The sequence below is a fragment of the Ursus arctos genome, unplaced genomic scaffold, assembly GCF_023065955.2.
Source record: "Ursus arctos isolate Adak ecotype North America unplaced genomic scaffold, UrsArc2.0 scaffold_14, whole genome shotgun sequence".
Taxonomy (NCBI): Eukaryota; Metazoa; Chordata; class Mammalia; order Carnivora; family Ursidae; genus Ursus; species Ursus arctos.
In genome coordinates this window covers 12,795,926-12,927,992 of record NW_026622808.1, presented here as the reverse complement: position 1 = coordinate 12,927,992, position 132,067 = coordinate 12,795,926, and the positions used below count along the sequence as shown (strand labels likewise).

At 60.9% G+C, this 132,067-nt stretch overlaps 9 protein-coding genes, 1 long non-coding RNA gene and 2 other non-coding genes across 41 annotated transcripts; 5 read left to right on the top strand and 7 right to left on the bottom strand.

The window, feature by feature from the left end:
* Positions 1-3,311: 3,311 nt before the first annotated feature.
* Positions 3,312-8,237, bottom strand: REEP6 (receptor accessory protein 6). Its single transcript, XM_026480927.4, has 5 exons — positions 8,031-8,237; positions 5,048-5,141; positions 4,832-4,970; positions 4,473-4,641; positions 3,312-4,058 (listed from the first exon to the last, which is right to left on the bottom strand). The coding sequence occupies exons 1-5, from the start codon at positions 8,143-8,145 to the stop codon at positions 4,021-4,023; spliced, it is 555 nt and encodes a 184-aa protein (XP_026336712.1). The 5' UTR covers positions 8,146-8,237; the 3' UTR covers positions 3,312-4,020.
* Positions 8,238-8,752: 515 nt separating this feature from the next.
* PCSK4 (proprotein convertase subtilisin/kexin type 4) lies at positions 8,753-15,593 on the top strand. 14 transcript variants are annotated; one of them, XM_048227087.2, is made up of 16 exons: positions 8,977-9,257; positions 9,502-9,606; positions 11,133-11,219; positions 11,294-11,422; positions 11,511-11,587; positions 11,688-11,776; positions 12,026-12,198; positions 12,280-12,492; positions 13,021-13,121; positions 13,201-13,304; positions 13,373-13,490; positions 13,723-13,902; positions 14,083-14,207; positions 14,502-14,575; positions 14,765-14,822; positions 14,922-15,593. In XM_048227087.2, exons 1-16 carry the CDS (start codon positions 9,063-9,065, stop codon positions 15,224-15,226), a joined length of 2,133 nt encoding a protein of 710 aa, XP_048083044.1. In that variant the 5' UTR covers positions 8,977-9,062; the 3' UTR covers positions 15,227-15,593. The 14 variants fall into 14 exon arrangements, with proteins under 14 accessions (XP_048083047.1, XP_044233890.1, XP_057167393.1 ...); XM_048227086.2 differs by having other exon boundaries at positions 11,127-11,219; positions 14,502-14,624; XM_048227090.2 differs by lacking the exon at positions 8,977-9,257 and adding an exon at positions 8,753-8,872 and having other exon boundaries at positions 11,127-11,219; positions 13,684-13,902; positions 14,765-15,593.
* A 1,912-nt stretch (positions 15,594-17,505) lies between these two features.
* CUNH19orf25 (chromosome unknown C19orf25 homolog) lies at positions 17,506-21,241 on the top strand. 2 transcript variants are annotated; one of them, XM_026480912.4, is made up of 3 exons: positions 17,506-17,572; positions 17,829-17,960; positions 19,492-21,241. In XM_026480912.4, exons 2-3 carry the CDS (start codon positions 17,831-17,833, stop codon positions 19,716-19,718), a joined length of 357 nt encoding a protein of 118 aa, XP_026336697.1. In that variant the 5' UTR covers positions 17,506-17,572; positions 17,829-17,830; the 3' UTR covers positions 19,719-21,241. The 2 variants fall into 2 exon arrangements, with proteins under 2 accessions (XP_026336697.1, XP_057167395.1); XM_057311412.1 differs by lacking the exon at positions 17,506-17,572 and adding an exon at positions 17,588-17,739.
* An 800-nt stretch (positions 21,242-22,041) lies between these two features.
* Positions 22,042-38,152, bottom strand: APC2 (APC regulator of WNT signaling pathway 2). The gene is made up of 14 exons (XM_057311414.1): positions 37,998-38,152; positions 37,744-37,834; positions 37,439-37,619; positions 36,368-36,476; positions 36,165-36,281; positions 35,547-35,624; positions 35,294-35,392; positions 34,340-34,727; positions 33,781-33,876; positions 31,163-31,302; positions 30,578-30,655; positions 30,233-30,349; positions 29,652-29,866; positions 22,042-28,877 (listed from the first exon to the last, which is right to left on the bottom strand). The coding sequence occupies exons 1-14, from the start codon at positions 38,136-38,138 to the stop codon at positions 23,918-23,920; spliced, it is 6,810 nt and encodes a 2,269-aa protein (XP_057167397.1). The 5' UTR covers positions 38,139-38,152; the 3' UTR covers positions 22,042-23,917.
* A 10,247-nt stretch (positions 38,153-48,399) lies between these two features.
* Positions 48,400-49,473, bottom strand: RPS15 (ribosomal protein S15). Its single transcript, XM_026480911.4, has 4 exons — positions 49,380-49,473; positions 49,037-49,122; positions 48,637-48,871; positions 48,400-48,550 (listed from the first exon to the last, which is right to left on the bottom strand). The coding sequence occupies exons 1-4, from the start codon at positions 49,380-49,382 to the stop codon at positions 48,437-48,439; spliced, it is 438 nt and encodes a 145-aa protein (XP_026336696.1). The 5' UTR covers positions 49,383-49,473; the 3' UTR covers positions 48,400-48,436.
* A 3,117-nt stretch (positions 49,474-52,590) lies between these two features.
* On the bottom strand, positions 52,591-77,450 carry DAZAP1 (DAZ associated protein 1). 8 transcript variants are annotated; one of them, XM_026480910.4, is made up of 13 exons: positions 77,261-77,450; positions 69,336-69,376; positions 68,496-68,662; positions 68,144-68,209; positions 66,233-66,343; positions 64,961-65,009; positions 61,695-61,777; positions 58,583-58,736; positions 56,755-56,784; positions 56,480-56,620; positions 55,477-55,653; positions 54,432-54,521; positions 53,444-53,541 (listed from the first exon to the last, which is right to left on the bottom strand). In XM_026480910.4, the coding sequence occupies exons 1-12, from the start codon at positions 77,287-77,289 to the stop codon at positions 54,442-54,444; spliced, it is 1,128 nt and encodes a 375-aa protein (XP_026336695.1). In that variant the 5' UTR covers positions 77,290-77,450; the 3' UTR covers positions 53,444-53,541; positions 54,432-54,441. The 8 variants fall into 8 exon arrangements, with proteins under 8 accessions (XP_026336693.1, XP_026336692.1, XP_048082941.1 ...); XM_048226985.2 differs by lacking the exon at positions 77,261-77,450 and adding an exon at positions 71,215-72,195; XM_026480908.4 differs by lacking the exon at positions 54,432-54,521 and having other exon boundaries at positions 52,591-53,541; positions 66,233-66,340; positions 77,261-77,449.
* A 1,888-nt stretch (positions 77,451-79,338) lies between these two features.
* Positions 79,339-92,241, bottom strand: NDUFS7 (NADH:ubiquinone oxidoreductase core subunit S7). Of its 3 annotated transcripts, none has more exons than XM_026480903.4 (8): positions 91,996-92,069; positions 91,018-91,051; positions 90,083-90,151; positions 89,444-89,561; positions 88,193-88,372; positions 88,069-88,115; positions 87,249-87,337; positions 79,339-79,997 (listed from the first exon to the last, which is right to left on the bottom strand). In XM_026480903.4, the coding sequence occupies exons 1-8, from the start codon at positions 92,009-92,011 to the stop codon at positions 79,984-79,986; spliced, it is 567 nt and encodes a 188-aa protein (XP_026336688.2). In that variant the 5' UTR covers positions 92,012-92,069; the 3' UTR covers positions 79,339-79,983. The 3 variants fall into 3 exon arrangements, with proteins under 3 accessions (XP_026336688.2, XP_026336689.2, XP_057167391.1); XM_026480904.4 differs by lacking the exon at positions 79,339-79,997 and adding an exon at positions 85,435-85,637 and having other exon boundaries at positions 91,996-92,241; XM_057311408.1 differs by lacking the exon at positions 79,339-79,997 and having other exon boundaries at positions 85,435-87,337.
* On the top strand, positions 81,954-85,023 carry GAMT (guanidinoacetate N-methyltransferase). Of its 2 annotated transcripts, XM_026480901.4 has the most exons (6): positions 81,957-82,201; positions 83,153-83,298; positions 83,462-83,525; positions 83,754-83,821; positions 83,985-84,095; positions 84,636-85,023. In XM_026480901.4, exons 1-6 carry the CDS (start codon positions 82,021-82,023, stop codon positions 84,774-84,776), a joined length of 711 nt encoding a protein of 236 aa, XP_026336686.1. In that variant the 5' UTR covers positions 81,957-82,020; the 3' UTR covers positions 84,777-85,023. The 2 variants fall into 2 exon arrangements, with proteins under 2 accessions (XP_026336687.1, XP_026336686.1); XM_026480902.4 differs by lacking the exon at positions 83,985-84,095 and having other exon boundaries at positions 81,954-82,201.
* Positions 92,242-92,274: 33 nt separating the features above from the next.
* TRNAN-GUU (transfer RNA asparagine (anticodon GUU)) lies at positions 92,275-92,348 on the bottom strand. The gene has a single exon. It is a non-coding gene; the product is annotated as a tRNA-Asn (tRNA).
* A 129-nt stretch (positions 92,349-92,477) lies between these two features.
* Positions 92,478-92,550, top strand: TRNAF-GAA (transfer RNA phenylalanine (anticodon GAA)). The gene has a single exon. It is a non-coding gene; the product is annotated as a tRNA-Phe (tRNA).
* Positions 92,551-95,782: 3,232 nt separating this feature from the next.
* PWWP3A (PWWP domain containing 3A, DNA repair factor) lies at positions 95,783-112,672 on the bottom strand. Of its 6 annotated transcripts, none has more exons than XM_044377799.3 (14): positions 112,619-112,671; positions 111,830-111,958; positions 111,155-111,240; positions 109,987-110,057; positions 107,740-108,579; positions 106,710-106,811; positions 104,855-104,925; positions 103,415-103,491; positions 102,709-102,769; positions 100,729-100,804; positions 100,258-100,308; positions 99,357-99,793; positions 97,712-97,800; positions 95,783-96,106 (listed from the first exon to the last, which is right to left on the bottom strand). In XM_044377799.3, exons 2-14 carry the CDS (start codon positions 111,884-111,886, stop codon positions 96,052-96,054), a joined length of 2,073 nt encoding a protein of 690 aa, XP_044233734.1. In that variant the 5' UTR covers positions 111,887-111,958; positions 112,619-112,671; the 3' UTR covers positions 95,783-96,051. The 6 variants fall into 6 exon arrangements, with proteins under 6 accessions (XP_044233734.1, XP_026336684.1, XP_026336685.1 ...); XM_026480899.4 differs by lacking the exon at positions 112,619-112,671 and adding an exon at positions 112,499-112,612; XM_026480900.4 differs by lacking the exon at positions 112,619-112,671 and adding an exon at positions 112,499-112,612 and having other exon boundaries at positions 107,746-108,579.
* A 134-nt stretch (positions 112,673-112,806) lies between these two features.
* Positions 112,807-129,516, top strand: LOC130543582 (uncharacterized). Its single transcript, XR_008959044.1, has 2 exons — positions 112,807-113,063; positions 121,968-129,516. It is a non-coding gene; the product is annotated as an uncharacterized LOC130543582 (long non-coding RNA).
* Positions 129,517-132,067: the final 2,551 nt, after the last annotated feature.

Below are 132,067 nucleotides of genomic sequence, written 5' to 3'. Positions count from 1 at the left end.
GAGGCAACAGTGGAGGGACATGAACGCAAGCCCGAGGGTGCCCGGAGCGGAGCAGGTGGAAAGGACCTTCCTCCCTGACCTCCGGTTTCTGGCCTCCAAAACGTGGGAGAATAAATCCCTGTAGTCTTAATCCTCCCGTGCGTGGTCATTTGCGTCAGCCTCCCCAGGACACTCGAACGCTCACCCTGCAATCTCCGACAGCCGTGTGCCCAAGGAAACGAGCTCTGCTTACCAAGGCCAGTTCTAGAATGTTCCTAGCAGCTTTTGTCACAATAACCACACACTGGAACCCGACAGCGGGATGGTGTATATACACTCAATGAAATACTGTCCACCCCTCCCAAAACTGAAGTACGGGTCACCGCTGCAGCAGGGCGGTGAGTCTGACAGCCGCCGTTCCGAGTCCCGCAGGCAAGGGCAGGACACTGCACAGCCGAGACTACGTGATACACATGGACAAAGTCAATGGAGTCAGGATGGGGCCACCCCTGGGGTGGCAGTGACTGGGAGGGGACGGCCGAGTTGTGTCACTAGCTCTGAGTTGCTGGTTACACTTTTCCTTGTGTTTACATTAAAAACAAAGCAGGGGCGTCTGGGTGGCTCAGTCCTTAAGCGTCTGCCTTCGGCTCAGGTCATGATCTCAGGTCCTGAGATGGAGCCCTGCATCGGGCTCCCTGCTCCGCTGGGAGCCTGTTTCTTCCTCTCCCACTTCCCCTGCCTGTGTTCCCTCTCTCGCTGGCTGTGTCTCTCTCTGTCAAATAAATAAAATCTTAAAAAAACAAAACAAAACAGGTCTGAGGGGCTAGAGGTCATTGTTTCCACCAGGTACGACAGGTGTGTCCTCCCACCTGTGCCCCCTGGTGAGTTGAGCCCTGGCAGTTTGGAGAAGATCTTTGAAGGGACACAGCTAGAGCCCATTTTGCTGCCCCCTGATGGTGGGGGTCAGTGCCAGGTGCAGAGCGAGGCTGGTGTCTCCTCTCTGACCCCGGACTATGGCCACACCACAGTCTTCAAACAACTGGGCCAGCGATAAGCGGATTCCCAGATCTCTGTCCGCCACACCCATGTGGACTTCTCAGCAGGGCGGGGTGGGGGGGCTCATTAATGATTACGCTCGGTCCTTCCCTCGCTCCCAGCAAAGCCTGTGTCCCCAAAGGCAAAGTCCTCACCACACCTTCCAGGGATCTGCGAGGTCAGCCTCACCCCCTCACGTCCTCTCTCCCCTCACTGTCAGCTCTGGCCACACTGGCCGCCGCGCTCGTCCTCTGACCGGCCAGGCACAGTCCTGCCCTAGGACTTTGCATATGTGCTTTTCTCTCTGCGCAGACCACGTTTGCCTGGCTTTCAGGAGACCCAGGCGCTCTGACCTGACTTTCCTATGTCCTTCATGCCTCTACTCAAAATCACTTCTGTAGACAGGTCTCCGACTGCGCCTGACATTGCCACCCCCACAACGCCCACGTCCCTCCGACATATATATTTATCACGCTGTTGTCACCTCGCCAAATCCTCAGGGGCAGAGATTTCTATCTCCCTGGGCCGTTACTGCACCCTCGACTGCTCAACAGGACCTGGCATACAGTGGGTGCTCAGTATACGCTGAATGAGCAGATGGATGAATTGGCCCAGTGGCTCTCCAGCGGCTCTCAGTGCTCCTTCCTCCCTCCCCGGCGTTCTCAAGGATGAGGACACCGGCTGCTCAGGGCTGCCTCCTTCGGGGGACCTGTCTTGGATGAATGGGGCCACCACCAGCTGCAGACAAGCTGGGCCTGCTCAGGCGGGGACAGGGATGACGTGTCAGTGGACCGTGGGACGCGGCACAGACACCGGCAGTGTCTCCAAACATCGTGTAACGTCCCCGGCACGCGATTCCCCGGGTTGCGAACCCCGGAGTTATAGCCTTGTCAGCCTCGTGCTGATGCTCCCCTTGTGTTTCCACCTGAAGTTGTGATCGGGGCGCCTGGGGGGCTCGGTCGGTTAAGTGCCCCGCTCCGGATCTCAGGGCCGTGCTCGGAGGAGAATCTGCTTGAGATTCTCTCCCTCTCCCTCTGTCCCTCCCCCTGCTCATGCTCCATCTTTCTCTCTCTCAAACAAATAAATCTTAAAAACAAAGAAGTTGTGGGGCGCCTGGGTGGCTCAGTCGTTAAGTGTCTGCCTTTGGCTCAGGGCGTGATCCCAGTGTTCTGGGATCGAGCCCCACATCAGGCTCCTCCTCTGGGAGCCTGCTTCTTCCTCTCCCACTCCCCCTGCTGTGTTCCCTCTCTCGCTGGCTGTCTCTCTCTCCGTCAAATAAATAAAATCTTAAAAAAAAAAAAAGAAGTCATGATCACCCCGAATCTTGGAGAAGCAGCCCTTGGGTGGGTGGGGCAGACTGTGGCGGGCACTGAGGGGCCCGGGACCTTCCCCGCTGTGGCTGCAGACCCCGGCTAGGGACTTGTGTTTGGGTGATGGGAGGTGCCTCAGGGTACAGCCTCTCTTGGGGGTGGGCTGAGACTCGGGACTGGCAGACACAGGTGGCAACCCACCTGGCCTTAAGACAGAACTCCAGGTCCTGCCCCCCAGGCAAGACCACCTCCTTGCTCAGCTCCCCACCCAAACCCCTGCCAGAGTCCAACACAGGCTCTGCTTCCAGGAACCTGCCCTCGAATACGGGGTGTTCTATTTTGTGAATATACTGTTGGATTGAGTTTGCTCTCTTTGCATCTATATCTGTCGTGCAACAGGCTTGGCACCTTCCTTGGGTCTCCACCTGGTTCCATGATCAGGGCCATGCTGGTGTCAAAAAAGAGACCAACTGCAGGCTGCCAGTGACACCCTTCTCCCTCCTCCTGACTTCCATGAACCCGTTCTGATGGCAACCGCCAGCCCCCACCTTTGCCGAAGGCTTCCTCCTGCCCTGCCCCCACACTGCAGCTGGAACAAATGGCCACTGCCCTCCCGCCCAGGGACCAGCAGGGATGGTGGGTGGGAGAGGTCTCAGGTGCGCAGGTGACACTGGCTCCCACAGTGCCCATGGATGGAGCTCCAGGCGCCCACAGCTGCTAAGGGCTTGGCAACACCCAAGCTTAGCTTCCTTCCTCTCCCCATGTCACACTCCGCCCCCTGCAGTCGCCTGGGACGCCCTCCCAAGGAAAGGACTTATACTCCGATGCTCTCGAACCCTCCTTTGGGAGCCTTCTCGGCCACATGGGGAGACCTCGGGCACACGCGTGGGGCCACACGGCATGCGCTCCTGATCAGAGGAGACCAGGCCCACGAAGGCCCTGGCCCAGGGCCTCCCGCACCCCTGAGGACAGACGGCCAGACGGAGCTCGTCCAGGTGGGCTTTATTGCGTCCCCGCTAGCAGGCCAGGTGCTTCAACCGCCAGCAGTGCTGCAGGTACCGGAGCTCGTGTCTGCGGTGGGGCCAGCGGCAGGTGACCTCCGTGGTGGACTCGGAGGAGTACTCCAGGGAGGACTCGGACGGGCAGGAGACCGGCAGGTCGGTGCCCGAGCTGCTGCTGTTGGGCTGCGCCGAGGAACCCTTCTCCTGCTGTCCGCTGGACTTGGAGGCCTTGGGAGCCGGGTCCTCGGGCCCATCTGAGGTTTTGTTGAGGGGCTGCGTAGGGATGGTGGAGCCACTGGGGGACTGCACGACGGGGGGGGCCTGGCTGGAGGTGGTGCTGGGGCGCAGCACAGAGCCTGAGGACTCGCGGGCTGGCTGGGGTTGGCCCGAGGAGGTGACGGATGACTGGAGATGTTGTGGGCTGGCAGCCTGGGGGGGTTGGTTGGAGGAGTTGGCTCGTGACCGAGGCTGGCCCCGGGACTTGCCAGGCAGCTGGGAGGCGCTGGTGGGGGAGCGCAGCGGGGACTGGCCCAAGGTGGTGCGTGAGGAGCTCCCGGGGGCCGGCTTGCTCGGGGACGAGGGCCTGGTGGAGGACTCCACCCGGGAGTAAGCCGAGGAATCCGTGGAGGCCTTGGGCTGTGATGTGCCGCCCAGCTCGCCAGTCGGCAGCTGTGCGTAGAGGCGGGGCGAGCCTTTCACTTGTCCTTCTGGAGCTGGGTCACGCTTGCTTTGGCTGCAAAGAGACAGCCGTAGGGGTGAGGTGGGCCTGGCCGCACCTGCAGGCCCCAGGCAGGGAGTGGGGCAGGGTAGCGGGGACGAAGGCCATCCTCCCATCCTCCACGGGGACAGCTAGCTATGCACACACCGTGTTGCACACGCACAGGCCCTACCTCCCAGGGGCGGGGGCTACGTACGGTCAGCTCCAAGGGCAGCTGAGGGGGTGACGAGAGCCCGGCCGCGGGCCAGGGTCTGTAGGACTGGTTCCCGAAAGCGTAGGAGAGAGAGGCTGACAGTGAGGGGGCAAAGCCGGATGGGGGCAGCCAACGGGGCGGGGGCAGGAGTGAACGTGGGCAGGGGCCGGCGGGCTGGGACATGGGCAGACAGAGGCTGGGACAGACCCGCAGCCCCGCGCCCAGGGGGCACATACCGTCCCGGGTTATTCCGGCTGCCACGTCCAGAGCTCGCCCACTGAATTCTCTCACGATGCTGTCCACGGCCTCGTGATGCTTTAGAAACAGTGGACGAATGGCGCGATGATACAGCATGTGAGCCCCGTTCCAAGGTCCCGGAACCATGCAGAACAACAGGAAGGCGCACTGTGGGCACAGGTGGGGGTTACACCCCGCGTCCCCCGGGCACGAGCCCGGACCTCCCCCACAGACCCCCCTTGGGAGGGGCCTACTTCCTCAGAGAGGGGGCTGAGTCTCCTCGTCGCACCCAGGAGGCAGCAGGGTGGGGTCCCCTGACAGGGCACCCCCAGTCCTGTGTGTGACCCAGGGCACCCACCTTGCCCGCGTAATAGAAAGGGAACCAGGACAGGAGTAGATCGCTGAAGAACTCGGCCAGCCCGAACAGGCCGTACACCACCCAGTAGACGAGCCACGTAGTGTCGTCGTCTTTGCTTGGGCTCTCGATGGCTTTGATTCTGGGGGGAGGTGGGCAGAGTCAAGGGCTGCCCAGGGCCCCCATACGCCCCCCACCGGACAGCCAGCAGGCACTCACGAAGCATAGGCTGGGTACACAAAGCCGATTACATTGCACAGTAGAGACGCCCCGAAGCCGAAGAGAAGATACAGGCTTAGCAGAGAGGCCGCTCCTGTGGAACACAGGGTGTGGGCAGGACGGCGCCCCCCCAGCCAGACCGTGGCGCCCCCAGGCCACCTCCTGGCCTGGCAGGCACGGTCTGCAACAACCACTCCCCCCAGAAGCCTCGGGGGCCCCTCCGGGATGCGTCTGCTGCCCCTGCAGCACCTGGGCGACCCCCACCACAACCCTGAGCCCCATGTTGTGTATCTGTGACCAGTGAACCGGTCGGTCTCCCCCCAACCTCCAGACTGTGGAGGGCAGGCGGAGACCTTGGCCCTGATAGGTAGAGTAGCTGCCCAATAAATGTTTGTTGAATGAATACGTGACCGTCTGCAATTATAACTGCTTACTCCAGGTCCTGGGGGAGGGGGTGGGCACAAGGGACCAATGTTTGAATGTAAGCGATGGGAGGAAAACCTAAAAGAAAGGCCGTTTTGTCATTAAGGCTTGATTCCCAGTGAGCAGAGAAAAGCAACATCTGTAACTTTGATCTCAGCGGAGTTTTCCATCCTCACCCCCGCAGACAGTCCGGGCGGATCATCTGTGCGGCAATCCTGGGCGCTGGGGGGCTGAGCAGATCCCCGGCCCCACTCCGTCGATGCCAGGAGCACCCCCAGTGGTGGCGACCACCCATGTCATGTCCCCAGACACTGCCCAGTGTCCCGAGGGGGACAGCATGGCCCCGTGTGAGGACCCTTGTCTTAGTGCGAGACAGCTAAGCACAGTAGAGCCCCCCCCAGACCCAGGAGAGCCCTCTGCTTTTCCACCTACCACGCGACACCAAGCAAGTCTCTTGCTGCTTGGAGCCTCAGTTTCCCCATCTGTCAGTGGGGTGGTAAGGGCCCTGTCTGCTAAGGTTGCCGTGGTGATAGCTAAACACCACTCCACGGAGGGAACTCCTCCTCTCTCCACGTTTACTGAGCACCTTGTAGGCATGCAAACACCTTCCCAGCCATGAGGGCTCAGAGCGAACACTGTTGGGGGAGGCGGGGAGCCAGGAGCGGAGCCACTCTGAAAGCAGAAGTGGTAAATACTGCATTTATTAAGTGCTTCTTGGATGCAGGTCCCTGCACTTCCCCGCTGTAGCTCATTCAATGGCCAGAACAATAGGGGAACCCAGGGAGTGAGGCCCAAGGTCACTCACAGAGCCTCTGGGCTTCCGGAGCGTTTTACAGTCTCCAGCCTCTCCCCCAGGCTGTTATCTGCAGAGATAGAGGTCACTTGTGTACCAAAGGGCAGAGTCACCCTCACCCTTCCCTCCACCTGCATTAGTCTTTATCCCTAGGGCCTGGGGTCAGGAGAGGGAGGGGAGCCTCCCCCGTTGGCCCTAGGAGGTCTGGTCACTGCCTCCTTTGTTATCTGGTCTTGGGATTTGATCAATTGGGGCAGCTGGGGCCCAAGAGTTCCCATATCTGGGTGAGGGGGAAATTGCAAGTTGGGGAGGAACAGCTTTCCAAGGGTTCCTCTCCCCTCAATCCCTATTCCTGCAGCCTCAGCAATGGGCGGATGACCTTGGACATGGGGGGGGGGGGCACAGTCCCAGAGATAAGCAACAGATGGGGCTTGGGGGTGGGGGGTTAGGGAGGGGTGGATGCTCCGGACAGGGCAGGTGGCAGAGGCAGCCTCGCTCAAAGCCTCTGACTCTCTAGACCTCAGTTTCCTCCCTGTGACTCCCAGCCTCCCCAGCAGGCCCCTCCCCAGTGGTCTATGACCTAAATTTCCTGCCCACGGGTACCAGGGATGTGGAAAGTCAGCAGAGAAGTCAGGGCCTGCTCTCAGGGGCAGATTCCTGGCTGAGCTGACAAGGTTGGGCACTGGAGGCCTGGGGGAATAAATATGGACCTTCCCTGGGTGCTGGGCATGGGAATACCCCTGCTGGGGGGAAGAGGGAGGGAAGAGGACTCCCAGGATTTGCACACAGAAGGTGCTCAAAATGTATGCCCCTGTCCTCATCCAAAGCCCCCTGTCAGGTCTGGACAAAGTGTCCCTGTGATCCATTCCAGGGGGCCTCCTGGAAGAGGTGGCAGCACTGATGGGCCTGGAACACGGAAAAAGAGGGAAGGAAGGCATTTAAGGAGTGCTTACTAGACAGTTTGGGAGGGTGGCAGGGGCCACCCAAGGTCATTGAGGAAGAAAGGAAGAGGAGGCATTACTGGGATGGTTACAGTCAGGAGTAGCTGGACCCCCTCTCCAAGGTCCCCCGTCCAATAATTCTCCGACACCACCACAGCAAACAACCCAACTCAACTATTCACACAGAGTGGGCCAAGCCATTGGGGAGGAGAGGGAGAGGGCAGGGGGAGGGGCCGGTACTCTCAGGAAAACAATGGAGGTAAGAGAGATGGGAATAACCCTTCCTCTCCTGGCCTGGAGCATTCCGCTCGAAAAAACAAAAAACGAAAAAACGGTAAGATCTCTACACTTGCTTCTACGCTGGGATTCATGTGGGATGCGGGTGTGGCAAGACTCCCAGGGCACTGGCTGCCTACCCGTCGACCTCTCCTCCCCCAGGGCATACAGAGCAACTGGAAGAACCGGACTTCAGCCTGGCGGTCACCCAGGCGGTCACCCAGGGCCACCAGGGAAGGGGCAGCGAGGCCTCCAGACCCGAGGACGGGAGTGGAGGTAATGCAGGGGCCGAGACAGGGGGTGACACTCGCCCAAGATCGCACGGCGGGGGCAGGGGAGAGGCTGCAGGCAGACGCGAAGTCCTGGTCCACGACCCCTCCCCAGGATCTCCGTCTCCCTGCTGGACAGTGGGGTGCTCCCTGCCGTCCGAGCCCGGACCCCGCAGAAGGCGCCGGCCGGAAAGGTCAAGTCCGGGACCCGGGTGCCCCAGGGTCTCAATGTGCCCGTCGGCGAAATGGAGCAGCAGCCCCGAGCGCCCCGGACGGCTCACCCGCGGCCAAGTACCGCCTGTCGACACCTGTCTTGGCTTCGAGAGCCCCTAGCGCTTCGGTGGCCAAATTCCTCTGTTCCAGAAGGCGCTCGAAGCGCTGGCGCAGGCCGTCCATGGCACCGGCGGGCCCGGGGCTGGCAGCCCGAGCTCGACGGCTGCCCCGCGCACCGGCCACGCAGCCCGTGTGCCGCCTTCCCCAGGCGCGAGCAGCCCGGCTCCGCCCCCGGGCTGGTCTCCACCCCCGAGCTGGTCTCCGCCCCCTGCCCCCCGCTCCGGCCAATGGGAGGGCAGGGCGGACAAAGGAGGTGGGGCCTGCCCCGTCTCCCCCGCCGCATTGCCCTCTGGCGGGCCGCGGCCGCCGCAGCCGCGACTCCGAGGGAAGGGGGCGGGGCGCGGAGGCCGTGGGTGCCGATTGGCGGAGCGGGGGCAGGACGTAGCGGATTGGAGGGGCGGGGTCATGGCCGGGGATTATTGGCTGAGCTGTTGTGGGGGCGGAGCTGGTGGGAGGACCCAGAGAAAGGCCAGAGATGATTGGCGAGAACAGAGGAGAGGCGGGGCTGATCATAAAGGAGGAGGGACAGAATCTCAGGGCAAGGGGATGGGACCGAGCTAAGTCCAGGAGGCGGGACTTACTCGGAAGAACAAGTCCGGTTGGACCGGCAGGAGGCAGGGCTGATTCAAGAGGGAGGGGTGTGTGGGAAAGTGGGCGGGGCCACACAAAGGGGAGGGGACACGTCTAGCAGCCGTGATCTCGCTCCTCTTGGTCGGAAGATTTGGTCCCTGTACAAATGGGGGAGACTGAGGCTCCAGAGGGTTTGGATCTGCGGAGGACCGGGGCAGGCGTATGAACCCCCCCCCGACTTCGGCCCGATCTTCGCGGTCCTCAAGGGGGAGCCGCAAGGGCCTCTGGGAGTTGAAGCCTTCCAGGGGTTGCTATGGCCTCGGGGGCGGGGCGGGCGCCTGGGCCTACTCGGCGGTTTGGCCAGGGGGAGGGGCTTTCGGAGGCCCCGGCCCGGCCCCGCCCCCGCCGCCATGCGGCCCGCCCGGACTGCGCTCTGGCTGCGCCTAGTCGTGGCCCTGGGCCTGGCCCTCGTTGGCCCCCTGCCTGTGGGGTGGTCCTCGGCCCGGGCCCCCATCTATGTCAGCAGCTGGGCCGTGCGGGTGTCCCAGGGCTACCAGGAGGCCGAGCGCCTGGCGCGCAAATTCGGCTTCGTCAACTTGGGGCAGGTGGGTAGGACCCAAATGGACAGGAAGGTCGGGGGCTAGACGACCCCAGACCCCGGAGACGGGAGGGGTACCCAAGATATCAAGAACCCCCAGCCCACCCCTGCCTCGACCAACTTCAGATTCTGGGACCTCTAGAGGACACCTGGTTGGAGGAGGGTGCACGCAAGAGGTGTGGGCCACTGTCGTGGGGGATTCCATCTCGGAGCCAGGTGCCATGGTTGCGGATGCTTCCCCACGTTCCCAGATCTTTCCTGACGGGCAGTACTACCACCTGCGACACCGGGGCGTGGTCCAGCAGTCCCTGACCCCACACTGGGGCCATCGCCTGCGCCTAAAGAAAGACCCCAAGGTGAGCCTGGCCTGGGGGTCTTGGCCACTTCCTATTACTTAAATCACCTGCTCTCTCTGAGTCTGGGTTTCCACTTGGTCCTCCCCTATCCCCGTCTGTACGGGAGGACAATATCTGGAGAGCAAGGGTTTACGAATGGGTGCCACGCTCACCTCAGGGCCTGGCCCGCTGTCAGCATTTCTTGTCGCCCCCCACCCAACTCCCCTCCTCTAGCTCACCCTGAAAGATCAAGGTTCCTTTGTACCCTATAAAGACGGCAGATACCATTCTAGTTCCCGGAATGGAGAGAAGGGAGTTGGCCCTTTTTAGGACAGAAGCAACGGTTCCAGAGTAGGAATCCTGTGTGAAGTCACCTGGTGAGACTATGAGATGCTCAGAGGGTTGCCAGATTGAGGAAAAAGGCTTTAGATAACAAGCTGGGGAGTAGAGGCTGAGTCTGCAAGCTGTCAGGAGTCATGATGGCGGTATGGTCTGGGTCTGGGGTGGGGGGGCACTGATCAGCATGGAGGCAAGAGGCTTTGTAACTTGAAACCCACTGGGAACACTGGGGACAGAAGTTGCTGGTTTCAGATGGGGTTTGCAGGAGAGAGGCCAGGGTTTGCCAATGGACTGGATTTGTGGGATAGAGAGAAATCAGGGCCAGCTCCCAAGTCTGAAGATGGGCAGATGGGAAGACAATTGCCCCATCACTGAGATGGGGGTGAGGGCACATGAACTGGTTTGGGGGGTGGGAGATCAACAAGGAAGAAGGAAGGGCAAAGGTCTGAGGAAGAACAGCCTGGGGCAGGCAGAACAGCATGTGCAAAGGCCCCAGGGCGAGGGAGCCACTGTGGCTGCAGCAGAGGGAAGCTGGTGAGGTCCAGATTAAGCAGAGCTTTGTGGGCCCTGGAGAGGGGGGCAGCATGGGAGGGTCTCAGCAGGGGGTGATGCCACAGTGTTTTAGAGAGGCACGGGGGCAGAGGGGGAACTGGGGAGGAGGCAGGTATGGCCATCCAGGGATGTCTTGCAAGGGGTGGGGAGGAGTGGTAGAGAGAAATGGCCATTACAGTGGGGAGATGGGCAGGTCTTGGGTAGAAGGATCTAGAACGGGGACTGGGGAAGGAGCAGGGTTGGACCTCAAGAGCAGTGGCCACATGGCAGTGGGCCCAGGGGACTGGTGATCTGAGGGCCTGGTCCCCTCATGGCAGAGCCCCAGGCACGTGGGGACCCCAAAGAGCAGCCTCAGCAAACACAAGGTCCTGGGCCTGATCCCACACCATGAGGAACCCAGGACAGGCAGCGGAGAACCCAGACACATCCCACCCCCGCTGTGGCCCCACACACAACCTCCCCTTGGTGGACCTGGGGAAGAGGCCTGTCTTCCGTGGAAGCAGCCCGGGGCCTTTTGGTGGGACTCGGTGGGAAAGATTGGGAGGGGCAGGGCCCTCTCAAGTGCGTGGCTGTGAGGGCAGGACCGTTGGGAGGAGGGTGGGCTGGCTGTCGGGGTCCAGCCCCCTCCTGCAGTGCGCATTCGCCTCCAGGTGCAGTGGTTTGAGCAGCAGACGCTCCGGCGGCGGGTGAAGCGCTCGTTGGCGGTACCCACAGACCCCTGGTTCCCCAAGCAGTGGTACATGGTGAGCGGGCCGGGCTGGGTGGTGGGGCCAGGCGGGGCCAGAGCCCCACTGACGCCAGCGCCCACCTTGCACAGAACAACAAGGTGCAGCCGGACCTGAACATCATGCAGGCCTGGAGCCAGGGGCTGTCGGGCCAGGGCGTTGTGGTCTCTGTCCTGGACGACGGCATCGAGAAGGACCACCCGGACCTCTGGGCCAACTACGTGAGACCACGGGGACCGGAGTGCGGGGTGCGGGCTGCCCAGGTCCCACGGCCAGCCCCCACCCCTCATGTCCCCACTCCGCCCCCAGGACCCCCTGGCCAGCTACGACTTCAACGACTATGACCCAGACCCCCAGCCGCGATACACTCCCAGTGATGAGAACCGGTGAGCCTGGCATCCTCCAGGGGGTGAGGGCAGCCCCCAGTGCCTTGCGGGGAGCTGGTGGGGGGGGCTGTAACGGGCTCCCCTCTCCCCTTGGCACCAGGCACGGGACCCGCTGTGCTGGGGAAGTGGCAGCAATAGCGAACAACGGGTTCTGCGGCACAGGCGTCGCCTACAACGCCCGCATTGGAGGTATGCAGGCTCCAGCTCCTTCCACCAGGGATACCGCGTAACCGGGAATGCCAGATAGGGGGCTAGCGGGCAGCCCCAGGAACGCACGTCTGGGGGATACGGGGCCCAGGTCAGGTAGGGGAGAGCCGAGCCCCACGCGGATGCCCTCCCGGGGGCACAGGGAGCCCAGCGCCTGGGCTGGGCAGGCCCGCAGAGGTGGGGTGCGGCGGGGCCATCCGCAGAGGCCTGACGCCCCTCCCCTCCCCGCAGGCGTGCGCATGCTGGACGGCACCGTCACGGACGTCCTGGAGGCCCAGTCGCTGAGCCTGCGGCCACAGCACATCCACATCTATAGTGCCAGCTGGGGCCCCGAGGACGACGGCCGCACGGTGGACGGCCCAGGCGTCCTCACCCGTGAGGCCTTCAGGCGCGGCGTGACCAAGGTGAGCGCACCCCGGGGCTGCGGCGGGCCTGGGCCTGCTCTCAAGGCCGACGCCCCATCCCGGTCCCGTCCCTGTGTGCAGGGCCGCGGTGGGCTGGGCACGCTCTTCGTCTGGGCGTCGGGCAACGGCGGCCTGCACTATGACAACTGCAACTGTGACGGCTACACCAACAGCATCCACACTCTCTCGGTGGGCAGCACCACCCGGCAGGGCCGCGTGCCCTGGTACAGCGAGGCCTGCGCCTCCACGCTCACCACCACCTACAGCAGCGGCGTGGCCGCTGACCCGCAGATCGTGAGTGCCCGCCACACCCCCAGGTCCGGCAGCCAGGTCTCCTCTGTCCCCTCCTGCCCCCTGCCCCCTCCCCTCCTGCCCCCTGCCCTCTCCTCTCCTGTCGCCTGTCCCTTCCTGCCTGTCCCCTGCCCCTCCCTCCTGTCCCATGCCCCCTCCCTGCCTGTCCTCTGCCCCCTCCCATCTGTTTCTCCCTCACTTTCCCTTCTGCCCCTTTCTCTCCCATCCCCTTGTCCTAATTCACTCCCTCCTCCTCCCCTTCTACCTGTCCCCTCCCCCACCTTCCCTCCTGCTCCCCCTGCCTTCCTGCCCCCTACTTCCCCTCCTCCCAGGGCTGCCCTGTGACACCTGGAACACAAATGGGTCCAAGACCAGGCCCCAGTGTTGTCATTCCTTCACACACCCTCCTGTCTTCCAGGCAGGGCCGGCTCCCCAGGGCCCTGTTCCTGGCAGGATCTCGGCGGTACCTTCTTGAACCGAGTCTGGGCTTTCATGCGTACCAGGCCCTCCAAGCCCCCTGTCTGCCCCTAGGTCACCACAGACCTGCACCACCAGTGCACGGACAGACACACAGGCACCTCGGCCTCGGCCCCGCTGGCTGCGGGCATGATCGCCCTGGCTCTGGAGGCCAAGTAGGTGACGGAGGGGACCCCGCTTACCGCGCTCACCCCCCAGCATGGCCCCAGCTCACCTGCCCTCGCCTGCCCCCAGCCCGTTCTTGACGTGGAGGGACATGCAGCACCTGGTGGTCCGCGCGTCCAGGCCGGCGCAGCTCCAGGCTGAGGACTGGAGGACCAACGGTGTGGGGCGCCAAGGTGAGGCAGGGCCTGGGGGAGGGGGGGTGCCACGTCCGGGGGCGAGTGATGACCGCCCCTCCGCACAGTGAGCCACCACTACGGCTACGGGCTGCTGGACGCCAGGCTGCTGGTGGACATGGCTCGGACCTGGCTGCCCACACAGCCCCAGCAGAGATGCGCCGTCCGGATCGTGCACACCCCCACGTGAGCGCCCTCCTCAGCCGCCCCCCCACCGTGCTCGCCTGTCATCTCCCCGCACCTGTCGTTACCTGGGGGGCGGGTTGGCAAACCCGTGGGAGGCTGGTCCCGAGGCCTCTGTTTACCCACCTGTCAAATGAGAGGGAGGGCCCCACGATCTGAGCCCAGACCCCGCCTGCTGGCCCCCCTCCCCCGGCAGGCCCACAGGAGGGGCCCTCACCCCCCACGCCGCCCCTAGCCCCATCCTGCCGCTGATGCAAGTGCGGAAGAATGTGTCGGCCTGCGCCGGCCGTGCCAACTACATCCGCTCCCTGGAGCACGTGCAGGTGCGGCTGTCACTGTCCTACAGCCGCCGGGGGGACCTGGAGATCTCACTCACCAGCCCCATGGGCACCCGCTCCACGCTCGTGGCCATCAGGTACCCGGGAGGAGGACCCGGCCTGCAGCAGACGCTCCTCCCTTCCCTGGGCGTGGGGAGCACACTGCGGTCAGGGGGGGTCCAGGTCGGGCTGCTTCCACCGGACACCCGCCCCCGTGGGAGCCCTCCCCGCAGCCAGCACGGGGCCACCTCCGCCCCCCACCCCACCTTCTGTCCCAGACCCTTGGATGTCAGTGGCCAAGGCTACAACAACTGGATCTTCATGTCCACCCACTTCTGGGACGAGGACCCGCAGGGCTTGTGGACTCTGGGCCTGGAGAACAAGGGCTACTACTTCAACACGGGTGAGAGCTGCACGCAGGCTGGGGCTTCGGACTCTGGGGCCCCCCGGGTACCCACTGCCAAGGGGCTCCCTGCGGTCTCCCCAGAGACCGAGCAGGTGTGTCTGGTGTGGAGTACGTACCCGCTTACCAGACACCGTCCGTGACCCGTGCACAGCGGGTGCTCAGCCCGGCGCCGTCAGGGTCTGGGACTCCCGCTCGGGGGCGGGCGGCTGGGGAGCGGGGCCCAGAAGGGCAGGAGCAGGCTGCCAACAGCCTCTCCCCCTCCTCCCCGTGCCCACCGCGACCCCTGCCCAGGGACGCTGTACCGCTACACGCTGCTGCTCTATGGGACGGCCGAGGACATGACGGCGCGGCCCCCGGGCCCCCAGGTGACCAGCAGCGCGTGTGTGCAGCGGGACACAGAGGGGCTGTGCCAGGGTGAGTGCCTGGCGTGGCGTGGCCCGGCCTACCCGCTGGGAGGCGCAGCAGCGGGCAGTGTGCGTGTGCAGCCCGGGGCGGGAGGGCAGACAGGTGCCGGGCCTTGGCCTCACTCCCCCTCGTCTGTGTCCCCTGTGCAGAATGCCACAGCCCCGCCTACATCCTGGGCCACCTCTGCCTCTCCTACTGCCCTCCGAGGTACTTCAGCCACACCCAGCAGGCAGTGACCGCGGGGCCTGGGCGCTCGGCCACACCTGCCCTGCGCGTCTGCTCCAGCTGCCACCCCTCCTGCCACAGCTGCCGTGGCGGCTCCCCGCTCAACTGCACCGCCTGCCCCCCGTCGTACACGCTGGACGAGCACCGGGGCTCCTGCTCAGGACCTGTCCCTCCCAACGGCTCCCCCCCCGCCCACCGCAGTGGCCCACCCCAGCTGCCACCGTGGCCGAGCCCGGGCCGTGGTCCTGGCCTTGCTGGCCGTGGCCGTCGGGAGCCCCTTCCTCTGCAGTGTCCTCTCTGTAGGCTGCCTGCTGCCGTGTGGGGGCCTCGCCAGTGCTGGGGGTCAGCCCGGGTCCAGCTGCTGGCGGGCACCTAGAGACATCTGACTAGGGGGCAAACGTGCCTGGGCAGGCACCGCTGTCCTGCTCCTTGGCTTCTGACTGGAACCCAGGCTGGGGATGCCGGAACCTGCCCTGAGAGGGCCCTGGCTGATCACGGAGGCCCGCAGGCCAGGGGCGGCCTGCACTGAATCCTAGACCTGAAATGGGCAGGGCCAGGTGAAAGACAGAGAGAGAAAAGTCTAGTTACACAGTTGGGGTGGGGGTGGGGTGGGATGGCGCAGAGGTCAGGCTGTGACACCCATCCCTTCCCAGCCCCAGAAGTGGGTGGGAGGGCAAGGGGAACAAATGACACCGTCCAGAGTCTCAGGCACCACACTCGACCTCAGAGTTTGCAAATAAAGGTTGAATAGGAGGTGCCAAGTCTGCGGTCTCCTTTGGGGCAGGGGCAGCCCCATCCCCGGGGCATGGTTGGGGGTTCCCCTGTGCCCACGTGGAAACGGTCTTCTCCCAGACGTCAGGCCCCAGAGGACCCAGCGGCCCGCAGAGGAGAGGGGGTCAGTCCAGGTGCCAGAGACCCCAGTTGTGGTGGGGGCCGGAGCGGGAGCGAGGTGGAGGATTCCAGGGGCAGCCCACTGCGTTCCTAACTCCTCCTAAGTTCCTCTCCATCCTGTTGGGCAAATTTCTCTTTAACCCTGAAAACTCAAATGGCCATTTATGCTGCTCCTGCAGCCCGCAGGCAGGTCTAGGGGTTTGTGATAATTATGCTGCTTTTCCGCCCCCCGAGGGCCAAGGGTAGTAAGGAGGCCGAGGGAATTAGAGGCTGGAGGTACATTGCTTTCGATTACCCCAAGCTGGATTTCCCCACTCTCTGTCCGTGGAGGAGCCTGTTCAGGACGTGTCACACACGTGGACTCACACGCCGCAGGGCCCTCTGTGTCTGGTTCCCTCCCTGAGCGTCGGGGGCTTGATCTGGCCCCGGGCAGCGCGTGTGGGCACCGCTCCTGCTGGCGGCCGAGGGATGGTGTATTGTGTTGATCCACTCACCCATGGAGCTGTGTCTACCTCTTGGCTGCTGTGAATGCTGCTGCTCAGAACGTGTGTGTCCGGGAGGGCCTGGCCTCCTCCTTGGAGTTCTGGTGGCCCCGTCTTTGCAACAGCGCTAAGTCTAGCACCTGCTTCTCCAAACGTAGGATCCAGAGCGAGAGTTTCCCCACCTGGCACGTGGTAAGCGCCCAAAATGTGCCAGCCTGGGGCAGCCACTTTGGGATCCCAGCAGTTCCGTAAACCATTACACAGAGTTACCATCTGACCCAGCAATTCTGCTTCCAGAATGTACCCATGTACCCAAGAGAAACAAAAACACAGATCCACACAAAACCTGTACACACTGTTCCCAGCAGCATGACCCACAACAACCCAAATGTTGTTCATCTTGTGAATGGACCAACAAAGCGTGGTCCATGCACGCCCAGGAGTGTCCCTCGGCCGCGAGCAGGAACGAGGCGCCCACCCGCGCTGCCCTGGGGACGGACCCCGAGCCGCCGACGCTCAGGGAGCGAACCAGACACAGAAGGCCTCACGGTGTGAGTCCACGTGTGTGACACGTCCAGAATGGGCTCCTCCAGAGACGGGAAGGGGGCTTGCGGGGGCGGGGACTGGGGAGAGGCTGGCGAGTGACAGCTGATGGAGACATGGCTTCTTCTTGGGGAGATGGAATGTTCTGGAACTAGACTATGGTGATGGTTGTACATCTCTCTCTCTCTCTCCCCAAACCACCGAATTGTACACTTTAAACAGGTGGACTGTATGGTATGCAGATCACATGCAATAAAGCTGTTAAAAGGCACAAACCTCCCCCCTGCTCCCAGCCTGTCTTCCTACCCTTAGCTGCCAGGGGAGGCGCCCAGGCGGGAGGAGGTTTTAGGGACCAGAGGGGCGACCGTGATGGCATCTAGCAAGCGCGCAACGCCGACCTGCGTCCAGCGTGCCTGGCAGCCAACCCGGAATTGGCACAGCCTCCACCCCTGCGTGGGCAGTAACTGTGTTCCCACGACAGCCCCGTGGGTTGTGCGTCCTCTCCCCTTTTGCCAGAAAACCGGGACTCGGTGTTTTGTGACGCAGCGAAGGAAGCTGGGACAGCACCCCACCCCATGCTCTTCCAGGACCCGCGAGCCAGGGAGGCTGAGGTCGCGTATTTCCTCGGTCTGATCTGACGGGACTGGGACCTTCGAGGGCGCGGCCCCTTTAAGAGGGGGCGTGGCCTCGCAGCGAGGGGCGGGCAGAAGCCAGAGAGGCAGGAAGTGCACGTCGCGTGCCTGGAGGTCGGGGCCGCCCTGCGACCGGAAGCGGAAGTGGGCTGTCAGCGGCGTTGGCCTCTGTACGCGCGCAAAGGTGAGGCTGTAGAGGCTCACGAGGCTTTCACAGGGAAACTGAGGCAGAGATGGAGCCGGGCGCCAAAACCCCTGGCCCCATGTTGTCGGTCGTTGGGAGAGCCAGAAGCGAAGCGAGCCCGAAGGGGCGGGGCGGGGCAGGCTTCCCCGGGAACGGGGCTCCGGCGGGTGTGTAGGAGTTCGCTGGGCGGGAGGAAGAGCCCAGGAAAAGGCCGAGAGGTGGACGCCCCTGTCAGCGCCCTTTTTTTCGCCTCCAGGGATGGGTTCCAAGGCCAAGAAGCGAGTGGTGCTGCCCACCCGCCCGGCGCCCCCCACGGTGGAGCAAATACTGGAGGACGTGCGGGGTGCGCCCCCCGACGACCCCGTTTTCACCGCCCTGGCCCTGGAAGGTACGAGCAGGGGAGGGACGACCCTGAGACCCCAGCGGCAAGGGGCGGGGGAGTACACCCGGCTGCAGTCCGAACAGCAGGGCGGGTGAAGCCGTGGGATTACAGGCGCGATCCTTACTGCTTCTGAGCTCGCTCTGCGCGCCTGTAAGGGAGGGGCGCACGGGTCGCCCCCACCTCCGGCCACATCCCGCTCGCCGCCTCTTCTCGTACAGCCAGGCAGCTAAGAAAGCGGTTTTCGGGGCGCCCGGCCGGCTCGGTCGGCGGAGCGTGGATCTGGATCTCGGGGTCGAGGGTTTGAGCCCCGCGCTGGGTGTGGAAATAAAGAAAAAAGAATGGATTTTTCGTTTTTCACCTGCGGGGGTGAGAATGCATGGTGACAAGGGAAGTGGCCGAAAGTTGGGGTCTCAGGGTTGGGAGGTCGCGTGGACGCCGAGCCGTGCCCCCAGCGTGCACGCCCAGCGGCCGCCTGGGAGGCGGATGGCAGAGGGGGCATTGGGACGGCCAGCCGTGCACAGCCGAAACATTTATGTCCGTCCTCTTGCGGGAAGCCTGCGTCCACCTGTGGTTCTGGAAGACGGAAGCACTGGGCACATAGTTCTCGGGTGACTTCTGTGTTCTGCTTGATGGGGTTCGTGTATTCATTCGTCAGACCTTCACGGAGACCGTGTTCTGTCCGCGCTGGCTGCTGTTCTGAGCACTGGGGCTAACAAAACGGCCGAAGTGCTCGCCCTCCGGTTACTCCAGTGGAAGAGACATTCACCTTAGTCTGGGAAACCAGAGATAAGAAGAAATGCTTTGGGAATTTTAAAAAAACTAATAGGAAAAGTTTGGTGCTTTGCTCCATGTGGCTGTAGTTCAGTTGCTCAAGAGCCACTCATGGCCGGTGGCTGGGTCTGTATCAGACCATCCGGAACATTCTGTTGCACGGCGCAGCCCCAGGAGCATCCACCAGTGTTCCCAGGGATGGGAGATTGAGGCCCGGGCTGTGCGAGGGCCATGGAGGGGGAGCTCTTGCCTGCAACCACGTGTGTTGTGTGGCCTGTGTCCCTCCTTAGTCCCGACGAAGGTGATAAAGTGACTTGTAATCAAATCTCAGTGTCTGGGCCTGTTCCCACCCCGGGAACCAGGCAGGGTGGAGAGCATCTGGACACGTCTCTGGGCGGCCTGCAACGCTTGCTGTCTCAGTGCTGCGCTCCCCAGGTGTGTGCTGTTTTAGGAAGCAGGGCCATGTGGGAACGTGCCACCTCCCTGACTGTTGGATTTCACAAGGTTGCGTGGCCGGGGAGGAGGTTCGGGGAGGTGCGATGTGGTGTCTGGCTTCGAGAGTGGGGTGGGAGCCGGCCTGCTCTGTGGTTCCATCATGGGTTCGCTGCCCTTTGCAGGAGTGGAGGCCGATACCCAGGCAGGGCCTCAGGACACAGGAGCCAGGCCTCTGTGTGATCTGTCCCCTCTAGTGGCATGCTTTGCTGAGGGGATAAGCTGTGTCCTCTCCCTGCCCCTCCCTGACCCAGGCGCCGTGTCCCGTCCCCAGACTCCCCAGGCCTCTCCGGGAGGGCAGAGGACACGGAGGTGCAGCAGGAGCAGCTCTACCAGCAGAGCCGAGCCTACGTGGCCATGAATCAGCAGCTGCAGCGGGCGGGAGATGGGCTGAAGCAGAAGTGTGAGGAGCTGTGGCGAGCTGGTGAGGCGCTGGAACGTGATGTCGGCCAGGTGAAGCAGGTGGCGCTGCCAGGAGCCATGGCCGCCTCCTTGGGCTGAGTGGTCCGCCTGCTTGCCCGAGTACCTGCAGCCTGAGCAGGGCGCCCCCGGCTCCCCATGACCCCTGATCTGGCACAGCTTAGGCCCCTGGGTGCCCTGGTCTGGGTGTGCCCCAGTACCCAGAGAACCCCGGGACACAGCCAGGCATGGGCCCCTCCCTGGGGGTCAGGGCTGGGACGGTGTGGGTGCTGCTGACCCCAGGGCCGTGGAGCCCAGATTGGACGTCACATGGGGTCACCAACACCCGAGGGCCAGGCCGTCCACCCTCCTGTCCTTCCCTCTGGTGACCCTGCTTCCCCACATCATCCCTGTGGACTGAACTGGTGGGACCCACTTTGCTGCCTCTGCCCAAATCCGCCTGACCCACAGGGCCCCCGAGATTCCAGAAGAGGCAGGGGGTTCTGTTCCCTCCACCACAGTGGCCGTGGCTATGTGAGGAGCCGATGCCCGGCAGTGCCCGGATGTGAGATGGGGCCTCTGGTGGGTGCTGCCCCTGAGGACCCTGAGGACCCTGATCTAGGGTGTGGGCGCCCCCACCGGGCAGGTTCACCGTCGGGGTGCAGGACCGGCCTGTGGGTTGTGGGACTGCATCACAGGGGCTCCTGGCCTGGGCCCCATCAGGACAAGCTGGCCCGTCTCCCACGGAAGCCCTTGCTGGCTGCCTCCGTCCTGGCAAGCTTCGTCTGTGGGTCGGTGTGGGGGCCGTGGAACAGAAGCAGATCTTGAAAAGGGCTTTTCAGCCTAAAAGATAGACTTTTGGAAGGCCAGAGCAGCAGTGGGTGCCAGCGGCCTCACAGAAGCCAAGCTGCTTGCAAGTGTCCCCACGAGCCCCTCCGGTGACATCCGCTCTGGGCCTGGCCGCCTGCACAGTGCCTCCGTGAGCTGCCCTCTCCTGGGTCCCCGGGGGTCCAGAGCAGCACGGCGGGGCCTGACACCATGACCCCGAGCATCCCGGAGGTGTCTCCCTTTCCCTGAAGAAGGGGAGCCTGCTTAAGCCTGAGAGACCCCCAAAACTGGAAACCAGAAAGTAGGCCTGGGGGCACAAGTGTACGGAAAACACAGGCTTGGCTCCTGTTAGGGCAGTGGATGCCGAGACTGCCCTGTCCAGGGCCCCTTCACCCCTCAGCCCCCTTCCACAGCCACGAACAGCCCGCCCGTGGTGTGAGGAGCTTCCCCCCTCCCTGCTTGGCCCTGGTCTTCAGGGGCTGCCTGACTCCAGGGTGCTGTCTACTCTCCAGAGCGCCCCCCCCCACGTCAGGCTGGGGCACTCGCGTGGCCTCCCCGTGCTGCCGTCCTGGGGCCCAGGCCACGCCAGCTCTGCCTCCAGGGACCCACCCAAGGAGGACTTGTGAAAGTGTGTCTGAGTCGCCTTGCTCCTGGTGGAAGCCAGGCTCGGCGGTCTGCCTGCAGACCCCGGGCGGAGGCCCCTCCCAGCCCCCACCCCATCCGCGCCCACTTGGAAGGGGAGCCACAGGCAGTGGGGTGCGATTCGACAGCTGCATTTATTAAAGGTGCGTGTAAGATGCCTGGTTCCGCGGCTTCCTTCCGCTGGACGCCGGCTTTGTGGCTCGTGGGGGCAGATGGGGCTGTATTTACACGTGTCCTGTAGCGCTGCAGAGACCGGGCAGAGACGCAAGGGGACAGGCTCAGACAACCGGGCTCGGGCTGGGGGTGCGTGGCCGCCAGCCGGGGGCAGCAGGGGTGAGGTAATGCCGTGCCAGCGGGTGTCGCCAAGTTCAGCACGTGGCTCGTAGTGGTGCCCATCCGACCAGGGCCCCGGGTCACAGGCTTAGGCTCCCAGGCGTTCCCTTTGGGCTCGCTCCGGGGGTGCTCCAGAGGCGGATGGGTCCCTTGCGGTCCCCCTGGCGGGTGGCTGGGTCCATCCCTCGGGTCTTGAGACCTTAGGCCTCCGGCTCCCGGCTCAGGTTGATTGTCGGTGACCGCCACCTGCTGCCGCCTCCAGGAACCCTGTACCAGGGCGCCTGCTGCCCGCCCAGGCTGGACAATGAGGTGCGGCTGTGCCCCCATGCGTGGGGGTGGGAAAGGCAAAAGTGGCTGCCGGGCGTGGACGGGGCGTGGGCTCCCAGTGTGCCGGCCGAGGTGGGGCTGCCCCTCTGGCCCTGCCTGTGGAGAGAATGCCTGAGGCCAGACGAGAGGCAGGCAGAGGGCAGCAGCGAGGGAAGGTTCCGAAGCACAGGTCTCTCCCCCAGGCATGGTGGTCTCTCCACTCGCCCAAGAGGTAGCTCTGGGAGTTCTCCCCACGGCCCACGTGGGGAGACTGAGGCACAGAGCGGCAGAAGCACTGCCCAGGGTCTCACAGTGCACGGGTGCTCAAAGCCATGGGCCCCCGTGGCTGGACGAGCTGGTGGTGGGTCTGCTGCCACTTGCCCCCCACCAAGCCATTGCGGGGAGCACCTGTCCTATAGAGATGCAAGCATGTGTGGTGATCCCCAAATCCAGAAAGGGGCTTGGAAGACCCCCAGTCTCCGCCCTTCAGGCTACAGTGGGGACAGGGACTGGCAGTTTCTGAGAAGAGTCCGAGACACGCCTGTGTGTCCCCAGGGGCGTGCTGTGGCCCTTCGCATGTGGGCTCAGCCACCATCCCTGCCTCCGCTGCTTGCCCCCCCGCCTCTGCTCGTGGGCCCTCTCCGGCCAGGCCTTGGCTCCTGTCTCACGGGACGGGGCGTTGGGTGGGGGGGAGGGAGGCGTGATGCAGTACGACAGCAGCAGGGCGTCCGTGGGGTCTGGGATCAGCATGGTTCCCGAGGGCTCCCCGCCAGGACGGTCAGCCACAGGGAACGCTTCCCGGTAACGGGGAGGGATGGTGGTGTCTGCGGGCGGGGGCTCACCACTGCGCTTCTCCAAAGAAAGGCCGTGGCCGCGTCGTGTCTGCTCTAACAGCGTCTGCTCCGGGCGGGGAGTGGCGCTCTGGTGCGGCGGCTGTCACCGCAGATCCGCTGGCCCCAGGGCCTTCGTGTGCAGGAAAGAGGTCCTTGGCTCTTTGTGCAAGGAGGTGCCCTCAGAGCTGACGCTGAGCACACACGCACGCGGTCCCTGAGCAGGCTGGCAGGGGAGAGGGGAAGAAGTGAGGCCTCCCGGCTCGCTGTCCCTCTGTCCGTCCACCTCCAGGGCAACACCACGCTAGCACCCGGAGGCCAGCCTTCCCCCGGAGGCCAGGCCCAGCCGCAGCTGCGCTCCCGCCGCTACTGTGCTGTGCCGAGGACGTGCTGCACCCGGCACGGAGCCTGGGGAGCCCAGCCCTTCGTGTGTCGCGAAGGAGAATGGAATCCGAAAGCGGGGCAGCCGCCTTCGGGAACGTCTCTCCACACGTGTCCTCCCACGGGGTGCGCTCGCAGATCTTGGTGTCGTCCCAGCACCCCCACACCTCCCAGAGGGTCACCCTGCAACACGCCTGGGCCTCCTTCCCGCTGCACCGCACCCACCTCCAGGGCCTCCCTTCCCCCAACCAGGGCCTGCGTCTATGCCAGAGACCGTTCCAGCTGTCTGTGGTCCGCGCACCGGCCTCTCCCTGCCCTTCCAGGCTGCTCCGGGCACCAGCCCTGGGACACTCCTGACTCCCTAAGTGGCGCAGTCTGGGGCGGGGGCTCTGAGTCGGGCTCAGCCACTCCCCGCCCCCACACTCCCCAGCTGGGGCTGAGAAGGCAAACAAACCTGCAAAGCCATCATTAACCAATTACTGGGCCTCCAAAATTACAGGCTTCATCCCAGCGTAGGCTGGGCCAGATGTCTAGGCCCCCAGCCGGCAGGCGCTGCTTAACGGGGCCACCCTCCCCAGCCTCTCCCCCACCTCGGGCGGGCTCTGTCACCTCCCTGCGGCTCCTGACATGGGAGGGTCTTGCTGAGGCGTGCGCCCAGCGGAGCTCGGGGCCCTGGAGCTTGCTGCTGAGGGCGGCCCAGGCCGGGAGGGTAGGCTCTGCATGCCGGCCAGGTTGGGGCCAGACTGCCTCCCTGTGCGCACTCCAGGCTGGGACTGGAGGTCCCTCCGGCAGCCCCGTTCCCTTCAGACCCCCGGAGCACGGAAGCAAGCGTCTATGCATGAGATGTGAGGCCAATTCAGGCTGCGGTGGGGCTCCAAGGGCAGGGGCTCTGTTGGGTAGATGGACCCTGGGACCACCCTCCCAGGCAGCCAGGCCAGCCCTTGGCCAGGAGAGGGTGTCCTAGAAGGCCGGCCCTGGCCACTATTCCCGGAGGCTGGCGGGGGCAGCGGTGGGGGCTTTCTCTGCGGCCAAGTCCGTGGTGGTTGCCACCATGGGGCTGGGCACGTAGTTGAAGGGGGGGACACGGGCTGAGCGGCTGGGGGAACCGTGCCGGCTGGCGGGAAAGCCCCCCGCAGCCACCCCCAGGCCCTCATGGACAAAGGGAGCAGAGGTGGGAGCCTTGATGGGGCCGGGCCCGTCCACATCGCTGCCAAGGAGGGTGGTGGGCCCGCTGACCGGGGCCTGGGGGGGCCCCCTGCTTTCCAGGCTGGGAGATGTGCTGGAGTTGGTCTTGGTGGCAGCAAAGTCCTCTGTCTGGACCACGGCATCGCTGGTCTTGCGCTGTGGGGGGCCGTGGGGGCCTTCCTCAGACGGGGCTCCCATCAGTGGCAGGGCAGTGGCAGGCAGCGTGCTCCGCAGGATGTGCGGAACGTCCTCGTCCCGGATGCGACGCCACGTGGTGCCTGGCGCTGCCACCCTTGGCAGAGGCCTGGCCTCCCCATCGCTGCTGCGGCGGGCGGCATCGGCGGTGGGCCCGGGGGTGGCCCCGTCAGGCCTGCGGGCCACGCTGATGTGCGGCAGGGAGGCGTACCGCTTGACCGCCTCGGGCCGGGCGGCCGGGGTGCGGACAGGCAGGCGGGACGGGCTCTCAGAGCTGGGGCGCCGGGCTGGCCGCTCGCCGGGACTGGGCCCGGCTGCGGGGGTTCGCTGGGGGACCGGAACCTGCCTGGGGGCTGCCCGCAGCTCGTCGCAGCGCGAGGAGCAGAGGAAGACGGCAGGCAGCGCAGGTCGACCGCGGCGAGGCGAGCCGCCCTGGGAGGCGGGGGGCGCGGCCTCCGGGGTGGACAGCTCTGAGCGTCGGCGGTGCAGCAGGCCCGGGGACTCCTTGATAAAGGTCAGCTGCCGCCGGAAACCCGAGCGGTCGGAGGACTCGCTGCCACTGGAGCGGGCTGAAGCCACGCGCACCAGGCCCAGGCGGGCCCCTCGGGTGCCGGGGCTTCCCTCAGCTGCCACCCGACCCCGGGGGCCTGGCTCCGGGGCTGCCCTGGCCAGGGGTGGCGGCCCACGCCTGGCTGGCCTTTGCATGAAGGGGATCCGCACAGGTGACTTCTGTGTCTTGTGCTGCTTGGACAGCAGGGCCCGTGTGGGTGTTTGGGGCACCAAAGATGCCCCGGGGCCGGGGAGGGACCCTGAGGCCTGGGCCCCTGGGGGCGGTCTCCTCGTAGGAGGCTGGGAGGCTGGAGAGGCCGGGGAGGAGCCAGATGAGGAGGCCTTGGCCAGGCGGGCGGGCGGTGTGGCGCTCCTCTGGGGAGGGCTCAGCGCCGCCAGCTCCGAGATCTTGCCTGGCCGGTGCAGGCTTCGAGACCGCTGCTGCCCAGGACTGGGGGTTTTGGCGGGGGCTGCTGGCTGTGCCAGACTGGGGGGGCCCATCTTCCTCGGTGCCACGCGGCTGCCAGCGTTGCCTTTGGGCTGGGCCCGAGGGGCCGGGCTGGGCACATAGATCACAGTCCGTCCCCGGAGCACGGCCGGCACCCTGCATGCAGTCTTCTGAGCACCACGCAGCTTCTCGGGGCCACTGGTACTGTGCCGGGCCAGGGCCGAGTCCCGTTTCTCCGGCCTCGCGGCACTGCCCGCCTGGCCCCCAGCCTGAAGCCGCCGTCCCTTCCTGTGCAGGGGGGGCTGCAGGGTGGAGCTCCCTGACAGCCCCGACCCAGACAGGACAGAGTCAGACCCAGACGAGGCCTCGTGGGTGGCCGATGCCGCCGCCTGGTGCAGCCACGTGACAATAGAGTTGGCGCCCTCCTGGATGGCACGCCACTCAACGCTGTCAAGGTCTGAGGCGTGGTCTGAGCCTGCCGCCTCGTCCACGCGCTCCCGGGGCCCCTCTGCTGGCTGTTTGTCTGGCTGGGCAGCTTGGGGCTTGCGGCGCCGTAGGCCTGACGCCTGGAGCCGGCATCTGGGCACTGCGGAGCCAACGCAGCGCCGGAGCAGCCCCGTCTCTGCCCGTGGGCTTGGGGGGCCATTAGACCCACCCCCAGTGCCTGGGACCTTGTGGACAGCTGGGTCAGGAGCATGGGGCCGGCTGGCCGGGTGCTCAGGGGGGTCAGGCTCGCTGAGGGAGCTGGCGGAGGAGCTCAGGGAGTAGCACGGCGGTGTCTCGTCAGCGATGAGGCTGGGCTGGGCGCGGGCGGCCTGCATGGCCTTGGGCGTAGCCTTGGGTGCGGCCGGCACCTCCTTCCGGCCAGCCGGGCGCTCTCTCTTCACTGCACGGGGGATGGCGGACGCCCGCCGCGGGGGTGCCGCTGCCTCGGACGGCTCCTCGTCTGAGTCGTCGTAGAAGCAGTACACGGCCTCCTCGGTGGGCGTCGTGAGGCACAGTGACTGCGGCGCCCCGTCCCCGCGTGCCGGGCTGGGGCGGGCACTGTCCCGGTCCCTGCAGGCGCTCGAGGGCCGGCGGAGGGGCAGCTCCAGCCCCACCCGGTTCCTGCCCGCTCCCTGGGCCTGCTCCGTGCTCCGGCCTGCTCCCCATGCCCTGTGCCTTTGCCCAGTGGCCTGCCTGGCAGGGGCCTCACGACCTGCAGGCTTCTGCCTGTCCGAATGCCCGCCAGCCGGGTCCCTGGGAGGTCCCTGCAGTGTCTCGTCACTGAGTGAGGTGGCACTGGAGAAGGTGACAGGTGTGCCCTCGGCAGAGTCGGTGCAGGACTCGTCCACCCGGGCAGGGGCAGGCACCAGCATGTAGACGGGCACGGGCAGTGTGCGGCATCCGGGCACCAGGGCCGAGGCCACCTTGCGGAGCCGGGCGGGCACTGCCGCCCCCAGGCACTCACGCAGCAGCTCCAGCTCCTGGTCGGCGGCTGCCGGCCCCTCGAGGCAGCCACCAGCCTCGTCCCGCCGGCGGTGCCCAGCAAAGTGCAGGCCGGGGCCGCCGCCGCCGCCGCCGCCGCCGCGCTCAGGGCAGGCCGGGGGCAGCAGCCGCAGCTCCACGTCCTTTTGCACGTAGTGTTCGTGCAGGGCCAGCGCGCTGAGGCTGGAAGCGCATGAGAAGTTCTCGTCGGGCTTCTCCACGGTGAAGCGCACGCTGCCCGCGTCCAGCTCAGACGGAAGCCGGCAGCGCTCACGGCGGTCTGCGATGTCCAGGAAGCGCTTCACGTAGCTCTCCCACTGCAAGCTGAACTGGGTGCTCTCGCGCTCGCCGGGGGGCACAGGGGCCAGCGGGGGCGTCTTGCTGCGGCTGGGGGGCATGGTCTGCCCGGGGCTGTCGGGCAGCTCGCTGGGGCTGACCGTGCCGCTGCCCAGCCCACTGCACGGGTCACTGGGGACAGAGCTGGCGATGGACGGGCTCTCGAAACTGCTCAAGGAGCTCACTGAGCTGCAGCGGCTCAGCACCAGCGGCGTCTCCTGCACACAGTTCTCCGAGGAACTGGACGGCGTGGTGTCCTCGACCCCCAGTCCCCGGCCCCGCTGGGCTGCTGGGATGGCCACGGGCAGGGAAGTGGTCCCAGGCCCGAGCCAGGCCCCGTCCAGGTCTGCCTTGCTGGGTCCTGCCTCCTCCAGCCCTTCCAGGGATGAGTCACTGTCCAGGTCCCCGGCCTCACTGGGGCCTGGGCGGCCAGCCGAGGACAGCGAGGACAGGGAGCTGCAGCGGGACAGGCAGAGCGGCACTGTCTCTGCCACCAGCTTCTCCGGCACCTTGCTCAGGCCATCCGTGGGCAGCCAGGCCTGCTTCCGTGCTCCGGGGGCCAGGGGCGCCGTGCCTGCCCTGGGGTTGCCCTCGAAGAGCGGCACGTGCTGGTAGGTGGGCGACAGCTTGATGGTGCGCACGCAGGCGTCTGCGGCAGAGGCGTCCCGGGATGCTGGCTCCTGGCTGCCCGGCAGATGGAGGTCAAGCCGGCTGGGCCGCACCTGGCTGCACGGGGACCCCTCGCGGTGCTCGGTCAGCACGGCCAGTGGGCAGGGCCGTGTGTGCTCGCGGGGACAGCGCCCATCACCGGTGCTGCCGCTGTTGAGACTGTCATTGGAGAGGCTGGCGTGGGCAGCCTTCAGCCGCAGCAGTGGGTGGGCACGGCCGCCAGCCTCCTGCCGCCTGCCCTTGGGCCGCCGGCAAGGGGAGCAGGACTGGGCCCGACCTTCGCGCGGCGCCTCCTGCCCGGGGTCCCCAGAGCTGAGGCTGAAGCTGTCATCAGACGAGGTGTGTAGGGCGGAGATATCCTCCACCAGCCGGTCGATCCGCGCCACTGCCAGTGCCAGCTTGGCCTTGGCCCTGGCCGCCACGGCCACCTCCCCGCTGGCCTCCTTCTCCGCCTCCAGGCCGCTGCGGCGGGCAGGTGGGGCGCGGGCCAGCGCCTGCCCCTGCAGGAAGGGGCTCCCCAGGAAGAGTGACAGCACGGCAGGGCTGGCGGGCTCCGCGGTGGCGGCCGCGGCAGCCAGGGAGGGCGCCTCATCGTCGTCAAAGCAGCCCGAGTCCGAGGCATAGTCCCGGGCCAGCCCATCCAGGTGCCGCAGGGGCGGCAGCGGCTTCTTGGAGGCGGGGTCGGCCTCGGCCTCGGCCTCGGGCAGGCCCTGCTTCTCCAGGTGGTCGAGCGCCTGCGCCAGGTGCCGCGTGTCCAGCTCGGCCTCTAGCGCCCGCTGCTTCCGCACGTACAGGCTGGGTGCGCAGGCGCCCGGGGAGATGGCCGTGGCCGTCGTCTGGTATTTGGCCGGCCGGTGGGCCAGCAGGTTGCGCAGGGCGGCGGCGCTGCCCATGGCGATCATCTTGTGCTTGGAGTGCACCAGGTTGCGCAGCATGCCCACGGCGCCCAGGTCCCACAGCAGCTCCTGGTCACGCGCGCTGCGGGCGGACAGGTTCCAGAGCGTGCCGCAGGCGTTGCTCACGATGGTCAGGCTGTGCGACGTCAGGTGCTGGAGCAGTGTCTGCAGGCAGTTGTGGTCCCGCAGCACCTGTCTGCAGCGGCGGTGGGGGGGGGGGGGGCGTCAGGCCGGCGCGCGGCCCCGCCCCTCCCGGCCCCGCCCCTCCGGCACCCCGCGGGGGTCAGGCAAGGCACCAAAGTAACTTTAAATTTCAGAAAACGGAATAAATATTTACTAAGATATATATTAAAATAATAAATTAATACTTTCTTTTAATGTAAAATTGACTTTATCTCATTTTAACACGACTACATCTTGTAATATTTTGGATATACTTGTACTGAAGGCAAGTCTTACCTGCTTTTAAAAATGCTAAGTATTGTTAATTAATAGTATTGTTTAATAAATAAATGTTTTATTGGCTTTAATAAATAAAATCTTTAGCACAAGTATAGCCCATGCCATTTTTGGGATATACTTACACTAAAAATAAATGTGATGTATTTTCCTACGTCAAAAACATTACTATCATCTAATAAATAATACTTTATTTTGACAAGGAATGAGTACTTATTAATACAAGCATTTATCATTAATATTTAGTAAATAATACATGTTTTTATTTTAATAAGTTTAAAATTTAGTATAAGTATACCTCACACAAGATTTGGGATATACTTACACTAAAAAAATTTCGTCCCTAGGGACCAGTCGGGACCCTCTGCTTGCAGCACAGAGCAAGGCTTGTCCTGCGTTCACAGCAGAGTGGGCTCTGCCATCCGCAGACCCACCCTGCACCCCAGCGTCCACCTTCCCCTGGCGCCCTCACGCCTCCCGCTCCGCCCCTGCTGGCCATGGGAGGGCCGACCTGTAGTCCTCCCGGGTGGCCACGAGGCTGGACACGTTGCGCAGGATGCCGCCGCCGCTCTCGATGATGGCCAGGGAGTTGCTCTGACACTTGTAGGTCAGTGTGCTCACCAGGAAGCCCAGCGCGCCGTCCACCTGGCAGATGGCCGCCTTGTTCTCAGTGCTGTGTGCTGACAGGTTCCACAGGGCGCTGAGCACACTCTTCAGGGTGGACTCCTAGACACAGCGCACGGAAGAGGGGGTCAGTGGCGGGGGCACGGAGGGGGCAGGCCAGCCCCGCTCACGCGCCCTCCCCATCAGGGTGTGGACAAAAGGCTGGGAGGAAAGGCACCCAAATACGTTTTCCAATACAAGTAAAAGTACAAGTATCTTTCAGAGGCAGGGCTGGAAGCCCCAGGTGTGGGCCACCTGCTACACAGTGCACTATATGGCTTGATTGCCCCCTAGAGATGGGGAACTCACCCCCCTCCCGTGGGTCTCCCTGCCCTGTGGCTGGCACTGAACATTCCTGGCCGCTCCTTCTTCCCGAGGCCTGGGGTGAGCTCCCCCTGCCCCCAGCCCCCAGCCCCAGCCGGCACCCACCTTGGAGGCTCGCAGAACACACTGCATCAGGGCAGTCATGCTGCCGACTTCCCTCAGCACCTTCTTGCTGTTGATGTCAGCTCGCCAGGACAGGTTACGCAGGATGCTGGACACCACCTGGACCAGGGCAGAGGATGGACTGGGTGCACCTAGGGCCCAGGCGCCCAAGGTCCCCACCCCATCCCCCACCCCGCGCCAGGAGGGGCCGGGGAGACACTGAAGGGGATGCCCCTCACTGGAGACTCTCCATACCCAGGGGAGAGGGGGCCTTGCCAGAAGAAAGGCCTCAGGCGGTGGGATGCCCCGCAGGGCACTCCTGGTGCCACACCCACACCACCCAGGTACCTGGTGGAGCTCCTCGCTCTCGGAAGCCAGCTGGGCCACGATGGCCTCCATGCAGCCCCGGCGGGCACACAGCGTGGCCTGTTGGTGTGACAGAGGGAAGTCACGCCAGGCCAGGCGGGGCAGGGGGCATGAAGTAGACCCCCCCACCTCCAGGTTCCCTTCTCTGCTCACTGAGCACCTACTAGGGGCTGAGCTTGAGCCCCGGCCCTACCCTCACTGCTGCATGCTGTGGGGGAGGGGCAGCAGTCCGCCTGTTGCTCCAATGAGGGCAGGGAGGCCCAGACCAGCGCGGACACCCAGCCCCACAGTCCAGAGGCACCATGCTTGGCAGAGTCGGCCCCAGAGCAGCCAACAGCATGGTGGCCTGGCTGACCGCGTCCAGACACCAGCCTTCTGGGCCCCACCAGCCCTCTCTGGGCCTCAGTCTACCCGCCTAAAAGTTGGGGACAACTGTCCCCATGTCTCAAGGCTGTTTGGAGGCTGGGATGAGGTCGAGGGAGGTGCTGGCCCCGCCCCCTGGCCGGCTCCGCCCCCCTCCGGCCACCCCTCCCCGCCCCCCCCGCTCCCCCCCCCACCCCCCCGCACCTTGTTGGCGACGTCCCCGAAGGTGAGGTTGGTGAGGGTCATGCCAGCATATCGGCGGAGGGCGAGGTTGAGCGGGTCCCGTGTCGTCTTGTGCATCTCGTAGTCCACCTGCAGCAAGTCCGCTACGGCCTGCAGCCCACCTGCGGGGACGCGGGCACGGGCGCGGCTGCGGTCAGGCGGGGGAGCCCTGCCCACTGCGGTGCACCCCGAACCACCCACCTGCCTTCCTCCTGGCCTCAGATGCTCTCTGCTCCCTCCCACCCCACACCTGCCCTGCCCGGGCCCCCTCCCCAGCCGGGTTCCCAGGGCTGCTTGCCAGCTCCCGGGCCTTTGCACGGCTGTTCTCTCTGCCTGGAACGCTCTCCCCTGCTATTTGCCCAGGTTCCTGGCTCTACTCCCAGCTCGAGTCACTTTCTCAGGGAAGCCCCCCAACATCCCACACGAGAATTCCCTCCAGACTATTAGACCGCGAGCCACGGAGGGCAGGGTGCGGATGGCCTGTGCTCAGGAGATACTGTGGGGGGAAGTGATTCCGGGGAATGGTCGGTATGGAGAGAAGGGAAAGAAGGAGCAAGGCAGGCGTGAGAGGCCCCATATCGGTCGTCTCCCCATCGCAAAGATGATGGGGGTGATGCCAGTGTCCCTGGGGCAGGAAGTGAGCAGCACACGTCTAAAAAGTCCCCGATTAACCTGCCATAGGTTCACAGCAGCCGAAAGGTGGACATGACCCAAATGTCCATCTGTGGACATGGATGGAGGGGTGGACACTGTGTCCGTCCATAGGGCAACATTCCTCAGCCGCGAAAAGGCGGGCACTCTGACACCTGCTACCCCATGGGCGGACCCCAAAAACATTATGCTCAAGGTTCTTTATGTGAAATAAGCCAGACCCAGAAGGACGGACCCCACTCCCAGGAGGCCCCCAGAGGCGTCCCGTCCACACAGAGAGGAGCTGGTGGGAGCCAGGGCTGGGGCAGGGGGTCGGAGTCCGTGCTTCCTGGGAACAGCGTCTCCGTGTGGGGAGATGGAACGTTCTGGAGACAGAGGGTGGGGTGGCTGCAGGGCGAGGTGAGCGTGCTTCACGCCGCGGGGCTGTGCGCCTGGAGACGGTTACGGTGGTAAGTCTTATGTATACTCTACCACAGTCTGATTTCTTTCTAACTCGGTCGTACACCCAACGTGGGGCCTGAACTCACGACCCTCAGGTAAGAGCCACACTCCACTGACTGAGGCAGACGGGCACCCCTAAAAACTTTAATACATAATTATAAGTTATTTCAGGGGACACTTCCAAGGCCTTTCACGCTTCTGAACGTGGAAACCCCAGTGCTGGAAACCCACAGGAAGGATCCGAACGAGAACAGACAGAAAGTGCTGTGAACTCCACCGCGGGTGGGACCAGCCGGCTAGGGGGGCCTGGCGGACACCAGCAACACACAAGTGTTTTGCCCTGGGGACCCCTGTATCCTCCGAGCGTTTCTGAGAACCCCCAAGGAGACCCTGTTCTAGACCTGCTGGAAATGAAAGTGAAGCCTTTTAAACCCCAGAACGTAAGGTCGTCAGAGTAGGAGCGTCGGGAAAATGCTCGAGAGAAGACTGGGGTGGGACAGGCAAATCACATCTCTTGTGTCCTTGTTAAAAGAACGTGACCTTGGGGACCTCTTAGAAGGAGCCCCTGGGTCACACTTTGAGAACGAGTTTCATATGAAATTATACGTGTTCATGGTGCGGGCGTTCAGGGTCAGAAGGGGATACAGCCCAAACGGAAACCCTCCGCTCCGACCTCGCGCCGGCTGGAGGGAAGCACGGCCCGGGCCGTCTATCCTCCTGTGTTTAGCCTGCATTCTGGGGCACGTGTGTGCAGCCAGACTGTGCGGGGAGCAGCCCGAGCCACCTCCCCCTCTTCCGCCTACGACAGGAGAACTTCAGAGGGACGCAAGAGGCCGCAGCCTGCGACCAGCTCCCGGCGACTGCACACCCGCGGTTTCCGGATTCAGGGCTTTATCTGGGTTTCTTGCTTCCTTGTTTTCATGTGCTTCCTTTGTAAATCCAGCCAGAGGGTAAATTCCTAGCTGGGGGGCTGGGGGGGCATCGAAAGTGTGCACACTTGTAAAGTACCGGCTGGAGCCAATGCCCCTCCAGAGCGCCTGCGCGCGCGCTTCCCGGGGCTGCGCACCGGCTTCCACACAGCCAACCGTGGAACGGGCTCCACCCCTGGGGCGCTTTGACTGCTCTGGGTGAGGAGTAGTATCTCATTTTGTAATCAGGACGGTGAAAATGCGCATATGGTTGTGATGTCTGAACTCTGCCACTCCTTTTTTCCACGTTTCGATTACTTGTATATGGAAAGAGATACGATCCTTGTAATGCCTGCAAACCTAGATTTCACAAGGTCAACCCCCCCCACCACCACCACACAACCCCGTGGCTCCGATTCCATGAATTAAATTGGGTTTTTCACCTTTGCTATTGGCTTCCTGAGCAAAGTCACCTCCCTGTTCTCTGAGCCCCAGCACCTTGGTGGCTGAAAGCCGGCCCTGGGCGGAATGAGGCCCAGCAGCCCCCGGGGCCATCCGAGAAGCGGTGTGTAGTCATGGAGGAGGCGAGGGGGCACTCACCCAGCTCGTTCATGGCGCGGCGGTATTCCTCGTCAAAGGACAGCTTCATCACAGCACAGGTGGCCTGGCAGATCTGAGGCTCAATGGGGACCGGGGCTGTGGGCCAGGGGGCAGGGTCAGAACTCCCCACCCTACCCGCTCCTGGTGTGTCCCTGCCCCTCCCTGCCTTCTCCACCCCACGGCCTGCACCGACCCCAGAGCTTTCCAAACCGCTGCGCTCGGGTCACACGGGTCACACGGGGGCCCTTCCAGAGCAGGGTTGCCTTACCGCACCTGTCTAAAGCCAGGACAGAGGGTGCTCCCCCCACCCCCCCTGGGGATCGCAAAGGGAGACGAGGTAGTCCCCGGTGCTAAGTACCCTTCGGCAGTGTTTTTGTCGTAGATTAACTTTGCAATGAGCTGCAAAAATTAGGAGTCTCAAACTCTGCACCCCGCTTGCAAGGGTTACCCGGGACCTAGCCAAAGTCCCCAGAAGGCCTCGGCCAGTGCCTGGCACAGCGGCGGCCCCTCTCACTGCTCACGGTCTGGCCCGGCCACGCGGAAGCGCCCACATGCTTACCGCCGCTGTTGCCGCCTCCGTCGGCGCTGTCCCGGGCCTGCAGCCAGTCCCAGCACGTCTCACAGTAGGCCCGGATCTGCTCCAGCACGTGCAGGACGCGCATCTCCTTGCGAGCCAGGCCCTGGTCCGGCTGCGAGAAGACAATGTTGTGCAGTGCCGCGTTGGCGCGCATGCGCGCATCCTTGGCTCCCGGCGCCCCGGGGCTCCCATTCCGACCCCCAGTGCCAGCCTCCGTGCCGTGCAGGATCTGTAGCAGCAGCGGCAGGCACCCCGAGCGGCGCATGGCCACGCAGCTCTCCGGCGAGCTGGACATCGCCAGCAGAGTGCGGGCTGTGTCCTCCTGGTCCCGCGTCGCCAGCATGGACAGCAACCAGAAGACCACCTCCACCTGGGAGGGCAGGGGATGGAGTCAAGGTGGGGAACACCACCCAGCTCACCGGGCCCCAGCCAGGGGCAGCCCCGGCACCCCCGTGAGCCGCCCAAACACAGTGAGTCCTGTGACCCCAGCCCAGGAGAATCGTTTGCTCACCCCGAACCCCCTCGCCCTGGGGGCCAGCGCACACACCTGGGGAGGTGGGCAGGAGGCATCAGCCAGCACTGGAGTGCCCCCAGTTCAGGAGGGCCAAATGCCCACCCTGTCGTCCCTCACTGGGTACTCCGATGGGTGACCTCCTACGTCTAAGGCTCGAGTGCCCCCTCCCCAGGATAGCTATTCCCCACCCACCTTACCAGGCCGCAGACCACATGCTGGTCCTGCCAGCCTCACCACACCCCCCACCCAGGGTGGCCCCTCCACACCTGGGGATACATTATGGAGATGGAGGAGGGAGGGTCCCCCACGCCTGACAGAGACGCGGGACCCACCTCACCATACACCTCAACCCGGCCGGCCACCCACAGCCCTCTCACCTCAACCCACCCGCCTGGCCCCACAAAAACCTGGATACCCCTCACCTTGCTGTTGCCCGGGGGAGGGACGCCATCCTCAGGGTGCGTGGGGACCTCAGTCTCTGGGTCCTCGTCCACCGACACTGACTTCACCGCCAGCAGGGCCTGTGCGGAGAACGCCAGGCCCGGGGGTTCAGTTGGGGAGCACCCCACAAAGCGCCCAGACTGCTGCCGGCCACAGCCCTATGACGGCGTGGGTGGGGGCTACGGGCCCGTTCCAGCACCCAGGGCAGGGCCCCGGCTCCCCCCCTCCCCGTACCTGGGGCTCGGTCTGTTGCACGCGGTCCTGCGCCGACAGCAGTTCCTGATCGATTTGCTCCAGGCGCGAAGCACGGATCTGAGCCACAGAAAGGTGCCCGCTGGGGCTGACCCCGCCCCGGCTCTGGCCCCGCCCACTCCCTGCTGTGACCCCACCCACTGCCCAAACCGCACTTTGACGGCTGACTCCACCCCGGCCCCGCCGCCCCTGGCTCTGATCCCACCTATTCCTCTATATGGCCCCACCCGCCACAAACCCCGCCGTGTTACCTGACTCTGCCCACATCCCGGTCCCACCCATGGTCCAACCCCAACCGACACTGACCCCACCCACTCCCTTATTTGGCCCCGCCCACCCCTGATCTGGTCCCGTCCACTGACCGAGGCCCAGGGCTTGCTCATACTCGGCTCCGCGCACTGTCCGCCCCCTGCCCCCACTGTTCTCGGACTCTGCCCCCTGGGCCCAGCTCTGCCCTTAGCCCCCTCTGGCCCCACCCACAAAGGGCTCTAGCTCTGGCTCCGCCCCCTGAGCCAGACCCCGCCCACAGCAGTCCCCGCCCGCTGGGTAATGCCCACTTCCCCGCACCTGCTCCGCACCCGGCCCAGCCCACCGCCTCACCTGCGCCCGCTGCACCATCTCGTCCGAGGTGCCGAAGCGCTCCTCCATCAGCGAGCGGATGTGCTGGGCCTCGAACTCCAGCTGCTGCCGGATCAGGTCCATCTGCATCGAGAACTGCTGGGAGGGGCGGGCGGACCGCGGTGAGGGCGCGCCCGGGCCCGAGGCCCCCGCCCGCCCACCGCCCCTCCGCCCCGCCGGCTCACCGTCTCCACGTGCGGGAGCTCGTCCAGGCGCTTGGACAGGCCCTGCAGCTGTGAGTAATACCAGAGCTTCTCCTTCTCCTCCTTCTCGATCTCGTTCAACAGGAAACACCTGGGGGGGGGGGCAAGTCGGTGGGCGCAGGCTGGCAGCGGGGGAGCCGTCGTGCACGTGGTGTTTACCTTGATCGCTTGTTGGGTGCTGGCTGTGCCAAGTTTCACAGCAGGGCAGAGTCTCGCCCTTGGTGCTCCCGGGATTGGGGTGGGGTGCAGAAAATTAATTCAAAGGAAAGAGGCAATTCCTTTATAAGTTCTGGTCCGCGGAGAAAGGCTCTGAGGGGGCTGTTGTGCCCCTAACACCTCTCCCGCACTTGCTAATCTCCCCCTAGCCTGCAAAGACCAGCTCTGGCTCAGGTGACCCCAGGCCCAACAGTCTCCCTCTTAACAACCCTGGGGTGACGCTGCTATTTCCATTGTACAGAGCTCCATGTTTAGGCTCTGTGTCTTTTTTTTTTTTTCTTTAAATAAAAATGTATTGACTTTAAATAATTTTGCCTACGTTGCATATAATTACAGGCCAGAAGTCTGAGGCTGGGGGGCTTAGGAGACTCGCCTGAGGTCCCACAGCACAGTGTAGACCTGACTCCAAGCTGCTCTTGAACTGCCCCATCCGACCCCACACAACCGAGCTGAGCTGGGAGCCCGGACCCTGCTTTCCTCTGCTGGCCACAGGCCGGGTTTCCTGGGCCACAGCCCCTCTCTCCACAAAGGAGGCCTTGAGTCCTTCTGGCTCCAGTCCTGACCCTGGCAATGGACACAACCCCGTCCCTGGTGAAGCCTGCATACTGGGGACCCCTGAGGACATCTCCCAGGAGCCTTCCTCTTTGCCGGGAACACCCCTCGTCTTTGTCCTCCAGAGGGGCCGACAAAGGGGGAAGACGAGCCACCAGCAGCCTGTGTGAGCAGGGTCGACTCAGGAGGTGGGTGGGACACATGCCGGTGGGCCAATCGGGGGCCAGGGATCGCTGGGGCGGAGCTGTCTGAGGGCGGGGCTTCCCGCCACCTGCTGTCTCTCACCGTTCGCGGTCCAGCTCCTCCAGCAGCCGGATGGTAGCCCGGCTCAGCTCCCCAAAGCTGTCCTTAGAGGGCCCAGAGCCGTGGACGGGACTTTCTTCGGGGGTCCGCGCAGTGGGCTCGGGGCCTAGGGCTGGGGGCTGGAACTTGAGGTTGTACAGGCTGGTGATGTCCATCTGCAGGGCTGTATGGGCATGGAGGGAGAGGGCGAGGTCAGTGCCCCCTCCTGCTCCTCCTCCTCCCAGCTCCCTCTGGGGCAAGCTGGAGACTGCCCCAGGGTGCAGAGGGGCCCCAGGCAGGGCCCTCACCTTTCAGCTGCTCCAGCACCTCGGTCTGCCCCAAGGACACCAGCACTCCAGCCTCCTGCTCCAGCTTGGCTTGTAAGTGCTTCAGGACCTCCTGAGGGGGGGCGGGGAGGAGTACCACCAGCATCAGCTGGCCGCCCTGGGCTGCCCGGACCCCCCCCTCCCCCGCCATGAGACGCCCCAGCCTGGCCTGCCGGCCTCGGGGTCCAGCGCCCTGGTGTTTGTGCCTGCAACCGCCTCCCCAGCCCCACCCTCACCTTCATGCCGGAAGTCTCCGTCTCCAGCTTGGACAGGTGGCTGGAATTGTCGCGCAGCTCCTGCCTCAGGTGACTGTTCTCGGCCTTCAAGGCCTCCACCTGCCGCACCAGCTGCTCGTAGGGTGCCACGGAGCTCGTCATCTTCAGCTCCTGCAGCACCTGCGGCCACAGGCCAGAAGGTTCACCCAAGGGTCTAGGGAGGGCTGGCCCTCCCATCCGGTCCTGGGGTGAATCCCAGCAGGAATGCCTGGTGTGGACTGCTGCAGGGCTGGCCCTGAGGACATGCGTCATGGCCCGTAGAGCGACAGATAGCGACAGATGTGGGCAGGGCCACGTCGAGACAGACCACACGTCCAGCCGACCAGCAGACACAGACGCGTGTTCGTCCTCACTGCTGGGCTCCCAGACCCACGAGCTGACAGCCAAGGCCCAGCCCCACAGACACGCAGCTGCTAGAGGTCAGGTGCACAGACCACCGGCTGGCCCAGCGAAGGGACGATAAGAATGCTGCATCCGCCCTCAAAAGCAGCTCAGACAGCGATGGCCAGGCTGCTGGCGGCGACCCCCCCAGCCGGACGGGACAGACAGACCCAGCTCATCACAGTCACCCTGGGGGTCTACACTCTGGATGCCCTGCCCCCCTCCACCAACAGCTACCTGCTTGGCCCGGCTCCCCTCCCATCAGCCGTCTACCAGCCCCGGTGGCCCCGGCGGCCCCAGCGGCCCCATGCACCATCTCCTGGGCTCTGCCACTGCCACCCACTTCTTTGTGTGTGGCGGTCCTTTCTCACTCTGGCCCAGCCTGCTCCTCTGTCCAGCTGGCGGGCAGCTCCTCCTCCCTTGGCTAGGCCCTTCCCTGAGCGGTCCCACCTCCTCCCCACCCCCCTTCCCTCTTTGTTCCCTTCCCATCAGTACTCGCCCCCTCCCTCCGCCTTTGTCTGAGGCGCACCAATGGCAGCCCATCCTCTCCTCCACCTCCTTCCCGGGAGCCCCCTCCCCAAACCAGCCAGCCTTCCCTTGCCCACAGGGAGGTGCTTACTCCCCCACACCTGGCCACATGCATTCATTCACTTGCGTATTCACTGTCCTCCCTCTGCTCGTACCCACTGGACCCTCCCCAGCCCACCCACCGTGGGGTCACTAAGGGTGCGCTGGGCCTGGTGTACGGTGGGGAGAGGGGGTCAGGCCATCCTAACCCATTGGGAGGACCTACTGTTTGCCTGACCCTGTCATCTGACTTCCTGGTCACAGGCCTGAGCCTTGGGGACCACCATGGCTGTGCTCAGAGGAAGTGAGGCCAGGGGGCCACACAAGGCATGACAGGAGCCTGGCCCCGGAAGTACTCAGGAGGCCAGCTCTCTGGCCTTGGTTCGCCCATCCGAGCAATGAGAACTCAGTATGCCGGGCCCATCCCGCAGGCTGATGAGAGGGTCAGGCACGGGAGTGGTCATGGAGCAAAACCAGAAGTCACAGGGCAGGCGGGACAGTCAGAATGGCAGACGGTGTGTCAGGTGGGGAAGGCCAACTGCCTGGGGACCACAGCCTTTGCCTCCCACCCCAACAGTGATCCCACCCAAGGCTCAGTCGGGGGTCCCAGAGCTGGGAATCAGGCCTGGGGTTGTGGCAAGCTCCCTGGGCTGGAGCCGTGTCCTGGCTGAGGACACAAAGCACTAGGTGAGGCACAACACCCCCTACACCCCCTCCCACTCCCTCAACCATCCTAGGTCCCCTCCCTGAGCCCCACCCAGGGCTGCCTCCCCGTTTCTCTCACGGGTGTCTTTGTGGACGTTCCAGGCTAAACCTGGGATGCCTTCACTCCCCGCATCCTCATCAGCCCGACCTTGGCAGCAGGCCACCCACCAGACCCCCCTCCCTTCAGCCTGAGTCCCCAACTCCACACTCCCACCAGCCCCTCAAGCTTTGTGCAGCTGGACCCCCACTCCCCCAGCTCCCCACACTCCTCCCATCAGGACAGCCTCACTGGCCTCCCGCAGTCCACTCCTCACGCACAACCAGAAGGAAGCTCTGGAAGTCACTGTTTGGACTCCATCCCTCCCTTGCTCCGATACTTCCCATGGCCCCCCAGTGCCCTCGAGATAAGACCCGATTCCTCCACGTCCACCTGCAGCCACACAGTAGTGCTCTTTCACCAGGCCTCTGCATGTGCAGTTTTCCACCTGGAGCACCTTTCCCGACTCCTGCCATCCCTCAAGGTGCAGCTTCCTCCAGGAAGCCCTCCTGCCTGCCCCTCCACCCCAGGTTGCACCAGGGGACTCCCAGGAGCCTCCTTGGGAGATCTCCATTGCAGAAGGGAAAGCACCAATAGCTGGGGGTTGGTCTGATTGAGCGGAGAGTGGCCAAATTTCAGGGGACGATGGCATAGATGTGGCCCAAAGGGGCCCTTCCTTCTCTTTCCTTCAGTCCAAACCCCACTTCACAGAGAGGGAAACTGATGTCCAGCGAGGTGTAGCGCTATCCCCCAAACACACAGCAGGCCTGCCTGCAGACTGTGGGAGATCCGAGCGTTCGACCCTGTGAGTGGGTGTGTGCGTGGGGAGAGCAGTGATGCAGGTGCCCACCTCACTGGTTCTGTCTCCCTTCTGGCTCCACCCTGGAGACACGGAGGCTCCGCAGTGTGTGCTGGCAGGCGAAGCAGAGATGGAGACCCCCAGCAGAGGCGGAGGACCCGCCCCCTGCCCTCCACCCAGGGAAGCGCGCCGCTTACTTTATCTCGGGCTGGGCTGGCAGGGGCGCCGCGGGGCGTGGGCTCCGGGGCTCCGGGGTCAAGGCGGCGCAGGCAGAGGGCTCTGGGGCGGACAAAGCCCGGTCCCGGCCTGGCCAGGCGGCGCCGCCGCTCCTGGAGCTGGGCGAGACCACCGCGAGCGGGGGAGGATGCGGGATGCGGGATGCGGGATGCGGGATGCAGGCGCCGTGGCCAATTGCGGCGCGGGAAGACGGACTGGTACCATGGCAACAGCCAATGGCGGCCCCAGGGCGGGGACCAGCGGCTGCAACGGGGCGTCGGGCCTCCGGGCGGGTTCAGGGACTGCGTGTGCAGAGAAAGGGGGGTGAACCCCCTCCAAGAGAAGGGGGCGCCTCGAGGTCTAGGACCCTATGTCCCCCACCCGTTCCGGAGTAAAGCGGTCTTAAGAACCTCCCGAGGCTGGATCCGGAGAATTTGAGACTAAAACATCCAGTGCTGGATGTTACATCAGAATTTGAGGGGGTCGGGCAGGAGCCAGGCCAGCCCCTCCCCACGGATCCAGCCAGGCCCTGTGCAGATGGGTGAGGGCGGGGCAGAGCTGAGGATCCAGGCTGGACACCCCAGCCCCCGCCACCAGAGGGTCACGGCTGGCAAGAAGGGCTGAGCATGGGGGATGGGCGGGCATGCCGAGAAGCACTTGGGACCCCGGCATTTCTCACTGTCTCCCTGGCACAGCTTGTCCGCGGCCATCTGCCATGACTCCCGTCCACCCCATGTCGCTCGGTCTCCTTCAATCTCTGTCTCCCTGTGTCTCTGTCTCTCATCACGCTCCTATTTCACCCTCACAGAAGGGGAGGCAAAGGAGGGAGAGGCCTGGGGTCCCAGCTGTCTCAGATCCTCCATGGGTCCCCAGAACCACTCGAGGGTTTAACACCCAGAGCCAGAATTTCATGGCTGCGACCAGTCCTTACTGCCTCAGACACACGCACGCCCGAAAGGACGAAGGAGGCTCTGGGCCAGGAGAGGCAGTTTAGGGGGCCTGCCTCTGTCTTTCCTGGCTGGGAGAACCTGTTTTTCCCTCGGTAAAATGGGGAGCTGGCTGCAGGCTCAGTAAGGCCGGTGCAATGAACAACGGGACAGGCAGCCAAGGGCACGGGGACCACACTGTTTTCTGTTGGGTTTACTGCAGGACGTGCCAGGTGCCTGTCCTGGGCTAGCAATGCTGGGGGCCCTGAGAGGAGCCTCCAGAGCCAGACACAGCAGTCCCCAGCCTGTGGGGCTTGAGGACGGGGTGCAGTGGGCAAGGGGGCTCTTTCTGGGAAGGCTGCACAGAGAAAGGAACACGGGTGCTTGGCCTCTTCAGGATGAATAAGAGTCGGGCATGGAAGCAGTGAGGGGAACAGCAGCTCAGGCTGAAGGAACAGCATGTGCGTTTCCTGGAGCTGAGATCAATGCCCTCTCAGGGGATGTGGGTTTCTGGTGGGGCTGGATCAGGTCATCATGAGGGGTTTAGAGCAGGGGCAGTCCCCTGGAGGAGTCATGGGCTGAACTGACCACAAAGAGCAGGACACACTGGGCAAAGCTGGAATGGGGGTGGGGAAAGGACAGCGCCCAGGGCCCCAGCTTCAGCTCTACCTTGATTCCCTTGCATGACCTTGGGCCTCTCTCTGGCCTCAGTTTCCTGTTTTGTTGACTGGGAGGTGGGTTGGAGAATCCTTGCCCGCACAGAGCGAAGTCTTACCTCCCCCACCCAGTCTCAGAGGTCACTGCTCCCCAGGCCCCTCTCAGCCGGAATCTTAGATGGTCTAAAGGCCAGCCTTGTCCTCATACATATAAGGACACTGAGGCTTAAGCCAGGGAGCACCCTGCTGGATTTCACTCATGAGCCTCACCAGCCCTGGGGCCTGGAAGGCTGAGGGCACATGGGACCAAGACCCCAAGGCAAGATGCCCTTGTCCTCAAGCCTCTGGGACTTCATAGCTCTGACCCCCCTGCCCCTCCTCGCCCTCGAAAATCCCTGACCCTGTAAATTTTTGAGCCACAGACTCAGGCATCACTGGAAATTCAAGAACCACAGAGCCTTGGGAAACCCCACAGCAGCCCAGTACCCCAGTCCCAGTCTTGGGGGAATGAAGCGACCCCCCATTGTACAGTACCCAGGCCTAGTGGGGAGACCCTTCCCACGTACCCTCCCTGGGACCCTCCGTGCTCCCTACCACTGCTGGGCTCTCAAGGGGAAAATTGAATCATGGGGCTCGCTCCTCCCCACCCTCGCCCTGAGATCTTCCCTTCTCCCCGCCCCACCCCCATCCCAGCCTCCGGCCAGCACACAACACGGTCACTCACAGAGTGTCTTTGAGTCTTCTGAGCCTGACCTCAGCGTCAATTCCCACTTGATGCCCCGCCCTCTTTCACTGACCCCCCCGATGTGCTAGGGGCTGGGGGTAGAACCCAGGGTGTCCCCCCCACACATTCAGAGCTGGGGGGGGGCAGAAGGAAGCAGGAAGACACCAGGTTGTCATGCGACCAGAGATGGGGCGCGGGCAGGGTGACGGAGCAGGGCCCTGATGGGCGAGGAAGGACTGCCACTGGAGATGGGGGAGTGGTGGGGCCGTGCCCCCGGAACGTGATCCGGGGTGGGCGGCCTGACAGGGTTCTGGGCCTCAGTTTCCCCAAGCGGGTAGGGGGCGAGCGAGCCTCCTGTCAGCACCGCGGACAGCTCCCCATCAGCCTCCAGGCCCGGTCCTCCGCGGACGCCTCCGCCCGGCGCTCAGGCCCCAGCCCTGCTGAAGGCGTGACCTTGGCCTCCCCGCTGTGCCCCCAGACCCAGTATCCTCTTAAATTGGGGATGTTAGAGCCGCAGGGTTCGGAACGATTACAGAGGCCGGCAAAGCACTCGGGCCCGGTGGGATGTATATTATGAACCTCAGCGTCAGCCAACGTCCGAGTCGGCCCAACACGGGGAGCCCAGAGGGGAAACTGAGGCCGGAAACGGTGCAGGGCGTGGCCCGGCAGCCACCCGCTTGTACGGGACGGACCCTCGGCAGGACGGTCCCCCTCGCAGTCCCCCCGCCCCAGCTGCTCTCTCTGTCCGCGTAATGGGGAGGGGTCCGGGGGGTCTCCCTTGGAGACCGGGAGCTGGGCCCGGCAAGGCCGCGCTTGCGCAGACCCGGGGTGGGGGGGATTCGCCGCAACGCGGGGGAGGGGCTCCCAGCCAGGCGAGCAGCCTGAGGCAGTTTCCCTGGCAACGGTCTCCGCGGCAACTGCGCGAGACCCCAGACCCGTCAAGCCTCGTGCGCGTGTTGGAGCGCCCCCCACGCCCTACCTGGTCCCCGAAGAAGGCCGAGTGTAGCAGGTTCAGCAGCCCCAAGAGCCCCATGGAGCCGCGGCCGCCCCGGACCAGCCCGCGCCCCGCCCTCGGCCGCTTGGGTAGGGGGGAGGCACGGCCGAGACTCCCTGCGCCTGCGCGGAGGGACTGCGGGGAGGGCTCGCTCCGCGGCGCTGGGGCGGGGACTTCTGGGGAGGGGGGGCGACCAACGAGCGGGTCTGCGGGACTTCGCAGGAGCGGGGGAAGGGAGTCTCGCGGGACTGAGGACTCGGGAGAGGAAGGTGGGAGACTGGAGAGGGGTGGGGGCGGAGGACGAGTGGGGAGGGGCTCGCCGGGGGGGCTGGGCACCCGAAGCGCAAGGGGTCCCAAGGAGAATGGAGCTTTCGGAAGGATGGAGGGGGGCGCCGCCCTGCGGCCGCAGTCGGCTGCCCGCTGGCACAGTGGGTCCGCAGCAGCCGGGTTCGGGCTGCGCGCTCAGTCCATTAGTCATTCAGCAAACATTTGCCGCGCGCCTCCGGTTTGCCGGACTCTGAGCTGGGAGCTGGGAGGGGGCTTGTTGGCCCACACCACACGTAAACAGACATCCATTCAAGTCATTTAACCAACATCTATCAAACACCTGCTGTGTTCTGGGCCCTGTGCAACGAACAGTCAAAACCCTGCTCGTGGGAAACGGACACACTGGGAGGAGAGGGAATGACGGTAAGCTGGCTAGCGGTGAGCGCTGAAAACAGCAGGGAGGTGGGGGCGTGGAGGGCTGCGGGAAGAGCACTTAGTAGACCCAACGAAGAGCGTCCCGGCACAAGAACAGCGGGAGCAAAGGGAGGAGGCAGGTGGGGACGAAGTGTGTGTGGGAGGGGTCGTGCTGGGTCCCGTGGACGTGGGAGGTCTCAGGCCTTTAACCCGAGGGACCTGGGAGCCCTGGAGGGCTGCGGGCAGAGGAGGGATCTGCCCGACTAGGTGCTCACCGGCGCCCCTTGGCGGCAGCGGGGAGAACAGGGCGGAAGGCTCTGTGCTGGTCCAGGAGGGATAGGACGTGGAAGGTAGACCAGAGACACGGAGGGGTTTATTAGGAACTGTGCTAAGTCCTGGGAAAGCAAAGAACAAGCAGCAAGAGAAGGACGCTACCGTGGCCTCCGCAAGCAGGTGCCGTGAATCAGTGGTAGGGTACTTGGGCAGAGGGCACAACCCATGCAAAGGCTGGGAAGTGAAAACTAGCCAGGAGAGCAGCGGGCATGCAGGCCGACAGGGTCTGGTGGGACACTTGAGGACTCCAGGCGCTGTTCTGGAGCCTGCAGATGTGAGGAAGTGAATATCTACTTATTTCAAATCGATGAACAGGTGAGAAATAGCAAAGAAGTGGCCAGATCTAGGACAGGCTCCAAAGGCTGCTGGCCAACTGGGCAGGGGAGTCCAGGCAAAGCCTGGAGTGGGAGCTGCCTCCTACTGAGATAGTAGAGATGGGGGGGCAGGTTAGGAGACTCTGGGTACAGGTGTGGGGGCTGCATCCTGCTGGAGCTGCACTAGAGGACCAGATCCAGAAGGGCAGAAAGTCAAGAATGGGGCTGGGAGGTCTGAAGGCAGAAACTGGCCCTCAGGCCAACAGACTGGTGGGGTAGAGAGCCCTGATTACGCAGGATCCTGCCTGCCCCACAGCCCGGCCTCAGGAAAGGGCTTCCTGGCCTAGAGTGCCACTTGATGGCTGGGGTCTCAGTAGGACACAACTCCTTTTGCTTGCAACATTAATAGGCATTGTCCCCCAATCATACCTAATTCATTGACATAAATTCAACCTGCAGAAAATTAAGAACGGTAACCACTGACCACTCCCATCCTGAGCCCAGAGACGGCCCATGGTGGCCATGCTGGAAGCTTCCAGTGAGGGTTACAGGCTCTGAAAGGGGGACAGGTGACACCAACGCTGCTGTCACAGGGAGCGTCCTGCTTGGTTTTAGGCAACACAACAAACTGTTTAAAAGACATCCGTGGATTTTACGCAGGGCAGGCCCTTTAGTCCCAGGGCTGGTCTGCCCACTCCCTCGAGGTGAGCAGGCATCAACCCCCCGCTGGCATCCATTGCCATTCCCATGCCCCTCTCAAGATGGAGGACCTCAGACACCTGTCTGCTTGCATGCACCTTTAGTTCTGCACGTGGACCCGGTGGCCTAAAAACTGTCCATTTGTACGGCTTTTCATGCTCAGGGCCAAAAACCACTTTCCAGTGAAGGCACACATTCCCGCTGGGCATCCTTCTCCCCCTTGCCAATCCTTACGTAGAAAACGTTTCTTCTATTCAATTTAATTATAAAAATTCCAAAAAGGGGCGCCTGGGTGGCTCAGTCGGTGAAGCGTCTGCCTTCGGCTCAGGTCATGCTCCCAGGGTCCTGGGATAGAGCCCCGCGTCGGGCTCCCTGCTCAGCCGGAAGCCTGCTTCTCCCTCTGCCTGTCACTCCCCCTGCTTGTGCTCACTCTGACAAAATTGTGAACTCTAGGAACGGGATTGCTGGTGGGGAGGGGATGGGGTGATGGGCACTAAGGAGGGCATGTGATGGAATTGCCCGGGCACTGGGTGCTAGTATACAACTGGATCAATCACTAATTTCTATTCCTGAAACTAATAAAAACTCCCAAGATAGACAACTGAGACCAGTGAGCCCTCACCTTCCTCTTGGTGGGGCCACGTGGGCCCGAGTCTGAGGTCACACAAAGGCTTGGCTGCTTCAAGTGCTGTGAGTACAGACGGTACCGACCAGTGTGCAGGCAATGGCACTGACGATGGCCTTGAAACCACGGAAGCACTGGCCTGACTCAGTGAATGTCCCATCTAACACACCCAAACTTCACAGCATAGACTGGAAGTTTCTAGTCAGTCTCTCTGCAGTCAAACCAGGGTAGAGGGCTGTCACAAGGGCCCCCAGTCCCCCACCTTTGCCGTTCATCAGTGTCCCCCTGGAAGCTCCAGGGCCCTCCTATCAGCCTCCCTTCCCACCAGGCCTGGAACCAACCACTTCTGCACGGCACCTTTGGGGGGGCTTTAGAAATGCAAGGGGGCGCCTGGGCGGCTCAGGTTCAGCGTCTGCCTTTGGCTCAGGTCACGATCCCAGGGTCCTGGGATTGAGTCCCGCACAGAGCGCCCTGCAAGTGAAACCTGCTTCTCCCTCTCCCTGCTGCTCTCCCTGCTTGTGCTCTGTGTCAAATAAATAAAATCTTTTAAAATATAATAAAAACAAATGATTATCTTAAAAAAAAAAGCAAGAAAAAAACAAGTTGAGCCCAAGTATTTTGATTTTGCCTGTTTAGACACTCGGCCCCACTTCTTACAGGGCTGTTATTTCCCTTAGGGCTTTGTAAGCGCGTGGTGTCCCAGGGAAAGTGCCAGACAGCTGCACACACTTCCAGGCCATCTGGTCTCCACACTGTGGTTCCCTTCTGCCGAACTGGAGGACCTGTGCCGTCTTGTCACACCCTGTCCCGGTGCTTTCCCGGCCTTCTGCTACAAACCACGAACACAACAGCCCCAGCTTTCTAACAATTTAACCAACTCCAACTCGAGAGATAACAGCGCGAGCAGACTATGCTGCAACCCGGAGGTAAAGTCTAGGAAAAAACAAACAGCCAGAGATGACAGCAGTCAGCACTGTAGGGAGGGGGGAGAGGTGGGGGAGGCAGGAGGCTCCTTTCATTTCATTGCCTCCCCTCCCTGCCTCCGGACCCCAGCTCAGTGCCCTGTCCATCCCTCACCTCCAGAGGTGCCGACACCTTATGCGTAGCAGGCACCTAATTTCACGTCCCCCTGCTACCCCCACGTCACCTTACTCAGGCCAAAACCTCAATACCACCTCGCCTCTCCCCTACACGCATCCCCAGCGAGTCACAGAAACTGCGGCCTGGACAGTCACAGGGGGTCTACTGCAGCACCTGCCATCTTGGCTCGGCTCTTTGCTGGTGGGCAGGAGACAAACCGGAGGAAAAACGCTCTACGGAGCAGCGCTGAGACCCTTCGTCAAATCCTAAGGGGGGTGCCAGGACACCATGAAAGACCCGGGGACTCGAGACAGACGCAGGCTGCGCTGCAAGGGACACAGAGCAGGTGTGTCTGCTGGAGGGAAGAAAGGCTCAAGGTGTGCAGAGGCTCCTACCGATCATGCGCTTCAGCTGTGGAAACCGCCCCCGTGATGGAGAACGTGGCAGGAGCAGCCCAGCAAGGGCAGGGCAGCTCCACCCGTGTCTCTGAGGCTGGAGGGTCCACGGGCCGGGGTACAAGCCAGCACAGGACCCCCGGTTTGTCTCAGGGCGCCAACAACCCGACGCAAGTGTGGCCACGCCCTGCCCACAGCAGGACACCAGGAAGGAACGCTCGGACTCCGGACTGTATACACAAGTCTGTGCCTTTATTGGGCGGACGGACTACTTGAGCGGGATGAAGCGGGACGAGTGGGTGGCCCCGATGCCCGGCCTGCCGTGCTTCACGGGCTTGTAGGTGATGGAGAACTCGCCCAGGTAGTGGCCGATCATCTCTGGCTGCGGGGGGGCGAGCAGGGCGGGGCGTCAGGTGACCGTGTGCGGACAGGACCGCCCCCGCCCACCCAGACCAGCTCCCCACGAACCTTGATTTCCACCTGGTTGAAGGTCTTGCCGTTGTAGACCCCCACCATGCTGCCCACCATCTCCGGCAGAATGATCATGTCCCGCAGGTGCGTCTTCACCACCTCGGGCTTCTCCATCGGCGGCGCCTCCTTCTTGGCCTTGCGCAGGCGCTTGAGCAGCGAGTGCTGCTTCCGGCGCAGGCCGCGATTCAGCCGGCGCCGCTGCCGCGCGCTGTACAGCTGCATCAGCTGCTCGCTGCGGCCGGGGCAGAGCGCGGCGCCTGAGCCGGAGGACGCCCGCCGGCCCCCCGGCCCTCCCGCCGCGAGGACACCCCCAGCCCCCGGCCCTCCGCAGGACCCCGGACGTCCCCGCCCCCCGCCCCTCCCCGGCCCCCGCCCCCCCCCCCCGGCCGCCGCTTACTAGGACATGTCCAGCAGCTGGTCCAGGTCCACGCCGCGGTAGGTGAACTTGCGGAACGTGCGCTTCTTCTTCTGCTCCACTTCCGCCTGCGCGGGCCGGGGCGCGGGTCAGATGAGGCCCACCCGGCCCGAGGCCCCCCGCGCCCGGACGGCGGAAGGGAGCCCGCCCGGCCCGCGTCGTCCCGACACTAGCTAGGCCCACCCCGCGCCCCCATAGTCGGAGGCCCCAGAGGCTTGGAGGAGGCTGCGCAGCCGAGCGGCCCGACCCCGGCCCTCACGGCGCCGCTAGGCCGCGGATGGCGTCGGATGGGCCAGGAACAACCGCGCCAACCCCAAGCACTCACCATCTTGTCAGCTCTACGGAAAGGACCGCCCCCTCTGCGCCTGCGCAGTTATCACGAGGTCGCCAGCGCGCCCCGCCCTTGGGCCGTCCGCGCGGAGGCGTTTCCGCTTCCTGGGCGGAGGAGCGCGCCCTCTGCTGGCCGGAGGGCCGAGCGCGGGAGGCGCAAACTGAAGCGGCCGCCGCGGTTGTTCGGGGCTGCGATCCCGGGGGCTGGGGCTGGGGCTGGGGCTGGGGCCGGCGCCGGCCGCCTCGTGTTTGGGAGACATGGGAACCTCATATTCCTGCAGAGGTGTGCGGGTTCAGGCCCAGCGCCGCGCGGGAGCTGGCACTCCAACGGGGGCGACGGTCAGCCGGGAGCGAGGAGGAAAAGCCGGGGCGCGGGACGCCCGCTCTGCCCAATGCTCCCAGGAGGCGCCCCTGATGGGGACCTGCCAGCCTTCAGCAAGTAACGAAGTCACGTAACCGCCGTGCACTGCTAGGTTTCTGTAACACGTGTGCGGGTCTGACAGTGACAGCACGGCGGGGACAAGGGGTTAGAGCTGTCAGCCCGAGGGACTCGAACAGACTCACGTGTGCGCAGCAGGAGTCACGGCGGCCAAAGGGGGAAGCACCCGGGTGTCCGTCCACGCACTGGAATACGACCCAGCCCTAGGACGAAGGGACCCTGACACCTGCCACGACGTGGACGGACCCCGAGGGCACTGGGCTCAGCGAGAGCAGCCAGACCCAGAAGGACACATCCCGCAGGACCCCACTCCCAGGAGGTCCCCAGAGGCGTCCCATCCACACAGACAGAGAGGAGCTGGTGGGAGCCAGGGCTGGGGCAGAGGGTGCGGAGTCCGTGCTTCCTGGGGACAGCGTCTCCGTGTGGGGAGACGGAACGTTCTGGAGACGGAGGGTGGGGGTGGCTGCAGGACGGGGTGAGCGTGCTTCATGCCGCGGGGCTGTGCACCTGGAGACGGTTATGATTGCAAATCTTAATGTATGTTTTGTCACAATAAAAAAAACAACCAAACATATGGTACGAAAAAAATCATTAGAAGAATTAAAATGGTACACTAGAAAATACTCATTTAACGCAAAAGCATCAACAGAAGCATACAGAAGTAAGAAACACACACAGAAAATGAGGCGAAATGGCCGTGGGAAACCCAAGCATATGGGTCACACCGTTGAACACCAGGAATGGAAGAGGCTCCGGGCCCAGAGCCTGCAAAGACCCTGGGGGAGGAGTGAGGTAGGTGCCTCTGCCCCACCCCGTTTCCCTGTGGGACCAGCAGCCACCGAGCCTCCAGCCCCTTCCTGGCCTCAGGCCAGATTGCTGGGTGGGGTTTGGCTTCGACCAGTATCTTTGTGGGGAGCTGGTGCTTGCTGGCCGGGAGGGAACAGGAAGTCTCGAAGGAAGCCGGGCCTCCCCAGCCATTTCCACAACCCCGTGGGTAGAGCCCGTTAAACTGTACCAACAAAGGGGATGTCCCTCCCTTTCCCCAGTGGGGCAGGAGCACAGGGTTGGGGGTCGCAGGATGAGCAAGTTGTGGTGCCGGGAGCCCTGGCCAGCTGGAAATCCCTGCGTTGCTTGCATGATGCTCTTTTGCCAGGGAGCCTTAATTTTGCAGAGAATTGATTTCCCAGAAGAAAGGGGCCAAGGTTTCACACTGAGAGCACACGCAGTGTGGACGGAGGGCGCCGGCCTGAGGTTCCTTCTGTAAACCGGGGCGGCAGCAGCTCCAGAGGGAAGGGGAGAGGGCGCTGCCTCACAGGACACTTGAACACTGCAGGGCCGGCGCCCCTTCTCTTGGCCTTTGAGCTGAACCCACCTTCCCTGCCCCAGAATGTGCACTGGGCCATGGGCCGGATGGGGGTTTCTGGCTGTTTTGTCCATTACTTTATCTCAGGCTGGTGCATTGGACACATCGGTTGCATTTTGGATGCATCTGTTCTTTTTACATTTTAATTGCTTTTTTAAAAGATTATATTTGTGAGAGAGAGTGTGTGCGTGCACAAGCAGGGGGAGCGGCAGAAGGAGGGGGAGAAGCAGACTCCCCACTGAGCAGGGAGCCCAGAAGTGGGACTCGATCCCAGGACCCCGGGATCAGGGGCTAAGCGGAAGGCAGGTGACAACTGAGCCCCCAGGTGCCCCTGTTCTTTTTACATTTTAAAATCTTGACGGTGGTCTTTAGGACATAAAAGTCTCCAAAGGCTGGGACCTGGGACGTGTCCCCTCACAGTGGGACCCCAGGGGGACCAGCCCTGCCCACGGCTGGGTTTTAGGACTTCAGACCCCAGCAGTGTCAGAGAATCAGTGTGGTTTGGGTTTGCGACAGTGGCCCTCAGGCCCCTGCACACTAGAACAGGGGAGGACTCACCCATTTTGTTCCTAGCTGATTCCCAGGGCCAGGTGCCCCTGGACCCAGGAGTCCCTCCCACTCTCGAAGAGAGGCCAGCCCAGAGCCGAAGAAGTCCTGTGTGCAAGTGAACTCTGACTCCCCTCCCTTGTCACTGACGGTCACAGCCCCTTTTATCTGGGGAGAGGGGCAGTCAAGAAAATGGACAGGAATGGAATATCCAGAATACCCAGGGCTGGAAAGGCCCGGCACACACCTTGTTGGCCAGGCCCTGTGTGTTAGGCAGGGGAGTGGCCACTGAGGGTTGCTGGAGCTCATTCCCACCCCACCTCCTGCCCCCGGCTGGGGGTCCTAGCTAGGATGGCCAGGCCCCACCAGGTGCCCCTGGGGCGTCCACCCAAGCTCTAGGGGCTTGGGCCACCATGCTGCCTCCTGCCGGCCCTCAACTGGGTGTCCCAATGCCCACACGATCCACGTCAACAGCTCAGTTTGTGGAAAGGTGAGTGGCCTACCCAAGACCACAATCCAGGTGTCACTCCCATGGGATGGGGGAGGCCTGGCCAGTCCCCACCCAAATCTGTCCAGGCACCTCTCCCTCGGCGCTCAGCGAGCGGCCACTGAGCCTGGAACCTGGGCCCCTTCACACTGGATCTGCAGCTTTCACCAGGCTCCCCCAGCCCCAGGCCATCTTAAATTCACATCGACTACAACGCCAAGACCCTAGGCGCACCGTGGTAGGGCCCTGTGCTCCCCACTCCAGCGGGCCGCGCATGCCTGAGACCGCTGAGGAGGCTGAGGGCCAGTGCAGGTCTTCCCTTGGGGACGCACAGCCGAGAGCGGGGAGGGAATAAAAGGACACAACGTGGGTTTCTAATCCAAACGCACTTCTCTTTATTCAAACCAGGGTCAAACTGGTCAGTGGGGACGCCCTGAAACCACGTGTGTGGGAGAACGGCTGACACAGCCTCCCTGTCCCTGCTGCCGGGGCGGACGCGGGGCGGTGCCCGCAGAGGCTGGGCAGGCGCGGCCCCCACCGCGCACCTGCAGACGGCGCAGGCAGGTCAGTCGACAAAAGCAAGGAATAAACAAAAAACAAAACACGCTCAGTAGACTTCTGTAAGCTCCCAGAGTTTCTGGACCAACGAGCCCCAACCCTCAAAGCCAGGAGTGAGGCACTGAGAATGCCCCTCACTGCCACCAGTGCCGACGGAAACCCTGCTTTAAATTAAAAAATAAGCCAGTATACATCGTAGAAAATTTCTCTTAAAAATCTCACAATTTGTAAATGTATATTTTTTCTTTAACATAAAAGTTTACAATATACGGTAAAACAAAAGGCTCAGGAAAATAATTCCAAAAAAAAGGAAGAAAAAGAAACCTGAAGTTTTTGAATTAAAGCTGAAGACATTTTTTTTTTAAACCCTGTTGTTGAACCAGTGACGTTTTTTTATTGTGCTGATGGGTTAGAGAAAGAAATATATTTAAAAACTTCAGTCCAGACACCCACAGCCGCCTCCAAAAGCCTCTCGCCCCCCTCCCCCCACCGTCGAGTCGCTATTTTTCTGCCAAGTTTGTGATTGTCACGAGTTCACAAGTTCTAAATCCTGGGTCTCAGCCACCCCGACGTCCACAAGGCGCCGGCCGGCTAGCGTCGGTACGGGTGGAATCCTTGCACGTTGTGGTTCTGACCTCGTCCAAAGCCACTGCCGCCGGCGGGGGGGCCCCCCGAGCCTGGCACCGAGGGGCCCCCGTAGGAGGGGGGCTGCTGGCTGGGGTCTGAGAAGCCCTGTCCAAAGCCAGCCAAGTCCTGTCCGTAACCTGTAGGGAAAAAGCCCGGTAAGCTCGGGAGGGACGGCAGCTCTGCGCGGACGGCCTAGGAGGGATCAACACGCACACAGCCCATCCTACTCCCCCACAGGACCCTGACCACAGTCTCTGCACAGAAGGAAAAGCAACTCAGAGACCTCGAGGACCCCCTGGTCTGTCCCATCCGTCCTCATCCTCGGCCTTGCCTCCCCATCCACTCCCAAGGACCCGGGGCTGGGCCCCGGCGGCCCCTCTGAGCCACTGGAAACCTTTGAGCTTGGAGACGTAAGAGTACCTGGCCTGGCTCCGTGGCCCAAGGGCTTCTAGAAAGTTTATTTTTGAGTGGAGTGCACAGGGAACTCAGACACAGCCCCCAGAATTTAAGAAAATGTCAGACTAGCACCAGGCCTCCCTCCCAGATGACCGCCAGACCCGAGACAGTCCTCTCTGCAGAACTGACCCAACCTGGCAGCTTCCATAAAACCGACGGGTGCAGGGAAAGACTGTGTGCCCAACACCAGGTGTGACTCACGGCACCACGCCTGCAGAGACTGCCTGGGTCGGGCAGGTCCCTCCTCCACACAGGACCTAGACCCTGCACCTGCTGACCTCAAAAGGCAGGGGAGGCGCCTCTGGAAGGGGAACAGCACCAGACTGCACACCTGGGATGGAGGTGTGTCCCGGGGGCCCCGGGTCCCCAGCAGCAGGTGCACGTAGGCACGGGGGCCTATGTCTGCTGCCCTACAGAAGCAGACCTCCTGGGGCCAGTCGAGATCCTCGCCCCGGCAAGGGCCCCGTCCCGAGGGCACCGCCAGGTCCACCCCCGCCCAGGACGGCAGAGGCGGCGTCCGCTGCCCGGGTGCAGGCGGAGTGGGGGTCGTGGATGAGGAGGCGCCACCTACCTAGGCCACATCACTGCTCAGCCTGACCATAAGGGTGTAAACAAAGTATGGGCCCGAAGCCTGACGGGTCTTGAGAATAGGTACCCAGGCCTGGCAAGAGACGAGACCAGGGTGACTACCCCAGGGCAGCCTCCACAGAGGGGCGGGGCCACGCTGGCGGTCAGCACGCCCCCACCCAGGGCTGCTCACGCATGCCAGACGCCACATGTCCTGCTCTGGGGGTGGGGGGCTGACAACCCATGGCTTGGGGACCGCTGCCGGGCACGGCGCCAGGGGGGACAAGCCTGTATGATGCTGGGCTGCCGGGAGCAGCTGGCCAGGGATGGCATTCAAGGGCAAGAACAGCTTCAACTGCAGACACAGCGGTCTTAGGCCAAACACAGTTTGAGCAACGAACTGGGACTGGCAGAGCCCCAGGCGAGGAAACGTGGGCTGAAGCTGTGGCTCCTGCAGGAGCCCCGGGAGCCCTGGCGACAGGCAGCAACCCCCCCCCACCCCCGCGTGGCCCAGCAGAGGCGGCAGGAGACCCCCAGATGAGGGCCTGCTTGATCCGGGACACCTGGCCCAACCCTGTCCTCACACGACCTCCTCCCTCACAGGCTCGGTCGCCACCCTGCAGACCCCAGGCTCAGAAGCACCTCCTCCAGGAGCAGCCCCTCGAGTGAAGCCCACGGTAACACCCAAGCCAGTGTGCGCCCAGACCAGAGCCACGAAGCCATGTGGCCCAGAGGTGCCCGCCCCGTGCTCAGAAGAAAACGAGGCAACCAAGGAACAGGGCCCGCCAGGGGTGCCCCAAAAGCCCTCGCGTCATCCTCCTAGGGGCCCTGTCACAGCTCCGGGCTCCCAAACCCACAGGCCCTGGAACACCTGCTGCACGACCGAAGCTTTGCTAAGACTAGCTCCCTGGCCAAAACCCAAGAGACCGAAACCCTGCTTTCCATCTTGCTCGACCCTGTCCAACCAGCCCCTGCACAGCGGGCCTCCCGCCACATTCCCGCTGGCGGGGAGGAAGGCAGGCGATGGCGGGGCCAGGTCTCCAACTCACCGTACTGACTATAGGGGAAGTCTGGCTGGGCCGTCGGAGGCTTGCTCATGTCTGGGGCGGCCTGTGACGGAGGCGGAGGGAAGGCCAGAGGTGCTGCCCCGGGAGTCGCAGGTGGAGGAGGGACCCCCGGGGGGGCGAACTGATCCGGTGGTGGGGGTGGAGGCCCGTAGCCAAAACCTGCACACAAACAGGAGAGAAAGCCACAGACACAGTGCACGGCCACTTCCTGCTGAAACCCACTGAGCGGCCAGGCCCTGGGGACGTAGCTAGGGTGGGCCCGGGGCCGAGCGTGAGGCAGGGACCCCACAGACAGTACTCTTGAGAAGGACAAAGCCCGCCTGCCAGACGCAGCACAGCCCTCCACCACAGCAAGCCTTCCACTGCGTCCTGGGGCTCGACACCCCTGTTTCTACCCACCCGTCTTCTGGTTAGAACTCAAATCAGACGTGGTCCAGGCCAGGGAGAGGCACACCTGTTCCATGAGGGGCCACATGGCTGCCAAGCGGCCTGACCCAAGCTGGGGTGCACTCCGACAGAACACACCCGGACCCACAAGCACTTGCCAGCAAGACTGTGGGATGACTGTCTGGGCCGGCCACGTGGCACGTGGAAATGACAGCAGTCAGCCACAGTGTGTCAGGCAAGGGCTTCTCATCACTGCTGAGGACCTAGCCACCAGGCGTGGCCGCACGGCCACCTTTCTACCAAGGGCTAGCACAGAGCCTTGCAGGCGCGCTGGCTGCCCAAGGCCCAGGTGCCCCACCGCAGAGCCGAGCACAGGCGAGAGCTCCTGACACACTCAAGCCCCTCACTGCCGAGTTACGACACCAGGTCCAGACGCCCCAGCGAGAGGGCACACTTCCCTCTCAAAACAGATGTGCCACCCACACGGCCCTCCGAGCAGAGGGACCAGGACAGGCAGCACCCCAGCCACGTGCCTCAAGCTGCAAGGATCATCTTGGGATGGGCCCCCAGCCCCCCTCCAGGGGCCCGCAGGACTTACTGAACTGTGGGGGGGCACCGTAGCCCTGTGGGAAGCCCTGAGGAGGGGGGAACCCTCCGGGAGGGGTGGACACGATGTAAGAGGTGAATGGTGGGGGCGGTGGGGGAGCTCCTCTCCCTGCAGGCGGCGGTCCATAGCCACCTGGAACACAGGACGCAGAGGTGAGTGAGGGGGAAAGGGTGTGGCGCACATAGCTCCCAGCTGCCCAGGCCCCCCGGGGGCCCACCCCAGTTCAGATTCGGTTCTCTCTTGGGTGCCCACAAATAAGGACTTACCAATTGCCTGTCCTGCCGGAACCCACATTCCTAAACAGGAAAACAAAGAGGGCGGTCGGTGTCCTGTCCGTGTCCCAGCCTAACAGCTGACCCACCCCCAGCAGCACTCGCCCTGCTGGCAAAGCCCTCCTGGAAACACTCTCCAGGGGCTGGGCGTCCTGCCGCGCTGCGGGCACGGGGAGGACGTCCCGGCCCCGAGGAAGGCATCAGAGGAGCCCGTGGTGTCAGGAACACAGGCACCTGAGTGTGGGAAAAGGGCTGCCACTCGTGTCCTGCTTCTATGGGGGAAGGCTCCCCAAGAGAAGCCTGCTGGTCAGGTGGCCCTGGCTCTTTGACAGAACCCACCAGAAAGGGTGAAGGGGACACCCACAGACTAGGGGCTCCAATGAACGGGTGGGACCTTGACCTTATGCTGGGTGGTGGGAGCCTCAGGCCGGCTACCAGTCAAGTGCTAGTGGGCAAGAGCTCTGGTCTCAGTAACTGGTCTCCTGTGGCTGTGTCCGCCCCCCCTCCCCGGCAAAGACTTATTTATTTGGGGGAGAGAGAGAGTGACAGAGAGCACAGGTGGGGAGGAGAGAAGCAGGCTCCCCACTGAGCAGGGAGCCTGACACGGGACTCAACCCCAGGACCCTTAGCCGAAGGCAGACGCTTTACTGACTGATCCACCCAGGAGCCCCTATGTTTTATTTTGCGATAAAATATTTTAAAAAAGACAAATCTGAAAGCTTTGGCTGGCTGGTGGGGTGGTGTGGAGGTGGGGGTGGGGCGTGCCAGGTGCCTCTGGGTGCAGACAGACCCACCTGGCCTCCTTTTGCCCCTCCTTGGACACCGTCCCTTCTTTGCACTTCTAAAGGAGGCACAGGCTACCAGATCCCGTCCTGGGGGCCCTGGGAACCTCAGCCCTTCTGCCAGGCTGTCCTTAACCACTCTGCTGACCCTTCGCGGAGGCCGTGACAGCCCAGCTAGCATCAGCCCAGAGCCCAGGGAGCAGGAGCAGATTCAGAAGGCCCAGGAGGCAGGACTCTGTGCCCCCTTCCAGCCGGACAAAACCCCCAGACTCCCTTAAAGCATCTGATCTGAGCCTCTGAGATGGCCAGGCCAGGCCCGCTTCCCACTCTAACCTCACTGACAACTGTTTCCCACGGTGCAGCACTTGCTGGGGCGATGGCGGCACTGACAGACTCTACGATCCACCATCCACCCGGTCCTCCCGGCTTCCCCTAGAGGCACTGTCCGGCACGGCCACGGACCACAGGGACAGCACGCATGGCCGCACGCGGCATCTAACTCTCCCTTAGATGCATGTGGCCTCCTCCACAGCACGGCGCGTGGGGCGAGGACACTCCTGCAGCTCCGCTGCCTGCACTGAGACCCATGTGCTCAAACCACAGCTGGGGCCTCACACAGGTGGCCCAAGCACACCACCGAGGGTCACACCACACTCACAGGGGACCAGGTGAGGACGTGGAAACCAGCTCCTTTCTCAACTGTGGGCCGACTGGACAGCACCCCTCTGGTTCAGGGGCTCTAGGGTTCCCAGCAGAGCCCACGTGCTGGCTCCTGGGATGAGCACACAGCTCTGCATGCCAACCCTGCAGCTGGACAGGGAGGAAGCCCCACCTCTGCCGTCATGTACTCCCTCAAGGCCTGCACACCTGTCCAGCCAGCACTGAGCCCCACCTCTGCAGGGAGTCTGCAGGAAAAGGGGGCGACTATGGGGAGCTGCTGCCCCTCAGGCTTGGGACCCTGGCCTCCAAGCAGGCCTCCGTGACACGGCTGCCGGGGCGGGGGGGCGGGGCACGACCGGTTCTGGGTACTGGAGCCTTACCCTGCGGGCCGTATCCTTGCTGCCACGTAGGTGGGGGCTGGCCCGCCCAGCCATTGGCGGCATTGGGCACGACCCGGCTGCCCCACTGACTGGCACCTGGCTGTCCCGGCGCTTGGCTTTTGCTGTCCCGTGGCTCAGCCCGTTTAACTTCCACCTAGACAAATGAAGCTCTGGTTTAGGGAGATGCCGAGGGTCCTGGACCCCCTTCCCTTCAGACACACCCTCAAATAACTTACGACTACACTTAGCATCTTATTATGACTTAAAACTAAATACTTAACTATAAACCTTATTTAGGCCAGTATTTTTTTCTTTAAAAATTTATGATTTTTCTTTTCTTTTTTTTTCTTTTTTTTTTTCTTTTTGCTTAAAACATGTTTCTCAGGTACAACAGATGTAACCGTAAGACATGTTAAGCCCTACCCGCTGCAGAGCACGGACCGAAGGCCGAGAGCCCTCAGTTTTGTGTGACAAGGGTCTTTCAGTCAAGGTGAAATGACAGCTTTCTCCTTCGATGGCCTCGTCACCCCAGGGACACAGAGACCAGGACCAAACAGTCGCAGCCCTCTTCCCGGGCTCTCAGGGCCCCAGCGCGGCAGGAGCCGGACGCCACCCCAGCCCCACGGTGGAGGAGGGAGTGGAGGAGGGACCTCCGCTGGGCAGAGCCAGGCCGGCAGACACACAGACCTTTCCAGAGCCCGCCCACCCAGCCTGTGCTTTAAGCTCATACCTGAGAAACACAGTTGGTCTACTTAGGTGTTTTATTTAAAATGTCTAATGGAAGATAAAGACTTACCTTCCCCAGGCTAACGCTTAAAGAATCTCAATTAACTCAAAATAATGTCAGAGGGAATGGATGTGATAAAGAGAATCTTACATTACATCTAACAAAAAAAGTAAACAAACATGCAATAAAATGGACATTTGAATCAGTAAGCAATCTTCATACTGTGTTAGGTCAGCAGCCCAGGACCCTTCCTCTTTTGGACGTTGCCAGGATCCGCAGCACTCGGAGGGGCTGCACCGCGGGAGCGAGCGTGCGTGCCCTCCTTGCACCAAGCGCTGTGGCCGCCAGAAGGCCCCCTCCCCTACGCAGCTTTTATGATGTGGGCAGACTGACAACTCAAAGACCCCCAATTACAGGGCTGCCTCAGTACTGAGTCTCCAATTTTTTTTTAATGATGAATTTTAACGAGAAGGAAGAGATAATAAATCCACTTGGAGTCATCCTTGGGGTCTCACAGTCTGGTGGGCTAAGCATTATGTATGCAGAATTCCATCAGTTCTGCCTTCAGACCCCTTCCCTTTGGAGAACAAACAGGAAGTGGGACAGAGGCACAAAGACCCTACCTTCCTGATGCCCCAAGGACACTCCAGGATAGGAACAAATCCCCGTTAGCTCAAGGCGATGTGACAGCAGGACCAAGGGACCCGTTTCAAAGAGCTCGAATTAATGAGTCTTCACATACTCTCCTTAAGGGAATTTGGTTCCTGCTTACAAGGCAAAGCAGCCCTTGTAAATTTTTTTTTTTTTTTTTTTACTCTCTTCCTATCAGAACACGGATGCACTCTGGTTTTAATTAGAAGTGGGACCCAAGCCCTTTACGGGGACGAACCCCCACCAAGGAACCGAGAGGCTGCTGTGGCCTGCCCACCAGTGAAGGTCGGGCAACGGGAACAGGGCGAGCCGGGGGCTGCTGCCAGGAGCCAGGTTCCCACACGTGTGCACCTTACTTTAGAAGTCGAGCCCCATACCGAGAAGCCACCTCAGTCTCCACTCTGTGCTCCGTGCAGACCAGACTCAGACACCGATGCGTCCTACAAAACCGGGGCGGGGCCGGCCGCCTGGAGATAGGAGCAGATCCGTGCGCTTAGCAGCCTTTCTGCCCCTAGAGCAGGACCAGGCTTCCTCCAAGTTTTAAATGTCACAGTACCTTAAAATACTGAACGTGGACTCCTTTGAACTTGTGTTCATAACTGGCATGCGTCCTTGAAATCTGCATGCTAATTTTAAACTAAAAGCTTCAATGAACGTCGGAGCGAGATTTGTGTCTGCTGCTGAGGTTCAAATGGAATTAATTAAGCCCGCAACGAAACCTCACCACCTCTATGTAAAAATAGCTCCACGCCGCTGTGTTTATCAACTTTCAGGGAGCGGCTGTGGGGCTGGGGTGGGAGTGCTGGAGAGGCAGGAACTCGTGGTGCCTTAGTCCCTCCGCAGTATCATGATGGACAAAAACAGCCGTGGTCCCGTCCCGAGGGCAGGACACGTCAAAGGGAACTAGGGAACGCCGCCCGCGTGACACCCGCCGGCCGCCAGGGTGGGCGAGCAGGCTGCAGAAGGGCGGGCACAGGAATCCTGCAGAAATGCGGACCCAAAGCCTCTCACTGACTCTAAGAGATCCCACTGCAGAATTTCTACCAGCGATTCATTTTAGAGTGAACCTCCCCAAGAGCTCTGGGGCCCCAGTCAAACGAGCAGGGGCCCCATTCTGAGCCGGCCGTCTCCGCGGCAGCAACACAGTATGAAGATGACACCAGAGGTCACTTGACTGCATGGAGTTAAGTACTACCGAGAGCATGTGGTCGGGACCGGAGTTCCACAGTAAGTGACCCAAGTAAAAAGAACCAATCCTTCAGGATGTTTACGTCTCTTTCAGTTTGACGCGGAACCTGTTGTCAACGGTCCGCTGCCCACCACACATCGGGGGCGGCAGGAGGCAAATGGAGTGCAGGACAGACATCTGAAGGAGTGGTCACTGAAACCAAGCCTGAGGCAACCTGCAATTTCACTGGAGGCCAGCCCAGGAGGCCCCCACAGACCGTGCCCCTCGGCCGGGGGGCCACCCCACCCACCGGTCCCATGTGATCCCGAGCGAGGGGCTCCGGGAGCAGAGCCGGCGAGACGGGAGACGCCATGCCGCGGACAGAACCCCTCGGGTAGGATGGGCCCCTTGCTTCTGCAGGAGGAGGCCCGAGCCCACACAGCACAATAACCCAGGGCGGCTCGCCCGGCCCTCTTTCTGTTCCGGAATTATCGTTTCCAGTGAAATCCCTAAGTTGCCTAAGACTTGGTTTGGTCTTAAGGTAAAATAAAACTACAACTACACACTTTTTTGCCCATGATGTCGTGAAAATGCATGTTGACAGCCTGGTCCACTGATTGTTCGTCCTCGAAAGTAATAAATCCAAAACCTAGCCAACGACGAAGAGTGAATCAAGGTAGCAGGGCGTTGTGACACAAAACAGGATGATGAACAGTATCAGGGCCGGGCCGAGGGGTCGCCCGAGGGTTTCAGGGAAGCGCAGTGTGTGAGGCTGCAGGGCGGGGCCCGAGCCGGCGATGGAGGCAGGGTTCCGCGTGAAGACACGGTGGGAACCCCCAGGGGCTGGCCTCAGAGAGAGGGCGGCCTGGACAGGAGAAAGGCGAGGGCTGGGCCCACGCGCGAGCCCGGTGCACCCGGTGTGTGCCAGAGCACCCCGCGGAGGGGACCGCGGGTCGCGGGCGCTGCCTCGGGCGGGGTGTGTGCCGTGGGTGCGCGGCTGCTTTTCTGAAACCCAAGATTCTCCCCCTCGGCTTGCAATTTGCTTTGCAACTAGTGCTGACAGCAGCCATATATCGTTCTAGCGCGTTAAACAGAAGTACGGTCTCTACACAGTTAGTGCCTCGCTAAGCTTATCCAACACTGTTGGGTAAGCCCAAGGAGTCCTGTCAAAGTAACATACGTCTGTATACAGGTATCTATCTGTACATATCTATGTAAATAAATACACAGAGATACAGGCCACAACGGGTTCCAGCAGGTCCAACTCTGCTGTCAGCAGCAAGAGCAAGAGGCACCATACCATCGAAAAGAGAATTTTAAAGGGAAAAAAAATTTAGCATTTCCCAAACACAAGAAAGTGGCAGTATAAACGAAGTTTGGTTGGTCTGGGTGAGTGTGACCGCCCAGCTAATGTGGCATGTCTGGTCCTCAGTCGACTGCACTGTCTCCCCCGGGGCCCATCTGCTCTAAGCACAAAAGGACGCGTGCGGCAGACAGCTGCCAGAAGGACCCCGAAGAACAAAGGACGGGTGAGGGGAAGGGCTGAGAGCCCAGACTGGGCTCAAGAAGGGCATGGGGTGCGGAGGGGGGCAGAGCAACTGAGCGTCACGTGGCCGGTGCAAAGAGCCCAGGTCAGGCCTGCGGTGCGGAGCGGGCAGGGAGGGGGCGTCGGGAAGCAGCAGCCAAGCCCAAGGCCTCTCAAGCTGACGGGAGAGGGACGCTGAGGCTGCAGAAGCTGGGCTGTGTGGGAAGACTGTAGGTAAAACCTTGGGATGTGTGGGGGGGAGAAGACAGCTCAGAAACTTGGAGATGACAGCCTAGCAGGGAGGGACACCGGGACTCAGGCGGCTTCTGATGTGTCTCTGCACACGCGTGTGTCTGAGTGTGACTATGCACACACTTACGCAAGAATCTGCACACGGCGCGCGAGGAGCGGGGTCACGGCAGCAGAACAATGACAAGACACACAGAAGGAGACAGAAGCTGGAGCTGGGGGAGGGGAGTGGCGGGGGGGATGCCAAAGAGGAAGGTGTGAGGCGAGCAAAGGCAGCGGCCAGGGCGAGGGGCGAGGTCAGGGCTTCACTGTCCCCAGTGAGACACATGCAGAACCCTCGGGTCAGGGACAGGGACATGGTCTTAGATTGGCCGAGGGGGAGGAGGGAGGCGGAGCCCTGGAAAAGACCTGGGAAGGGGAGAGAGCAGGATGAGCTCTCTGGGACGCCCCCAGCCCACCGGGGGCTCCTGCTGTCGCTCCCACCCTCTGCTGGCCTCGTGCTCGCAGGGACCTGACGTGGAGGACATTGTGAGCCCCCCACGGGAACATGAGCCCCAAAGTCAAGGCCGAAGTGCCCTCCCCGCCAGCTCCTCCTGCCTGCATCCCCAGCCCACAGCGGCCTGGCGTGCTCCCCGGGCCCAGGGCGAGGCCTCGGGGGCTGACTGGGGGGTAGGACTCTAAGAGCAGCCGTCAGGATTCCCATGTCCTGAAGTTTCACAAGACCGGAGGCAAATGGTAGAACACAACATGGGTGATGAACAGCATGTTAAAAAGTTAACATTTTCTCCAAGTGCAGGAGTGTTTGCAACCACAGGGCCCGGTGGTCCGTTATAGCGCAAGAGGCGGTGAGTCTTGGGTAAGGAGCCCGGGGCGGGGCGTCTAGGGGTGCGTCTGTCTGTCAAGAGGCGACATCACCACTGAGGAAGCGGACAGAAACACACTGAAACTTCGTTTACACCCCACTGGAGCAAAGCCCGTTCCCTCCTCTGACTGCGGGACTGGCCTGTACCTGTGTGATATAATTTAGCACCTGGAGAAGAGAAATCTAAAGAGATATCGTTAATCACAAACAATTCACAGAGAGAAAAGGAAAAACAACTTACTTAACGTTACTGTACTTCACTATGAGACACTTAAGTACGTCACTAAGCATGTACGCTACGTTAAAGTTAAGCTAAGACTTAACAGCTTAATCGACATGAAGTGAGGATACGTCACTTATCATGGAGGAAGAGAAGGATGGAAGTTCAAATGGCAAACTATTCTCCAGCATGGCGGGCGCATGCTGCGGCGGCGCCGGCTCTGTGCGCTAGGGGGGCCTCCGACGGGGCTGGGGCAGGGGCTGCACGGCGCCCAGACTGCCAGGGCAGCTCACACAGCCGGTCCAAAAGCGGTGGATGCACCAAAACATACGGCCGGGCACAAACAGCAGCAGCCACAAAAAAAATTTTTTAAATAAAAACAAAAATAAATAATAATAATAAAAAAGGGCACGGAAACCAGGTGCCCGCCGTCCCAGCCCCACAAACCCATCAGGACGTGCGAGCGCGGGCAGCTCCCGAACGCCACAGGGGTGCGCTGAGGCGGCTCCTCACCCTCCTCCCGCTGCCCCACGGTCTCGGGGGAACAAGAAACAAGAAAAACAGGGGAAGCCTGGGACGGATAAAGGGAAGTCCACGTTCAAGCCGAGCTGGGGCAGACCTAGCCTGACGCCGCGGGACGAGACCGGCCTGGGCAGGGACTCCAAGCGGGACGCAGCCCTGTGTGACAAGTGCACCCTTCGAAAAAAGCACCAAGCTTTCAGTACACATTTAAAAACAGAAACCATATCAAAATTCATGTCACGTTGTAAAAACTTCAAAAGAACGAGCCAAAAAAACCCTGTGACGTCTGACCTTGGGAAGCAGACAGGCTGGGGCTGCACAGGAAGGGCCTACGTTTTAATCGTGTCTCCAAATCATCCTTCTCTGAGGCAATGCTCGCTACCACCACCACCTAATTGTGAAATAGTTTGCCATCTGAAGGGGGCAGGTCAAGGACAAACTCCATCTCTTTTACCTCGAGGCCTCTGCTTCTCTGCGTCGTAGATCATAACCACTTCTGTGACCTGCAAGAGAGACGAGCGTTCGAGAACCCGGGTGCCACGGGCAGCCACGGGCACATCTGGCTACCACAAAACTCCTGAGTTAAATGACAGCTTGGGAACATCTCCAGACACTCCTCGGGAAAGTCCTGAGGCAAAAGGCCGGCCTTATGGGGTTTGATGCCTGAGACTCACGGGACCCAAAGGAGGCCAAGGGAAGTGCATGCTGCCCCTGCCCCAAGTGCTCACGGGGAGCCCCACACTCCAGCTGGGGAGGTGAGAGCTGGGAGAACCATAGTGCGCCCTTCCATTCACAGACAAAGCCCAAGGCTCAGAGGCTGGGACAGGAGGACCCAGAGCTCTGGTGCTCAGCCACACACTCCAAGACCACCCATCTGACCCGCACGCAGCTCGGCACTCCTGGTACATGTCCAGCCAGCAAGCAGCCCTCTGGGGGCCCTGGCTCACTGAGCACACGTCACCATGTGCTCTGGCGCTCCTCATTCCTGGCCCAGGCCCTCGGCATGCTCAGCCCCCCGCCCCCCGACAGACCAGCGGTCCCACCAACAGGGTGTGTGACCCGGTGGGAACCCGGGGTGACACCGTGCCTTTGCCTCCAATGACTGGGATGGCCCCCCACATGAGCTTACTTGCTAGCCGGTCTTCCCTACTACAACGGAGTTTCCTGCAGGAGCCCAAGTAACTCTAAACCCCCATAAGATTCTAAAAGATTTCAGCCTCTTCCAGAAACAAAACCAGCCTTGGGAGAAGGTCGGCTGTCACTTTCTCAGGAAACACTGAGAGGTGACAGGTCCAAAACTCTCACGACGCCTAGCCAGAGAGTGAGTGCCCGGCAGCCCGGCGGACGGTGTGAGCTGCCAGAGCCGGGCAACACCGGTTCCAGGCCAGCGGGGTCTGCACTGCTGCTCGGGGGACCTGGGCTAGAACATTCCCTCCTGTGACGAGACAGCAGGCTGGCTCCCACAGCCAAGCCAAACCCTGCTTCTCCCTGACACCACCTAGCGCTTTACACCACGGCGCTCACAACCAACCCAAAGGGCCTTCCAGGAGATGGGCCTGGAGAGCTTTCGTCTGCCTAAAAAAGCAGTAAACCCTCTCCTGGACTCTGGCTTGCTTTGGGGAAGACACAGGCCCAGAGGAGAGAGCTGCCAGGCTTGACCTCCACGGACATCTGGCTCTACCACTCCCACCCTGACCCGCCGTGCTCTGGGGCAGGGACAACTCACCACTCCGAATTTCTTGAAGTATTCCCTGAGCTCTGTCTCACCACAATTGTGAGGAATCCCACCGACAAATATCTTATTTGATTTACTGTTATCGCTCCTGGGTCCTTTCTGCTGTTTTAAGAAGGAAAAAACGGTTAGTCTGCGTGGGGAGCCCTCACAACACTCCCCATGGTGAGTATGTGATGCACGCTGCACTGGTTTTAAGACCCAGCTAAAAGCCAGACCAAAACACTCCAAAAACCCACTAAAGAGAACCACAATCAGCAAATATCTAACTCTCCTTTCATTTTCCTACAGAGACCTGTGGCGACTCGGGGTCAGGCACAGGGGCACGTGCAGAGCACGGGGTGGGTCCTGTGTCCAAGCATCCGGAGTTATAACAACTAGAGAGCACAGAGCTCTACGACCTCAAAGGAGGGACTCTGGGTTTGGCAGCCATAACGGTGAAAACTAGCAGTTTTTTCAGGTTTGCAGCGGGTAACAAAAAAAGGACTATGGGAAGTTCTCGCTCACCTCACCTGAACCCAATGATCCCACCCTCGGCGGGGAGGGTCTCACCTCGGAGGGAAACGCTCACCCAAGCTTGTTGACGCTTGTGCGCAGAGGAGGACCAGAACCTCAGCTCCCGCTCCTGGGATGCTGCCTCCCCCCTCACTGCACTCCTCGCACCCCCTGTCCTTCCTGTCCAAGGGGCTTCCGGGCTCCGTTGTCCCAAAGGCTCTGGACCAATGCCGCTGAGCTCTGGGGCGGGAGAGAGTCTCACGGGTACACGTAGGGGTGCTCTGCCTCAGTAAAGCTGCTAAGAGACTAAAGGACACGAGCAACCAAATGGAACCTGAACGTGGCTGGGATTCCAGTCTGAAGAGAAGAGCTACGAAAGCCCCCTGAGAAGTGACCCCAGGGCCGCAGGAGCACTGTCTGGGCACAGGTGGTGCCAGGGGCCACTGCCGACATTCCCGCTGTGGGGGTGGCCGCTGTGTATGAGAACATGCTTTTAGGAGACACACGCTCCAGAACTTAGGAGTGGACACAGGCAGAGATGGGATGCAAACACAGATAACAAGGAAAATATTAACAACTGATGAACCTAGGCAACGTGTCTAGGGGTTTGATGTATCACTCTTCTGAGTGTTCTGTCAAGTTCCCAAAAAGTTTCCCAACGAAAAACTGGGAAAATAAAAACTGTTCCAAGGGTCTGAAGGCCCTGTGTGCCAGCAGCAGTTGGATCCTGCTAGAAATGCAGGTTCTCGGGCCCTGGCCCAGACATCTGCCCTGCCTCCAGCCCAGCTCTGGCCAGGCCCTCCTGCTAGGACAAAGGCGTCCTGGATGATGGTCTTCTCTGAGACCTGCTGGGTTGGGGAAGGGGAGGGATGGGTGATGGACAGAGGATGGGTCTGCTCCAACTGGCCAAGCATCAGGGGCCACCCACAGCTCACAGAGAACCCCCGAGGAGCCGCCACACGGGCGAATTTCCGAACCAGCTGTTCCAACAACCAGCAACCAGGCTCTCGGACAGGGCCAGCTGGGCCCTTGCCTGTGAGCTGCAGCACCTGGAAGGGAGCAGCCAGCAAGCAGAAAGGTGTGGGGGGCAGGGGCAGAGGGTGCTCTGACACCCGCCCCCCCGGGGCAGGCTGGGAGCCGCCATGGCAGAGAAAATGGAACTCAAACTGATCACAAACAGGTGTGGAGGTCCTTTTCTGGTTTTCAAGGCAGACGAGTAAGAACATTCTTGGCTACAAGTAAATACACCACTAGACAAATCCGAGCAGTGCTTTGGTGCTCAGACAGCAAACCAGAACATCTCCGCTGCTCTCAACGGTAGCGAGCAAAACCACCAGATCCAGGCACGTATTTCCTTCCTGCTGGGGCCGTGGCGCACGTGGAGAGGCCCCACCCAGCCCGGCCTCTTACCCATCCTTCCTTGGGCCGTGTCCTCTCTGGCTGCATCCCTCGAGGCGTGCATGGCTTTGGGTCAATCTGCAGAAGTTTCAAACAAGTCAGCTGTAAATATGAAGCTACTTTCTCTAGAAAAGGTGTCAGCAGAGCAAACAAGCCCATGCCCCCAGTCGATTCATCCCAAATCCAGGCCCTACTGCCCCATCCAGCCTAAGCCCAGAGCCGCAACCCTCTGAAAGTGCACCCCGCTAAAACGCTCCTTCACGTGCACGTCCACCGAGGCCCGGCGGCAGAGGCAAGCTGACGGGGTGGCGCGTGGCAGGGACGGAGGGACAGGAGCAAGCGGACTCCAGGGAAGGACACTTACGTTTCGGCCGTCTAGTGTGTGTGGTCTGCTGGCCAGCACCGTCCCCACACAGTTTGGGTCTTTAAATTTGACAAACCCAAAGCCTCGAGACTGGTTGGTGGTTTTATCTTTCATGATCACACAGTCTACGACTTCTCCATATTGGGAAAAGTAGCTGCGTAGAGTCTCTGCTCAGAGATTGGGACAAAAACACAAACACACACACCAGAGTATTAAGCACTGGCTCAGAGCTGGTGTGTCAAGCACACAGGCACACATGCTCCTAGTTCTTCAGCCTGACCTGGAAAGTGTGGAACCAGCAACTTGTAAGCTGGCTTGTCAACTGACTGGGAGAGGGGGGCATGGTGGTGTGGGTGTGCATTTGTGTGGAAGATGGTCAAGGACAGGAGACCCACGGGAATGGACGGGGTATTGCAGACACAGACACATTATGTGTTCACACGAATTAGAAAGGGTGCAACTGACAATGGCCGCGGCCACAGGTACTGGGAACAGTGAAGTCTGAGGGAAGGCAAGGTGACCATCGGAATGCCAGCAACCACTGGCTGCTTCCTCCTCAAGCCTGAGCTCAGGGGCTGCGCCAGCAAGCCTCCAGGCCTCCACACGCCACACACCAACAGTCTCCTGCCCTCCGTACCCCTCCCGTAACTCTGGTGAGACATCAGGACAGCCCCCAGTCAAGCGCCCCTCCTCCCCAGAATTCAAGACAATAAATCAATCAAGAATTAAAACAAACAGACAACCCAAGGTAAGAGCGAGCGATGAGTGCACACAACCTGCAGACCAAGGTCACAAGCCTGCACGCGGTGCCTGGCACGCGGGCCGGTCCCCACCACCTACCTTGCGTAGTGCTCCAGTCCAGACCGCCCACGAAGAGCTTCCTGCAATCCAACAAGGAACCACTTAGCGTCAAGACAGTTCTCACCTCAGCCACCCCATCCCAAGGCGGGACTCTACAAGAAGCCGGTGCAGACATGCTGCCTTGTGTCGAGGTCAAGGCACTGACACATGTCCGCCTCAACCACCGCCCGGCCTCGTCAGCTGTGGAAGCAATAAATGACTCTGAGATCTGCCAAGACGGTGGGGGTGACTGTTAAACATGCAAGTGAACACATGTCCAGAGCCACACGTGCGCAGGGAGAAAACGAGACCTTGCAAACAGACTGACAGGAGCCCCCAAACCACAGGGGCTTTGGGGTGGGGTTATGGGGCATACTTCCCCAGTGCTCTTGCAAACACTGTGGACTTAGAAGTCAAGGTCTGAAAAGCACATGCAACAAAATAGAATGACGGGGGCTCCAGGACAAAGCCTCCGGTACCTTCCACATGGTCATGAGTAAAGACCCACAAATCACTGGAACGTCCCTGGAGCTCCAGACTCAGCACTGGAGCCCCGTCCCACATCTCCCACCCCAGGGTAGCCTGGGCTGCCCTTTCAGGCAGACACATTAGAACTTTTCAGAGGAACCCCACAGTTGCCCCTGTTGCCAACCGGCCTCTCTTCTGCCCAGCACACCTCTAGGGCAGTTTCAGAACCCATAGAGCCCTTCCCCTTCCCCTGGACTGGCGAGGCCTGAGGTGAACTGAGGCACTGGAGCGGGTCCGGAGGCGGGCCCGTGTGGTAGGGCCACTCCAGCCCTCACTGGTGCCACGCTCACTGGCATCTCTAAGAAGCACGGGCCCCTCAAACATCATTCAGACCTCCCACAGCTTGGAAGGTGGGTATGACAGAGGCGGCGGGGGAAGGGGCTATGAGCACTGTCATATGCAGACTGGGACCTGGACGCTAACTGGCAAGGGCTTCAGATGCCAGCATGTGGCCGAGGCTCAGTCCCCGTCTGAGACTAAGGGTCCTGCAGTCCCGTTGTCTGCAGCCGACCACACCACAGTCAGCTTGAAGAAAAGATGACCCCCGCAAGGGTGATGGCACTCCTGCCCCTGAGCAACAGGGGTGACCTGTCCTCCACCCCAGGACAGACCCCGTCGAGGTAGCCAGTGCGCCTGTCACCCCTGCTCCATCCAGGGACTTGAGCTCCAGCGTGCCAGCCCCTGGCAAAATGCCTCCAACAGGCGGCGGGACTGTCAGGGGCTTGGTCCCACTCCAGCCTTTTCTCTGAGGAGGGGCATTTTGAATTTGGTGTGTGAGAAATACTGTCCCCACCACCAGACGGGTACCCTCTGCCGTCCTCAGAATGGCCACAAACAGGCCACCACGGTAGGGGCAGGCCCTTCTGTAAGGACAAGTCTCATCGAGCAGCAGAGAGAGGCTCCCGTCTAGGCCTCATTAACTGAAACTCGTGTCTCCTACACACCCCTTCAGAGTCAGGCCAGGCATCCTCCGGCCTCCCAACAATCCCGGGGGAGCGGGCCTCCGCGGCCACCCAGGGCGCTGCCGCCAGCGAGCGAGCTGTGCCTCAGGCCCCGCCCCCGCAGGGCCTGGCACCCAGTAGGGGCGCAGAGCGGATGACTGAAGGCCCCAAGGCCGGCTGGCACCGCTGAGGAGCTGCGTGTCTGCCCACCCCTTCCACACAGGAATGAACAAGGGTTCGCTGTGGAAAAGCAAATTCATGCAGGAAAAAGAGATCTCAAGCATTCTCAAAACACAAAACCTAATTCACGGAGACAAATACCAGCTTCTAGTTAGCATGCATCCAACCAAAACAGTAAGGTCATAAACAGGTATCCTTCCAAGCAACCCAATCCTCTGCCACCCACCCACCTATGGAGGAAGGAACTCGTCTGACCAGTCCAGGCTTCAGCCCTTGTTTCAATTTCACAATCTGGCATGAAGGAGAAAAGACCAGAAGCACCATCACCCGCACAACTGACAAGGCTGGACTCTGCCCTGTGGGTTGGACAGCAAAAAGCTATCCGCGCTGCACCCTCACTCCATCATCTGGGCCCTCCTTGTGCTGCACTGATTTCAGAGGCTCTCGTTACAAAACAGCACACACCCAAGGGTCCACGTGAAGGGTCACGGGGCCCCGCTCACTCCCCAGTACTTCACCCGAGATGCACACGGCGTCTGGGAGGGGCACCCACAAACAGGGCAAGATGTCAGCCACTGCTGAGTGAGCAGGGAAAAGAGTATCCAGCCACTCTGCTTACTCTTCTGCAATGTTCCGCAAGTCTGAAGTTAAAGTCCTAAGCTATGAGAGATTTTCACTACTGAGGGAACAGCAGGATCTCCCTCTCCCCTGGCCCTAGGCTCTCTGAGCTACACACCAGGGGACACCTTTGCAGGCTCCCCGTCCATCAGGATGGAGAGCCCCAAGCCTCCAGACAGCACCGGGCTAGCTGCTCTCCCTGTTCCCATTTCCTCTCCTCCCACTCCAAGGGCGCACTTTCCCCAGTCCACACACAGGAGCCACAAGGTTCCCAAGGTCCTGGGAGGCCCCCTCCAGAGCCCCAGCACAAAGCCCCAACCTCTGAGCCCCAGAAACCACAGGGCTTTGGCAGAAGCAGCCAGGAACAGCTCCATCGCTGCCTGGGCAGCAAAACCATCGCTAGTCAACAGAGATTATGTGCACGCCTGACACAGAGTGGGGGGCTGCTCGCCCTGCCACCTGTCCAGCGGCACCCAGATGGTCTCACAGGGCACTGTGTCCATCTCCGGCGTTGATGGGATTCTGCAGATTAAGGGGAGAGCTGACTGCGTGCTTCCCCCTCCAGCCCTTCCCTGCTCTTAAGGGTGCAAGAGTCATGATTCAGCTGAAACTGACAGTCAGCCCCCCCAGTCCCCGAACCCCACAAACCAACAGGGACCCCCTGGCTCCATCGAGCCCTGCCAGGTGACCCAGAGTCAGGTTCCTGAGGGGGAACGGGCAATGCCACTACCAGGAGGGCCCAGGAGAGGTGGCTCCCAGGGCCTGCACCTTGACAGCAGGTGCTGGTGACTTCCTCTTGGAAGGGGCTCTGCAGAAGTAACTGGGGGCACCCAGCTCTGGTTACCTCTCCCCTCCCCCACCCGCTGGGATGGAACCCCGCTCTGGAGGACCACGCCGCTCTTGCTCTGTGTACTTTAGGGCAGCCACACGGTACTGGTGCCAGAGAGCAGACCTTCAGCGGCTTCCCCTGGCCCCAGCCAGCCACCGCAGGCTCTGCCCCCTCACAGCATGCGTGCAGGCTTCAGAAAGTGCCAGCTTGCCTGGTGAGGCGGCCACCAGTAAGGCAGCAGTGGGGCAGAGTCTGACTCTGGAGGGCAAGCAGCACAGGACCTGGGACCAACCATGGTTGTTTAGGAAATGGCTCTTTCTGCTTAAAGTACACACGATGTAGAGCCTCTGCACCTTCCTGCCCCTCCAGTGAAGTCACCCTGGGACCTTGTCCCCCTAAGTACGTCCTTGTTTCCCTGCAGGGAAGCAAGCAGCTCTAGGAGGAACACACAGCGCTGGCCCAGGAGCCAGGGAGCCACCCCACTTCAGGGCCCTTTCACAGCAATAGACAAAGTCCGGGAAGCAACTGTTGGGGCTCAGGCCTTACCCCAAAGCCTGCCTGTGCAGGCCCTTCCCTCAGCAGCTCAGGCTTCCCTCCTGCCAGCAAGGTGAGATCACCCCCTCCCAGACCACTGTGCGGGTCGAGCAACACATGCAAGAGAAAATCCCAGGATGCCCCAGTGCCTGGCATGAACTCCCGACACCCACAGACTCCCACTGTGAGCCCCTCCACCTGCGCTCCCCCAGACAGGACCAGTGTTCCCCACCACTCCCTGGTACCAGGCAAGAGCCTCAATCAAACACGTAACCTGCGGAAGACACTACTCACGATTCTGAGACAGTGTGACACCGTGTGAAAGTACAGTCACCCCGTGAAGGCGACAGTGGTGCAACGTACAGTCGGGCCTGGCCCCGATCCCCGCCATTCCCTGCAAGGCCTGTACTGGCTCACCAGGAGCATGGAACTCCAAGCTCTGGCTCGTCCTACCGGTGACCTTGGCCAAGCCTCCTGCCCTTCTAAGCCTCGGTCTGTCCTGCAGAGAGAAGGGTTTGACTTGGGGCAGAAAGTTCCAGTACAGCTCCCAGCAGGGGCTCTAGGAAGGGTATCAGCAGGGAAGCACTCTGGGGGAGTTTCTGCGAGCAGGGCAGGCACATCACCTGGTGAAGGTGCTCAACCCACTGCCAACGCCGAAAACAGAAGTCAACCAGGGCACCATCAACCTTACAGGCGTCAAACTAGTTCCTGCTACAGCCGACAAATCCTAAGCCACGGGAGCAAGTGGCAGGGACGCCTTGGGAACCAGGCCGAAAAGAGCAGATGTCCCCAAACAGGTGTCTCATTTGCCAGAGGATACTGGGCGATATCTGGGGACATGTGTCATTGTCACAACCGGGGGTTCTCCTAGTACCGAGTGGGTGGGGGTCAGGGATGCTACTCAGCCCCCGCAGGGCCCAGGGTGCCCCAAATGTCAGCACTGCTAGGGAGACTCTGCTCCAAAATGCAAAAGAGAAGCAACACTAGCTTCTACCCCCAGAGGTCTCCATCACCCTCTCCACTGCAAGAAGCAGCCCCTTCCCCACTCAGGACCTCTCTGAACCAAGCCATTAGGGCCCCTCCCACCTCCTGGGCACTCAGTGAAAACAGGCATTTAACAAGTCCCCACTCTTCCAGGCCCAGGCCTCTGGCCTCACCCTGTCAGCACCCCGGGGACTGATGGGACTGCTGGGCCGCTGGGACAGGTGGGGTCACCCGCTTTCCATGCTTCAAGCTCCAGCAGCCATGGACTCGTGCCGCCTCCCTGCACCTTCTCTCAAAGTGACCCGCATGCTGCCTCACTTTCTCTCTGAGGAGCCCCTCCTTTCCCCGGGATTCCCCCCGCGAGGGTGTCCAGTTGGCCCTGCCTTACCCACAGAACACGCGCCCGATAAAATCTTCCTCAAGCCTCTCTCCGGTTCCACAACACAAGCCGGCTGCCCTACAGGCTGGTGGAACAAGACGCCTCCGGCCTAACAGGAGCCAGCCCGCCCCCTGCACCTGTGAGCACCAACAAGGTGCCAGGCGCCTTTGGAGGCCTACCAAAAGACCGGGGGTCTGATCTCCGTAAGGCTTGAGCCGGTGCCAGTTCCAGAGTCGGAACCGAGAGACCCCCCCCCCCCAAGGTGAGTGCCTGTACCCCTGGTCGCTGGCCCCAAGGGAGGCTATCAGCCTGTTACACACCTGCTACACAGGGCCACACGTGACACTGCTGCTCCTATCAGCCCTCTGCCCTCAAGACCCAGCCCTCCCGCTGCTCTGGCTGATAGTGACAATCAGAACGATGAAAACACTAACTAAAACCACCGGTCTCGGCCAACTTCCTCTCTCCCGCCAGACTTCACAGGGACCGCTGAGCCGGCTCGGGTACAGCCACGACTTGGTGAAGCTCTCCCTTGGAAGACTCAAACTCAGGAGAACACACCCCCATTGGATGGCACCCCATGCATCCACACACTTGCTGAGGCCTTGCCCCTGCACCCCTACATGAGGGTTCATGTTAGGGAAAGGGGAGCAGCCCTTCCCGCCTGGCAAGCGCTCCTTCAGGAGTCACTCAGACGAGGCTGACCAAAGACCAACGCAAAGGAGACTGGAAATGAAGGCGGACGTCGTCAGAGATCACTCGGACCTGCCACATCCTGCTAAATCTGCCATGATCTGGAACTCAGTGCCACGCTCACCCCCACATGGTAACCACCCCAGCGTAGGCAACCGTGGCCCGCTCACAGGAAACTGCAAGACGGCCCTTCGTTGGGGAGCCCAGGGGAGTCACCCGCACTGTACGAGGACAGCCAACGAGAGCGAGGAGATAAAGTGGACCCTGGACTCCGTCATCAATGGAACAGAAACAAGGATCCTACGTAAAACAGAAACTGGCCGACGGTTTTTAGCAACAGAGTTCTACCTGCAAAGCAATTAAAGGGTTCTGGGACACCTGTACAGCTTTAAATCCCAGGCGATCCGGGTGGATATGCAAGAGTGGGGAGGAGAACGTGGCCAGGAAGGGTCCCCGAACCCGTCCTGCTGCTAGCTCCACAGCGTCCCCAAGTTGCCTCTGCAGCCCCAGGCTTGGATCCTCGCAGCACACCTCAGGGGTCTCCAGGCTCCCTTTCCTCCTAACCTTTTTCTGCTCTCCCTGCTGAGAGAAAGAAGCAGCCCCAAGCCTGAAGACCCCCACCCTGGGCGGTATGTGGTTGCATTCTGGAAGGCCAGCACCATGGGGATGTGGCAGGCCCGCAGACTCTCCTGTCAGGCTCAGCCCCACTTCTGGAGCACTTTCTCCCTATACCCTAGTTTCCCATCAGAAGTGCTGCAACTTTTCACCCATGTAACACAAAGAACTCACCGTCTTGCAGTCCCTGGACATGCTTTTTAACACAAATCAGACCAGAAGTTAAGGGTCCTCTTCCCAGTCCTCTATGGTGTGGGGTTTTGAGAGACAAAGCCCACAAAAGGCATTTATGTCCACAGGAGTAACGTGGAGCTGGAAGCCCTGTGGGGCCAGTCATACCCCGCAAACAATGACTTACCAAATTAAGCACTCGAGCAGACACACTGCGTCTCTTCAAAGCTAAGGGCACTGAGAAGCGTACACCAGACCACAGACACCCAGCCCCAAACTGCACAGAAAAATGTAACCGTAAAACCATGCCGATAGCCTAGGAGCCGCTCTCTGCAAAGAAAACTAGACCAAACCCCTCAACTAGGGCAGAAATGGATTTCCTAGCTCCTCTGGGATCACTTGCTCACATCTCAGGCTCCTTTAGCACTAGACAAGGCTATAATTACAGAGAAAAGCTCCGCTCCGGTCAAGGAGAGAGCCCGAGGAAGCGAGCCTTTTCTGTCCACCCACTGGAGGTATCTTTCTTCTTTCTTTTCAACGCGTCTATTGGTGGGCTCGAGGGGGCTGAGCCGGAAGGTACTCCAGTTGCAGACCCCCCCATCGGACGGTCGGTGCGCCCAGCGCTCTGGCTACGGCTCGGCTCGGGGGCCGGTCCCACGTGACCTTGGCCCTCGGGCCCTGAGTCCGCGCACCTTCCTTTTCTTCGCACTTCGGGAAGGGTTAAGAGTGGCAACGGGGCAAGCCGCCGCCCCGACGGCGGGGTGGAAGAAGTTGCGCGGCCGCAGAACTGGCACGTCCGGGACCGGGGCCGCCACGTGCGCCTCTCCGCCAAGTTAGTGCGCGGGCTGGGGGAGCCCCGGGAGCCCCAGGTGGGACACCGGCACCCAGGCGCCCGGGGCGCCCCACAACCCTCCGCTTTCCGCTCGAGGTCCCCCCCGCGAGAAGTCCAAGCGCCGAGGGACACAAGGCGTCCCAGAGCCCCCAGGCTCCCGTTCCGGGTCCTCCTCGGACAGGAAGCAGCGGGGGTGCGCCCGGACCCTCCCCGGGCTCCGCTCGGGGTCCCCCAGCCAGAAATCCAGCCGCGGGGGCGGACAACACGCCCCGGACCGCCAGGGTCCCCGCTCCCGATCCCCCAGCGGGAAACTCGGGCGCGGCGGCGGCGGCGGGGACGCCCTGACCGCCCCCCCCACACCGCCCGGTTCCCGTGCCGGGTCCCCCTCGGCCAGGAAGCGGCTGCGTCCGCCCCCCCCCGGGCCCTCCCAGGGCCGTCCCGGCCAGGAAGCGGCGGGACGCCGGACTCCCAGGCTCCCGCTCGCCGCCCCCCGACCCCGGCGGCCCCGGCGAGGGTCCCCGGACCCCCAGGCCGCCGGCCCCAGCGCGGCCCGCCGGCGTGACCTTGACGGGGGCCGGGGCGGCGTCTGGGCGGCGGCGGCGCAGGCCGGCGCGTCCTCACCCGATCTCGTCGGCGCCCGAGTTGTTCATGGCGGCGGCGCTCGGCGTCCCGGGCCCCCTGGCTCGCTCCCGCCTCCGGAAGGTCACCGGCCCCGGCGCCCTCCCCACAGCCGCGGCCCGGATCTGCGCAACGGCGGCGGCCGCGCTGCCTCCTCCCCTCAGCGCCAACGGTCACCGCGCGCCCCCGCGCCCGCGCCGCCGCCCTGCGCACGCCCGGGCGCGCTCCCGCACGGGGCCTCCGGGGGCGGGGCCAGGGGTGCGCCCGCCGGAGTGCGTGCCTGCGTGCGCGCCTGCGTGCGGTACCGCCGCACGGCGGCCTTGCTCCTCCGCAGCTACCAGCGTCGCCGCGGAGCGCGCTGGGAAGTGGAGTCCCGCGCGCCGGCCCCGCCCGGCGGAGGGGAGCGCGCGGCCGAATCGCGAGCGGGCGTGCTGGTGTGCGTGTGTGCGTGCGTGCGTGCGTGCGCGCTCGCGCTCGGGCACTCCGAGCTAGGCACCGCGGGGCGCAGGCGCGGCTGGGCTTCCTTGTTTGAGCTCAGGTCGGAAGTGGCGCGCGGGGTCAACGGTGGGTGGAGGCCACGCCAGGTGCGGGGTCACGCGAGGCGGCGGTGCCCGTTTCCTGGCCCGCGTCTCGGCTGCCCCCGCGGAGCTCGTCTCCCGGGAGGAGAGGCTCAGGGGAAGAGCTAGCTGGGCGTCCCCGCCGCTGCAGATGCGGTTGTGGGGTCAGCGCTGCAGGCGGCCGCGCAGCCCAGCAGTCGCCCGGCGCGTCCGCACCTCGCGAGGACCTGTGCCCTGCTGTCAGGCGCCAGCGAGTTCATTTATTCATCACCGTAAAAGTAAATGAACGGAGGGAGCGAAGGAACTAGGTCACGGGCAGACAGCACAAAACAAACCGTTCACAGCACCCCTCACTTCCCCCGCTTTATAGTTTGCAGAGCACGTGGGCATCCGTGTCACTCACAGCAGTGGCCCGAGGAGAGTAACTCCTTAGTCCCCATCTGCAGGTGGGAGAGGGAGGTCCGGCCGAAGGGAAGGCAGTGGTCCCAGCTAGCGTCGGGCGGGAGTTCCGTCTCCGCCCTGGGAGCTGTCCTCACGTACCGCTCTAACGTTCTGCAAGTCCCGAGAAATAGGTAGCTGTTGGCAGGGACTGGTACCCCACTGCGGGCCCGGGGGAGCTGGAAGGACGTACCAAGACGTGGAGAAGAGTGCGCTGGGGACAGGCTTAGCTGGGTGTCGGTGATGGGTTAGCAAACATGAAGCAGACAAAGGCGGGAGGCTCAACAACCCCACATCCAGGAATTTATCCCCCAAATGCTGGCCCCACGGTGTGCACAGAGATCTCCCGGGATGCTCACAGCCCACTATTAGAAGAGCAGACAATTTGAAACAACCCACACGTCCATCCATTGGTATCTGCATAAATAAACCATGAAATACACAGGATGTGGTCAAATGAAGGAAGGCAGATACAAACTGTTTAAAATAATATATTTTTAAAAATACAGAGACTGGGGTGCCTGGCTGGCTCAGTCAGTAGATCATGCAACTTTTTTTTTTTTTTTAAGATTTTATTTATTTATTTGACACAGAGAGAGAGACAGCCAGCGAGAGAGGGAACACAAGCAGGGGGAGTGGGAGAGGAAGAAGCAGGCTTCTAGCGGAGGAGCCTGATGTGGGGCTCGATCCCGTAACGCCAGGATCACCCCCTGAGCCAAAGGCAGATGCTTAACCGCTGTGCCACCCAGGTGCCTCAAATCATGCAACTCTTGATGTCAGGGTCATGAGTTCAAGCTCCACATTGGGCATACAACCTACTTAAAAAGATGTATTAAAAATAGAGACACCTACCAGGGATAAAATAACAGAGTCATGTACCTGCCACTGGAATAAACAGATGTTAGTGCTTTGTTACGTTTACTTCATATCTTTTTAAAAAGATAAACTAGCCAGTTGGTTTTTCCCTCCTTCCCGACTCATTTCCTACCTCCTGCCCCAGAGCGAATGCTGTGACAATAATGAGTATGTGGACCCTTGAGTTTACTCCTAACATGGATGTATGCGTACCCAATGCACAAAATATAGTTTGTTTTTTTTTTAAAGATTTTATTTATTTATTCGACAGAGAGAGAGACAGCCAGCGAGAGAGGGAACACAAGCAGGAGGAGTGGGAGAGGAAGAAGCAGGCTCATAGCAGAAGAGCCTGATGTGGCGCTCGATCCCATAACGCCGGGATCACGCCCTGAGCCAAAGGCAGACGCTTAACCACTGTACCACCCAGGTGCCCCCAAAATATAGTTTTTTAATGTTGTACAATACATATAAAATTCAAGATCAGAGCCATCTCTAAGTGCACAGCCCCGCGGCATGAAGCACACTCACCCCGTCCTGCAGCCACCCCCACCCTCCATCTCCAGAACGTTCCGTCTCCCCACACGGAGACGCTGTCCCCAGGAAGCACAGACTCCCTACCCCCAGCCCCAGCCCTGGGTCCCACCAGCTCCTTTCTGTCTGTGTGGACAGGACGCCTCTGGGGACCTCCTGGGAGTGGGGTCCTACGGGATATGTCCTTCTGGGTCTGGCTCCTCTCGCTGAGCCCGGTGTCCTTGGGGTCCGTCCACGTCGTGGCCGGTGTCAGGGTCCCTTCCATTCTAGGGCTGGGTCATGTTCCAGCGTGTGGACGGGCCGCACTGTGTGTCCTTCATCCATGGACGGACACTTGGGGTGTTTCTACCTTTTGGCTGCTGTGAACACAATGTACAAATATCTGTCCAATCCCTCTTAATTTAAATGTTATAATTTTGCATATAATAGTATATACATACACATACATATGGTAACATGGATATGGGCTGGTAGAGCAGGGAGGCATGGGGCAGGAACCACAAGACTGTTCTGTCACGGCTGCCATGTGGCTTGTAAGTATCTCATTCACTTACTGTTGGTGTGTGTGTGTGTGTGTTTTAATTTTAAAACCTTTTTTTAAGTAGGCTCCACGCCCAGCGTGGGGCTCAAACTCATGACCCTGAGATCTAGAGTTACACACTCCATGGACGGAGCTGGCCAGGTGCCCCACTTATCACTTATTCTTGCTTATCTCCCCCAGTAGGCTGTGAGCTCCAGGGGAGTCAGGATGGGACCCCCAAAGTAAGGGACTCCATGTGTCTGGTGAATGAATGAACAGCACCTCCCATGACCCATTGCTCTACGACAGGCCTGGCAAACTTCTTCTGTATCGAGCTAACTAGTAAATATTTTTGGTTTTGTTGGCCGTAAGGTTTCATGGGCATGACTCTCCTGTACTATTATAGCCAGAAAACATGAGAGTCCTGATGTTAACAAGTGGAGGTGGTTCCGTGCCAATAAAACTTTATTTACCCACACACGAATGTGAATGTCATATAATTTTCATGTGCTGTAAAATAGTCTTTTGGGTTTTTTTTCAACTATTTAAAAATGTAAAAACCATTCTAAGCTGTACCAAAAACAACAGCAGGGGGATGTGATCTGCAGGCTGATGCCAATTCCGTAACATTTGAATGTTTTGATCAAATGTGTCACCTTTCTACTCAGAAGTATACATTTATGTATATATATTATATATGTATATATAATCTTTTAAGACTGGAGTCAGACACATCCCGCCTTGTATCCTCTCTGCCGTGACTTGCTGTGCACCCTCAAGGAAGTTGCTTTCCCCCTCTGATTCCAGGCCTGCAGGCTGTGAGGTGCAGACAGTCACAGCACACACTAGGGTCTCTCACCAAGACTGGACACAAGGAATGACCGTATGTCATTCACTCACCGGTATGAGCAGGAACAAGAGTGGTTAGCCCACCTGAGAGAAGCTGGAACAGACACCACTTGGCTAAGTTGCCAACCAGCCTGTACTGTGCCCACAACTACTTTCTGGGATGGAGTCCGAGTTGCATGTAGGTGACCACTGGGAGGTCCCTTACCTCAGGGGCACTGAAGCCACAGGGAAGGCTCTGAGCTGACCGCCCCCTCCCTGCTTTTGCTCAGGATCTGTGCGGGCAGCAGCCTCTGAGGGCTCCCCACTGATCCCTGCTTTCTGCTCTTCCTGGCCCGGTGAGACCTACCACCGTGTGCCTGGCTTCCAACCAATAGAGTGCAGCAGGGTGAAGGGGTGTCACTTCTGTGATGAGACTGCAAACAATTCTGAGACGGCGGATTCTCTCCCTGGGTCTGACGGAGTGTGTGGTCACGTCGGGGGGGCCCACGTGGCCAGGAACTGAGGCCCTCCCGCCAACAGCCCCAAAGGAACTGGACGCCACCAACAGCCAGTGAACGGGCTTGGAAGCGGATCGCTCCCTGGAGGAGCCCTCAGGGGCGCCCCCGTAGCTGGCGGGCATGCCGACTGCAGCGTTGAGACGGCGTGACCAGAGGACCCGGCTAAAGGGTAACAAGCGTGTGCTGTTGGAAGCGGCTACGACTGGGCTACCTTGTCACACACCAATAGCTAACAAATATAACCGCCTTAGGCAGGGCATCCCGGGGCATCGTTTAAACTGGGTGACATTTAGCCAGTGCCATCTGTTTACCTGGGACGCACAGGGCGCCTTCCGCGCGGTGGCCGCTAGAGGCCCCTGGGTCCACCGCGCAGTCGCTCCCGGGACCGCCCCTCTGGCCGGCGGGCCAGCCCCGGCCCCGGCCCCGCCCCCCGGCCCGCCCCCCGGCCCAGAAGGCCTCGCAGGGACAAGGCCCGCGCGTCGCGAGCCGAGTCCAGCTGCGCGTTCCAGCCGCAGCATGAGCGCCCCCGCCGCGCCCCCCATCTTCGCCCCGGGCGAGAACTGCAGCCCCGCGTGGCAGGCGGCGCCCGCGGCCTACGACACGGAGGACATGCACCTGCAGATCCTCGGCAAGCCGGTGATGGAGCGCTGGGAGACCCCCTACATGCACGCGCTGGCGGCCGCCGCCGCCTCCAAAGGTAGCCGGGGGCGCAGGGGTACACTGAGGCTGAAGGTCGATCAGATTCGGGGTCCAGCCCGCTCTCCAGCTGAGGTTTACCCGCGCCTCTCCGTGCCTCTGTTTTCCCGCTTGCAAACTGAGGCCAGTGGGGGGCAACGGGCAAATAAAAGGGGGTGCTGCAGGCACGCGCTTGCACATAGTAGGCGCCTCCTAAATACCGGAACCTCCTATCCAAGCGTAACGGGCCCCCACACCGCATGGGGACGACCTCCGGTGGAGCTCAGCCGCTGCGCCCGCATGAGGTTCGGAGGCGGGGGCGACCGAGTGGGGGGCGCTGCCCTGGCACACACGGGGAATGCTCCTGCCCGAGTCCCCAGAAGTCCCGCCCGGGCTAAGAATAGCTCCGGGAAAGCTGAGGATGGGCAACAGCTGCAGAGGTGGCCCTGTGCCTCGGTCAGAGGCTGAGGGGGCTGCCAGGGGCGGGGCGTGGGTCCTCCGGGTATCCGCGTTTCTACCTGGCAAATGAGCTTATCCAGCGTCCCTGCGTAGTTAGGGTGTTCCCCTCACCTGTCCTTGGGCCAGTGGGGACCCACCTCCTCCCCAGTTGTTCCAGGCCTGAGGCCTCAAACCCACCCCCCCTTCACTGTAGCAAGGGTGGGAGGGTAGAGAAAAGTAACCAACTCAAGAGATAAGCACCACCAGGGCTCAAAGTCCAGGGTCTGACCTCCCCACTGAGGCCAGGCCTAAAATCGGCTGCCCACGCCTCCCTGGCCCCTGGCCAGAGCCCACACTGTCTGCTCAGAGCCACTGTGTTCCAACCCCCCCCCCCCCGGCCCCCGCCTCTGCCCCACTTGTGCCTTCCTGGCCTTGTGGCAAACATTTCTCTGCAAAGGCCCTGCCCCTGTGCCCCCTCCTCCAGGCAGCTGGCCAGCCCCAGCCTGGCGTGATACCGGGCTCTTTGTGTGACCAGGGGGCCGGGTCCTGGAGGTGGGCTTCGGCATGGCGATTGCGGCCTCCAAGGTGCAGGAGGCCGCCATCGATGAGCACTGGATCATCGAGTGCAATGACGGCGTCTTCCAGCGGCTCCAGGACTGGGCCCAGCGGCAGCCACACAAGGTGCCCACCTCTGCCTGTCCCCAGTGGGGGTGGGGGCCTGGGTAGCCGCAGATGGAGGAAGTGGTCTTCTCCCCGGGGAACTCCTCTGCCCTCTCCCTTAGAGCAGGTGGGGAGAGCCTGGACACCTGGGACCCTTTACCTTTTTGTCCTCCCCTGCCCCTAGGTGGTTCCCTTGAAAGGCCTGTGGGAGGACGTGGCGCCTACCCTGCCAGACGGACACTTTGATGGTGAGGGGCTTGGGAGCTGGGGGAGGGGGAGCCTCTGCCTGAATGTCCACCACTAGCCCCGTCCTTGGCTTGCGGAGGGACCTTGTAGGGAACACCCGCAGCAGGCCCCTTTAGAACAGCTGCAGGGGACGCTGTCCCGGGGACGCAGCACGTGGCGAGCTCTGGGCGAAGCCGGGCTCCACGTGCACACACCGTGGCCCTGAGTTCTGGCCCCCACTTCCCATGCAGGGATCCTGTATGACACATACCCGCTGTCTGAGGAGACCTGGCACACGCACCAGTTCAACTTCATCAAGGTAGGACCTGCTTGGGGGAGGGGGAACGGTCACCCCCCAGGGGTGAGTGCAAGTGGCACCTCTCCTTCCTGTTTCTCTGACCTGCTGGGAGGTGGGAGGCTCCCCGGGCAGTGGCTTCTGCACATTCCCTAGACCTCCCTCCTGACCACTGTCCCCTGCCCAGAGCCATGCCTTTCGCCTGCTGAAACCTGGGGGCATCCTCACCTACTGCAACCTGACCTCCTGGGGGGAGCTGCTGAAGTCCAAGTACTCAGACATCCTCACCATGTTCGAGGTGTGCAGCCCGGGGGCTCCCTGTGGGCCCCTGCCCCAAGCCAGACAGCAACCTTGGGGCTGCAGCAGGAGCAGCCTGTGACCTGGGGAGGGGCCCTGGCCTCAGGAGCTGATCTCCTGGGTGGATTGTGACTCTACTTAGAAGTCAGGTACGGGGCTCTCAGCCGCACCACCGACCTTCCCCGGCTCCCCAGCGCCCTCAGGACACGAGGACACAGCCCAGGCTTCCCCCCTCACTCTGTGCTCCTCCACCCAACAGGTCTTTATTGGTTTAGGGAGGCTGTCCCTGCTGTGTGGAGGACGTGCGCTAGGCAGCCTGCTGGCGCCCCTGGATACTCAGGACCTTCCTACCTGAGTTTAGACACCTGGAGGATGCCCACCCGGACCTGGGCTCCCTGTTCTGTCAGTCAGCAGTCAGGCTGCCGCGCCCAGCTCCCAGGGGCCTTGGGAATTGTGAATGCCGTTCTAGGAAGAGTAGGCTCCGTGGGTGTCTCATGAGGCCCCTCGGCCCTGCAAGTGACCTGCCGCCCCCTCCCCCCAGGAGACACAGGTGCCCTCCCTGCTGGAGGCAGGCTTCAGGCGGGAGAACATCCGCACAGAGTTGATGGAGCTGGTCCCACCCGCCGAGTGCCGCTACTATGCCTTCCCGCGGATGGTCACACCCCTGCTCACCAAGCACTGAGACCGCTGGGCCTCCGGCTCAACCACCGCTGGGCTTCAGTCCCGTCCCCAAGCCCCCACTCAGTGCCTCTGCAGCCCGGAGTGCAGGCTCTGGGCTCTCACAGCCCTGGGTTCGGGTCCAGACGCACACCCGCAGGGGGACGGAAGGCAAGCGTCCCGGACCTTCCCTGCAGTGGGGATCCCACGACCCTCCTGTCCACGTGCTTGAGGATAAAATAAATGCTAACCCTGGGCTTGCCCAACCTGCAGGACCGTGTGAACGTGTGCTTTCACGGACTTCTCCTGCCCCTCCAAAAAGTAAAAAAACAAAACATCATCGTCTGTAAAACGGACCTCCAGGGAGACAGTGGGCCACTCTGCCCCAGTAGCTCTGCACTGCACGTGACCCTGCATGTTACCCCCGCCCCCCGCCCTGCAGGACCGGTGGATCCTCAAACCCCCTCCCTCAGTTGGCTACAGGGGGGTGGCGCTTGTCAGGGCCACACAGCCTGAGTCCCTGGTCCCACGCAGTCAGGTCAGGGTGAGAGCCTTGAAACAAAGCAAAACCTTTAAACCCAGCCGTGCTCCCCAGGATGCTCACCTCACCCCTAGATGTGTAGAGCACTGCCCTGACGCCCCCACCATCCCCCGCTGCCCACACATGACGCAGAGAGGGGAGGTGGAGGCGAGCTGGGGTATGGGTTTATTGGCCGTCCTGAGGGGCGCTGCAGGGGCGCAGCAGGGGCGTGGCAGGAACCAGACAGCCGGCGCTACCTGGCCCGGCGCTACCTGCGGTACCAGATCCTCAGTTTCCTCTCCCTCTTGATCTTTCTCTGCAACTGCAGGATGCCGTACAGCAGGGCCTCGGCTGTGGGGGGGCAGCCTGTGGGCGGGACCGTGCCTCAGCCTCCCTGCTGATGGGGAGGGGGCGGAGCATTCGGGCCCAAGTGGGAGGTGGGTCCACAGCTCATCCTGGACCCTTCGAGGGCAGCCAGGGCCCCCCCAGACCAGTGATGGATTCTGGGACCTGTGCCCATCCTCCCCACTGACTTGTCAAAGGGGCTGCTTGTCAGAGGGAGGGGTCTGACCTGGGGCCCCCAGTCCAGCACCTCCTCTAGCCTGTACTGCCCAGGCTGGGGGTGCGGCCCCTCACAGGGAAGGAGCTGCCTGAGTTATAACCCTGGCAGTCAAGCCACGGGCAGTGGGGAGGACTCGGCTGCCCATCCTGGGCGCAGTTGCCCTGGGAAGACAAGTGTGGGTGGCCTCCTGACCCCAGGCCACACTAGCCCCTGGTGGCAGTGGGCCACTGAAAGCAGGGGTGGAGGGGCAAGCGGAGGGGGCAGAGTAGCCAGGCCGGGCAGGGAGGCCCACACGGCCCACAGAAGGGGAAGCCCTGGAGAAATGTACCCTACAGTCCCCGTGCCCACCACCTGCCGGAAGAAGCAGAGGAACAGGTCCCCTAGGCGGTGACCTGTCCAGGACCTGAGGGGCCTGAAGGACAACCACAAGCATGGCCAGCCCTTTACCCCCAGCTGGCCCTGGGCCCAGCATCTCGCAGTACCGTCCCAGGAGTCCGCCTGATGGAGGGCCTGAGGCTCTGAGTGGAGACCTGTCCCCGGTCACACACCCAACAAGGCAGCTAAGCAGGGCCTGGCCTCGGGTCTGCAGGGTGGAGTCCCAGGTGTCCTCCCCCACCAGACGGGCCCTGTCCCCCCCATGATGGGGGCCACCCCGGGGGCCTGGCGTGGCTAAGGCCCTCAGTAAACATCTGCAGGACGCTAAACAAATCACCATCCAATGTCCTTTTGAGGATTGCCAGAACGTGATCTAAGCTTTCCCAGGGAACCTGGATTCGGGGCCTTGAGTGTCCTCTGCTCTCTGGGCCTTGGGTCAGCTTTCTGTGCGGGCACTAGGAGCCCAAGAACACGGGGCCTTTGTCTGCAGGCTAAGCACTGTCGGCTGACCCCTGACACTGCAGGGGAAGAGGCCCCGAGGCCTGAGCGTGGCCAGACAAAATACAGCATGTCGAGCCGAACGTGGGCTTCAGACCACCAGCATTTCTCCAGTATGAACGCACCGCAGACATCCCCTGTTCTCCTGACAGATGTAACTGGGGCCCTACACTTTTATTGGCACAACCTGACCACCCTGGCAATCTGGGGTCCGAGGGAGAACGAACCCCGGGCACAGCGGTCCTGGTCTCCGGAACCAGGCTCTCCTCTAAAGCTGTGTTCCACAGGTTTGCACCGAGTAGGTGGCACCCGCGAAGGGTGGTATGAAGACGGTCCCGGGTCTGCAGGCCCACCCAGCTCAGGCTAAGCCCACAGCACCAACGGGCCCAGGTCTCTTCAGCGGGGGGGCCTTCGAGGGACAAGGGAAGAGCAGGCTGGGGCTTCCCTCTTCTGCTTGGACCTCCATCTGCTCGTCCTGAGAAGAGGGGCCCATCGCCTCTGTGGGCACGTGGGGCCCTGCGACATGGGAGGGGTGGGCTCACCTGGGACGTAGATGTCCACGGGCACGATGCGGTCACAACCCCTCACGACAGAGTACGAGTAGTGGTAGTAACCTCCTCCGTTGGCACAGCTGGGCGGGGGGGGCACGGTGAGGGCCACGCTGTCCCCCCCCGCCCCACCCCCCATGTGCACCGCCTTCAGGAGCAAACGGGTGCCAGGAATGGGCGGGAATGGGATGTGGCGTCCCAGAAGAGAGAACGGCCACCTGAGATCTTCTGTGGGCCCAGGGAGAGGAGAAGCCCACAACACTCAGGGAGGGAACCAGACACAGAAGGCCACACAGCGTGTGAGTCCATGTGTGTGACACATCCAGGCTCACCCACAGCCAGGAAGGAGGCTCGTGGGGGCCGGGGGCTGGGGAGCGGATGGGAGAGGTGACAGCTGATGGCGACAAGGTTTCTTTGGAAGACGATGGAATATTCTGGAACTAGGGGCTACAGCTGACAGCACCGTGAATACGAGGACTGTCACGGAACAGCGCACTTGAACAGGGCGGACTCTGTAGCCCAAGTTCTACCTCACGGAACAGTTAGGTGAGGAAGCAGCTGCTGGCAGCGTGGAAAAGGGACTGGGAGAAGGTGGCAGGCAGGAGGGCGAGGAGCGTGCAAACGGCCCACGGAGCAGGGTGCCGTTTCCGTCCATGAAGCAGGGACAGGGACAGAACAGGGGTGACTCTGAGCGGCACAGGAGGGGTGCCCTGGGGAGGGGCTGCGGGGTGTGCTAGGGTCCAGATGCCCCCGTGACCGCGGCAGAGGGAGTGGAGACGGGCAGGAGGCGCACCCGCGTGTCGCACGCACTCACCTCCCCATGGACACGACGTAGCGTGGCTCTGGCATCTGGTCATACACCTGCAAGAGATGGGGGCGGGGGTCTGGGTGCGGCTCGAGGCTGGGTGGCAGGTGGCGGGCCTCGGAGCCGGGCCTACCTTGCGGAGCGCCGGGGCCATCTTGTTGGTGAGCGTGCCGGCCACAATCATCACGTCGGACTGGCGCGGGCTGGCACGGAAGACCACGCCAAAGCGGTCCATGTCATAGCGGGGTGCGGCCATGTGCATCATCTCCACAGCGCAGCATGCCAGGCCGAAGGTCATGGGCCACAGGGAGCTCTGCGGGGGCAGGGCACTCAGCCGCGGGGGACGGTACCACCCCCACCCGCCAGCTCAAAGCCCATCAGCCTGGCCTCCCCACGGCAGCCACGCCACCTCCAGGCTCCGAAGGGCCCTCAGATGCTTGTCACGGGCCCATGTGCTCAACAGGAAGGTAAAGCAAGCCACACGTGGGTCAGTACTTGCCAGCAGCCACGTAACCAAAAACATAAAAAACCCAAGCCCAGATGAAATGAGTTTTAATGACCTAGTTCACATAACCCAGCACATCCTAGATCCCATCCTTCCAACATGGGCATGCGCTGCTCCGAGTGCCTGGAAAGGCACACATAGCACAGGTCTAGACCCTGCAAGTGACTCGTTCATAACACTTCCTCATGTCCAAGGACGCCCAATGCCTTTTCCTCCAGGAAGGCTTCTTGGATGCCCTTGGCCACCCTCTGACCATTTCCTCCATGCATGCGGTCCTCCTTTCCCCCTGCCGTACTCCCCTGCCAGAGCCTTCTCTGCTGTCTGTCTCACCAGGGACCTGGACACGTCACAGCCGCCCCACTTTGTGCTAATGCGGGCGACCCTGACAGCATCTCAGGTTTGCACAGTTAGGACCAACACGGCAGTGGGCGCCTCTGGGCTGGGGCTGCAGGCCCTAGCGGGACGTTCACCATGGCCCCATCGGTTACACAGACACAGGCACACAGGAACGACCTGCCCCTGGGCAGCCCAGCACACCGGAAGAAGCTACTGCCCTGTTAATCAGGGGGAGACACAGACATGCACACAACACGCAGACTGTACTGGGGGCGGGGGAGCGTTTTCGGGTTTTTCCCAGGAAGGGGCCACTGTTCTAGGCACGCACTACTTTCCCAGTTAAAATCACTTCTACGTCGGAAGAGAAGAAAGAAGAATAAATAGAAACAGGAGACCCACAGAAGAGAGACAGGTCATCTTCCCTGGGGATGGAGGGAGAGACAAGGAAGTAGGGCAGGGGCACTGAGAGGACATCGGGGTCAGGTGTGCACGTGTGTGCACGTGGCAGGAGGCCCAAAGGACGCAGGAGGGGTCAGGGCTCACCCGGCGGGCCCAGTTGATGAGGTCGTCCAGCTTGGCCACCACATACTCGCCCCGGCTGCTGGGAAGTGAGGTTGATTTGGGGACCACGGCTCCAGCTGTGGACGCAGCAGGCTGGGTGCTGGGTAAGAACACATGGCAAGGGGAGGGGGGGCATTAGCCAGGCAGGCACCCCGACACCCCCATCCCATGGTGGAACCCAGAGCAGCCTCTCAGAGGGCAGCAGCAACCTGGGGCCATGGCCTGCTCTGGGGCAGCACCAGTAGGAACTGGGCAACCAGGGTCAGCTCTGGGGCCCACAGCACCCCAGCACTAAGGCCTGGGGCAGGACGTGCTTGCTGAACGAGAGAATGAATGACGGCTGCCGGGCTGTGGCCCCAGCCGGCCTCTGTCCCTGTGGGAACTTGGTTTCCCCATATGGAAAACAGGAGCTCTGCTGATGCACTATCAATGGCCCTTCTGGTCTGGGGACGTGCAGCCACTGTCTTAGACATGCAGGAGGGGGCTGGGCAAGGCTCCGAGGGCAGGGACCCATGCTGCATCACCCTGATGGTGGAAGGAGGGCCCTGGAGTCACCAAGGGCTGCTGCGGTGCCAAAGGAAAGCTCTAGGATGTGCAGGGTTCCAGGAGGGCTGGCCTCACCTGCTGGGGCTGTCAGCAGCCACGCTTGAGTGGACACCACGCACCTGCGTAGCCACGCCCACACCAGAGCTGCGGGGAGAGGAGGCGCACATGAAGAGGAGCCTGGGGTGTTCCGAGACACTGTGACAGGGGCTACACTGGAGCAGGGATGGGGAAACCACCTGGGGGCCAAATGTGGCCCTCTGCCTGTTTTTATAAATAAAGTTTTATTGACATGCAACCACATTTCTGCCTATCCGCAGCTGTTTTCACAAAGGCAGAGCTGAGTGGTCATCACAGAGTCAATCTGGCCCTTCATGGAAAGCCTGCTGAGCCCTGTCTAAAAGGTGTCTGGTTTTCATTTCCTAGTTCTCTCATTTCCCCTATTTTTCCCTTGATTTTACAGTGAATGCATTCGATTCGTAGGAAAAAGGTCTTATCGAAACAAGGCAAAGTCACCCCAAATCCGTGTGCTCCTTGAAGCTGCCCATCTCCCCTCCTTCAGGAAGACTCTCTCCTGAGATCGGCCATGTCCCTGCCCCAACAGAGCTGGAGATTTCACTTCTGGGCTCTGTCCACTGAGAGGGCGCGGTGACTACCTGCCTCCCTATCCCAAGGAGGCCTACTTGAGTCTGCGATCTGAACACATGCACCAAATGCCCTCCTGCAACAGGTAACGAGTGAGTTGTGAGGGAACCAGGGGCAGACAGACGTGGGTCTGAATGCAGGCTTTGCCGCCACCTGGACTGTCCCCACAGAGGATCCTGAACACCACCTGCCAGAGGAGACTGCCGGCCCCCGTTGCTGCCCAACTCACTGTGTGACCTTCAGCATGTGGGCCCCCCATCTGATGCTGCTGAAGGGCCCTCCCAGCTCCGGGGTGTTCTGTGCACCACCACCCCCCAATGAGCACTCCCTGGCAGGGCCTTGTGGTGGGGGAGACGGCAGACACTCACCACAGAGCAAGGATCCGGCGCAGCAGGCCTGGGGCTGCAGAGAGAAGGACACGGGGTGCAGGCAGTACATCAGACGGGGAACCAGCCTCCAGGAGTTTGCCCATGAGCCCCACGCCTGGCATGTCCGTCCTCTTACCTTTGGCCTATCTAAATTCCACCTAACAAACACTTGGTAAAGAGAGGTCTTTCCGAATGTGACCCACACAGTGTCCCTCCCCTGCATAACATCCCACGGCCGGGAAAAAGGCCAAACCACACCCGGCTGTCCTCCCTTTCCTTCTGCACCGCAGTGTCGCTCCTGTCTCAGGGCCTTTGCACTTGCAGTGCCCGCTGCCAGGAACACCCTGCCCGAGGAGGGCACACGCCAGCTCTTACGGGGCAGCTTTCGGTCCGCTCTCTCGATCCGGTCACCCCGCTGTACCCCCTTCTCTGTGTTGTGTGGTGCCTGTCTCCCGAGACGCCGGGGCCTCCCTGGGGTCCCTGGGGTCCCCGGGGTCTTCTGGCTGTGCCTGACAGGCTCCCGGCCCTGCTCTGGGCCTGACAACCAAGCTATCGGCCGGCCCGGCTCCGGTGCGCCCCCCCCCCCCCCCGGCGCCTCGGTTGCCTCCGGCGGAAATCCAGGGGTGGGGAGGCGCTCGCAGAGCAGTAAGCGCTCTTCCCCTCCGAGCAGCCGCGGGATCTAGCCGTCCGGACCCTGACGACGGTCTCCGCCCGCAACCCCAGCACTTGTATTCTGTGCGTCGCGCCCCCATCTGCGGAGGGCAGGTCTCCGCCGCGGGCCGGACGGGGAGCCCCGGAGGCCTCAGTTTCCCCGCCTGTCGGGTCTGCAGTGCCCCCACCGCGCCGCTTCGCCCCGGGGAACGAGAGCGGCGGCATCCCGCCCCGGCCGCGGACCTGAGTCCGCCCCTCCCGCGCAGACGGACGGAAGGCGCCCGGAGCCCCCGGCCGCCCCAGCCCTGCGGCCCCCGACCCGCTCACCCGCCAGCGCCGCCATGTCCGCCTCGGCCTTCAAACAACCTCTGCGGTCCGTCCGCTTCAGCGCTCCGGGTCTCCAGGGCCGGCTCCCAAAGCGGCTCGGCTGCTGAGCGGAAACCGGAACCCGGCTCCGGGACGTTCCGCCTCCGTGGCCTTCCTCCCGCCGCGCGCCCCTGGACACCCCACCCGAGACAGGCCGGCCTGCGGGTGCGCGGGGAGCGTCCTGCAAAAGCACGGGGTCGCTCGTCGTCTCCTTACCTCAGCAACAAAAGCTCAAAACAGCGTCCCTGGGTGGGCTCGAACCACCAACCTTTCGGTTAACAGCCGAACGCGCTAACCGATTGCGCCACAGAGACGGCGCTGCCGCTCGCCGCCCCCTGTGCTTCTATGAGGATCGCGCAGCCGGGCAGCCGGTGCGGGCGGCGACGGCGCGCGGGCGACGCGGCGCGAGCCGGACTCCGGGCGACAGCGGCTCCCGCCGTCCCGCCGAAATAGCTCAGTTGGGAGAGCGTTAGACTGAAGATCTAAAGGTCCCTGGTTCGATCCCGGGTTTCGGCAGCTATTTTGGAGCCCCTGCTTTCCTTCCGCAGAATGTCACCCACTGTGCAGATGAGGGGCAGGGCTGCCGGCCAGGCCGACGTGGGGGACAGAACAGAGCCCTCAAACCCCTGTCTCCACCCCCAAGACCATGACTCCAGCCCAAACCTGGACTCCACCCCAATTCCCAATACTTTTTAAGCGGTAGGGTTAGAACGAGCGCTAATTGTAAAACGAGCGTTGCTGAACAGCAAAACCGGCCGAGGAGAGTTCGCAAGAGCACTTGCCGCTCGCTCCTCCGCCACTAACTGTTGCAGTCCTGCTGGGTTTTACATTGGGGGAAACCGAGGCTCACACGGGCGAGGGCAGGTGAGCGGCAGGCGGGCCTCCTGGCGGGACCACACCAGCACCCCCATCCCTGCACAGCCCACCTGGTTTCGCTCCCCGGGAGCTGTCCTCTGGGGGAGGGGGGCGACGGGGCGGGGAGGGAGGGGGGAAGTGGGGGGCCTCTTCCCCTTTCCTCCCCGCTACCGGCCAGCCTGTGGAGCTGGATTTTGTAACTTACTTAAATGAACTTTGCATTTCAGAATCGTTGGAGTCACAAGAGCTGGTGACATAGCAGAGTTCCTGTGTCCCCAACACCCAGTTCCCCTGTTGCTAGCAGCTGACACTGCAGGACACATTTGCTGCACTTCCAGAAACTTACTGAAGTCTGACCTCCGTGCAAGTTTTCTGCTTTCCCATAATATCCTTGCTCTGTGAGCGAGGAACCCTGGGGACCAAGCCCCCAGCCCCAGCTGAACTTTCAGCCCTGGCGACATCTGAGTGGCACCTCATGAGACCTGAGAGTCACCCAGCCACCTGCCCAGTGAATTTCCAATCCCACCGGAACCACGAGAGCGCATCTTCTCCAGCTGCTAGGTCACAGGAGAGAACACGGCTAGGGTCCACAGGCCGGTCAAGGCTGCTTGACTGAGGGGGGAGGTGAGGTGGACAGGGAGGTCAGAGCCAGTCTCCTGGGAGAGCCCTGCAATAGGAGGCCAGCTGGGGGAGTGAGCAGGGTGAGAGAGGGATGGGCAGGGAGTGGGGAGGGGAGCAGAGTCTGGAGGAGGGACCAGGCGCAGGGAGCCTGGTCGGTAGGGGCTGTCAGTCAGGGACCGGGGATGGGAAGGGATGCACTATTTCTTGTGAAAGTGTGCTTCCCTGAGGTTTCAGATTCTTACCCTCTAGTGAATTACCATTTCTTCCCCCTTTTAAAAAAAAAAAAAAGATTTTATTGGGGCGCCTGGGTGGCTTAGTCGTTAATCGTCTGCCTTCGGCTCAGGGTGTGATCCCAGCATTCTAGGAGTCCCACATCAGGCCCCTCCGCTGGGAGCCTGCTTCTTCCTCTCCCACTTCCCCTGCTCGTGTTCCCTCTCTCGCTTGCTGTCTCTGTCAAATAAATAAATAAAATCTTAAAAAAAAAAAGATTTTGTCAGAGAGAGAGCGCAAGCGCGAAAGCACAAGCTGGGGGATCTGGGGGATCTGGGGGATCGGCAGAGGGAGAAGCAGGCTTCCCACTGAGCAGGGAGCCCCATGTAGGGCTCAATCCCAGGACCCTGAGATCATGACCTGAGCCGAAGGCAGATGCTTCGCCAACGGAACCACCCAGGCGCCCTGTGAATTAGTGGTTTTTTTCTTTAAAGATTTTATTAATTTTTATATTCACTTATTTTTGTTAAGGTTTTAAGACCCAGGACGGCCATCGGAGAATGAACTGGCCAGATGTCCTCAGCGCTGAGGGCGAGAAGGGAGTAGGAGCCAGCGGCCAGGGCTGGGTTGATGCATGCCGTGGAGCATGGGGTGCGGTGCTGGGGGCAGTCTGTCTCTCGGAGCAGCCCAGCTGTGTCTGCTTCTCCAGGGGCCCCCATGGGGCTGCCAGCTGCCAGGCTCCGCGCCCCCCACACCTGCCCGGCAGCCTTAGAACGAGCACCCTCAGGGTCCCCAACAAGGTACAGACCCGGGACGTGGGTGTGGAGGGGCTGCCTTGGCAGGATGAGTGCAGGCAGGGGCACGTGCATGCAGCATTGGTGGCCCACCTAGGCCACGTCAGCCAGCGCCACCAGCGGTGGACCCAGCCATCGGGCTCCCCCAGAAGGGGCGAGGCCCACTTTGGAGACAATGGTGGGCAGTTTTCTATGGAGGAAGTGACCAAGTGGTCCGGCTTTGGGCTCTATGGTGGATGGGAGCCATCGTCCCTCTGTGGTCTCCCCTGCCGGCTTGGGGCACGGTGGCCACAGGGACCCTGGGGACAGGCCCCCCCAGCCCCACCCTCCTGAGGCAGGCTCCCCCCCCCCCCAACCAGGAGCCTTCTGGAGCTCCGGCTCAGCGTGCCATCTCCCCTGGCCTCTCCAGCTGCACAGATGACCTGGGGTTCTCCGCGTGGCCCCGGCCTCTGCCTGCTCAGATAGCACCTTCTCAGGGCTTGAGCCCACCCGCCCCCCAGCAGGCTCTAAGCCCCTGCTGCAGTGGCTGCTGTGGGCTGAGGGGCCCTCCGTGGAGGGGAGGGGTGGGGAGGCTGACCCTCTTAGACACAGCAACCCATCACAGGGCGGGGGTGCTACCCTGGCCGGGTCTCGAGATGAACCCCCCCCCCCCGTGTACTCACTGTGCAGCGTCCCAGCAGCTTAGAATAAAAAGTTCGAGTATGGCTTTGACAGGCCACAGAATTTCTGTGACTGTGTGAGGACGGGCCACAGCAGGTCTCCAAAGGCCAGGGCCGGCTCTGGGGACCCTCGGGCACCGGTGTGACCCACCAGCTGCCTCCTTTCTTGGGCCTGGGCAGGGACATGAGTCTGACCTCCAGACAAAGGCCTTGCTTCTAGACAAGCAGCCCGCACAGCACACTCCTGTCCCTGCGCAGACCCCACGGCTTCTGTGGGCGGGAGGTCCCAGCCCTCCAGGCAGAAGAGAGGCCGGCCGGCCGGTGAGACAGTGCTCAGCCCCGGACTGGATGCAGCCACACGTGAAGATCCACACGGACGGGGCAGGGCAGTGGTGGGCTCGCACTGCGACGCACTGCCCACACGGGGATGGGGTGGAAAGCGGCTGCCGGACTGGTACCGCCGCACATGTTTCCCGGCACAGGGAGTCACAGCAGACGCTGCAACGCGAGGAAACAGGAGAGCGGCACCGCGGCCTCGGGGCTGCCTCCAGAACAGGGAACCATAGAAAACACACACGTGTTCTGCAGGAATGCACTCACATCAGGCTCTTTCTTAAAACTCCTGTTTAATGTTGGATACAGTGCTTTTTAACATAAACCCAAATGTGCACCTTATATTAAACAATACAGTACAGTCACAAGTAACGATATGCAGGAAAATAAAACACATTTTTCTTTCAAAAACCTTTCAGGAACCATACCTTCCAAAAAAGCCAGGAAAAGCGCACCCACAGAAGAGAAGCGAGCACACTCTGGGCCCCGGCCCTGCAGACCGCGCTCACGCCCCAGCCGCAAGAGCCGCGGCGGCCCCTCCAGCGTCAGCACCGCTGACTCCTTTCTTCTAGGAGTTGGTTATCAAATATTTCTTTTTCCCTTCAGAAAATAAAAGGAGAAAACCTCATTTTAGTAATTCATCTTGTCTTAGAATATGAAATAGACAAGTCCATGCTTCCTGGGGAGAGAGTCTCCGTGTGGGGAGATGGAAAGTTCTGGAGACGGAGGGTGGGGGTGGCTGCAGGACAGGGTGAGTGTGCTTCATGCTGCGGAGCTGTGCACTTAGAGACGGTTACGATGGAACATTTTATATTTTGGAACATTGTGCGTTTTATCACAATTTAAAACAAACAACTTTTTAAAGAGTGTGAACTATCAAGTCATCCTAATTGAACAACTCCCTGATAAGAAGAATTACATTAACAGGTGTTTGGGGCACCCCCCCCCCGGGTTGGCGATAGCAACAAAGAACACGGATTCTGACAGTGAGCAAGTCCACGTGAGCACGTGGCTGCTTGGTGGGCACCCCTGGAGGTGTCACCACAAGCCGAGGGGGAAGGAGGTCGATGGCTGTGGGGGCGGGGCCAGCCGGCACTTGGTTAGAGACCGCGTCCCTCGAGTCCAGAGAAGGAGGCCTCTGCCACCATCGGCACGGCCAACATCATTTACGTGGTGCACCCGAAATGTCCACGGCAGGTCAAGAGCAGCGGCAGAGTGTGAAGACGGACAATCGTCCTCACAGGCACAACGGCCAGGCCCTTGGCCGTGGAGGAGGAAAGCGCCTGGCTAGACGGGGGGCACGCACTGGCTCCGACCCTGCTCTCCCAAGAACCCTATTCTGTATTTGCGTCGAGGGCACCGCGCTGGGCCAGATCCAGGGACAGAAACACCAAGTCTCCCCGCTGCCAAAGGCCCTTCGTGTTCCGCTGACTCCTGCACACAGAGCCAGACGGACTCTTCTGTGGATGGCTTTGCAGGCAGCCTCCCCACCGACCGAGACCTCCTGGCCTCCTGGCACGTGGCAGCACCCTCCCCGGGAAGGAGCGCGGCCTCCTGGGAGCCAACTTCGCCGTCCAGCATCCGTGACGCTGGGCCCAGTCGACCCTGGACAGAGACCCTGGACTGTGACTCTAGTTGAGTCTTCAGCCTGTCACTGCCACGCGGGCCCAGCCTGTTCCCAGCAAGGCCTGGCAGCAAGCCCAGAGACGGGATTAGAGGCTCTGGGGGCCAAAAACCCCAGAGCGGCTAACCACACCGACGGAAGAGAAGCATCTTCATCACGGCATTCTTCCGACCAGCTAGGAAGGGCCCGGGGCGACCGCTGCCGTGTAATCTTCCTGTGCTTTCTCAAACGGCCACGGCACTGGGGCAAGGGGAGAGAGCTCGAAATGTAAACGGGAGCCCGTGAAACGCGCCCAGGGAGCAGCCCCGGTGGACGGCCTGCGGGCCGCGGCGTGGGCCGGGGTCCAGCTCTGCCTGCTGTGACCGGCTCGGGGACACGCCCAAGGAGAACGCGGCCAAACGCTGGCTTCACAGGGTCCCTCTGGCAACTCCTAGCCAACGGAGTATGTGGTTCATTCACCCACCGCACCTGGATCAGCGTGTGGGCAAGAGGGGCCTCGAGCCCCAGCCGCCAGCACGGCGAACGCAAGCCCTTCAAGCCACGCCGCCGCTGGCGTGGGGGCAGCGCCCTGAGCAGCCTACCGGTAGCTGAGGGACGGTCCCTTGAGGTACTTCTCCTCGGCTGTCTTGTAATCCACGGCGTCCACAGCCGCAATCGCGCAGATGATGGCCTGCAAGAGGGCAGAGGGCGCTCAGCCGCGGGCAGCGGGTCCGTGCTGCCCGTGGAGCTCGAGGGGTGCGCGTGGGGCCCAGTGCAACTTCGGAGCAGCTCCCACAGACACGCACGGGATCTGTGAGGCCTCTGCTCGCAGGGACTCTTCTGCGTCACATCCATGACGTGGTCTTTGGGATGAGACACAAGAGTTCATGTCACTAAAAGCAGAAAATGAGGCAGGACCAAAACCAACAAGCCCGTGTGTGAAAACTCGTGAGTTCACAGTGTTCAAACAACAGGAAAAACGCACAGCGATCGTCCAAGCACATGGCACGTGTGATGCGGAGAAATCCTTGCTCTTTTCCTCAGAAGAAACAGAACTGTGGTTACTAAAAACGTGATTTTTTATTTTTTTTAAAGACTTTATTCATTTGGGGGGGGGGGGCGCATGACGGGCAGAGGGAGAAGCAGGCTCCCCACCGAGCAGTGAGCCTCATGCGGGGCTAATTCCCAGGACCCTGAGATCCAGACCTGAGCCGGAAGCAGATGCTCTACCCACTGAGCCCCCCCCCCCCCCCCGCCGACGCCCCACCCCAAGGAAGGAGCCTGTGTGGGGCGTGTGGCCAGCGAGGAAGGAGCCTGTGTGGGGCATGTGGCCAGCTCGTTTGGGAGAGCTCGCGACTCTCAGTCCCAGGGTCCTGAGTTCCGGCCCCACACTGAGCATAGAGATCACTTCAAAATAAAATCTTACAAGTCAAACAGAGCTTAACGTCTAGAACAGGGCCTCCCCCGCCCCCTCCACCCTGGGCACTGCTGACATCGGCAGGCCGCTCTTGGGGGGCGTCCCGAGTACTGAGGGGTTAGCAGCAGCACTGCCCCCCCCTCGTGAGAACCACAGCCGTCCCCACACGGGGACCAGTGTCGCTGGGGCAGAACCACCCCTTCCTTAAAGACACACACTGCTGTACTTAAGCATAAAAAACTTTGGGGAATCCCCCCATAATAATCGGGAGGGAGCTAGAAACACAAACAGAGTGAGGTCACTACCCCAACTGGGTGCCGGGCACGCAGGCTTCCTGATGCTGTTTTCCTTTCGTATGTATTTGAAGCTTCCAGTTATAAAGGCAAAAATCTTTGACCTTGGTAACTTCTCCCACGCGTGCCCACACATGCCCACCAGGGCCCCGACCTTCAAAATGACCAAAGGAGTCGCGTGTGTGCTTCTGCCCAGCCGAACCCTGGCTGGCCGTCCAGGAGAATTACAGCAGCCCTTTCCACAAGCAACATCGATTCCAGAAACGTGTCCACGTGCACACGGGGACAAAGCACGCGGCTCTCGTCCCCCCGCACTGGCCACGGGGTCTATACACTAAGGCCCTGTCACACCACCCAGGGAAGGCCAAGGCGGGCGCCGGGCTCCACGCTGCCGTGGCCTCCCGGGCACACTTCCGGAGAATGACGTCCCCGCACCAAACCCCAGCCCCGTGTGGCTGGTGGCCCGGGTTCCGGGCCCCGGCTGCAGACCCCCCACCCGTCACTGTGCACGGCAGCCCTGCCGTCTACTCAACTCACTTCAGGCAGAAGAACATCGAGGATGAAGCGGATCCTGTCGCCGTTGATCCGCGCCAGCGTCCTGCTGCCTGTCTCCTGGTAGACGCCCTGCAAGTACTTCACCACCAGGTCCAGCTGCTCCTCATCCTCCAGGTACGTCTCCACGCACGTCATGTACTGTCCCGAATTCAGAAACGTCTTCAGCCACCGTGACGGCTTCCTGTTCTTCAGGATGGCCCGCAGGTGGCCCTCAGTGCCCCTCGCTTTCACGATGTACTCCACCAGCTTCTGGTTGGCCCGGTCCCGGGCAGCCCGGGACCGGTCAGGGAGCACCTTCCTGTAGGGACGCCTCTTCCTCTGGGGGCTCCCCACCACAGGCTCCTCGGGGTCTCCCTTGCTCAGCTGTGGGAACCTGGTCCCCAAGACATCCTGCTGGATGGACTTGCGGACGGGATAACCTGCAGACCAACGACACACCCGTGGGACTGCCAGCCTGTGTGGGAGGGCTCCCTCCTTCTCCCTTCGCTGTGCTGTCTGGGGGCTCTGCGGGAGAGGCCCCCCGGGCCCCCGGGCACAACCACCACAGCCCTAAGGGCTCCTCCTCTGTGGGACCCCACGTCTCTCCCCAGCTCAGCTGGACACCAGTGTGGCCCACACGAGCAGAGCCCCAGGGCTACGGTGGGACTATGAGTTCACCCAAAACTCGAGCAACCAGGAAGGCAGGTGCAAAGCGCCACCGTTCACACATCTTGGAGAAGAGGCCGGGTGCCCGGCGGACAGGGGGGTGGCCGGCATTGTGCCTGTTCCCGGCAATCTAGGGTCAGCCTCGGGACAGCACAGGCTCCGCCCAACAACAGCCTCCCGAGCTTCAGACACATAGCACGGTTGCTTTGCTCCTCCGAAGAGGAGCCGGCGCACTTACTTATATCGGCGGCGTAATATTCCAGGAAAGAGCCAGCAAAAGAGCCGCAGCCTGCAAAGGAGGCAGGAGCCCCGTCACAGCGTCAGAGGCGCTCCGGGACCACCCTGAGGGACCAGGGTCAGCGTGCCTGCCCCGCGTCAGCCCCACCCGGACCCCTTCCCGAGAAGGCGGACGGGACACCAACACCAACGCTGCCGTCACGGTGCCACACGCCCCTGGGGACACCTAGAAAGGCTACTGTCTAAGGATTCCCAACGGCCAGACTTGTGGTGGATGGAAACCAACTCTTTGATTCGAAGCAAACTCCACCTTCCGTTCACACCCAGTATCTCCGTCTCTCCCGGGAGTCTGCCCACCTGCCCTTGTTGGGGACAAGACTGCCACAAGCCCAGGCCAGACGGCCGTGCAAAACAGGCCTGTGCTCTGCCCCCAGCCCAGTCCCTCTGTCCGAGGGCATGCAGGCCCACGTACCCAGCCGGACCCTGTAGTCAGTGATCAGGGAGACGCACCAGCCGATGGCCTGGTCAAAGTCCTCCTTGGCTTCGTTCTGCAACAAGACCCAGACGGCAGCTGTCAGCAAGAGGCCACAGGGGATCCTCCAACCCTCCCTGTGCCCTCACCTCCTGCGTCTAGGCCACCGAGCCGGCAGATACCCCCATGCAGGGCTGCTGAGGTCACATGGGGAAAGGCCCAGCTGCTCAGAAAGTGGTCACGTGGGAGCGGTGTGCTCTGGGACAGGACAGCTGGGGGCACCCCAACATGTGGCTGATGTTACCCAAACAAGACTTGAAAGTCACGCAAAACAAATCCTTCTAAGAGATATCTTTGTACGCTTGGCCTAGAATGGTGTCGGCTCAGTCAGGAGAAAGTGCTGCCCTAGGACCGAAGGATACTCGGCCACCGGTCAGGGCACCACCTAGGCCTCAAGGTCCTCACCTGCAAACTGAGGACAATGCACCTGTGAGGACACCTGAGCTGGGACGATGGCTCCCTACCTGAGATCCACTTCCTGGGTTATGGCCACCTCAGCCTGGCCTTCTTCCTGTGGCCGCGGCACGGGGCGGGTGTGGGACATAGGGACAGCAGGCGCTGCCACTCCTTGCTCGGGAAGGCGGGGCTCAAAACCAGGACTGTGACACCGGGCCGGACCATCAACAGACCAGGTCAGTCCGAACAGTGGCTCCAGGGGGCAGAGCTCTTGCCACCGAAACAGCCCCTCAGTGGCCCCGTGCACCCCACTTCACAGGTGGGCCTGGCTTTTCTCGGGGAGCAGGAAGACGGGCAATAGGCCTCGTCCCAGCATTTGGATTATGTAAGGCCACACACCACCTTTGTCACAAAACACAGGTCCGTGTTTGGGGCACCCAGACCTCAAAGCAAGATTCCTGCTCTCCTTTCTGACTCCCCCCCATTTTGGGAAAGCTATCCAGATTTCCGAGAGTGGCCGTGGGGTCAGGGCCAGCCCCTGGCCTGGAAAGTTGGGTGACCAGCTCCCCGCACTCGTGGGCTTGTGCTTCAGGGAGTATGGAAGCTCCTGAGGCCATGGCTGGCCCTCTTTCAGAACCGGGCCCCGCCCACGGGTGTCCGGACAGGGACTGGCTGCCCAGGACGGGCTGCCGCTCAGAAGCACACTCACAACAGACAGGACAGAAGCAGAATCACCTCACAGGGACACACACATCCGTGGAAGAAAGAGAAGGCTGGGGTCTGACGTGGGTGCCCACTTTCCCAACACCCGCCCACACCGCAGCCCATGTCTGCTCTGCTCAGGGAGACAGCCGGTGGGCAGAAGGCTCCCCGGACCGCCTCCCCCGTCGAGGTCCCAGGCAGTCCACGCCGACAGGAAGGCTGTGACGCGGAGCCAGGAACCCGCTCACTGGGCTGGGACAAGAACTGCACGGGGGCGGGAGGAGGCTAGAAGACCCCTCCCCTCGGTGGGGTTTGTATTGGGAAAGCTGGTGTAACACACACAGCACCTCAGGGCTGCACAGACAGTGGGTGGAACGGACAAGCGCCTCGTGGCTACTGGGCTCAGTGTACGATCAAGGGCCAGCCACGGCACCTGGGGGGCTCAGCCACTGGCAAGCCCAGGAAGGCCCCTGTGGGGCGCCATTGCAGCCGAGCACTCAGGCCCCCCAGGCCTCCCCCCGCCCCCCCCCCCCCCCCCGTGCACACCTGCAGGCCTGCTGTGCCCTCAGCACCGTGCAGGCACAGCCTACGAACCATCGCCTGCACCGAGACGCCGGCCTCGCACCCGTGCAAACCGTCCTCTGCGCCAAAGGCTGTTCCCTTGCCTGGACAGTGGGGGGATGGCCGGCAACCTCCCAGGGCCGTGGTGCTCCCCACCAGGAACGGCTGGAGCTGAGCCCGACAGACCCCATCACGCGGGAGTGCACAGCTCCCGGCCGCCACGGCGGCCCCTTACGGGGTCATGAACAACAATGCACCTACCAGGAGGGCCTGCTTCTCTTTGCAATCAAAGTGCTTCAATCTTTTGAGAGACACTGTGATGCTGGAAGCAGAGAAATGAAAGTTAACGTGAAGGAACATCATCTCATAAGTCAGGACGATGGTTCCCTCTCCTCTGATGAAACTAGTAGGGACCGTGGGGACCTCTGCCAGCAGCAGCTGCCCCAGGAAGCCCGAGACAGGCCCTAGGGGACGTGGTGAGACACACACATTCCTGGCCACTTATGGGAGATGGAGGCAGCACCCGGGGGCCAGAGGGTCCGAAACATGTTTCCAAAGTGCCTTTGAGCAGACAGGCACAGGAGGGTGCATTTTCATCCCAAGATTAAGGATTGGTAGCAGATTACCGGACAACTAACCAAACGGCAAAACAGGTGGAGGCAGGGTCGCTGCTCACAGCACCTCCGACGACAAACTGGAGTACGGTTTAGGGGAACGGGCGGGATCCACTGTGCGTCTAACTGGGCTGCCTTTCAAAGTCGGCAAATGAGGTTTGGAAACTGGACTGTCTGAGCAGTCCCTTTCAACACAGCCTCTGTCTGGACTCCTCTTCCGGGGAGCTGGATCGCAGGGGGCACGAGAGACCATCCTAGCCCTGGACCCCGGCCCCCTCCCCACACTCCCGGCGCCCCCGAGCCGGCAGGCCTTCACCCGGGAAGCGTCTGCAGAGAGCGGACAGCTGGGTTACCCTCTCCCTTTCGGATCCATGTGCCCCTCGATAAAGAGCACACTGGCTTTCTTCTCTCTTCGCCGGACGCTCTTGACCTGTTGGCAAATCCAAAACAAAGCATCAAGAACCCAGAAGAGGCCACGTGTTTGAAATACCTTCCTGACTTCTTTTCACCGTGCAAGATGGCACATGGCTGGCGTGTGATAAGGAATGCTACTGGCTGGGGGGCACAAGGGCCAAGCCCCCAGGTCGGAGGCTCAGACGCCACCCCGTCTGCTGCTTGCACCACACGGTGCCCACAGGTGAACAGCAGCAGGCCGCACGGGGCTCTGTCCTCTCTCATCACAGAAAGACCCAAGCCTGCTGCTACCCGCCACCCTTGCGCGCGCCGCTCTCTGGACTCAGCAGGACGGGCTCATTCGCATTCTCGGGATGAGCAGTGAGCTCAGGCAGGTGGGACCAGCCGAGGACGCAGAGGCGGCAATGCCTGACTCAGACCAGCCTCCTCCCTGCCCAGGGGTACCCCCCCCCCACCCGCGTGTCCCCAGCGCAGCCGTACACCAGAGCTGGCGCCAGGAACCTGTGACCTTGGAGACCCAGCAGGGCCCCCAGGGAACTGGTGAAAATGAGGAGGAGAGGTCCAGGAAAAGGGTGCCAATCACAGGGGAAACGAGCGCCTGCCATGAAGTGAGTACTGAAGGGAGGCCAAGGAGCCCCGATACACGACCCCCCACAATGGCGCAGAGACGCTGCACGGACACCCGCACTTCATCTGCACGTCTGTTCAAGCTCCACCTTCTGCCCGGCAAACCCCGCACAGATGTTGACCCTACCGCTGCTACAGCTGGTCCGCCCCCTCCAAGGAGGCCATGCTGCCCATGGGAGGTCAGCCTCACGGCGACAACAGGAGTGTCTCCAGCTCCTGCAAACACCCTTCCAGATTTACAGTCACTGTTTCTCACTACTAAAGCCCTAGAGCTGAACCGTTGGAATGCTGTCTACGCTGGAGAAGGAAGGCGAGGAGCCGGCATGCTGCCTTGGCCTAAAGGGTAAACGGACAGCCCGCGCCGTCCAGGCACACGGAGAAAGCAGAGCCAGGAATTCCACCACACACGCACAACCGGTCCCCACCCTGAAATCTGAGCCATTTAAAAGCTCCCACAGGAGAAAGTCCTGGGCGCACGGTATTAGAAATCAGCAAGCTGCACACATTGTCTTAGGCAGGCTTTCCTGACCCTGCTCAGTCATGACTGGACCTAGGACCCTCACGCTCAACTGTGCCAAAATATCCAACTCCCCTTACTCAGTAAACGTCTCCAGAAACCCTGTTTAGAATTACAAGGCCGTCGGTTTCCCCCAGTAAAGAGCTCTCCCGGGCCCCAGCAGACACAAATGGGGGGCGAGGGAGCAGAAGTGCAGGGGCTTCAGTGGGGTGTCCCCGAGGCCGCTGGTGCTTACCACTGCGGGCCAGAAGGGGTATTTCTGGTGTTTAAGCCAGACCAGCATTCCTACTTCAAACGAGCGTGGTTCTAGAATTAAAAAGACAGACAAAAAAATAAACAGCAAATCAGAGCCACATCCCACACCAAATGCACCAACTGAAGAAACCGCAATTGTTGCCGGTCCCTTAAACCTGACTGGTCAGAGGTCGTGTGTCGTGCCCCCGGTTTGGAAGGTAGTCTCATGACAACGCTGGCTGGCGACTGAGTGCGGGCGACGCGTGCTGCTGCTGAGCGGGGACAAGTCGGGGTCAACTCTGTACCGCTGTGGCCACTACTCCATAAATCTCAAATTATTCCAGACTCAAACATTTTTTAAAAAGAGTGTGGCACAGAAACTTCAACAAAAGAAGCAAATTCCTAGAAAGCTCCTCAGTCTCAAAAACCGGGCTTTATCTTCAAAGGAAGAAAATAATGAATAACCAAAATCATCATCCAGTGACCACGTAAGTATCTCTGAACAAAATTTAACAGGATTTCCAACCAAATACAAACTCCAAAACGGATCATTTAAATGTTGAAACAATGAGGTAACGAAAGCTTGCAGACACGAGAGGCTGCTTTTCCAAGCGGAGGCAAAACGAGCCCCGCTCCCGTGGTGCCCTGGAGGCCAGCGCGGCCGCGAGGCAAGGTCTGTGGACAGGAAAACGCCCGCAGTGAGCGTGCAAAGGACTGTCATCCATCTGGTGAGAACCGTCAGGGCCCCGTGAGGACAAATAGGTCACGGGAAACACCCAGACAGACGTCAGGCTGCAGGAGTGGGGGGGACAAGACAAAATCAAATGGAAGCAAAAACCAGGGGGTTTCTCGGGGCTGTGGTGACCTGGGCCCCCGCCGGCAGCAGGTGGGCGAAAGTGCCCTTTTAGACAAAGGCACGGCGCCCCTTCTCTGGCCGAGTAAGTCCCACTCCTGGGAGCGAAGCCTGCACGGTTCTTTCCCAGAGGCACGTGCCAGGCACGTCGCAGGCCCCCAGGCGTGGAACCATCAAGGCACCTGATGGCGGGGGAGGGCTCGGTGAGGAACGAGCAGTGGCTGCAAAGAGTTATCAGAAGACCACAGGCAAGTGTAAACTGTGTCCGAGTTATCATCAGGGCACAAAGAGCAACGCACGCCTGTAGCACAGATACGGAGAGGTGCTGCCGGCCGGCGGACAGGAGCCAAGTCACAAGGGCACGCCCTGCCTGCCGCACCAGCGTCGGCCTCCCCAGGCGCCGGGTGTCGCCCCTGGAGAGGTTCCCCCCACTTCCGCATATTATTTTTACATCTTATGAATCTGTTATTATTTCATAACGAGAAGGCTATAAAACCCCAGACGACGTTAAAACAAAGAATCAGTGGGTGAGTCTAAAAACGAAATTCATTCTGACGGACTCCACGAAACAGACTACGTTGCTGTCGGTAGTTGGTTCAGGATCCTGGGTCTTTATTTCCAGTCCTTCCACAAAGAGAACTGGGGGCGTGCACCTACGCATGTCTGCTCTGCTGCGGACAGCCCGTGCGCGTGGGAGGGGTCCCGGTCCCACTGCCTCTGGCCGGACACCCTGCCTCTCTGGACAGACCTGCAACTGCCATCCCCCAACGTCTGGAGGCAGCGCCAGGCCACACCCCAACAGTGGCAACTCCCAACTCTGCACTTGGCTGTCCTTCCGTCCCACGGAGGGGACAGGACGACACGCACAGGGAGCAGTGTGCCAGCAGGAAGAAAATAAAGCAGCGAGAGACGTTTAGCCGAAGACGGCAGGGACGCCGGCCGCCTCTGCCCAGGGGCTCCCCTCGAGCGGCAGCACATGCTCTCACTGCTTCTCCAGACTTACCGTGATAGAAAAGGATTCTGGGCGGCTCCTCGTCGTCCTCGTCTTCCTCCAGAATGGAACGAATGGGACTGAACTCCACTGACTCTCCTGAAGACTGACGGTCTGCCAGTGATGGGGGATCAGATTTCACTGTCACCGTCTCAGAGACTCAGCCCAAGAAACCCACTTCCTGATACACGACCGTCGACGCAAACATAACAGATTCCGTATTACAGATTCCCACGTCGCCAGATGCAGAGTGGGTACGCTCTCGTCAAAGGACACTTACAGGAAAAATAAACGAGAGACAAAGAGGGTGGGGGGAGAGAGGCCGAGGGGCAAGCGCACAAGCTGCGGTGTAAGCAGAGCAAGGGGACGGCTGGGGGCTCGGTCTCTCCAGCGCTGAAGCGGCCGGGGGGGACGCGGGGACAGGCTGCGGCTCCCCTTCCTGCCGCCTCCGTATGGGCCGGACACCGAGTCTAAACACATGACGCTTAAACTCAAGGCAGAAACCGGAGGACGTGTGTAGACAGTGGGTCTGCAGGCACGGAAGCCCACAGAAACTAACAGCTCTCAATCAGCAGCTCAAAAGAAAGAGGGACGCGGCCACGCTCAAACGAAAGGAGCCACTGCGCATGACTGTCGCCGCACAAAAGTGCGTCTCCACAGGAACCGGGAAAAAGCCGGGAGCCCGGTGAGCGAGTGAATCACTTCTGAGATTCCTGCCCGCTCAGGAGGCGTGCGCTGCGCTCCTACACGTCTGTCAGAGCCTGGCCCTGGGGGTGCGGCCGCAGCCTCAGTGCAGCCACCAGGCTCGGCCCGGTGCCCCACGCCCTCTCCAGTTCAGAACAAAGACACAAGGATTTGGGACTAGTCATAATTACAAGCCGGTGGGAAACACAGAAAGCAATCCGGCAATCCTTGCTCTGCCTCTAGTTTGATACGACCTCATCAGGATCAGGTTAAAAAACACACGAGTGCCTGAGCTGCATTGGCCACGAGAGAACCCAGATCCGCCCTCCGCCAGCACAAGCGAATCTCGGCCACAGACCTTCACCTTCCTCCGGCAGGAAGCGAAGATTCCTGGTCTCCTCCGTGGAAGCGCGGGGGGCGGGCAGGCTGCGTTTGGCAGCACTGCGCAGAGTCATGCCCCCCCCGGGCCCCTGCCTGGGTGCCACCCCCGGCCCCAGCTGCGTGGCGGGCGGCCTCTGGCTGCCATCCGGGCACAGCCGCTTGGCAGGGCGGCCTCGGGCATCTGGGCAGGTGGGGCGCCCCGAGGTCGGGAGCACAGTGGGGCCACTCAAAGGCAAACCCGGGTCTCGCCCTTTGGCCCACAGACCCTCCTCCCTAACGCAGGGAGGTGACCTGGGGGCTGCCGGGCTGCTCTCTGTTTCACTGTCTCCCTCCGAGAGCGAAGGTCCTCTCTGACACCAGCTAGGCTCCTGTGCTAAATGTCTTCCTCTTTTGCTCGGGGCCATCCGCCTTCTGCGGCACATTCTCGATCCACTGCCATCCTGAGAACCACCTCTGGCTGAAGGAACCACCAAGGCTCGTGGGCTTTCGTTTTTCCCGAGCGCCTTCCTGTGGTCCACTTTGCACTTGGGGTCCTTTCTACAAGGGGGTGAGCCCGACAGCCTCGGGCGTACACGCTCCCTCCTCGGGGGTCCACAATTGCTCGGCACGTCTTCCCGGAGACCAGAAGAGCTGGGGTCACAGAGCGAGGAGGCCAGTTTCATAGGCCTCTCTCCTGAGGACAGAGCAGTTCTTTCTTCCCCTGAAGAGGTTTCTTGAGGCAAACTGCTTCTCTGGTTCAAAACATCCAGAGCCACTCGAAGCGAGCGTCTGTAGGCCAGCTCCTCTAGGGGTTCAGCAGGAACCTCATTCTCGGAGGCTGCGGGGAGAAGGAAACAAAGCCTGGTGATGACCAGGCGTCTGGCACTGCCGTCAGAGCAGGGCCCCCTACGACTGACTCGGGCTGTCATACCTGAAGGGAGGACTGACCCTTCTCAGCTCCGTCTTTCCCGGAGCGGGACAAGGCCACAAATGACAGCTATTGTTCGGGGCTGCGGGGCTCCGCTTTTCCAAACAAACTGCCTGACCCCAGCCTGACTGGGTTACGAAGATAAATCCCTCCAGATCACAAAAAAAATACCACCAGCAAAACGTACTCAGACGCTTCCCAAATCCTCCCAGCCTCACAGTTTCAACTTCAATCAGGCTCAATAAAAACCCTTGCCAACTCCATAAAGAACTCTGTCTGCAACGTGTTCTTGGGTGGCGGTGGGGGTGACAATCAGCGGATGAAAGGGACCCATTGTGGGCTGGTGGATTTTCCGTACTTCTGTGCGAGGGCGTTTCCAAGCCAGAAAAGAGCATCGCGGGCCTGGAGATTTCAGCCTGACCTCCTCACTGCCACTGTTGCCTTGACTCACCCCGACCCACTGATACGGCACTATTTACGTGAACGAGGTGATGGACGTGACATCACAACTCAGCGAGCACGACCCCTTCCCGGGTTACTAGTAACGGCTCCTACAGACCCCCAGCCCCACACGACCCAGGCAAACGAAAATGAGCGTCTGAGAGGCGGTGGCGGACGCTGCCTAAGGTCCAGGGGATGCCGCTTTGAACAAAAGCGGTTTTCCCAAAGACAGAGGAAAACAGACCCTATTTCATACACACCATTGGAAGGATTTCTGGTCAATCTTTCCACGAGACTAAGAGCGCTCGCTACAGGGGGTACGTGCCCCCACTCTGCGGCGGCAGAAAACACTTCTGCTTAGGTTTGCCGAGCTGCCAGCAGGCGAGCGCACAGTGAGCCCCAGCACCGTGGGGCTCGGGCCCTCCCCCCCGCTGAGGAAAGGCAAAGGGGGTGGGTGTCTGCGAGGAGAGCCCCAGCGGACCACGGGCACCTGACAGCAATGCTGCTCTCCCCAGAGCTTGGCTGTGGAATTTAAATACACGAGCCCTGCTCTCAAACCCCGGGCAGAGAATGACCCAGCACGGACAGCAGTTTTAGTCTTCCTGTGGGATAGGGGGTGGCGGGGAAGGAAGCATCTCCCCCACCTCCTCACGGAGGTAAATGCACACTGGAGGCCATGGCTGTGACCAGCAGACTCCAGTGCTCACAGCGGGCCACACTGGGAGTCAAGAACAGGATCAGTTCTGGAGCAAAGTCTGGAACGGTTTAAGAAAACAGATCCCTTTTCCTCTTCTCCTTCTGCTCAGGGTGACCTGGGGAGCAGGGTCTTTCCATTCTCCCACGCGGGCTCTTTGGTACTTAGAGACATGCTCTTACCCAGGGAGGAGGCGATCCGTTCGATGTGGGCCGTCTTCAGGGTTTCCACGTCTGTGCTTCTCACCTCAATTCTGCAGGGACAGAAACACCCGTTATCTGCTACCAGCCAAGGCCAGGAAGACATTTTCAAACATGTTTTTCTTTAGATGACAAAAGAATTAGATTCATTTTATTTCTTCTCAACCTTCAACTTAAACCAAAAGTCACAGCCAACTAGGAATTTACGTGCCTGAGGTTAGAGGCAGCGAGGACCCTGGTGAATGTGGTTTTTTTTATTTCCTTTTAAGACAGAAAAGGTTGGCTGGATTTAAGAGTAAAAATGAATTCAAATTGTGACTTTTATGAGGCGAATCCTACTTTCAACTGCGCAAATAACTCCTTTGTTAGATTTTCAGAGTAGATGATAATGTCACTAAAAGCTGTTTACAGCCCAGCAGGTGTGTTTTAGTTTAAAAGGATGCGCGTTCCTTTTAAACTGGAGTATTCAATTACCTTCCCAGCCGCAGGGAAAGTGTGAGCTGGGGACTAAGCAAGCTTAGGAGGCTGCTCTGAAGAGAGATGGGGACCTGGGGAAGCTGTAACTGGAGCTGACGAGGTTTTATTCTTTCTGAATTGGGAATTCTTCCCTTAGACACAGCAATACCATGATCATACGTGATCTGGGCGTTTTAATCATCCTGGGTAATATTATGTTCTTCCATCTCCGGATAATCAAGAGCAAAAGAGTAATGTGCTTCCACATAGTATGTGCCTTCTGAATACTAAACAGTAGCTGCTTATTAGACGGACAAGCTGAGACATCAAACATTTCAAAACTGATAGGCCTGTCACAAGTTTCTGAGAAAAAGACACACCAATCTGCAGGAAGGAACCATCCCTACGTGAACCCCAACAAGAGTTTCCCCTGTGTATAATTTATATTCACCCGATTTCCGCACTGATCTTACACAGAGTACCTCACATGGATCTTCCGATTTCCAAAGGGACATTAAAAAAAACAAACCAACCACCAACCAGTCTTTTCCTCTTAAGATTATTATGAGCACAACTCTGTTGCAATAACTGAAAAATTACTAAACCCTTAAAAGTGGAATTCACTTTTGGAGGGGGGGATGCAGTATCAGAAATCCCACAAAAGTAATACTAAAAAAAACCCACAACACTTAACTTTTCATCTAGGGACAATATTTGAACACTTAGAAAAAATTCCTTCTTTCTTTTATTTTTTGTCGACATCTCAGTTCTGGCCAACACCTACATTAAAGAAGAAAAAAAAACTGTTGTTACGAAGACCTGAGGAACAGTTAACACAAACACTAGTAGCACGTAGATGCAGACGGCAGCTAATTCTTAAAACACACGACCTGGGGACTTCAGCAATATCCTGTCCCATCCCGTGACTTCGAAGATGGGGGAAACCAAGGCACACAGGGTCAGTGGCAGACACCGGCAGGGAGCAGGGCCTTGGCCTGGCAGTCGGGCACTCTCCCCGGCCTGTTGCTAGAAAGTCTCCCCACAGCACTCCCGTTATTTCCCAGGGCAGGGCTCCCTTCCTGATAGTGCCTCGAGTTACACACTGCCTCACACGCCTTTCTGAAGCTGAATCTGGGTTTCTTTTTTCCTAAGTGTGGAAAAAAAGACACTTCGGGAAGCGTAACCTTGTAAGCACCAGACCAGAAACCCCATCCGGCGGGGACCGAGGACGGGTGCCAACAGACCCAAGCGTCAGCTGCTCGGCTTGGTTCCTCCGCAGAAGGACCTCCCAGGTCTCTCCTGACAGAGGTTTTCCTTGTCACCCCAGAGTCCTGCGCAGCCCCCGGAACAACAGACCGAAGGCTGTCACCTTGGCAGGCCACAGTCGCTTCTCCCATCTGCACAGGACATACTGGGCGTCCGTCATGACTTGGACTCATGTGGCAAGGGGGAGCGAATGGGCACAGCCGGGGCGCTTGCAGGTCTGACGCGGAGCGCCCTGCAACACAATTGGCACAGTGGCTCGGGGGCCGCCTGCGGACGGCCGGGCCGGTGGTGGCACCGCGCTGCGACCCGGCCCGGCCTCGGACGCCCGCCGCCCACACCACACGGCCGCGCTCACGCCCGCAGACGTGCAAACGGCTCCCGAACAGACCGTCCCGCGCCCTAGGCCTGCCTCCGCCCCGCGCTCACACCCCGCCCCGCCCCGGGACTCGGCCCCAAGCGCAGAGGACGGCGCCTGCCGCGGCGGTGTCCCTCAAAGGACGGGGACAGCTGCACCGCTGTCCTCCCGGCCGCCCGCCCACGGGCACCGCAGCAGAGGGGTGCAGGCCGAGGCCGGGCTCGAGGATAGGCCGGGGAAGGGGGGGGTGCACGCGGCAGGGCGGGGCCTCGGCGAGCAGGGAAGGGGGCGCACGCGGCAGGGGCCGACTCGAGCCCCCGGGGACCCTCCTCTCGGGGTTCGCCCCTCCCCCCAGGCCCGGCGCGGCCGCCTCAGCCCCCGCAGGCCGACCCGCGGGACACAGCCCGCAGGGCTCACCGGGCGCCCGGCTTCCGCAGCGCGGCGTCCCCGAGCCCGGCGCGGAGAACTAGGAGGCCACGGCGGCCCAACGTCGGCGGCACCCGCGCCTTCCCAGCCGCCTCCCGCGCCCGCGCTCACCGCCTCCGCTGCCGCCGCCGCCGCCGCCACCGCCCCCCGGGGGCCGGGGGCGGGGCCAGCTTCGCGGAGCCGCCAAGCCCCACCCCCGCCGCCGACCAATGGGGCGCGCGTAGCCGCCCCGGGACCCGCCCCTTCCGCCTGGGCAGGCGTGCGCGCGGTTGACTGATAGGCGCTGCGCGGACGCGCGCGCGGTTGATTGACGGAAGCCGGGAGGGGGGCGGGTGCGAAGCCGAGGGGCGCCGAGTGGGCGGCCTCCGTCCGGGCCGGCCCCGCTCTCTTTGTGAACCCGCCTCTGCGCGCCGCGGCCTGGAGAAGGCGCCCCCTCCATCTGCCCCCCCCCGCCCGAGAGAACCTTCCAGAGCCTTCCAGAACCTTCATGGTCCTGAGGCGCCACGTGCTGCCGCGGTGCCCACGGCGGAGCCGCTAAACGCAGCCCGGGAAGCAGGTACCAGCGCGTGGGCCGGGCTCCGGGGTCGCGTCGCCTCTTGTCAGCTTAATCCCCAGGCGTCGGTGGCCCTGAGCAAGCGGACGCCGCCAGGCCTGTGGCCCCGAGCTTCACGCCCCCCGCGGGCGGAGGGGCGGGGAACTTGGGGGGGCAGAGGGGCAGGGGGGCGCGGGGGCTGACGCCGGGGGGGAGGGGCGGGGGGGCAGAGAGGCGGGGAGGTGCAGAGGCCGACGCCCGGGGGGAGGGGGGCAGAGGAGCAGGGAGGCGTAGGGGGGCAGGAGGGCGCAGGGGCCGATGCGTGGGGGCGGAAGCGTGGAAGCCCAGGGCAGGCAGGGAGCGGGGAGCTGACGCCTGTAGGTGGGTGGGTGGGTGGAGGAAGGAGACGGAGCTGACGCCCGGGGAAGCGGGGGGAGGGCAGGAAGGCGCTGCCGCCGGGAACCGCCCAGCTCCACCGACGCTGCGCCCTGTTCCCGCCTCCGGGTGTAGACGGTGTCCGCGGCTCTGGGCCTGGGCACGGTGCCCGCTGAGGTCCCCTTGGGGCCGTAATGAGGGGGTGGGATGGGTGCCGACGGTAGTGGAGTCCGAGTTCGGAGGCGCGTTTGCAGAGTGCGGGTTCAGCCGTGGTTTGGAACGGCTCGCCCTCGGCCGTGTGTGGGTCTGAACGTGGCTGCAGTCGTCGTGGGTCAGTAACGAGGTTAACACGCCGCTCAGCCGTCCGCAGGTTAGCCGCGGTGGAAGCCGCGCCGCCGGGCCCTCGGCACGCTGGGCCGCGCGGGGCAGGGCCAAGGAGGCCTTCCCGGACCGCTGCTTGACCTCGTCCGCCCCGGGCCTTCCGGCGTTCAGAGCCCCGGCCCACAGTCTCGCCTCTGTCAGATGTGCTCCGAGAGCCGTGCGGTACGTCGTGCGCAGACGAGTCCCGCGAGTTTCCAGCAGCGCAGTGGGCTTCGCCGAAATCCACAGAGACCCTCCCAGATGCTCGAGCAGGACGGCGGTGTTGGCGCCGCGTTTGCAGGGGGAGTGCTTCCCGGAAGCCTGAACTGAGCCCCAGAGGGTGTTCCTTGTTCAAGGGTGTCCTCTCGGCGTCTGTGCTGGTCCTTGGAGCTCCTGTAGCAGTAGCCTCTCGCGCAGCGCGCAGCGGGCGTCTCGGGTGTGGGGTGTGCGGCAGCTGTTTCAGGGACTGCCTGCTACCCGGGCTGGGCGTTCGGTGCTGAGCAAAGTGGCGCTCAGGGAGCTCAGTCTGGTGGAGAAGACACGTAACAGTAGTGACGGCAGCATCCCAGCGCTTTACAGTTACCAGCTCATTTATGGCGGGAACTGCAGAAGGTCGGTGTCACGAGTACCTCGTTACTTTGGTTATCCCTCTACCACAAAGCAGCGCAAAGCCTATTAACCAGAACCAAGTTTGCTTCCTCACCGTTACGCAGCCTGGCCTCGGTTCCCCTGGGTGCCTCTGGGTGCGCTCTGGCTGTCGCGTGTGTGCTTGGAGGGGGGCGTCGGCAGCCGGGCTGGTGCCTCTGCCTGTGCGCTCAGGGCTCCTCCACCCTCGGAGGGGTCCGCGCTTGCTCCGATGGCGTCACTGGAGTCTGCCATGGCCACCCAAGGTTCCCAGGAGCACAACCCATTTTACAGACAAGGAAACCCAAAGAGAAGAAAGTTGACCCATTCGTTCAAGTCAGAGCTGAGATAGTGTTTTTAAGATTATTTTTTTATTTATTCCAGAAAGAGAGAATGAGCAGGGTGGGAGAGCACAGGCAGAGGGAGAAGCAGTCTCCCCCCTGGGCAGGGAGTCGCATGCGGGGCTCCATCCCGGGACCCCAGGATCATGACCTGAGCCGAAGGCAGACGCTTCACTGACTGAGCCACCCAGGCTCCCCCAGAACTGAGATGTGAAATGGGAAATCTAGCTCCAAAGCCCAGACTGTTACCCATTGTACCATGAACCACATACAGGTTCTGACAAAGCTAATAGAGGAAGAGTTCGAGAAACCGAGAGAGTAACAGAGACAGTTCTGTTTGTGGCCAGGGTTCGGGGGTGGAGGGGATCATGGAAATGACATTTAGCCTGAAAACCTGATGTCTGAATGGCCTGGGGACTGGGGGAGAGTTTTCAGAGCTTAGGGGGCCATGCAAAGGCCCTGGGGTGGTGGAAGGCCCTACTTGTCAGAGAAAGTAAGTGATGCCTGGTGAGGCCAGGAACAAGGGTTGGGGAAAGCAGAGGGAGTCCCTGAGGGCTTAGGTGTGCCCTAGGCGGGTTTTTTGTTTTTGTTTCTAATTTATTATTTTATAATAATCACAGATTCACAGAAGTTTGCAGAAGGAGTCCAGAGAGGAACCTTGTACTTGTCACTCCCCTTCCCCCCATGGTTTTATTTTGTGTGTCTGTAATACAGCTTCACAACCAGGACGCTGACATGATACAGTGGTGTGTGGAGCTTTGAGCCATTGTATGATGCATAGATTGTGTACCGCCCACCCTAGTCAAGACATAGCTACAGAGAGCTCCCTCCAGCTACCCCTGCTAGACCCCCACCCGCCCTGCTGCCATCTCTCGTCCCTGGGCACCACAGATCTGCTGTCCATCTCTAATTCCCTGAGAATGCTCTGTAAGTGCAACCATACAGCACACAGCTTCAGAGACCTGCTCTTCCCACTCGGCACGATACCCCAGAGAGGCATCCAAATTCTCACATGCCTCAGGAGTTCCTCCTTTTTGTTTGAGTAGTGTTCCATGTGGTGCACGTGCCGGATAATCTCCCTATTTTGAGGTCTCTAGTGTCAGTCCCATGTATGCATCGTTTCCAGGGATGAGTGTGTGGACATCTTTAGGACCCACCTATCCCACGCAGGGGATCGAGGAAGAGTGGAGGGTGTGATCTAGGGGCTGGCATACCACGTCTGCCCTGCGTTCCCAGACCCAAGCATAGCCGCACAGCTGGAGCTAGCTGCTGGCCGGCTGGGAACTTGTCTTTATCCTAGGAGCCACTCCCCCAGTTGTAAGGGAGGTGCTGCTACTTGGAGGAGAAGGGACATTTAAGGACAGCTAGCAACCCCTGCATCAGAGCCTGTCCCTACGTCACCCCAGGGGCGGTTGAGAGGAGTCACCAGGCCCTTGCCTGTGAGTGTCTTGTAGGCTGCCCGGCACCCCACAGCTGGGGCCCTGGTGGGCACAGGGAAGTTAATTTCAGGGAGGCAGGTGCTGTGGGGTGGACAGAAGACCTACATATTCGGGTTGGCTGGGCTCCTTGAGCACGTCGCCTCTGCCTCAGTTTCCCCACTGTGAGTTAGGGGAGACCGCATTGGGTGTCTCACCTGTGAGCTGCTGCCTCTTACCCATAGTCACAGTGGTAGAGAAGGGTGGTTTGTCTGTCCCCCACCCAGCCTGGGGGAGGGGCCTGGCCTTCCCTCCGGGGTCTGTGGGTCGGGAGCCTCAGAGTGCGGTCCAGAAGAGATGAGGATTGAGTGACTGGGTGAGTGCCCAAGTGGGCAGATGCCTCCCTGGGGGGCTGCCCGGGGGACTGTGCCAGGAAGCCCCACGTAGACCAGAGCAGAGTCTGTGGTACTCAGGACCCTTAGCCCCGTAGCGTGTCAGATAGAGGGAAGGCTGCTACTGTGACTCTAGGGGGCTAAGAGACCCCAAATAGAAGGGCACCCACACGTCCTAGGTGTCTTCTGCTGAGACTTCAGGTGCGAGCAGCCGCACCACCAGCTCTTGTCCTCCCTGCCTCCTGTGGGCTATCCTGGCCCAGGCTTTCGCCTGCTCTGTGTCTTTGACGGTGTGGCAGGCAGAACACTAAGACAGTCAGTGGCTCACGACCTTGTGTAATCCCCTCCCCTTAAGTGTGAATAGAATTTGTGATGTGATGGGTGTCATGTCTCTGATTATATGGTACAGGGCGGAGGTGAAAGGATCTTCTGGATGGAATGGAGGTCCTTCAGCAGTTGACGTTTAGGGAAACCTGGGTGGCTCAGTTGGTTAAGTGTCTGCCTTCGGCTCAGGTCATGATCCCAGGACGTCATGATCCCAGGATCCTGGGATCAAGCCTGGCATCGGGCTCCTTGCTCAGTGTGGAGCCTGCTTCTCCCTCTCCCTCTGCTGCTCCCCCTGCTTGTGCTCTCCCTCGCCCCCCCCCCATTTCTGGCAAATAAGTAAATAAAATCTTTTTTAAAAATCAGTTGACCTTTAGTTAATGAAAAAGAAAATTATTTTGGTGGGCCTGACCTAATCAGGAGAGCCCTTTAGACGAGGGACTGGGAGTCCTCCTGAGGTCCCAGGGACTCTTCTGTGGCCAAGGAGAAGCAGGACACCACAACGTATGCAGCTGCCCAGAAAGGAATTGTACCAACAGCCCTGTGAGCTTGGAAGGGGCATCTGCCTCAGAGGCAGCATAGGCCCAGCCAACCCCTGGATCACCACTGCAGACACCCTGAGCACAACACCCACCCACGTGTCCCCCAGGCTCCCAACCCACAGAAACGTTCAGAGGAGCATTGTTTTAAGCCTCTAAGTTTGCTGTCACTTGCTACGTGGCATACCTCCATCCGCCGTGGTGGAGTTCCCAAGCTCCCTCTCCCGCCTTCCTTGATTGTTGTTTCCATGCTCTCCCCGGCCGCCTTGCCCTCCAGAGGCCCAGGTCAAGGTTCAGCTGCTTCAGGGAGCCCTCCCTGGGAGCCCACAGCCGGTCTGCACCTGCGGTGTGGTGGTCACTGGTGGGGTTCCCGTCTGTTTAGTTCTCCCTCCTGATGGCACAGGGTGACTCACACTTCCTACCCCAGTCAACGCAGGCATGGCTGTGGCATGGGTGCCAGTGGAAGAAATGGGAGCCCAGCACTGTGGCCACATGTGTTCACCCTCCTCTCCTTTCTGCCCACCCCAGGAACCGGTTCTGTCTGCCCCTGACCCGGCCAGTCCTGAGAGCAAGGAGGACAGTGACACAGTTGAGTCCCACAGCTGTAGTGGATGACTGGTGGCGGAGTTCCTTTGGCTGCTGTGATAGCACCGTCGCCTGGTGGCTTACAACAGTAGCCATTATGATCTCCTGCTTCTGGAGAAGTCTGAGGTCTAGGCAGGACTGGTTCCTTCGGGGCCTCTGAGGGAGGGCTGTCCCACCTCTGTCTCCCAGCTCCTGGGGCTCTGGCCATCCTTGGCTTGTGGACACATCCCTCCCCTCTCCGCCTCCGTCTTCACATGGACTCCTTCCCTGCCTTGTGTCCCTGTTTCCTCTTTTTGTAAGGACACCCGTTATTGAAGTCAGGGCCCATCCTACTCCATTATAGTCTCATCTTAATTGCCAGCAAAGACCCTACTTCATCAGGTTCTGAGGTTCTCGGTGGACGTGACTTTGCAGGGGGACACTGTTCGGCGCAGTCCCCATAGCACGTGAGAGAAACGAACCTTTGTTGTTCACAGACGCTGAGCCGAGGGTGTTTGTCACATCGTGCAGTGTCGCGGGTTTACGCTGTAATGTATGTACTGGTCTGCGTGCTTGTCTTCGGCTGGATGCTGACCTCCTGCCAGTGGGAGAGGGCGTATCATTCATTGTTGTGTCGTACAGGACGGGGAAGAATTCATTTTACCAGCCGGTACCAGAACATATTCTGGAGACGCCAGTGGGCTTGTTTAGGAAAATACCTTAGTTAGCACTAGGGAGCGGTCGGGGCAGCCCTTAGGATGTGAGGGGAAAGGGTGCACGAGGAAGCCACTAAGCTCAGCGGGAGGAGGTTGCCGCCGTTTTGGAAGCGAGGGAGAGGAGCCAGGAGAGGTCACGGCCCCTGCCGACGCCCCGTTCGGGGGCCCCTGTGCGGTGGAGCGGAGCTTGGCCAAGCCTCCCTGAGCTGAAGCAGAGGACGAGCTGCCAGCCAGCCTCACAGGGGGGCAGTGGAGCCGGGCCCCGGACAGCTCCACGAGCACGAGGGGCCTGGAAGGCACCTGCCGCGTGCAAGGAGCCGAGGAGACCACGCTCCCAGTTCGAGCAACCCTTGTGTGCCCTGGCGCTCCTCGTCCCGCCGAGACCCTGAGTGTTGACCCAGCTACGGGGCTGTGCGGACGCCGGACGCCCGGTGGGTGCAGGGCAGTCCTGGAGGAGGCGGCGGACGGGATTCTGTCATGTTCCTGAGCTCTGTTGGGTTACATTGGGCCTGTATTACCTCTATCATTGTTTTTTAAAAAAGGTGACCAAAAAAGTAAAATATTTTAAAACCACCTATGTTATGCTTCCCTGGTGTGGGACTGGCCCCTCCAGGCTGCTGAACTAACTGCTGTGTGCCCATCTTGTTGACCCCCTTCCCAGCAGGCTGCCCCACCATCGGCTGTCCTGGGGGCCCAGGCCCTCACTTGGCTTGCAGGGCCTATCGACGGCTTTGCCGGCAGCTGTGAAGAAGCCGTGCGCTCCTGTTCTCCACGCTGATCCCAGTTGTGGCACTAACTGGCTTTGATGCCGCAGTCTCCCCTCCTGGGCAGCGCTGCCGTTTGTGGCCTTCCTGGGCACCAGGGAGAGTTGAACAGCACCCCTAGTCCCCACCCACTCGATGCCTGGAGCGCCCCCAGTCATCTCAACCACAGACGTCCTTGGATGTTGCCCAGTGTCCCCTAGAGGCAGGATCCCCCCGAATGAGCCCATGGCCATAGACTAATTGCCCCCTGCCATCATTCCTGGAGGTAGCCTCGAATGGGTCCACTCGTGCCCTGGGCTGTCCTTGAGACAAGCTTGGTCCCTGCACCCAGCATGGGCTCACTGCCTGGTGAATGAAAAAATGAAAGAAAGGACAGCCGTCACAGCAGGCGGCTTTCTTCTCCAGAACTTCCAGCTGCCCATCGGGACTTCCCTTTGGGTGGTGGGCCACTGTGGGAGGAGGGGAGAGCCCCGTCTGTCTCCTTCACCACCTCCTGCCACGCCGAATCTGGCTTTGGCCGTTTGCATTCAGCACGTCCGAGGTGGTTCCTCACAGGGCTCGTGACTTGGCACCGTCCACCCGGGCTGTCCTGTGGGATGTGCCCAGGATTAACGAATCAAGATGAATCGTGGACGGACAGCTTGGGGTGCCTGGCCGGAGTTTCTGCACAGATTATAGATCGTATCTGTGTTACTTTTCTAGGGTGATTGTAACAAAGGACCACGAGCAGAAATTTGCTGCCTCCTGCTCCGGGAGACCAAAAATCCGGACTGAAGGTGTCGCAGGGCCGTGCTCCCTCTGGAGGCTCATCTCCCTGCCTCTTCCAGCCTCTCTTGGCTTTGGTGTCTCTTGGTTTATGGACCAGTCTTTCCTCCGTGTGTCTGTGTCCACATTCCCTTCATCTTATAAGCACACTGCTCGTTGGTTCTGGGTCCGTTCCTACCCTGTGTGACCTCATCCTAACTACTAACTTGCATCTGCAAAGACCCTATTTCCAAATAAGGCCCATTCACAGGTTCCCGAGGGTTAGGACTCGGCATAATTTTTGGGAGACACATTCAACCCATCAAAACCTCACAGTTAGTGAGCTCCTCACCATGCCTCACCGTGGGTCAGAGTTGTTAGCAGCCTTGCCCGTCACACTTCTCCAGGTAAAATACAGGACTGCATTGTTAGACCCATGTTAGGTGCAAATTATCGGGTACACGTCATGTACGGAGTAAATGCTCATTAGATACGTTATTAACATACAGATGATCGTTTAGTCCGAGTACTTCATTACACCCTGAAGATATATCTGTTATATGTATAAATTTCAACAATAACTGGGTGTTCTGTATTTTTAGTTGGCAAATCTGGCAGCCCTGTTTAGTAATTGGATTTATAGACTTTTCTCCAAAGGGGCAAATGGAACTTGTGGGAACATTATGTTGATATCACTATTTCTGCAAGAACCTTTGGTATGTACCAGTTGGAGTCTCCTCTTGATTAAGGGGAACGCTTTCAACAGTGTCTATGAGTGTGTGCACACAGGCCTCCAGAAACTGAGGAAAACTGGTTATGAGACACATATTTTGAAACATGACGGGGCGGGCACCTGGGTGGCTCAGCTGGTCGGGCGTCCGACTCTTGATTTCAGCTCAGGGTCCTGAGATCGAGGGCCATGCAGGGCTCCCTGCTCAGCGGGGAGTCTGCTTGAGGACTCTCTCTCTCTCCCCCCCCCCCCTCTGCCCCTCCCCCCGCTGACGCGTGCTCTTGCTCTGTCTCTCTCACTCAAAATATTTTTAAAAACATGTTGGCTGCCTTTTCTAATCAAAATTTAAAACTAATTTTATTGTAGGTTTATGCAGATAAAATTTGCATACAATACAACTTACCCATTTAAAGTGTGCAATTCACAGTGTTGTGCAACCACTAACCTCTGTCTAGTCCCAGAACGTTCCATCACCCCAAAAGAAGCCCTGTCCCCATTAGCATTCACCGCCCCTGTGATGTGCCTGTTCTGGACAGGTCACACGTGGACTCACACGCTGTGGGGCCTTCTGTGTCTGGTTCCCTCCCTGAGCGTCGTGGGCTTGGGGTCCGTCCCCGGGAGCAGTGCCTGTCGGTGCCCCACTGCTTTTTGTAGCCCAGTAATGATCTTGGGGGTGGTGTGAGAAGCTAAAATGGCCACGGAAAGACACCCATATCCTAACTCCTGGAACCTATGGACACTGTCTAGCAGAAAAGGAATTTTTAGATGTGATTAAGTTAAGGATTTTTTTTTAAGATTTTATTTATTCATTCGATAGAGATAGAGACAGCCAGCGAGAGAGGGAACACAAGCAGGGGGAGTGGGAGAGGAAGAAGCAGGCTCATAGCGGAAGAGCCTGATGTGGGGCTCGATCCCGTAATGCTGGGATCACGCCCTGAGCTGAGAGCAGACGCTTAACCGCTGTGCCACCCAGGCGCCCCTAAGCTAAGGATCTTGACGGGAGATGATCCTGGATTATCTGAGTCCTGGTGTCATTGCAGGGGCCCTGATACGGCAGAGGCAGGGGATTTGACGCACACATAAAGGAAGAGCCATGTGAAGCTGGAGGCAGAGACTGGAGGGACACAGCCACAAGCCAAGGGACCCCCAGGAGCCAGAAGAGGCAGGATGGAGCCTGCAGAGGGAGTGTGGCCCAGCGATTTTGACCCGGTGAACATGACCGGGGCCTACTGACCTCTAGAACTGTGAGGTATAAATCTGTTTTAACCACGCAGTGTGCGTGCCATTAACTTGTTTCTGCTGCTGTTACGGGCTGAATTGTGTCCTCTCCAAACCCATATGTTGAAGTCCTAATCCTCAGGATGTGACTGTATGTGGATTCAGGGTCTTTAAAGAGGTCATTAGGTTAGAATGAGGTCCCAAGGGTGGGTCCTAACCCAATAGGACTGGTGTCCTTATAAGAAGAGGCGATTAGGGCATGAGAGACCGTGTGAGGACACGGGCAGAAGATGGCCGTCTGCACGCCCAGGGGAGAGGCCGCAGGAGAAAGCAGCCCTGCCACCACCTTGCTTTCAGACTTCTGGTCTCCAGAACTGGGAGAGAAGGAACGTCTAGGTCCCCTGGTGTGGTATTTTGTGGTGGTAGCCTGACTAGACGGAGAGCGCAGCCTGGGTAACTGCTACCAGCTTCTGCTTGTGTCCCCGCCACCGCAAGGACGTCCCTGCACACACGTGCCCGCCCTGGGATCTGCGCCCGCCGGGCCTGGCTGCTGACTGAACTGTGGGCGTGGAGGGAGCATGGTGCAGCTGCTGTGGGAATGAGCCTGGCAGCTCCTCAGAAAGTTAAAAATAGAAGGACCATATGACCCGGCAGTCCCACTCAGGGTATCTACCCAAAAACACTGGAAGCATTGAAATATCAAAAAGATAATCTGCACCCCGTGTTCACAGCAGCACTATTTACAGTAGACGGAAGTGGGAAGCACCCCAGGTGTCCCATCTGCAGATGAAGGACACACCGTGTGGTCCGTCCACGTGCTGGAACACGACCCAGCCCTAGAAAGGAAGGGACCCTGACACCGGCCACGACCTGGACGGACCCTGAGGACACCAGGCTCAGCGAGGGCAGCCAGACCCAGAAGGACACATCCCGCAGGACCCCACTCCCAGGAGGTTCCGGATAAGTCCCGTCTACACAGAGAGGAGTTGTGGGAGCCAGGGCTGGGGCAGGGGGTGGGGAGTCCGTGCTTCCTGGGGACAGAGTCTCTGTGTGGGGAGAGGGAACGTTCTGGAGACAGAGGGTGGGGGTGGCTGCAGGACGGGGTGAGTGTGCTTCATGCCGTGGGGCTGTGCTCCTGGAAACGGTTACGATCTTGAATATTATGTGTATCGTATAACATTAAGAAAAACTTTTGTAAACCCCATCCCTACAAGCCAGGCATTTCCCACACCGTGTGGGATGTTTCCTGACGTGTTCAGTGTTGGGGTCAGAGGGCGACAGACGCCCCGTCAGGAACATGACCCCGCTGCCGCCCCCTTCGGGGGCTCCCCAGCGGCCTCGACCCCGCTCCAGCGAGACACCTGCACTCCCAGACCAGGAGAGGGTGGTGCGCTGCAGTGTCTCCTCAACAAAGAGCCAAGGATTAGGCCCCGTTGAGTTCCCATCCTGTTTGCCTTTGATTTTTTTTAAGAAGCCTTTCATTTCGACTATTAGGCATTTCAGGGCAGGCTGCACAGTGTCATCTGCATTTCAAACAGGTGTCGCTGGGGAGATTGTTTCCTTCCTCTTTTCTGTTTCCTCTTCTTCTCCCAGACATGTAATCTGCAGCCGCTTCTATTTGTTTTCCTCAAGGTCCTCCATCATATTGTCTCACATTGTTCCCAGACGGTCACCGGACATGGCCGCCAGCCCCCAACCACCACCCCTTCCAGGCCCCACCCGGTGCCCACTCTGCCCCTCTCTGGGCACCCAGACCCCGGATTTCTCCGGGTCACCCCACCCTGTTTCATTTCCACCCAAGACAGTGGGAACAAGGCTCTTCCTGTGGGGGGGGGGGGCACACCTGGAGCAGAGCAGACGTGGGCACATGGCTGGACGAGTCCGCAGGTGGTGCTGGGCTTGCCCGCGTGCAGCTGCCGCCCGCGCCACACGGCCCTCCTGCAGCATCGCCCCTGTGCCTTCCATCCCTGCCATCGGCGTCGGCCTCCCTAAGTGCGTCAGAGCCTGGGCTCCCGCAGGGGGCTGGCGGCTCAGTGAAGAGTCCTAGAGCTCACACGGCCTCCGGGCTGCACCTGTTGGCCTTGACCAGCGCCTCTGTCCCGCCAGCAGGTGCACTTCTGTCAGCGTTTTGGATTCAGAGTGGGCTCTGAGGAGTCTGGCGGGTTTCCGAGCTTATTCTCACACGGGGCGATTTTCAAACATGGTGGCAAAATACGTGTAACACAGAATATCCCATCATAGCCGTCGCTGCTTGCACAGCTCCGTGGCCTGAAGCACGCTCATGCCATCCTGCAGCCACCCCACCCTCTGTCTCCAGAACGTTCTCTCTCCCCGCACGGTGACTCTGTCCCCAGGAAGCACTGGGACGCACCACCCCCGGCCCCAGGGGCAGTTTGGAGACATGGGGTCTACTTTTCCCGAACTTCTGTCTGTCATCCGTGCGGGACAGCCCAGCGCAGATCTGGGCAGGAAATTAAAGCTGCAAGTGTTTATTTGAGCTGACTCCTGTTTTATCGTTGGCCCAGCTGGTGGGTCAGCTTGTGATACAAACTACAGTGTATTTAGGCTTTTTAGTTCTTTTAATAAGGACCAGATGAGTTCACTCTCCAGTCTTCCTAAAATGAAGTGGGGCACGTGGTCAGGAAGCGTCAGTCTCCTAATCGTCCAGAATTTCATTCTCCGGATGCAAAACTGATCAATAAAAATGTTTAAAAACATAGCTCCAGGGGCGCCTGGGTGGCACAGCGGTTGGGTGGCACAGCGGTTAAGCGTCTGCCTTCAGCTCAGGGCGTGATCCCGGCGTTCCGGGCTCGAGCCCCGCATCAGGCTCCTCTGCTATGAGCCTGCTTCTTCCTCTCCCACTCCCCCTGCTTGTGTTCCCTCTCTCGCTGGCTGTCTCTCTGTCTGTTGAATAAATAAATAAAATCTTTAAAATAAAACAAATAAAAAAAATAAAAACGTAGCTCCAGGGGCGCCTGGGTCGTGCAGGGGGTTGAGCCACCGACTCTTGATTTCGGCTCAGGTCCTGATCTCGGGGTCCTGGGATCGAGCCCCACGTGAGGCTCTGCGCTCATCGGGGAGTCTGCTTCTCCCTCTCCCCCACCCCGCTCATGCACGTGTGTGGCCCTCTCTCTCTCTCCAAAATAAATCTTAAAAGAAAACCACATAACTTGTCAGAGCGATAGGAGAAGAAACCGAAATTTCCGAAATGACAAGAACGTCAGGAAGAGGAAGGGGGTGTCTGCACCGCCTCGTGCGGAGTGGGCTGTGGGGTCTGTTTGCTGAATGTCCATCCCACCATTTAGGGTCCTCCATCCGTGGTAGGATGTTGGCTGCAAACACGGGTGCCCTGGCTGGCTGCCGGGTCACCTATGCCACCGCTCACCGGCTCACATCCTCACTTCTGGTGCAGTACGGCCAGAATGTCTCCATGGACACTCCCTTTCTTGGTTGTAGGAAAACCCCAGACTCTGACACCTGCTTTCAACAGTGCCATACATCAGGATATAGGGGAGCAAGGGAAATGCCAGAAAAAATAATAAAATAAACCTCCGTGGGGTCCCAGCGCACATTTGCGGCATCCCCAGATCGTGGGTGTGCTGACACTGCTGTGTGCCAGTTCCAGAATTTGCCTTGTGCCCGGAGCGCTCATGGCAGAGGCTGCCCCTGAGTGTTTCCGGATAAAGGGATGGCTTCCTGGGGAAGGGGCATCCTGTGACCTGACCGGAGGGGGTGCGAGTCACTGTGCACGTGTGCTGGAGTGACGCGGAGACGCAGGCATTTGTGAGTGTGTCAGACCAGTGCGCTCTGGATAGGCTGTGTGGACGAGCAGTGTCCATGTCCTGGATCTGTGCTGTGCATTCTGGGTGCTCTGTGTGCAAGATGGTACCATGGGGGTGGGGGTCAAGTGTGCACTGGACCTCCCCGGACATTTCTCTGTGCCTTTCAGTAACTGTTTCAAAGTAAAAAATTTAAAAATACGTTTAAAAAACCAAGATAAGGGAAGTGTTCTAGAAATCAGTTCCCTCCCCAAACTGGCAAGGCTGCACCGTGGACAGACGTGAGCAGGCACCCGTGAGACCACGACACCGTGTGGAAGGCCTTCACACCGCCCACAGCAGGGCAGGGAGAGGGGTGAGGCTGGCAGGTCTTTCCCATTTGGGGAGCTGCCCCGTTCTGTGTCCCCCTGTGCACAGCCCATTCAGGTCCTAGAGGGCTCCTGTTTGGGAGCCTGGGGAGGACTTGGATCAGCCCAGCCCCTCCCAGCCAAACCATTCCCAGAACGTCTGCCTCTGCCCAGACATGCAAGTCACAAGCTCAGAGGACTTAGGCTGTGGTTCACTGGTCGGGCCCCAGCTCAGCAGGGACGAAGCCTTGTGGTGTATTTAAAAACCTCACAGAGTGGCGCCTGGCTGGCTCTGTCGGGGCCGGGGAGGAGTGAGACACTTGAACTCAGGGTCGTGAGTTCAAGCCCCACCTTAGGTGCAGAGATTACTAAAAAAATTAATAAATAAGCTTAAAAAAAAAAAAAAACCAAACCCACAGAACATTGTGTTTCTGCCAAGCCGTGTCAAGGCCAGAGTCCCCTACACGGGAGACAGATTCTCTGTGTCCTTGTTAGAAAGAAGGAGGGTGTTACTCTTCCACTGGACTGCCAAAGGTTCTGGCAGCATCGGGGAAACGCTGTTTGTCCTGAAATGCAGACTCGATGGAGCCCACAGTCCTCCAGGTGAGAGGGGGCCATGGCTTACAACGACGTCCCCCACCCCCCGCCCCCGTGCTCGCGGCGCCCCGGAGCCAGCGCGTCCTGCAGCTGCCACACCCCACGCTCCTCTGGGGGACGTGGGAATGGCAAAGCATCAGGTGGCAGCCGGGGAGGGGCGGGCACGAGGCCTGCTCGGGTCACGGTAGGACAGTGCCCTCTGAAAACTCCAGGTCCTTCCCGGCTCCGCACACGGTACCAGCCCCGGCTGGAGGTGGTGAATTGGAAGGAAGCGTTTCAGCTCTGTCCCCTCCTCCCGAAGCAAGCGGTCCGCAGCCAGGGATGCACCGGGAGATAGGACTGGGCTCTGAAAGACCTGGACACGGAGGACGTGCTGGGCACAGGGGCAGGCCAGCCACACCAAGAGAAGGCGGGTTCGGGGCTCCAGCTGGGACCTCCGAGTTCAAGGGTTGGACTCCTAGACCTCAGAATGGGGCTTTGTTTGGGAACAGGGTCACTGCAGGTGTCATTAGTTCAGATGAAGTCATACTGGGGGGGGGGCAATCCAATGATAGTATTTTTATACGGAGGGGACATCTGGGTGCAGATGCACGGAGGGTTGCCCAGCCGGCATGGCAGGGCTTCTTCCCTCAGCAGTGCAGCCATTCAGAGCTTCCCGGGCACCGCCGGTCCCCACCCCTCGGTGGTCTTGACCACAGCCGTCCCAGATGTTACCTGCTGTCCCTGCGGCAAGAGAGCTCGCAGAGCGCCACTGCTGTGGGCACGTCTCCACCAAGGGCTCTCGCTGATGTCCTGCCTTTTTCAGCTAAAAAGAACATATAGTTTCTTTTAAAATGGTCCTTGAGAGAAGCCACTGCTCTGAGAAATATTTACTTCTGAAATTCCGGAAAGGACATACATTTAAAAGTATATATATGAATAACCAGAACATTCGAGTATTTTTTTAAGGACACAAAGATGTTACTTTTTGTTTCCAGATTCTGGGATCTGAGGTTTTCCTTTGTTTTTTTTCGGAGTACGATTCCCTTTATTTGAAGTTGAAAACCAGGGCAAAGTAGACATTTCATTTAGGATTACAGACACAGGCGGTATCCTTTAATTTTTAAAGGTCATAAATATGAGTAAAGCACAAAACTCCAAAACTGAATAACTTTAGAAAACCAGAGAGCCTCCGTTATCAGCAATGCAAACTGTGTAAGAAGGTGTCCTCACGCCCCCCGCCCCCAGGACCTGAACCCAGCAGAGCAGCTTGGGTGCCCCAAGAAGTTCCCGGAAGAACCCACAGAGGCAGGTGTGGACAGGATTCCCCCCGAAGCCCCCACCCCAAGGTAACCACGGGGAAGTACCCGCTAAGCCCCGGCAGAGACTCATTCTGCAAACTCCCCACGGCCCTCGGCACGGCTGCCCTTGGCACCCGAATCAGGGAAGGCTGAGAAACCGTCTCAGCCCAGAGGAGCCGAAGGAGATGCGACAGCTGAACGCTGCATGGGACCCCGGACATGGTCCCGAGACAGAGGACGGGAGACGAAACGGGAAACCTGGAGGGCCGTGAGCCTGAGTTAATACCAGACTCTGGGTATTGACCCGTTAACGGTGATGGGCGCACCACGCTAGCGCCAGGCGTCAGAACAGGGAAGACCGGGTGCAGGGGACATGGAAAGGCGCTCTCCTGTCTTCATGGTTTTCCTGTCGGTGGAAAACGACTGTAAGACTCAACATTTACCACAAAGCAATGGGAAGAGCGAACGTGGCTTTGATAAAGGGCTTTGGAGGTGTGAGGACAGGGGCCACACGGAAGCCGTGAGGAAGTAAGTGTGAAGGCCATGCACCGGCTGCCACGCATCCAGCCACACGAGGGTGGGGGGGTGACCTCAGAGCCCCCCCAAGAGGCTGGGTTCTTGGAGCTGAGCAGTTCTCTATTTGGGGAACCCGTCTGGCCAGGGCAGGGCCTTTGCACTGTCACGTGGTGTCCGTGGGTGGGTCATTCCCTCCCAGGGCTGGTTTGCTGGAATGTTCTTGCTTTAGCTCCTGTGAAGGGCCTTCTGCCTGCGTTGCGGAGGGCCAGCCCGGGGTCAGGGGCTCTGCACAGCAGCGTCCTCAGGGCCTGACTCCCGGACCCGCTGGGCTGCAGTCCCGGCCACCTCCCTGTGCTCCTGCACCCCAAGCTGTTGCCGTGCGCTCTGCCCGGCGCTTCCACTCTGATGTGCTGACACTTTGTGTCCAAGCAGCACGTGTCTTCCGGGGGCGTCCTACCCGTCCGTAGCCTGTGCCGGTTAGCGAGGGCAGCTGTGACGACGTGCCTCCGCCCAGGCTCCGGAGCCAGAAGCCCGGGATCAAGGCATCCCAGCGCGGGCTCCTGCTGAGGGAGAACCCGTCCCAGGCCCCCCAGCTTCACGGGGGGGGGGGGGGGTCCCCGGCGTGCGACAACCCCACATTGTCAAGCAGACCGGGTGCTGCTGCATTGCGGCTAGGTGCCCACAGTCCCCGCGAGAGACGGGCTGGGCGCCGTGTGACACTGCACGCCGGACGGTGGTTCGGAGGGCGCACTCTGCCACGGTTCTCAAAACATGACAGAACACCCCAAAAACAATCCAGTCGTATATGTATAATATGTGAATTATATCGCAATAAAGATGTGTCTTGAAAAATATGATGCAGCCTTAATTTTTTTAAGTATATATTTTATTTTTGAAAATACATGTGTATGCAGGGGCGCCTGGATGGCACAGTCGGTGAGCGTCCGACGCGTGGTTGCAGCTCGGGTCCCGATCTCAGGGTCGTGGGGTCGAGCCCCACGTCAGGCTCTCTGCTTGAGCTTCTCTCTCACCCTCTGTCCCCCCGCTCGCACGCACTCTCGCTCTAAAATAAATCTTTAAATATATATGTATGCAAAAAATATATGCGTGCATGTATTCATTATGTGTGTACATATGTGTATAATGGGTTTGGTGGGTATTTTCTGTCTTTTCTGAGTTTTGTTCTCAAAAATGTCCACCATTTAAGAATTTTGTAATGTGATGGGGCGCCTGGGTGGCACAGCGGTTGATCGTCTGCCTTCGGCTCAGGGCGTGATCCCGGCATTACGGGATCGAGTCCCACATCAGGCTCTTCCGCTATGAGCCTGCTTCTTCCTCTCCCACTCCCTCTGTTTGTGTTCCCTCTCTCGCTGGCTGTCTTTCTCTGTCGAATAAATAAATAAAATCTTTAAAAAAAAAAAAAAAAAGAATTTTGTAATGTGAGGGACGCCTGGGTGGCTCCGTCAGCAAAGCGTCTGCCTTCGACTCAGGTCAGGATCTCAGGGTCCTGGGATCAAGTCCCACGTGGGGCTTCCTGCTCAGCAGGGAGTCTGCTGCTCCCCCTGCTTGTGTGCACACGCTCTCTCTCTCTTTCTCTCTCTCTCAAATAGATAAATAAATAAAAATCATAAAAAAAAAAAAGGAAAATGCATTATGGAGGCTCAATATGTATGATACGTTGATCTTCCTCCCAAAACCCGTTACCCAGCCTGACCGCGAGAGAACAGCAGGCAGACCCCGGACACGGCCTGTCTGTAAACTCACTGACCAGGTCACAAAACACAAGGCAACTCTGAGAACCCGTCTCAGCCCGGAGGGGCCTAAGGGGGTGTCGCGTGGGATCCCGATGGGCCCTGGGACGGAGAGGGACACCAGGGGGGACTGAGGACGAGTGAGTCGAGTAACACGTCAGCACCTGTCACCTGCCGTGGCAGACGTGCTCGCGAGGGGCCAACACGGACCTGCGGCTGGGCCGGGGCTCTGTGCAGCTCTTCTGTACTCACCGAAAATAAGACTGTCCTCAAAACCAGGGGCTACTCATCATGACACTTACCCTAGATCAGAAAATGGTTTAAAAGCATGGCATTCCTTGGCCTGTGAATAGGGGGCCCTGTTGGTCCTTGGGGGCTGCTGATGGGTCACTTTGGGACACGCTGTGGTCACAGAACTAGGGCTTACACTGGACAGCTGGTCTCCCGGAGCCACAGGCCACCTGCTTCTTCCTGTCCTGCCTTCGAGAGTGACCAGAGGCTACACCACGCTGGGCGTGGGGCTCGTGGCCCAGGCCTGCAGCGGGAGGCGTGGAACCGCCCCATGCCACAAGCAACAGTGACACGACCCAGGCCTGGGCGGCCCACGGACGTCTATCTCCCCGCCGCCCGGCAACTTTGAGACTGTTTACATTTTCACCTCCCGGCCAATGATGTGTTTCACTCAGCATTTGATTTGGGAAGCAGGTTTCTCTGATGCCCTTCACGTGCCTGAGTCCATCCTGCTGGGCCAGGAGCCTGGTTCTTCCAGGCGTGTGCAAACCCCTTGTGGCCACGGTGTTCTCGGCACCACAGCAGCCACTGGGCTCCTGCCGCGGGCAGTGGCCAGTCTTCCACAGGCCAGGGTCTTCGAGGGCGGCGCCCCCACCCTCCGCCGGTGCACAGCGCATGCGGCCAGCCAAGGCTCATACCCGCACCTCTCCAAATAACGTCCAGTAGGGGAAGAGTGCCCCCCTGGAAGGGCCCCTAGTCTCCAGCAGCTGAGACCAGGCCTCCGGGACACACACACGAGCCGGGGGCCCCCACAGGTGAGCAGAGCCCCAGCCTCAGAGCAGGCAGCCTGCTGCGTTTGGCAGGGAGGAACCCGGGACACCCCGTGACCGTGAGCTTCAGACAAACGACCGAGAGCTTTTACTGTCAGCACGTGTGTGCAGTGTTGGGACCTACTTACGCAAGGAAACCATTCCCAAGCACCTGGCGTGTGATTCTGCTGCTGGGGACATCTGAACAGGCCAGTCCGCAGAGACAGAAAGTGGGTTAGTGGGTGCCGCAGGCTGGGCAGGGGGAGGGGCAGTGACTGCCAATGCGGACGGGCTCTCCTTTTGGGGCGATGGAATGTTCTGAAACTAGATAGAGGTGTTGGTGGCATAGTCTTGTGCATATACGAAATGCCACTGAATTGTTCACCTTAAAAGGATTGTTACATAAATTTCACCCGGGTTTAAAGAAACTTCAGGGACCACTTCATGTTTTTAAAGATTTTATTTATTTGACAGACAGCATGAGCACAAGCGGGGGGGGGGGGGGCGGGGTACAGAGGGAGAGGGAGAAGCAGACTGCTCGATCTCGAGCCCCAGGACCCTGGGATCATGACCTGAGCCGAAGGCAGACGCTTCACCGACAGAGCCCCCCAG

Excerpts from the sequence above, each read along its gene's own strand:
- PCSK4 (XM_057311409.1), top strand. The coding sequence starts at position 8,966 with ATGGCCTCGGGGGCGGGGCGGGCGCCTGGGCCTACTCGGCGGTTTGGC. Across the intron at positions 13,305-13,372 it reads CAACGGTGTGGGGCGCCAAG|TGAGCCACCACTACGGCTAC; the intron begins GTGAGGCAGGGC and ends CCCTCCGCACAG. Across the intron at positions 13,491-13,722 it reads CGGATCGTGCACACCCCCAC|CCCCATCCTGCCGCTGATGC; the intron begins GTGAGCGCCCTC and ends CGCCGCCCCTAG.
- CUNH19orf25 (XM_057311412.1), top strand. The coding sequence starts at position 17,622 with ATGGAGCCGGGCGCCAAAACCCCTGGCCCCATGTTGTCGGTCGTTGGG. Across the intron at positions 17,740-17,828 it reads CGGGAACGGGGCTCCGGCGG|GGATGGGTTCCAAGGCCAAG; the intron begins GTGTGTAGGAGT and ends TTTCGCCTCCAG. Across the intron at positions 17,961-19,491 it reads CACCGCCCTGGCCCTGGAAG|ACTCCCCAGGCCTCTCCGGG; the intron begins GTACGAGCAGGG and ends TCCCGTCCCCAG.
- NDUFS7 (XM_057311408.1), bottom strand. Across the intron at positions 88,373-89,443 it reads TCATCAACTGGGCCCGCCGG|AGCTCCCTGTGGCCCATGAC; the intron begins GTGAGCCCTGAC and ends CTGCCCCCGCAG. Across the intron at positions 88,116-88,192 it reads TGGCCCCGGCGCTCCGCAAG|GTGTATGACCAGATGCCAGA; the intron begins GTAGGCCCGGCT and ends CATCTCTTGCAG.
- GAMT (XM_026480901.4), top strand. The coding sequence starts at position 82,021 with ATGAGCGCCCCCGCCGCGCCCCCCATCTTCGCCCCGGGCGAGAACTGC. Across the intron at positions 83,822-83,984 it reads ACCAGTTCAACTTCATCAAG|AGCCATGCCTTTCGCCTGCT; the intron begins GTAGGACCTGCT and ends TCCCCTGCCCAG. Across the intron at positions 84,096-84,635 it reads ACATCCTCACCATGTTCGAG|GAGACACAGGTGCCCTCCCT; the intron begins GTGTGCAGCCCG and ends CCCTCCCCCCAG.
- DAZAP1 (XM_048226983.2), bottom strand. The coding sequence starts at position 71,282 with ATGCCAGATTGTGAAATTGAAACAAGGGCTGAAGCCTGGACTGGTCAG. Across the intron at positions 68,210-68,495 it reads ACACACTAGACGGCCGAAAC|ATTGACCCAAAGCCATGCAC; the intron begins GTAAGTGTCCTT and ends AAACTTCTGCAG. Across the intron at positions 66,344-68,143 it reads CACGGCCCAAGGAAGGATGG|CAGAAAGGACCCAGGAGCGA; the intron begins GTAAGAGGCCGG and ends TTCTTAAAACAG.
- REEP6 (XM_026480927.4), bottom strand. The coding sequence starts at position 8,145 with ATGGACGGCCTGCGCCAGCGCTTCGAGCGCCTTCTGGAACAGAGGAAT. Across the intron at positions 5,142-8,030 it reads CAGGCGGTACTTGGCCGCGG|GAGCGGCCTCTCTGCTAAGC; the intron begins GTGAGCCGTCCG and ends TGTGTTCCACAG. Across the intron at positions 4,642-4,831 it reads CTTTCTATTACGCGGGCAAG|TGCGCCTTCCTGTTGTTCTG; the intron begins GTGGGTGCCCTG and ends CTGTGCCCACAG.
- RPS15 (XM_026480911.4), bottom strand. Across the intron at positions 48,872-49,036 it reads CAGCTGCTGGACATGTCCTA|CGAGCAGCTGATGCAGCTGT; the intron begins GTAAGCGGCGGC and ends CCCCGGCCGCAG. Across the intron at positions 48,551-48,636 it reads TCAACCAGGTGGAAATCAAG|CCAGAGATGATCGGCCACTA; the intron begins GTTCGTGGGGAG and ends GCCCCCCCGCAG.
- PWWP3A (XM_044377799.3), bottom strand. The coding sequence starts at position 111,886 with ATGACGGACGCCCAGTATGTCCTGTGCAGATGGGAGAAGCGACTGTGG. Across the intron at positions 111,241-111,829 it reads AGCGACTGTGGCCTGCCAAG|GTGTTGGCCAGAACTGAGAT; the intron begins GTGACAGCCTTC and ends TCTTTAATGTAG. Across the intron at positions 103,492-104,854 it reads ACCCCTTCTGGCCCGCAGTG|GTCAAGAGCGTCCGGCGAAG; the intron begins GTAAGCACCAGC and ends ATTTGCCAACAG.
- APC2 (XM_057311414.1), bottom strand. The coding sequence starts at position 38,138 with ATGACGAGCTCCGTGGCACCCTACGAGCAGCTGGTGCGGCAGGTGGAG. Across the intron at positions 35,625-36,164 it reads AGATGGTGCAGCGGGCGCAG|ATCCGTGCTTCGCGCCTGGA; the intron begins GTGAGGCGGTGG and ends TCTGTGGCTCAG. Across the intron at positions 28,878-29,651 it reads GCCACCCGGGAGGACTACAG|ACAGGTGCTGCGGGACCACA; the intron begins GTCGGCCCTCCC and ends CCGCCGCTGCAG.